The 144,179-nt window shown below is 43.6% G+C and overlaps 1 protein-coding gene across 1 annotated transcript; it reads right to left on the bottom strand.

The window, feature by feature from the left end:
• Window positions 1–67,073: 67,073 nt before the first annotated feature.
• Window positions 67,074–69,171, bottom strand: LOC141258136 (uncharacterized). Its single transcript, XM_073673143.1, has 2 exons — window positions 69,112–69,171; window positions 67,074–68,900 (listed from the first exon to the last, which is right to left on the bottom strand). The coding sequence occupies exon 2, from the start codon at window positions 68,890–68,892 to the stop codon at window positions 67,267–67,269; it is 1,626 nt and encodes a 541-aa protein (XP_073529244.1). The 5' UTR covers window positions 68,893–68,900; window positions 69,112–69,171; the 3' UTR covers window positions 67,074–67,266.
• Between the last annotated feature and the right edge of the window lie 75,008 nt (window positions 69,172–144,179).

Genomic DNA, 144,179 nt, shown 5'->3' with positions numbered 1-144,179 from the left:
GGTACAGGAAGAAGTCGGTATCGTTAAAAAAAAAACATGATTTTCATGCAGGACAATGCTCCGTCACATGCATCCAACTACTCCACGGCGTGGCTGGCCAGTAAAGGTCTAAAAGAAGAAAAAATAATGACATGGCCCCCTTGTTCACCTGATCTGAACCCCATAGAGAACCTGTGGTCCATCATAAAATGTGAGATCTACAGGGAGGGAACACAGTACACCTCTCAGAACAGTGTCTGGGAGGCTGTGGTGGCTGCTGCACGCAATGTTGATCGAAAACAGATCAAGCAACTGACAGAATCTATGGATGGAAGGCTGTTGAGTGTCATGGTAAAGAAAGGTGGCTATATTGATCACTAATTTTTTTGGCTTTTGTTTTTGCATGTCAGAAATGTTTATTTCTAAATTTTGTGCACTGATATTGGTTTACCTGGTGAAAATAAACAAGTGAGATGGGATTATATTTGGTTTTTATTAGGTTGCCTAATAATTCTGCACAGTAATAGTTACCTGCACAAACAGATATCCTCCTAAGATAGCCAAATCTAAAAAAAAACCCACTCCAACTTCCAAAAATATTACGCTTGGATATTTATGAGTCTTTTGGGTTGATTGAGAACATAGTTGTTGATCAATAATAAAAATAATCCTCTAAAATACAACTTGCCTAATAATTCTGCACACAGTGTAGTTAAGTCCCACACACTCTCTACATAGACCAGAAAATACATTTTATAATCTTCTCAGTATTGTCTGATGGCTGTCGCTTCTCTTATTTTGGAGCCTTCCCTATCGTCGCATTCACATTACAGTACTTTGCTCTGACCTCAGTATGCCTGCAAAGAATCACGATTGGGGAACACTGTATGGATGTTTTATGATGTGTCATCCACATGAAGCAGGGCAGGATGACGGGAATTCCGACCAGAGAGGAGGTGCCGAAATAAGACCAGCGAAGCCCATTGGACCGGACCAGGAAAATTATAAGGGTATGTGCACATGGTCAGGAGCCGCTGTGGGTTTGAAGCTGTGCGTTATGCAGCATCAAACACACAGCGGCCAAATGTTACAGCATAGTGGATGAGATTTCTAGAAATCCCATGTCCACCATGTGTCTCTGTTCACCTGCGGATCACCTGTGGAAACTGACATGTGGCGTCTTTCAGACCAGCAGCATGTCAATTTCTCTTTCGGGTCCGCATGTGGACTTTCCCCATAGTCTAAACATCTATGAGGAAAGTCCGCAGGTGAAAAAAAAATGGTGCCGCTCATTTGAGCGGAAACCGCACGGCTATTACGCAATGTCGGGGCCACAGTCGGCTCCTGACCATATGCACATACCCTAAGAGGTATTTTTTGGGCTATGTAGAGGGCATGTTGAACTTATACACATCTTGCTTGGATACTGTAAAAGAAGCATTAGTGGGTGGTCATAGTTTATATTGAGGAAACCTGATGACAGATTTCCTTTAAGGAGTGTGGATTATAAAAGGAAAGTGATATTGGCTATTAAACTGATTCTGGAATTTTTGTCTGGTGTCGTTCTAATAAAACATACAAACATAAATGGCAGACAAAAACAATCAAATTTCCCCATTCATGTATGATATTGTTTTTTGTGTCAGAGGGTAGAAGACAATACTTATGTCAAGGCTTCTCAGAGCAAAAAGTGCTAAAGATTTTCATTAGGAAAGGCATATTGTTATGTATCTGCCAACCTAAAAAGGCTAATACAGACTTGGTGCAAGCTATACTACAGGTTTTAATGGTACTCTGGTCTTAACCTTTTTCAACTGTCCTGTTCACTGTAGAGGCCCCCAGGATAGGTCCAGTGAGTTGAGATAAAAGGTATCAACAATATTAATGGTCAGATGCATAGAGGTGGGAACAATAATGAAATTTGATTCTAGAAGGTTATTTGTATGTATATTATTTGAGTATAGGGGATCAAGAAAAACTAACAAAAAACAAATATACTTCGAACCATAGGGTGCCACAATACTTTAACAAACTAGTAAAAGAACATTAAAATCTTTAAATCTTTATGGAGTAGTATAAAAATTACACCAAACAGGAAGGTTTGAACGCCTAGAGATGTATTTACATTAACCTCAGATGAGTATTGTGTGCAATAAGTTTTGCTATATCATTAAATGTTTACATTAACTCAGAATGAGTAATTTGTGCAATATTTTACTATAGTATTAACTTTTATCTGTTTTTCTATTTGGGTGTTACTGTTTAGTCCCTCTTAATATTTATGTATTGTATTATATATCCTTTGGGATTTATGTGAATAACTCTAGAGATTGCTTAGGGCACAGCCTTCGTTGAACTTGGGCACCATTGTCGTATTTTGTAGGGTGCCAACCTCCACGGCTAGGTAGGAACAGACATTAGGGAATTCTAGAATCTCCAAAAACTATATTCGCCCTATCATTGTGAAAATTATTTACTGTGTCTTGTGATACTATCCAACATAATGATAAATAATTTTGGTAGTTTTAGCTATTATTGTGATGAATCACGGGTGTGGTTTTAACATTACTCAATAAAGATTTGAACTCCTTCACCCACGAGCCTGTTTTCACCTTCATGACCGTGCCAAATTTTACAATTCTGACCAGTGTCACTTTGTGAGGTAATAAATCTGAAATGCTTCAACGGATCCCACTGATTCTGATATTGTTTTCTCGTGACATATTGTTCTTCATGATAGTGGTAAAAATTTCTTCAATATGACTTGCGTTTTTTTGTGAAAAAAACAGAAATTTGGTGAAAATTTTGCAATTTTCAAACTATCAATTTATATGCCCTTAAATTAGAGAGTTGTGTCACACAAAATAGTTAATAAATAACATTTCCCACATGTCTACTTTACATCAGCATAGTTGTGGAAACATAATTTTTTTTGCTTGGCAGTTATAAGGGTTAAAAGTTGACCAGCGATTTCTCATTTTTCCAACAAAATTTACAAAACCATTTATTTTAGGGACCACATCACATTTGAGGTGACTTTAAGGGGTCTATATGACAGAAAATACCCAGAGGTGATACCATTCTAAAAACTGCACCTCTCAAGGTGCTCAAAACCACATTGAATAAGTTTATTAACTGTTCAGGTGCTTCACAGGAATTAATGGAATGTGGAAGGAAAAATTTACCTTTTAACTTTTTTTCACAAAAATTTTACTTTAGACCCAAATTTTTACATTTTCACACAGGTAACAGGAGAACATAGACCCCAAAATTTGTTGTGCAATTTCTCCTGAGCATGCCAATACCCCATAAGTGGAGAAGAAAACTGTTTGAGCGCATGGCAAGGCTTGGAAGGGAAGATGTGCCATTTGACTTTTTCAATGCGAAATTTGCTGCAATAATTAGTGGACGCCATGTTGCGTTTGGGGAGCCCCTGATGTACCTAAACAGTGGAAACCCCCCACAAGTAACACCATTTTGGAAACTAGACCCCTCAGGTAACTTATGTAGATGTGTAGTGAGCACCTTGAATCCCCAGGTGCTTCACATAAGTTTATAACGTAGAGCTGTGAAAAAAAAATAACATATTTCCCATAAAAATGTTTTTTAGCCCCAAATTTTGCATTTTCAAAGGGTAACAGGAGAAATTGCATCATAAAATTTGTTGTGCAATTTCTCCTGAGTATGCTGATACCCAATACGTGAAGGAAAACTACTGTTTGGATGCACAGCAAGGCTTGGAAGGGAAGGAGCACCATTTGACTTTCTGAATGCAAAATTTGCTGGAATTATGTTTGTCGCATTTGGAGAACCCCTGACATGCCTAAACAATGGAAGCCCCCACAAGTGACACCATTTTGGAAACTAGACCCCTCAGGGAACTTATCTAGATGTGTGGTGAGCACCTTGAACCCCCAAGTGCTTCACGGACATTTATAACGTAAGCCATGAAAATAAAAAAATCATATTTTTCCCACAAAAAAAGTTATTTTATCCCTACATTTTTTATTTTCAAAGGGGTAACGAGAGAAAATGGACCCCAAAATTTGTTGTGCATGCAGATACCCCATATGTGGGGGAAAACTATTGTATTGGGCGCACGGCAGGGCTCAAAAAGGAAGGAATGACGTTTTGGAACACAGACTTTGATGGAGTGGTCTGCGGGTGTCATATCGCGTTTGGAGAGCCCCTAATGTGCCTAAACAGTGGAACACCCCCACAAGTGACCTCATTTTGGAAACTAGACCCCTCAAGGAATTTATTTAGATGTATGTTGAGCACCTTGAACCCACAGGTGCTTCACAGAATTTTACAACATGGATCTGTAAAAATGAGAAAAATATATTTTTCCCCCAAAACGTTGCTTTAGACCCAAATGTTTTCATTTTCATAAGGATAGCAGGAGAAAATAGACCTCAAAATTTGTTGTGCATGCTGATACTCCATATGTGGGGTAAGGCGAGTCACTCTGCCTTCCCGGCGCCTGTGCAGAAAATCCCTGCTCCACAAGGATACACAGACTGCCGGAATTACCGCGCCTTGCATACCAGGTAACTTGTGCAGGCGCGGGATGCAGCACGGGAATTGCACATCACAAGGCCCTGTGACGTGCAGGGGAGGAGGGGAATATTGAAATTCCCCCGGACGCCAAGCATAGGTAAAATGATTTTAGAAAATGCATTTTCAAAGCAATCAGATCTTTAATAGGAGACATACAGGGAAGTATAGATTCACATTTCTATCACCTGTATGCCCATATTAGAGGTCTGATAAGTCCCAGGGGGGTGACAGATTCCCTTTAAAGCATCACTCCAGTGTTTTTTTATTTATTACACCGCTGGAGTGGTGCTTTAAATGTAAGTCTTCTACTCCCTGTCTGATTCTCACCTGCTGCCGCCTTCATCTGTTTCCAGCATTGCTCCTGTCGGTCTCCAGCGAAAAATGACCTGCTGGCAGCTCCAATGTTTCATTGAGTAGCGTGGAGATCACTTTACAATACAAGTCTATGAGAGCCTCGTTCTGACTCTTGTAGACTTGTATTGAGAGCATGTGACAAAGCTTCTGACTTCCGGCCAGTCAGAAGCTACTGTCACAAGATGATGCCGCGGGACCAAAAAAACTGAAGATGCCGGAGGGTGAGTATATGACCGGAGGCAGGGGGCTTATATTTAAAGCGCCACTCCAGAGCTGAAAAACAAACGCTGCAGTGATTCTTTAATGCAAATGCTGCCCTTGGTTTGATCTGAATGTGGCATTTAAATGTGCTATCAATGTCAATGTCACTTATTTTTGTTTAAGAGTAATATTCTTATTATTTTGCACTTACATAACCAGATTATGGGATTTTCCACTCTAGAGGGCAACAGTAAAAGCACTGAAATAATATAAATTATAGCAAATATTATCTTTTGAGGCTCTAACACGTCTCATGTTTATGTGCTCAGCTATTTTGACATAATGACTATTAGTCTAGCGATGGATTGAACACAGTGTAGTTATGCGTAGCGGTAATGATACATGTTTTTTTAGAGTATTTACAGACATAAGTAAATGCACTCTAAGGCTGTGTGCCCACTATGTGTTTTTTAAGCAATTCCACTGCAGAAACGCTTAAAAAACGCTTGGTAGAAGGCCTGCAATGACTCTCCTCCAGACCTGGGTACCATGGTACCTGTAAAAAGAAAGAATTAAAATAAAAACGTCACATGACTAAATGACGTCATGGAAGGTCCTTTTAGACCATCGCCAACCGTACAAGAGAACGGACGCAGCGTGGAAAAGACCAGGGGCCATCATAGTGTTTGTTTTTTTTACCATTTTTAATCTTTTTTTCAACTATTAACTTGGTCACACTATATAAATCCATGCCGATTGCATGGATTTATATAGTGTGACCAAGTTGTCAAGCACTTTCCAAGTGATGCTAAAATCGCTTGGAAAGCGCTTGTCAACCCGCATGCAGAAATGCATGTGAAGAACGCTTCACATCCGCATGTCCCTGGCAGGAAAAACGCATGTAAAATCCGCATGCGTTTTTTCTGCCAGGGAGATGCAGAAACACTCAGGAAAAATCCGGAGCATTTCTGCATCGTGGGCACTTAGCCTTACTTCTGTACATAAATAAAATTTATTTATTTGGAATAATGCCTGGGTACTTGAATAAAATGTTTCTAGATCTAAATATTACATGGTGGCAATTTCTGAGCTGGAAAAATCCTTCCCATTATTTTTAAGGAACGTCCAAGATTACATTTTAGGCCCTGAATCACCAAAGTGATTATGCTGGAATTCTTGATTAAATTGCTTTGAAAAGTTGCAGAATGTTTGCGCCAAACATTTTGTGACTTTTGCCATTTTCACACCAATTTCACCAAGTTCCTCACAAACAGATAGTGATGAGACGGGATGGGACGGAATGAAGACATGTCACAGCTCGACTAATTTATGCCGATCTACGGTGTTCCTTACCCCACAAATCTTATTCCAGTCTGACTAGACTAAGATTTGTGGCACGGCGCAAGGAGGCACAGGCCATTTTCCAGACATGCCTGCTTGATTAAAAGGCATGCGCTTCTTAATTTATTAGGATTGTCTTGAATCCAACTAACCCCCTCATCAAGACCGACATTTATGTTGTTCTTGATGAATCATGGCTATATTCTTATTTTTCTTTGAAACAGCATCATTCACAGCCTGTATCTAGTATTGCAGTTCATCCCTATTTAAGTGAATGAGGCTAAATTAAAATACCAGACATGGTGTAAGGACAAGAGAATTTATCTTATTGTGTAATAAAAAGTTTTGCAATTTTCACTATACATGTAAGAACATTTTCAACCTTTCTTGCCTCTCTCAGTTGTGATTGACAAGTGACTGTGTATCTGTTTATGCATAAGAACCTATCAATCACTGATGAGTAGAGCGTGTACATTGTATTCTTCATAACTCCTGTAATAAAAAGGTAGCATGACTGTAAATATTGTGGCATCCACCTGATTAATTTTGTAAAGACAATAAACTGTTTTTACTGGCCATGAGCTTTTATTGCAGGTTGACCATTGGGGTAGAAGAAACCAGAATTTATGGGGTTATCTCTTGGAAGAGAGATAATGTTATTAATACCTAAGCCTGGTTTTTGCAGCTTCAGAGCATAGGCCAATACATTTCCTTTTATACAAACTGAAAATCCAGTAAAATGGGGGAGGATGAACAATTTAATATCAAGTTATTCTCTCTTTAAATGGTATCTGTCAGTAGCATCAACCATCCTAAGCCGTCTATATGGGAATGTAGGTCATAGAAAGTTAAAATGATTCCTTGATATCTGCGATCCGATGTCTTATTCCGGAGTGTAAGACATCTAAACATATAAGAAAAAAACACAGATTTATCTGGAATAAGACATCGGATCGCAGATATCAAGGTATAATTAAATTCATCTTTATATGACCTGCATGCTCATATATACCTCACCGCCGCGGTCCTGGTCCGGCGTCCTCTTGTTACCCTGCTGCTGTGGCGCGCACCACCCGCAGCTTCCCGGGCACTGTGCTTAGGGCCATAATGGAGGTGCCTGTGCAAGGTTGTTGTTTTGTGTGCTAACACTTTCCTTAGCCCTCAGGTCCTGCCAGTCTGTCTAACAGTCCAGCCCGCCAGTCTGTCTAGCAGTCCAGCCCGCCAGTCTGTCTAACAGTCCAGCCCGCCAGCCAGCCTACCTGGAGCACCTGCCAGTAACCTGCCGTGCCCACCAACCTGCCTACCTGGAGCACCTGCCTGTTACCTGTCGTGCCCGCCAGCCTGCCTACATGGAGCACCTGTCTGTTACCTGTCGTGCCCGCCAGCCAGCTTACCTGGAGCACTTGCCTGTTACCTGTCATGCCCGCCAGCCTGCCTACCCAGAGCACCTGCCAGTTAACTGCCGTGCCCGCCTGCTTGCCTACCCTGAGCACCCATCTGGCTATCTGCCGTACCAGCCTGCTTATCTACCCGGACCACCCGTCAGCCTTCTTGCCGTTCTCATCCGCTGTACCGATCAGCTCCTGTCATCTGACCCGTGACAGTCACCTGCTCTCACACAAGGTCGGTCCCAGAGTGGCACCTGGTCCACCTGCCTGGTCCCTCCCTGGTTCACGGAGTTGACTAAGCCGCCGTGTGACCTGGGTCGGTCCGAGTAGTCACTTAGTTACGTCCCTCTGGTCCCTCCTTGCACTGAAGCACAGAGGTTCCACCACCCAGACCCGTAACAATATACATGCCTTAGGAGAGTTCATACAACTGACAAATAATAATAATAATTTATTTTTATTTTTATAGCGCCAACATATTCCGCAGCACTTTGCAAGTTTTAAGGGGGACTTATATAGACAATACAGAATAAGCATATTTCATATCGAAAGGAGTGAGGGCCCTGCTCGCAAGCTTACAGTCTATGAGGAAATGGGGGAGACACAAAAGGTATAATGAACATATATTGTATAATGCAGCCTTGATATACTAAATAGGATAAATAATACATGGACTGGTCGCCTGCCAGTATGTGTGCAGTCCTGACCGAGGCTATTATGTGCATGGTTGGTATGAACCTGAAATTGAAGAAGATTTTAATATGGGGGAAAACTGGGACGGACAAATAGTGTGTGGAGGCGATACGCCAGTCTAAAGAAATGGGTTTTTAGGGTCCGCTTGAAACTGTGGATAATGGGAATTAATCGAACTGTCCTGGGTAGTGCATTCCAAAGAATTGGCGCAGCACGTGAGAAATCTTGGAGACGGGAGTGGGAAGTTCGGATTATGGAGGATTTTAGTTTTAAGTCACTGGTAGAACGGAGGGCACGTGTAGGGTGGGAGACTGAGACAAGGGAGGAGATGTAGGGGGGTACTGAAGCATGGAGCGCTTTGTGGGTAAGTGTGATAAGTTTAAATTGAACTCTATATTAGATGGGTAACCAATGCAATGACTGGCACAGGGAAGAGGCATCGGTGTAGCGGTTGGCAAGGAATATGATCCTGGCTGCTGCGTTAAGGACGGATTGGAGAGGGGAGAGTTTAGTAAGAGGGAGCCCGATTTAAAGGGACAAATGCCCTTTAAATACCTCAATCCAATCACCAATTCACGTATCTGTGTAATAAACTGATGGACAGTTTTAGAAACGCTATCTAAAGATAGAATATAAATATCTGACATTTCTGGAGGTCAGATCTTGATCTAATGATATGCATACATTGTTCTCCTGCACTCAAGGAAATAGAAGAGCGTTTATCTGTTAGAAGTGTTTATGTTTGTATTTCTATTACTTTTCCCTTTTATTTTGTATAATTATTTTGTATGTTTTATATGTCATCTTTATTTGTATTTTTTTGCTAGTACACTGTTTAATCAGTGAGATTGAGTGAATGAAAATACAGTAGATTAACCCTTGCAGTTGCACCCAAATTCCATGCTGGCTCAGTGTGTACATGATAGTTCCTATCAGCCTAACAGAAACAGCACAATATTTTTTTTTGCTATTTTGGCTAATAGGTGAACAAAACTATTTGTGTTATATGCTGCCTATAGTATGCAAGTATATTTAGATGACAGCTCTGCTTTATAACAGGAATCTGGTTGCTGTCAGCCACTTTGACGCTATTTTTAAAATATTTTCATGCATGTTTGTGTTTCAATTTGGAGGAGACTCCAGTCTGTCACAATTAGAGAAGATTTTTTAAGCTAAATGAGACAAAATTCTGGCGCCATTTGAAAAAGAAAAATCAGTATTTTGTGATTTCTGCTACATTTATAATGTAAAAATATTAAAATGCAGATATTAGTATAGAGCCAACAAATGCTATATATTTTTCTATGTAAGGTCATGAGCTTCCTCTCATAAAGGAAATTATCAGTAAGGTTAATAGATTCAATATATTATTTAAAGTGCACCTGACAGCTGATATATGCTCCCGATCCACAAGCAGCATGTATGGAACACGGGTTGTATGATCTTATCCAGGTATATTTTACTCTTAAATGCTGCGGCATTTCAGAGAGTGCAAAAAAGCCATCGCGCGTGTATAGGGAGAGACCTGTCACTCAAGGGGAGTGGGTGGAGAGAAGCCACCAGGGACCTGCCTGTCTGACTGATCTCCCGACTCCTGCGGCTCGGTACCAGGTAGCTTTTAAATCAGTGTTATTCACCCACCACTGCTCCAGCACTACCTATCCGCCACTGCCTCCTGTTTAAACCAGTGACAAAACAACCTACAGCACGTGACCCTTCGCTGTAGGTAATCACTGGGCTCAGCATGGGTAATAAACTTAATCTTGGAAAACCTCTTTATGTTGAAGGTCTACACTTGAATCATTTCAGTTTAGAATAATCATTAAAATGTATACAGGAAACAAGGAGGTAATCAGAATTAATATGGTATAACGAGTTTAATTACATCATGTAAAATGCCATATTGATGAGACAAAAAGTGATTCTTAGGGTGCGTGCCCACGATGCATTTTTCAAGTGTTTTTGCTGCGGAATTATCGCAGCGTAAACGCTTGTAAAACGCTTGGTAATCCTTCTCCCATGGTCCCCAATGTCAATCCGCAACTTCAATGCCCATCTTGCGGAATTTTCCGCAGCGTTTTTGATGTGCGGAAAATTCCGCAGCATGTCCATTATATGTGCGTTTACGCATGCGGAATTGCCTTCTCAATGCATTAGAAAACGCAAGGCAATTCCGCATGTGCAAAACGCTTCAAAAATGCGCGAAAAACTCATGTCAAATTCCGCACACGTTTTTCCGGGCAAGGACATGCAGAAATGAAGCGGAAATTTTTCGCTTCATTTCTGCATCGTGGGCACATAGCCTTAAAGGGATTTTCCACTTTTAGCAAAGTAAGCCACATTCACTTGCAGGCATGTAAAATAGCCACTGGTACTCACCCTTTCCATTCCAGCACTGGCTCCCTATGCCGGTCTATATGTTCTGGCTACAGAGGTGATAATGCGTCTATAGCAAGAATTACTGCTTCAGACAATCACTGATCTTAGCTTCTATTTCTGTCTAAACTGGCAGAGCGGCTGAGCTCAAAGATTGCCTGCATTGGTGATGCGCTCTATTGAGGTGATGTCAACACTACTGCCAAAACATAGAGACCAGAGCAACTGCGAAAAGCTGGCACTGGAGCAAAGGAAGGTGAGTACCAGCTCTCGTTATTATTTTACATGCCCACCACCATTTGGGTTCTTCTTTGCTGAAAGTGGAAAACACCTTTGGTGAGTCACGGTGTACTTTCCTGAAAAATGATACTCACAGTATTTCACAATGAAATACCAATTTAAGTGCCCATAGTGTTCGTCACAGTGTCCTACATACAGTGACAGCTACACTGTGCCTCCATTCACACTTGAGAAATGGTCTGTAACTATCTGGTAAGAAATGAGAGGCAGTACTATATTGCTCCTCATTTTCTGTTAAATTCTGACATTAAATCTTGTCAATGTTGCCACCATTATTTTCAGATGCATCAATGGGTGACATAAAGTAATAAAACAGAGGAAAGAAGCTGAATTTTAGAATATACAATAAATCGTTTAATATTCTTTTAATAGAGAGAGAATGGCAAACCTGTATTATAGATTAGTAAAATGTATGTATTTCATGCTTGGATTACAGTAATAAATATAGAATATTAGTGAAGTGTAACATTTGTTTCTCTGAGTCTCATTCAATATTTTATTAGTTTAATATTTCTGCAAACTCCTATGGATTTCATTTCATGAATATTTAAATAAAATGCACCATCTAGTGGTCATGTGCATTAATAGCATGTACATTGTTTTCCATTTTCTTTTATTACTGCTTGCGATGTAATACTGAATTTCCTGAAGGGAGTGTCACAACAAGTCGTGCTCAGATGTCATACTAGGGCATAAAGACATTACAGAGAGGCCCGCAATTATGCCACTCACTTGGGATCAGTTTGGCTTAGATAGTCCCCATACTATATTTGCCTGGATGATATAAGGTTATTGCTAGGTTATTGCAAGTAGCATAAATGCTGCAGGTTTTTGCTGCATTTTTTTGTTTAGAAAATGTGCTGTGTTTTAGAGTTCAAGCAATGTGGATGTGATTTCATAAAGACGCATAGCCAATGCTCTACATTTATGGGGATACTGAAAGAAATGAATAAAAAAATGCATTTGTGTTTTTAAGTACAGAATGAATGAATGCCTTACTGTACTAAAAAATGCGAGAAAAACTGCTTCAAATCTGCTCAAAAAGGCATCAAATAATGGGGAAAACACATTAAAAAAATCCAGCAATCAAATAAGATGGTTATTATGTATTTTGATGTCTTCACCTGCAGAAAACATATAGACAAAAAGCTGCAGAAAAAAATGAAGAATTAATGCTACGTGTGAGCATGGCTTAATGCAGTAATCTGCTGATCTTTGGGTGGGTTTCATTTGAGCAGGGGTTGCCCAAGTAAAACAACCAATTAAAATATATTATACTGGAAAATATTATTGTAAGGACTGGAAATCCCTAAAGACTTCTTAGGAGTGATTTGTGAAACAAGCTCTATAGGGCGCTAGTTATAGAATTGGAACTACAGGGTGGGCCATTTATATGGATACACCTAAATTAAATGGGAATGGTTGGTGATATCAACTTCCTATTTGTGGCACATTAGTATATGGGAGGGAGAAAACTTTTCCAGATGGGTGGTGACCATGGCGGCCATTATGAAGTCAGCCATTTTGGATCCAACTTTATTTTTTTCAATGGGAAGAGGTTCATGTGACACATCAAACTTATTGAAAATTTCATAAGAAAAACAATGGTGTGCTTGGTTTTAACGTAAATTTATTCTTTCAGGAGTTTTTTACAAGTTTATGACCACTTATAAAATGTGTTCAAAGTGCTGCCCATTGTGTTGGATTGTCAATGCAACCCTCTTCTCCCACTCTTGACACACTGATAGCAACACCACAGAAGAAATGCTAGCACAGGCTTCCAGTATCCATTGTTTCAGATGCTGCACTTCAAAATGTCCACCATGGTCACCACTCATCTGGAAATGTTTTCCCCCTCCCATATACTAATGCGCCACAAACAGGAAGTTGATATCACCAACCATTCCCATTTAATTTATCCATATAAATGGCCCACTCTGTTTTTCTCAGCACATACTTTTTTGCTAAATGTACAGGTTTGTTTCACATCCATAATTATTATTATTATAGCCGAGAGAATCGAGTCGATTATGCAAATCACACTCAAATAAAACTCTGATCAGCTGCTTTAGCACCCACGAGGATACAAAGTGTGTCATGGTAATGGGATAGTGGATTTACTCTGCGCTGCTGATTTTCCGGTCAATAATCCACGAAACAGAGGATAATTCAAAGTTGTTTGTTGTCAACTCTTTTCAAAGTTATCAGACTCCTTCTTCAGTACAGCCACATGTACAAGGAACAATGGACTAGGTATGTAGTTCTTCCTTGTACATGCAGTTGTCCTGAAGAAGGAGTCTGATTGAAACGTGTTGACAGTAAACCACTTTGAATTATCCTCTGTTTCGTGGATCATTAATCTGAAATTCAGAAGCGTAAAGTAAATCCACTATCCCAATACCTTGCCATGATTAGTATATGATCATAGCATGATACGATTTTGTTGGATGAGGAGAAGATGAAGAAAAATATGTCTCCATCTTCTGCGTTCTGTGAATATCAGACAGCAATCAGTGGTCATCCGAGTGCTGACCAATAGTTTCCATGGACTCATTCACTTGCATGGCCGAGTGCGATCCGAATATCAGATCAAACTCGGGCATGCTACAATTTTTTCCCTGGACTGGCTCTGTCTGAGGGAAAAAATCTGACAAGTGCACAGTCCCATAACATAGCATTGGTCCAAGTGTGATCCAATATTTTGTCGGATCACACTCGGACCAGTAAAACAGTCTGCATGAGCCTATATTCGCAGTTGCACAAGCCACCCACCATACCCTAAATTGTATATTATTGCCTGTACAGGATGGACACTTATTCAGGCTTTTGTTGTGGATTTTGAAGCATATTTTACTTCAAAATCCACAAGAAAAACACTTCAAATACTCTTTGGATACTCTTCTGATTTCAATGAGAAAACCTATAGTCCACATGGTACTATTTTTTCCAAGTGGAGAGAAGAAGCAGTATGTCAGTTCTTTAGGGGTTTCTACTTGAAGAAGCAGTCTAAATTTTACTAATCAATTGAAGCAGAAAAATCACCTATGCATAAGATAAGCATTTTTTGTGTTTTTTTAACATGAATTTTTCAATCAGAAAAATCTGCATCATAAAACTTCTTGTGAACATACAGTCATGGCCAAAAGTATTGAGCATGAGACAAATAGTAATTTTTCCAAAGTTTACTGCTTCATTTTTTGTAATGGCAATTTGCATATACTCATGAATGTCAAAGAGTGATCAGCTTAACAGCAATTACTGTACTTGCAAAGTCAATATTTGCCCAGAAAATGAACTTTAACCCCCAAAACACATTTCAACATCATTGCAGTCCTGCCTTAAAAGGAGCAGCTAACATCGTTTTAGTGATTGATCCATTAACACAGGTGTGGGTGTTGATGAGGACAGGGCTGGTGATCAATCAGTCATGATTAAGTAAGAATGACATCACTGGACACTTTAAAAGGAGGCTGGTTCTTGGTATCATTGTTTCTCTTCAGTTAACCATGGTTATCTCTAAAGAAACACGTGCAGCCATCATTGCACTGCACAAAAATGGCCTAACAGGGAAGAGTATCGCAGCTACAAAGATTGCACCTCAGTCAACAATCTATCGCATCATCAAGAACTTCAAGGAGAGAGCTTCCATTGTTGTCAAAAAGGCTCCAGGGCGCCCAAGAAAGACCAGCAAGCACCAGGACCGTATCTTAAAACTGTTTCAGCTGCGGGATCGGACTACCAGCAGTGCCGAGCTTGCTCAGGAATGGCAGCAGGCTGGTGTGAGTGCTTCTGCACGCACAGTGAGGCGGAGACTCTTTGAGCAAGGGCTGGTTTCAAGGAGGGCAGCAAAGAAGCCACTTCTCTCCAGAAAAAACATCAGGGACCGACTGATATTCTGCAAAAGGTACAGGGAGTGGACTGCTGAGGACTGGGTCAAAGTCATTTTCTCTGATGAATCCCCTTTTCAATTGTTTGGGACATCTGGAAAACAGCTTATTCGGAGAAGAAGAGGTGAGCGCTACCACCAGTCTTGTCTCATGCCAACTTTAAAGCATCCTGAAACCATTCATGTGTGGGGTTGCTTCTCAGCCAAGGGAATCGGCTCACTCACAGTCTTGCCTAAAAACACAGCCATGAATAAAGAATGGTACCAGAATGTCCTCCAAGAGCAACTTCTCCCAACCGTCCAAGAGCAGTTTGGCGCCCAACAATGCATTTTCCAGCATGATGGAGCACCTTGCCATAAAGCAAAGGTGATAACTAAATGGCTCATGGAACCAAACATAGAGATTTTGGGTCCATGGCCTGGAAACTCCCCAGATCTTAATCCCATTGAGAACTTGTGGTCAATCATCAAGAGACGGGTGGACAAACAAAAACCAACAAATTCTGGCAAAATGCAAGCATTGATTATGCAAGAATGGACTGCTATCAGTCAGGATTTGGTCCAAAAGTTGATTGAGAGCATGCCAGGGAGAATTACAGAGGTCTTGAAGAAGAAGGGGCAACACTGCAAATATTGACTTGCTGCATTAACTCATTCTAACTGTCAATATAACCTATTGGTACTCATAATATGATTGCAATTATATTTCTGTATGTGATATAAACATCAGACAAACAGTAATAAAAACCAGAGGCCAGCAGATCATGTGAAAATATAATTTTGGTGTCATTCTCAATACTTTTGGCCATGACTGTACACTTAGGATGTTCTGACAATTAAGTCACACAATGTACAACTGATTTTCACTTGAGTAAGCTGAATTTGGTGTTTGTAGACATGGCACTATTTCCACCAATTTTATTACTAGAAAAGTGGCTGTTTTTTAATACACATATTTGGTATTTGGTTTTGCGTATAAAAATCGGATCTATCAAAATATAAACCTATCTAATCCATATGGCAAGCACGTAAAACAAAAAAAAAAGAACACTCTAGAACTGTCACTTTTTAGTTGCTGTGCAACCTCCCAAAAATGCAATAAAAAGCAATTAAAACAGTATATGTACCCCAAAGTGGTGCCAATAGAAATGCCAAGTCGCCACACTAAAAACAAATCGTTCAACAGCTCCATCAATGCAAAAATGAAAATGTTCGTGGTCTAAAAAAATGGGGACAGAAACCAATTTTTGTATCTATTTATTTATTTTTTACAAATTTTTTATTTCTTTTTTTATCACTGCTTGAAGTTTGGTTTTGCCTTAGTTGTATTGATCAGGAAAATTACATTCACTGGTTATTTAACTATTCAATAAAAATAAAAATCATTCACCATTTCTCTGCACTTGAATTTTTTGTTACATAGATTCCAGTACATTGTGCAGTAAAATGTACGGTGTTATCCAACGCTGCAATTTTATCCCATGAAAAGAAAAGAAAACCTTCACATATAGCTACGTTGAGACGAAAAAAAATTGTGTCTCTTTTGGTCAGGAAGGGGATAAAAAGCTGATGTTAGTAAGAAAGCATGGTGGCTCAGTGGTTAGAACTTGCAGTGCTGGGGTCCTGGGTTCAAATCCCACCAAGGAGCTTGTATGTTCTCCCCGTGTTTGCGTGAGTTTACTCTGGGTTCTCCAGTTTCCTCCCACACTTCAAAGAAATACTGATAGGAAATGTAGATTGTGAGTCCCAATGGGGACAGTGATTATAATGTCTGCAAAGCGCTGTGCAATTAATGGTGAGTAAAATAAATAAAGCCAACAGATGCTACCTACTTTAGGTTGTTTAACAAGTTTACAAGCTTCCTCACCAGTGACAAAGAGAAACAGTAATGCTTAGTAAATAGTTATTTCAGTTGAAGCTGTATCTTTGGATTACATTTTACATTTTAGAGAATCTGTTAATATATATACTCATTTACGGAACTGCCCATTTCCAAGCGGGAGCTATTACAGTAGTCTATAACAGTCTGGTAAGGAATGACTGTTAGTAATGTAGTGTTCTTCATTTTCTCTCAAGTTCTGACACTAAATCAACAATTATGCCATCATTATTTTCATACACATCAAAAGGTGTCAGAGTAATAAAAGAAGGGGAACAAATTACATTTCAGAATATATTGGTTAAAGCTTTTAATATTCTCTTAACAATAAGAGAAGGGGAAATCTACATAAAATAGATTAATAAAATGTATATTTTTTTAAGACAAATGGAAGTAATGAATACTGATTATTAGTAAGGTGTAATATTTGTTTCACTGAGTTTCATTTAATATTTTATTATTTTAATATTTAAACACACATCTATGGATTTTATTTCAGCATTTTTTTTATGTTTTTGCCTCTACACATTTTAGTAACCATAATTCTTTATGTTTTTGTACTGGTGTAGCTATACGAGTTCTTGTTTTATGTGGGAGAAATTTCATTATTTCAGAGCAAATATAATTTACTGTGTTTAAAAATATAGAAAAAAAGCAATTTTTAGTATTTTTTTTATATTGTTCATGCTTCACGGTAAATAACTCATTCAATTATTTTTTTAGCATGTCATGGAACAGTGGATGCATACAATGTGAATGTTTTTTTATTTAATGGTTTCACAAATTTTTTTTATTTAATATATATGTGTATACAGTTTGGGAAATAAGTATTTGATCCCTTGCTGTTTTTGTAAGTTTCACCTCTGACAAAGACATGAACAGTCTATATTTTTAAGGGTAGGTTAATTTTAACATTGAGAGATAGAATATCCCCCCCCAAAAAATCAAGAAAATCACATTTGTTAGTTTTTCTTTAAGAATCCCTCCTATTGTGAACTCATTACCTGTATTAATTGCACCTGTTTGAACTCTTTACCTGTATAAAAGACACCTGTTCACACACTCAGTCAATCACACTGCAACCTCTCCACCATGGCCAAGACCCAAGAGCTGTCTGAGGACATTAAGGACAAAATTGTAGACCTGCACAAGGCTGTGATGAGCTACAGGACAATATGCAAGCAGCTTGGTGAGAAGGCAACAACTGTTGGCACAAATATTAGAAAATTGAAGAAACACAAGATGACTGTCAATCTTCCTCGGTCTGGGGCTCCATTCAAGATCTCACATCATGAGGTAAGGATGAGAATAAGCCCAGAACTACACGGGAGGACCTGGTCAATGACCTGCAGAGAGCTGGGATCACAGTCTTAAACATTACCATTAGTAGCACACTCCACCTTCATGGATTAAAATCCTGCAGGGCATGCAAGGTCCCCCTGCTTATGCCAGCACATGTACAGGCCCATTTGAAGTTCACCAATAACCATCTGAATGATCCAGAGGAGGCATGCGAGAAGGTCATGTGGTCAGATGACACCAAAATAGAACTTTTTGTATCAACTTCACTCGCCGTTTTTGGAGAAAGAGGAAGGATGAATATAACCCCAAGAACACTGTCCCAACCGTGAAGCATGGTGGGGGAAACATCATACTTTGGGGGTGCTTTTCTGCAAAGGGTACAGAATAACTGCACCATATTAAAGGGTGGATGGATGGGGTCATGTATTGCAAAATTTTGGCTATCAACCTCCTTCCCTCAGTAAAAGCATTGAAGATGGGTCATGGCTGGGTCTTTCAGTATGACAATGACGTGAAACACACAGCCAGGGCAACTAAGGAGTGGTTTCATAAGAAGCATTTCAAGATCCTGGGGTGGTCTAGCCAGTCTCCAGACCTGAACCCAATATAAAATCTTTGGAGGGAGCTGAAACTCAATGTTACTCAGAGACAACCCTAAAACCTGAAAGATCTGGAAAAGACGTGTATGAAGGAGTGGGCCAAAATCCCTGCTGCAGTGTGTGCAAACTTGATCAACAACTACAGGAAACATCTAACCCCTGTAATTAATTATCTAAAAAAAAATACAATGTCATTTTCTAGATTTTCTTTTAAGATTCTGTTTCTCACAGTTGTACCTACGAAAAAAATTACAGACCTCTCCTTTCTTTGGAGCAAGTTCAGAGAAAAGTGATCAGAATGGTGACCTGTGTGCAAACAATGTCCTATGAGGAACGCATAGAGGATTTGGGAATGTTTAGCTTGCAAAAGAGAAGACTGAGAGGAGCTGCTGCAGAACCTCAGTCTATAGTGATGTGTATACATATATGCCACATAATACACCTCAGCTGCTGCAGAACCTCAGTCTATAGTGATGTGTGTATGGATGGATGGATGCATGAATGAGGAAGGGATGGATGGATGGATGAGAGTAGGGATGGATGGATGAGGGAGGGATGGATGAGAGAGAGATGGATGAGGGATGGATGGTTGAGGGAGGAATGGATGGATGAGGGAGGGATGGATGGATGGATGCGGGAGGGCTGGATGGAGACAGGGAAGGATGGAGCACATTATACTCACCTATGTAGAAGCCTTTTCCTTCCTGTTTAGTCCATCAGCTGAGTCATTCCACTGCTGCCTTGCACTGTGAGCTACATAAGAGGCTGGAGCAGGAGGCAGGGGATTGTCTGGCAGAGACTGGGGGTGGTGTCTGTTGTCTAGCTGCTCACATGACTAGGTGTGCTATCTAGGACACCATCCAGAATGCTGACAGGGAGTATATTACAAACTATCAGCATTCTGCAGCCTAGATACACACACAAATTATACAGAAAGCTTGAACAACCCTTTTAAGACTGGAGTTTCGTAAGCTAGTTTTATTGAGGGGCATGCAAGTATAAGATGTGCCAAATTCATTAAGAGGTGAATGCCACTTAATTTCGTGTATCTTATCAGCAGCGTGTTCCTCTGTGCTCCACGCCAGAAATGTTACTCCAGCACGCGTCAAGGCTGCCCGTTGTCCCCCCTACTATTCGCCCTGGCTGTTAAGCTTCGTTCCAGCAGCGAAATACAGGGGTTCTGCTACAAAACACTGGAGGAGCGGGTGGCCTTATATGCCGACGACCTTCTGTTGTTTCTGGGTGACACGGAGCAATCTCTGATGGCGGCTATGAATCTAATAACGGAGTTTGGAGATTATTCTGGCTTGCGGATGAATTGGGACAAATCAGTCCTTATGCCGGTTGATGGTTTGTCTCAGAATACGAAGGTAGGGAGTACCAGCTTGAAGGTTGTGCGGGAATTCAAATATCTCAGAGTTAGAGTGACCGCATCTATCGGAGATTATATTCCTTTAAATTTACTTGAACTGCTTGCCAAGTTTCAACAAAAGGCCAATACTTGGAGTAAACTTCCCTTATCAGTGGTAGGTCGAACTAATCTAATTAAAATGGTGTTAATGCCCCAATTATTATATATCCTTCATAATTCACCTGTTTGGATCCCCATGAGAATATTTTATAAGTTTCAGGCATTGTTTCGGGAGCTGATCTGGAAAAAAGGGGTGGCCAGAATTAGTTTGAATACACTTCAAAGGCCCAAAGATCAGGGGGGACTAGCCGCACCTAATCCATGGATATACTTTCTGGCCTCTCAGACTCAACAGCTCGGGTTGGTTCAGGGGAACCTGAATAAACTGATACGCCTACTTTCACACAATCTGCCGATTATCTCCTTTTTAGAAACAGGAATCTCGGGGTGGGATGCTAGGCGACACCTCCCGACCCTAACACTTATGGGGAAAACGTGGCAGAAAATCAAACTGTTGTTGGGAATGAAAGGCTTTACCCCGTTTACTCCGTGGTGGCATAATGCGGGCCTTCCAGAGATCCATAAATTGAAAGGATTCGGAATATGGGAAAAATTGGGAATAACTAATGTGGCGCAAATATTAGAGGGGGAAATACTTAAATTGTTCCAACAGATAAAAGACGAATATTGTGTCCCACAAACCAGTTTCTACTTTTATCTCCAATTGAGGCACGCATGGTTTGTACAGCCACGACATATGCAGAGTAAAATCCAACATCATCTACTGTTTAATACGCTACTATGCCATAGAGGTGGGAAGGGAATGATATCCAGAATTTACGGGATACTTATGCAGCAATTTCAGTGGGACAGACCCTTAAATGTCAAGGAGAGGTGGGAATGTGACATTGGTACTATATCCTCAGAGGAGTGGGAAGATGTGGTGGAGAGTGTTCCGACGTTATCTACATGTGAAGCACATAGACTTTCACAGTTGTATTTATTACATAGAGTATATAGAACCCCCAAATTTCTACAGCGCATTGGGGTAAGGAATAATAGTATGTGTCTGAAATGTGAAGAGGAAGGAGCAGATCTTATGCATATGATGTGGATTTGTAGGAGGGTCGCTGTATTCTGGAATGAGTGTGTGCAATATATTAATATTGTGTTTGAGTGTAATTTACCCCTACATCCTAAAGTATGTGTATTAGGCCATGTGGAAATAATAGGATGTGAAGAGGATGAAATAATAGTCATTAAGAGGACTCTATACCAGGTCAGAAAGCTTATAGCCACACATTGGCTGGTTCCCTCCCCTCTCAGGTTCCAAGAATTCCTGGATAGAATGCGTCTTTTATTAAGATTAGAAGAGGGAGTGTACAAAAAACGGAAGGCTATACGTAAATTTGACAAAATCTGGGGTAAATGGAGCATGTTTCATGGTCATTATGTCATGTCTAATTTAAATATCACTTGAGATTGAAATGTTGTGGTCTACCATATTCTGTATAACTAATTGCTGATTGTCGGATGCTATGCTATATATCCTTGGATCAATTTATCAATGCCTTAACGGTCAAATAAGCTATATGATAGTACACGGTCTGTAATAACAAAATTTGCTCTTGTCATATGGTTCTTGGGGTTGTAATGGGTGGGGGGAAGGGGAATGGGTGGGTTTTGAGAGGCACTACCAGTTTGGTGATGTCTCACTGTTGTTTATTTGTAATGTTGAAAAATATTTTAATAAAAAAAAAAATATATCTGATTTAAAAAAAAAGAAATGTTACTCCAGCCAAGGACTGGAGTAACATTTCTGGGGTAAGAAACACCACCACTTTTCATGAATTTGACACGCCCTGTCCTGCCCCGCCTCCTACCCAGCTCTGCCCCTTTGACGGAGCTGCCCGAAAATAGAGTGAAAACACCAAAAGTAGTAACATTTTTGCACACCTTTGAGCCAATCCTTTGTGACTTTTCAAAGTGTTGTATATAAACACTTTGATTCTTTGGGTCCATTATTTTGAGAACAAGCATTTTATATAGTTGCAATTTGCTTGATTGTTCATTGTTTTTGCCTCAGAATGATTCTTGACATCCCCTTGGAGCTCTTTTGTCAACAAGTTGTTGACATCCACAGGACCTTTTTACATTGAATGTTTTTTCTTCATTAAACCATTTTTAGTTGGCACAAGGTTGGCTGATTGTCTTGATTAGTAGAGCTGAGCAGATTGATCATCATAGAACTGAGTAGAATTTCCTGAAATTTGCTGTTTCATGGCAGTTCGAATATTTTGATATTCGATTCTCAGTTCTCAAAAAAATAAAACTTCCCCATCACCATTCCCCACACTGCTGAAGCATCAGATACCGTGCTAGTGTCTTTTTGCGTAGCCGTGTGGACCACCCCATAATTCAATACATTTATGACATTTTATGGATTATCAGAGTCATTTTCCATCTCCAGAGTCACTGTTTAAGTCTTTGTCTCCTGTAGAGTGTAATCTCTTATGGCCAGCAGGGTCTTCTCTCTCTTGCCTGTAGACCTGTAGAATGTAAGATCTTATGGTCAACAGGGTCCTCTCTTTGTATTTTATAAAGTGTAAGCTCTTGTGGTCAGAAAGGTCCTCTCTCTCTTGCCTGTAGAGTGTAAGCTCTTATCTTCAAAAGGTACCTCTATTTTTCTCTCTCCTATGAAGTGTAAGCACTTATGAATAGCAGTGTCCTCGCTCTCTCTCTTTTAGAGTGTAAGCTTTTATCGACAGCGCTATGCCGAGCAGAAGTGTATCTCGCTCAACCACATGTATTTTCTGCGCAATGATAAGCTTTCCAGCATTGAGATTCACACTAACTTATTCGCCGCACATCAAATTTTTGCAAAAATTAGGCAAATTTGAATTTAAAAAATTTGTTCATCTTTACTAACTAGTCTTTAGACTTTAAACTCTGCCTCATTTGAGGTCTTTCAGATTGCTTGACTTGTTCACTTTAATGCATATTCACATATTGACATTGACATTGATTTACAGGAAACATATTCACTTGTTTTTATGTTGCACTCCAGGGGTCACTTGTATAAATTCCATACAGAGAATCTACAATTGTGTCTCTAATAATTCAGGGTATATTTGACATTAACTGTAACTTTGACAAAAAGATTGGTTTCTATTCTGTTGATACTCAAATAACTTGCGATGAATCAATAACCTGCAGAGAAGGTTTGATTGACTGAAAATTATGTTAAGGCATAGAGCCTTTTGATTAGATTTAAAGTCTAATTCCAAGTAAATAATGTGTGTACTGAAAGCTATTTGTGTGTGTTCTTTTGTCTGTGCTAGTAGATGAAATACGAGAATTAATTAGAAACAATTATCATAACAACATAGAAATTAAGGAGTATAATAGAAAAATCTTTGTACAAAACCATTACTGATTGATCTAAAATACAACCATTGTTTTCTACAATAAGTCAGATAAAGATATTTTAGAACCCCAGGTATACCTGTCATTTACAAGAAAAATTGCAATGAATATAATTAGCGCTGTCTTCTAACATACAAATCCCCTCAAAAATAATGGTCTACAACAATAAGCCCAATTAAATCATCACGACAGTAGAGCATAGAAATTAAAAAAGGAAAACACATTTCTCTTGTGAACACATCAAGGCCATCGGAGCACAGTTGCAAATTGCTGACTCTCAAAACTTCCTGGTAACATTAAAAACAATCATTTTTCATAGTCTGAAGTAATTATTACAATAGTCTGCAAAATATGACAGTAGGCATGACAGGTGCTTAAACTATATGAAAACGTATCATTGGCAAAAACATAATCTCTATAGGGGAGAGTCAAATCTGTTTCATATGAAATGTTATACAGTCATGAGAAAAAACAAAGTATACCCAATCTATGCTTTTGCATATCAGGACATAATAAAAAAACATCTATTCCTAAGGAGGGCTTAAAATTAGGTAGATACAAAGTCATACAAGCCATAACACATGGGAAATTACACCATGTTATTATTTAGGCCAAAATGCAGAAGCAGTGTGTGGAAAATAAGTACACTCTTACTGCTTTTATAGGAATTAAGGGGGTAAGTAACAGAATATAAAAGCAGTTGTTTTGGAGGATTACTGGTCTGGAGCATTCAGGCGTGTGTTAACACAATGCCAAAGAGGAAATACATCAGCAATGATCTTAAAAAAGCAGTTACTGCTGCACATAAATCTAAGTTCCTTTGCCTGATGTCACAAAGCATATAGCCTGTCAATCAAGAAGGAGGAAGTGGCGCTGGGTGAGGATTAGAGTTGTAGTGACATAGGCTTCAGATCTCTAATAGCTCTTAAGCCTCATTTATATATCAAGTCAAACACTGATTTCTCAGTAATGGAGGATCAGACTGGTGATGTAAAGATATTGCTGAACTTGTCTTTGAAAGAGGTACATGAGCAGATAAATATTTTGGGGATGAAATCCTGCTGACAGATTCCCTTTAAGCAATATCATAAAGAAGAGTGGGTGAAAAATTCCTTTAGAACAATGTGAGAGACTTATAAAGCTATAGGGAAAACAATTGCTACAAGTTATTGCTGCCTAACGTGGTTCTGAAAGCTATTGATTCTTGAGGTGTACTTATTTTTCACTCACTGTTTCTGCATTTTGTCCTAGTTTTTGTTGAATAATGACACTGTATTTTATCAGTGCAGTTGTTCATCTGTGATTGTATTTACCTTTTAATACATTCTAAGGATCAGATGTTTTTTATGATATTCTAATACGTAAAACCATAGCATTTAAATAGGGTGCACTTAGTTATTCTCATGACTTCTTGTACATTAGGACTTAACACAAGAATATAGTATAACTCTTTGGCAAATGTTTTTTTAAGAAAATGTGTACTATTAGGGGCAGTTCTATATTTGGATTTTAATATACCACTAACCAAAAGTTGAGACAGATGCTTTTGGTAGAGAATTACAAAAGATGCCCGAAAGCAGATGTCTTGCAGACATTTTTGGGAAATAGTATCAGTTTAACACATTGGGTTGTTTTTGTAGCATGTTTATGAAGTGTACAAATTTCTGCCACAAATCTGCTGCATTATTTATTTTACTCAATAGCGCCAATAATTCCTCAGCACTTCACAGATATCATCATCACCACTGTCCCCATTGGGGCTCACAATCTAAATTCCCTATACATGAGGAAATTTGGGAACCTGGAAGTGGACAGACAAAAGCAATTATCATGTAAGGGTTCCCGGGTATAAGTAATATTGGTCAAACACATGATAATAGCTTTTAGCTGTCCACCTCCAGGTTCCCAGATTTCAGGCGAGCATTGTGTTTTTTTCGTAGATGTAGGAGAATGAGTGACAGTATTAATACTGGTGGGAAAAATGATCAGACATGTCCAACACACTGGATCTTTCTTACACGACAATATCTGGAAACTTCCATACACATTACATCACCTCTCATTCCAGCTATACACGGTATAAACTGATTCTTTAAAAGAATTTCAGGGAAATTTATGTAGTCACTCTATGTGACTATATATTGCCGAATCATGAAAGTGTGCAATATACACAGTCAGGAATTTCCTCCAGAATGAGTGGGTAGTCACATGACCACAATTATGCAATTTGCATATTTGTGGTCACATACTGACTAGCATCTCATACATTTCTCTCAATATTCCATCTACAGAAGCAAAGGAGAATCTAGTCAGCACATGACCATTTCTCCCAATATTCTCTCATAAGCTTCTGTCAATGTTCTATGAAGAGAATGAGAATCTAGTTGGTATTTCACCGCAAGTATACAAATCACATATTTGCTGTCACATAGCAGTCCACTTGTGCTGGAAATAGTGGGGAATTCTCTCAGTGTGCACCTTGCACACTATCAGGATTCTGCAATCTGTAGTCACACAGATAAGTAAATGAGAATCTTGTTGACACTTGAATCTAGTTGCCATTTAACCCCAATTATGCAGGTCACATGTATTCCCACTTGTGCTGGAAATATAGAAAAATCCGGTCAGTGTGAATATTGCACTCACCCTTCAAAATTGCAATTGAACTTTCCAAATGATTAAAAGCAATCATACAGCATAGTAAATTTAGAATTCTAAATTATTTGTAATTATCCTGGTTATCATAAATTACATTATAAACCATAATCATGGTCACTATAAATGACTGTTTTTGTGTATTGCAATTTTCCAAAACGTAAGCCTGTTTGATGTATTGTAGGCATATTTTCACACTGATTGATGTAGCGAACAAGTGCATGTAAAATATAACTTTTATTAATAATATATAAAAACTGTATGTTGCGAGATGCCCATATGGTGTATAAACACACCGTGAATAGAAAGGTGCTACAACCAAAAAACTGAAAAAATGTCAGATAATAAATATCTATAATGAGGGCTAAACAAAATTTAAAGCCCTATCAAGTAAAGCATAGGTAAGGATCAAAAAGGTACTAAACTGTGAAGTCCAGAGAGAACCTTACATAGAAGCAATAATGAACTAGAGTACAGATCACCAACAAAAAAACATATAGCAATAAATTCCGTGATCGTACCTATATATGCATATACCCATAAACATAACAAGCCATTATCAAATGGTAGGTATGTGTATATAAATAAATCTATGAGGAGCCTTCTATTACCATCCAGGCATTATACCCTCATAGACAATGGAAACATCTCACCCGGGGTCTTTTTATGTATGTCCCCCCTATATTAAAGGTGATTAGTTAATCCACGGAACATCCCGATGCGTTTCTATCCTTCATCAGGGGTATATAGTTCCAATTCCGCATTAGTTCCTCAATTCCATCCTAATGCCACGGTCAGGTATATGTGCTGCTGTGCTTTATATATGTGCATCAAGCCGCGCTCTTTCATAATCGCCGCGCTTGCCGTGACGCGGAACGCAAGCGTGATGCTGAGAAACACGCGTCACCTCCTGAGCACGTGATACAGCATCACGCCATGCTGGAGCGCATAAACTCCTCCCTTAGGCGGTCCAGCAGCCATAATGAACGGGGTAGGAAATATTCAATAGAGGGAGGAGAAGCCTTAGGTTTACCATACCTCCTTTACTATAGAGAATGCCCCGTATTCATAGTATAAAGGCTATGTTTGGTCATAACTAGTGTTGAGCATTCTGATACTGAAATATCGGGTATCGGCCGATATTCGCAGTATCGGAATACCGATACTTAATTCCGATACTTTTGCAATATCGTATACCGGAATCGGAAGTTCCCATAATGCAATGAGCCATTTTCATTTTATTCAGCCAATGAGGATCCTAAGAAGTGTGGGCACATCCTGTTAGGCATGTAGGCATCTTAACTAATGGCATGGCTGTGATTGGCTGCTGAAATGATGTCATGATGCACTATAAAAGCCGCCGCTGCCATTTTGAGCTCACTCTGCTGTGAATTCAGTTAGGGATAGGACGCTGTTATTCTGAGGGACAGTTTTAGCTACCTATTTGGTCTATTCTGCTTTACCCAAGCTACTTTATAAATCGCTGTGCCTTGCAGTGCTAGTGCACAGTTCTCTGTGCTGTTCACCGCTTTCTGCAAGGTCTCTGTGTGTGAGTGCAGCTCACCCTGTAGTGTGTGCTTCAACCACGTCTGGTTGTAGTGCACTCAGTGTGTGTCACTGCCTCATACATTGTCCTTTTTTGCCAATTCATAATTTTTCCTGATATCTCCTATTAGTGTGGTGGTTCCATCCGTATTCAGCTAAATTGGTTCCAAACACACTATATAGGAGTAGTTAGAGACATTTTTTTGGTCTTGCAGCGCTAGTGCACAGTGCTCTGCATCTGTACTGTTCACCGCTGTCTGCAAGGTCTGGTGTGTGAGTGCAGCTCACCCTGTAGTGTGTGCTTGAACCCCGTCTGGTTGTAGTGCACTCAGTGTGTGTCACTGCCTCATACATTGTCCTTTATTGCCAATTCATAATTTTTCCTGATATCTCCTATTAGTGTGGTGGTTCCATCCGTATTCAGCTAAATTGGTTCCAAACACACTATATAGGAGTAGATAGAGAAATTTTTTTGGTCTTGCAGCGCTAGTGCACAGTGCTCTGCATCTGTACTGTTCACCGCTGTCTGCAAGGTCTGGTGTGTGAGTGCAGCTCACCCTGTAGTGTGTGCTTGAACCCCGTCTGGTTGTAGTGCACTCAGTGTGTGTCACTGCCTCATACATTGTCCTTTATTGCCAATTCATAATTTTTCCTGATATCTCCTATTAGTGTGGTGGTTCCATCCGTATTCAGCTAAATTGGTTCCAAACACACTATATAGGAGTAGATAGAGAAATTTTTTTGGTCTTGCAGCGCTAGTGCACAGTGCTCTGCATCTGTACTGTTCACCGCTGTCTGCAAGGTCTGGTGTGTGAGTGCAGCTCACCCTGTAGTGTGTGCTTCAACCCCGTCTGGTTGTAGTGCACTCAGTGTGTGTCACTGCCTCATACATTGTCCTTTATTGCCAATTCATAATTTTTCCTGATATCTCCTATTAGTGAGGTGGTTCCATCCGTATTCAGCTAAATTGGTTCTAAACACACTATATAGGAGTAGATAGAGGAGCCTTTCTGCAGCATTGGGCCCTGCAGCCCCAGCCAGATTAGTATTAGCCTATTTTTTGCAGCCTCATCTATTGCATTGTAGGTTACCTTCCTACATTGTAATAGCTACAAAAAGTTTGTGATACTATCGTTATTACATCTTTAGGCACATCCAGTGTCTTTTTGTGACAAAAAAAACCTAAATAAAGTTCACCAAACACTCCACTTTACAGTTGTGTAGGCCACATTAGCTCATATTAAAGTCTAGTCCACACTTTATAAAATTAGTGTTTCTTATACCTGTTAGCAGCTGTTCAGGAATAAGCACACTAAGCCCTTAGTACTTTTCTGCCTATCTTTATCAGTCTACCAAGATGAAGAAGGCAGGGAGTAAGGCATGTGGTCGTGGGCGTGGGCGTGGAGTTTCTGCAGGGAGAGGACGTGAGGATTCTGTGCCTGCAGGGAGAGGACGTGGGGATTCTGTGCCTGCTGCGGGCACCAGTGACTCAGCATCCCCCAGTTTTACCAGGGAACAGTCCTTTATGCGCAGCTTTGTAGGAGCTAGCCGTACCCCACTGCTGTGCGAGGACCAAATTGAAGCCGTTGTCGGATGGATGGCAGCTAACGCATCGACTTCATTTAGTTCCAGATCCTCTCAGGTCCTGAGCACTGAAGAGCACCCATCTGTCTCTTCACCACCTGCCAAATTGCCCAGGCAGTCAGAGAGCCCTGGACAGGAGCCATCTCTACTTCTGTTCTCTGAATCTCTTGGCTTGGAAAGAGGGGGCCAGCCAAGCAGAATTCTAGAATTTGAAGAAGAGGTAGTATGCAGTGATGCGCAACCGTTTTGTCTCTCTGAATCTGAAGAGGCGGGTGGGCCAGTGCCTATGGTCAGCAGCACACCTCAGTATGCATCTGATGATGAGACTCAGGTGCCACTTTCTGGTGCGTACTGTGCTGTCGAGACTACCCAGGAGAAGCAGTTGTTTGAAGAGGGTGGTGTAGATGATGAGGTCCTTGACCCATCATGGCGTGAGGGACAGGAAGGTGGTGGGAGCAGCTCTGTGGAAGAGATTCCCCGAACGGCCCAAAAAGGAGGGAGAGGGAGGGGGCAGACTTGGTTGCCTGTAGCCTCCACTTCGGCACCCATTAGGATCATGGCTCTTCCAAAATCCAAAGCGGGCGCTCCCAAGACTTGCAGTGCCTGGTCCTTTTTTGACACAGTTGCAGATGACATTTGCTTTGTCAAATGCAAGCTGTGTAATCAGAAGGTGAAAAGAGGGAAAAGTGTCAGCAACCTCAATACCACAAATATGTGGAAACATGTGCGGACCAAGCACGTGGTGGAGTTACAAAAACACACTGAAGACCTAGGCCAACCTACAGCGCCACCTACCACCTCTTCAGCTCGTGTTGTAGCCTCTTCCTCCAGCTCACACACAGCTGGTTCGGCTTCCTCACAGGATCGCCATGGAAGAATCTCTGGCACTGTTGTACAGAGACACAGTGTAATTCCACCCACAGCACCACTTTCCCAGTCATCCTCACACTCCCAGGCCAGTCTACAGCCATCGTTAGCACAGGCATGGGAGAAAAGGCGCCCATACTCGGCAAACCACCCCCGAGCACAGGCTCTGAATGCTGGCATTGCTAAACTACTGGCCCTTGAAATGCTATCATTCAGGCTGGTGGAGACTGACACATTCCGTAACTTTATGGCATTGGCAGTCCCACAATACAACGTGCCCAGCCACTTTTATTTCAGCAGGCAAGCCGTCCCTGCCCTGCAACATCATGTGGAGGGAAAAATTAAACATGCGCTACAAAACGCCGTCAGTAGCAAGGTCCACCTGACCACCGATGCGTGGACCAGTAAGCATGGACAGGGACGATACCTTTCCCTCACTGCCCATTGGGTAAATGTTGTGGAGCCGGGTACAAATCTTGAGAGTGGCGCTGTACGTGTTCTGCCAACTCCAAGGATTGCAGGAATCCAGTCTGTACACATTGACTCCTCCTCATACTCCAGTTCCTCTGAATCAGCGCTGCAGGAGCCGTCACGGTCTACCTCCACATCGACCCGTGAACGGTTACCTGTTATGATGACCGATATGAGCACAGCCGTGGCCAAACGTCAACAGGCCGTATTAAAATTAATTTCTTTGGGGAATCGAAGCCACACAGCGCAGGAGCTCTGGAATGCCATCAAGCAGCAGAGCGACGTGTGGTTTGTGCCAGCGAATCTCCAGCCAGGCATGGTAGTGTGTGACAATGGCCGAAATCTGGTGGCAGCTCTGGGCCTAGGCAACCTCACTCACATCCCATGTCTGGCACATGTGCTCAACTTGGTCGTGCAGAGTTTTTTGAGAGACTATCCGGATCTTGATGCACTGCTTCACAAGGTCCGCATAGAGTGCGCTCACTTGCGGCGTTCCAGCAATGCAAGATCACGCATTGCAGCTCTGCAGCGCCGATTACGTCTTCCGGAACATCGCATCATATGTGACCTACCCACCAGGTGGAATTCAACGTTACATATGTTGGAGAGGTTGTGTGAGCAGCAGGCAGCAGTAATGGAGTACCAGCTGCAGCAGGCGCAAACAAGTCGCAGTGCGCGCCGTTCACACTTCACCACCACTGAGTGGGCCTCTATGAAGGACATTTACCACGTTTTGCGTGCCTTCGATTATTCCACGCGGATGGCGAGTGCAGATGATGCACTAGTCAGCATGACTATCCCCCTTATCTGCCTGCTTGAAAAAACACTGCAAGCACTAAGGGACGAGGTTTTGGAAGAGGTGGAGGATGAGGAGTCACAAATGCCATCTGCTTCTCTACAGTCTGCGCAACGTGGTTCCTCACAAAGGCCTAGGCAGGGGACACTTTGTGAGGAGGATGAGGAGGAGTCAATGGATGAGGAAGACATCTGTCCAGAGGAGGGAGGTACACAATGCTCTAGTAGTCAGTATCTAGAGCGAGGGTGGGGTGATGCAGAGCAGGCAGAGATCACACCTCAAGCAGGGGACAGTGTTTCTTGGCCAGTTGGCAGTCTGCAGCACATGGTTGATTTCATGCTGCAGTGCCTGAGAAACGACCGCCGCATCGCCCACATTCTCAACACGGCTGATTATTGGGTGTCCACCCTCCTAGATCCTCGCTACCGGGACAACTTACAAAGCCTCATAACACCGTTGAACCGGGAGCGTAAAATGCGGGAGTACCAAGACGCACTGGTGCATTCCATCATGTTCTCCATTCCAACCGAGAGCAGTGCTGCTAGTGCTTTACAAAGCAGCTCAGTGCGTCGAGGCAGTGGAGGAAGCTCTGCACAAAGAGGGAGCAGAAGCAGCGCCTCAGCACAAGGCAAGACCAGTATGGCCGAAATGTGGCAAAGTTTTGTGTCCCCGCCGCCACAAATGTCTACACCATCACAGACGGCTCCAGTCAGCAGGAGGCAACGTTTCCGTCAGATGGTGACAGACTACATGTCTTGCCCTCTTAGTGTACTCCCAGACGGCTCTTCTCCCTTCAAGTTTTGGGTCTGTAAGCTGGATACATGGCCAGAGCTTAGTCAGTATGCATTGGAGGTGCTATCTTGCCCTGTTGCTAGTGTATTATCGGAACGCATCTTTAGTGCCGCAGGTGGTGTACTAACAGACCGTCGCATGCGACTATCCTCCGATAACGTTGACCGGCTTACTTTTCTCAAAATGAACAAGGCCTGGATCTCTCATGAATTTGCCAGTCCTCTTCCAGAATAAATAATTGGTTGGCAACAGTATCCAGGTCTCCTGTTCTGTTCATGTTTCTACCACCTGAACTGTAATCCCTGAGCTCCAACACCGCCACTTGGCGCTCGGAAGTGCCGTCTGCACAGTCAACACTTGCTGCCGTGTTATTATGGTTCAGTAACGTCAGCTGTTCCCCTGCTGTGCGGACGGCAATTTCTCCTGCTCTGTCCACATTCTCACTACTACAGATTTGAAAGTTTCTCCAATTACACCTCTGGCTTCTCTGTTTTCAGTATTATCCCTGAGCTCCAACACCGCCAGTTGGCGCTCGGAAGTGCCGTCTGCACAGTCAACACTTGCTGCCGTGTTATTGGGGTTCAGTAACGTCAGCTGTTCCCCTGCTGTGTGTCCGGCAAATTCTCCTGCTTTGTCCACATCCACTGTACTACAGATTTAAAACCTCCTTCAAATACACCTCTGGCTCCTCCCTTTTTAGTATTTACCCTGGGCTCCAATACCGCTAGTTGCTGCTCAGAAGTGCCGTCTGCACAGTCAACGCTTGCTCCAGTGTTATTGGGGTTCAGTAACGTCAGCTGATCCCCAGCTGTGTGTCCGGCAAATTCTCCTGCTTTGTCCACATCCACTGTACTACGGATTTAAAACCTCCTCCAAATACACCTCTGGCTCCTCCGTTTTTAGTATTTACCCTGGGCTCCAATACCGCTAGTTGCTGCTCAGAAGTGCCGTCTGCACAGTCAACGCTTGCTCCAGTGTTATTGGGGTTCAGTAACGTCAGCTGATCCCCAGCTGTGTGTCCGGCAAATTCTCCTGCTTTGTCCACATCCACTGTACTACGGATTTAAAATTTGCTCCAATTACACCTCTGGCTCCTCCGTTTTTAGTATTTACCCTGGGTTCCAGCACCGCCAGCTGGTTCTCGGCAGTTCCATTTGCTCTTGTACCTTCTACTACCCATCCGGGTTCCAGTACCGTCAGCTGGTTCTCGACAGTGCTTTTGGATTAGGTGCCTCCTTCTCGGTATCCAAGTTCCACCAACGTCTGCTGGTCCTTGGTAGTGCTTTCTGGCACAGGTACCTCCTGCTTAGTAACCGAGTTCCAGTACCGTCAGCTGGTGTTCGGCAGTTCCATTGGCTCTTGTACCTTCTGCTACCCATCCGGGTTCCAGTACCGTCAGCTGGTCCTCGGTAGTTCCATTTGCTCTTGTACCTTCTACTACGCATCCGGGTTCCAGTACCGTCAGCTGGTTCTCGGCAGTCACTTTGGCACGGGTACTCCCTCCTGCCCAGCCTGGTTCCAGCACGCCAGCTGTTTCCGGGTAGTGTCAACGTCACTTTGCCTCCAATGCGTTGTCCTGTCGTGTTGCGGTCGGGTTAGCCGACTTTATGGTGCCTGCAGTTTAGGTGACTCCTATGTGGGCTGCGGGATCTGGCAATGAAGGCTGGTTCCATAGTGCCAATAGGACAAGCACCCCCTGTAGGACTGTGGGTTTTGGTAACTGCGGCCGGCTCGCGGCCTTGAACTTTTTTTTACATGGGTACCTTCTGCTACCCATCCGGGTTCCAGTACCGTCAGCTGGTTCTCGGCAGTGCCTTTGGATTAGGTGCCTCCTTCTCGGTATCCAAGTTCCACCAACGTCTGCTGGTCCTTGGTAGTGCTTTCTGGCACAGGTACCTCCTGCTTAGTAACCGAGTTCCAGTACCGTCAGCTGGTCTTCGGCAGTTCCATTGGCTCTTGTACCTTCTGCTACCCATCCGGGTTCCAGTACCGTCAGCTGGTCCTCGGTAGTTCCTCAGCTTTCTTGTACCTTCTGCTACATTTCCAAGTTCAAGCTTTTTGAAATGGTTCTTGGTAATCACTCTAGATCTCCCTGACGAGGACCCTGAAGACGAGGACCCTGAAGACCAACCCTAAGAAGACGAGGACCCCGAAGACGACGACCCTGAAGACTAGGACCCTGAAGACCACCCCGAAGAAGACGAGGACCCTGAAGACCACCCTGAAGAAGACGAGGACCCTGAAGACCACCCCGAAGAAGACGAGGACCCCGAAGACGAGGACCCAGAAGACCAACCCGAAGAAGACGAGGACCCCGAAGACAAGGACCCCCGAAGACGACGACCCTGAAGACCACCCCGAAGAAGACCAAGAAGATGACCCTGAAGAAGTTGACCAAGAGGACAAAGAAGAGAAGACAAGCACCAAGATGCAGAAGAACAAGAGACAGAAAACCAAGAAGCAGAAATACAAGAAGCTGCAGAACAAAAAGCGGAAAAACATTAAGCATAAGACTAAAAATCAGAGCAAAAGATAATATCTAAATTATAAGCAGAAGATGACTAAGCAGTGTATGGGGGTGAGTCCGTTCCTCCTCGTGGTGCCCCTGGAAAAGACCTGCTCCTGCAGGCCAAACTGAACGCGGACAAATCCTGTTGTAAATCTTTTGTGACGGGCAGAACGAAAGGTGTAATGTCCAACCTTTTAGAGATAACAACTACAGGAATGCCTGCCACAAATAAGAATATGATGAAGAAGAAGAAGATGAAGAAGATGAAGAAGTAGAATATGAAGAATGTAAAAAAAAAGAATAATACGAAGAAGGTGAAGAAGAAGAAGAAGATGAAGAAGAAGTAGATGAAAAAGATGCTGATGCTGAGGATGATGAAGGTGAAAGTGTGGGAGAAGTAAAAAAGAAGGTGAAGAGCATGGAAGTAGTGAAACATAAATATCTGACAAAATATAAAAATACTTAACATAGTCAATATTTCCGTAACTCAGAACGTCTTAAAAAAAATATTAATTCCTGCTATTCCATTTGATTGGGCTAAACCTCTATGCCTTTATTGTCTCCCCCAATACATTCTACATTATTCTTAGTTGTTTTCCTTCATGTAGAATTAACCTACAAGGAAAGAAAGGGTTTATTTTCATTCCGATATTTCTGTCCCATTGACTTCCATTGGTTTCCGGTATCGGAATCGGCGATATCCGATACTTTTTCGGTATCGGTCCGATCCAATCCGATCCGATATTTCCCGATATCGGAAGGTATCGCTCAACACTAGTCATAACCAAAATGCCTCATTGCCTAAACAGACATGTGCAGTCCTCTCCACATATGTGTTCAAAAAATAGATCAAGGATTTAAAGGGTTCTCATCAAGATAGAAAAGACCCCTATAAGTGTGCAATGTTTTGGTATATTGAACGGGGGTAATCAGAACAGGAATAATTGGACAAAAAAAAAAAAAAAATTTTTTTTTTTTTTTTGTACCATTAAATTGCCCAAACACAGCGGACCTCTCAGACGGAATAAGAAAAAAGGGGGAAAGGGGGCCCTAGTAAAATAACTAGATAACAACTCATCTGCTGACCCTACCTACGTGGAGGTTGGCACCCTACAAATCCTGTGCAAATGGCGCCCCCACTCCACGGCGGCTCTCCCTGTCTAACTCTCCCTATTCTGTCCCTATTCTGGAAGGAATGGGGCAAAGGATAGAATCACATTCATACCAAGTGGGGTAGTGGTGCCCAGGGTAAAGATCCATCGAGTTTCTTTTTGTAATATGCGTAAATCCCAGTTGCCTCCTCTTATCGGTGGTGCCACCTTTTCTATGCCCATAAATTTAATAACATTGGCATCTCCTAGGTGCATAGTGTTTACATGATTGGCTATTGGGGTATCTTTCTTGTTTTTAATATCACGTAAGTGTTCTAATATCCTCTTCTTTAGCTCCCTTCGTGTCTTCCCAACATATTCGAGTTTGCATATACATGTGGCCTTGTATATCACTCCCTTCGATCGACAGTTGATGAGTTGCCTGATGTTGAAATCCCTCCCCTTTACAAAACTTCTAAATGTGTTTCCTTGGGTCATGGCAGGGCATGCCTTACAGTTGTTGCAACGATAACAGCCAGATACCCCTCGATCCAACCATGTGGGAGCCCGCTCAGATACAAAATGACTATGGACGAGACGGTCCCTAAGGGACCTACCTTTGCGATAAGTAATTAGTGGTTGTGGGGACAATTTATCTCCAACGTCCTCATCCATGCGAAGGATGCCCCAGTGTTTCTAGAAAATCTGTTTGACCTGTCGAGATTTATTACAAAATCGTGTTATGAACCTAATTGAGGATTCTTCTTTATGTTTAGATTTTGGAATCAACAGGTCACATCTCTCTCGCCAAAGATTCTCTGTAGGCATGATTCAGAACCTTTTTTGGGTATCCTCTATCAAGGAATCTATTTCTCAAATCCCCAGCTTGCCTTCCATAGTCATTGACATCTGAGCAATTTCTCCTGAGTCTTAAAAATTGACCCTTTGGGATACCTCTCTTGAGTGGGACAGGGTGATGGCTTTCCCACCTCAAAAGGGAATTGGTTGCTGTTGGTTTTCTATAAGTTTCAGTCTTCAACTCTCCATTAGCTTCTCTGCGAATAAATACGTCCAAAAAAGCCAATTCAGTTCTATTAACTTCAGACGTAAAAAACAGACCAATCGGGTTGTCATTGAGTCCTGCGACGAATTTACGGAAACTATCCGGTGTCCCGTTCCAAATCACAAAAACATCGTCGATGAATCGCAGTCACATGACAACCCCATTGGCTGAATCACATTCATTGAAGACCATGGTTTCTTCCCACCAGCCCAGGAGCAAATTAGCATAAGAGGGGGCACATAGGCTCCCCATTGCTGTGCCCCTGAGCTGGTGGAAATATTCGCCATCAAACGTGAAGACGTTGTTAAGACAAAATTCTAAGAGTTTCAAAATGAACTCATTGTGTCGGTAAATTGTCTGCCCCTTGATCTAAGATAATAATCAACGGCTCTTAAACCATATTCATGGGGGATCGAGGAGTATAGGGCCTCTACATCAACACTCCCCAAAATCATGTCTTGCTCAATTACAACACCCTCGAGTTTTCTTAAGAGGTCCGCTGTGTCACGTACATAAGAGTTTAAAGCTACCACAAATGGTCTCAAAATTTTATCAATATATATGCCTGCCTTATGTATGAGGCTATTAATTCCAGACACAATAGGTCTTGCTTTTAGAGGTTCAAGGCCTTTATGGATTTTTGGAAGACCATAAAAGGTCGCTGTAATTGGGTAAAATGGAACCAAATAGTCCTTTTCATTTTTATCAATCACTTTGTTGATGAAACCTTCCTGTACCAAATCCCTTAGTTTATTATGTAAGTCCTTTATTTGATTGTGTGATAATCTCTGGTAACCATCCTCCCGTTCAAGTAACCCCAAACACATTGCACGATAATGGTCCGTATCTAAGATAACTAAATTTCCGCCTTTATCAGACGGTTTTATCACGATATTTTTATCCCCTTCCAATCTCAGCAAACACTCCATTTCCACCTTAGATAGGTTATGGCTATGATCATTTTTACCATACTCAAGGTCAATCAAGTCTTTTGTCACTAGATTTAAAAATACGTCAATAGAGCAAATATCGCCAGATGATGGTGGCACTTTCTGACTTCTATTCTTTAAGGCCGTAAAAGGACCCTTTCCATCAATATTAGGGTTAGAGTCACCCAAATGATACAGAAGTCTAACATCCTCCAATAGATCTTCTTCAATCCCTAGGTCCCTACTGATTACCCCCGTTCAATATACCAAAACATTGCACACTTATAGGGGTCTTTTCTATCTTGATGAGAACCCTTTTAAATCCTTGATCTATTTTTTGAACACATATGTGGAGAGGACTGCACATGTCTGTTTAGGCAATGAGGCATTTTGGTTATGACCAAACATAGCCTTTATACTATGAATACGGGGCATTCTCTATAGTAAAGGAGGTGTGGTAAACCTAAGGCTTCTCCTCCCTCTATTGAATATTTCCTACCCCGTTCATTATGGCTGCTGGACCGCCTAAGGGAGGAGTTTATGCTCTCCAGCATGGCGTGTCCATAGGAACGCGTGACGCTAGCTTCCGGGAGCCGGGCATTCTGGGACCGGAAGCGCGTCACGGCAAGCGCGGCGATTATGAAAGAGCGCGGCTTGATGCACATATATAAAGCACAGCAGCACATATACCTGACCGTGGCATTAGGATGGAATTGAGGAACTAATGCGGAATTGGAACTATATACCCCTGATGAAGGATAGAAACGCGTCGGGATGTTCCGTGGATTAACTAATCACCTTTAATATAGGGGGGACATACATGAAAAGACCCCGGGTGAGATGTTTCCATTGTCTATGAGGGTATAATGCCTGGATGGTAATAGAAGGCTCCTCATAGATTTGTTTATATACACATACCTACCATTTGATAATGGCTTGTTATGTTTATGGGTATATGCATATATAGGTACGATCACGGAATTTATTGCTATATGTTTTTTTATTGGTGATCTGTACTCTAGTTCATTATTGCTTCTATGTAAGGTTCTCTCTGGACTTCACAGTTTAGTACCTTTTTGATCCTTACCTATGCTTTACTTGATAGGGCTTTAAATTTTGTTTAGCCCTCATTATAGATATTTATTATCTGACATTTTTTCAGTTTTTTGGTTGTAGTACCTTTCTATTCACGGTGTGTTTATACACCATATGGGCATCTCGCAACATACAGTTTTTATATATTATTAATAAAAGTTATATTTTATATGCACTTGTTCGCTACATCAATTTGAGATTTTCATAACAAGTCTCTGGCCTTTGCTAGATTATATTTTCACACTGCCTGCTAATGAAAGCATGCTCCTTACTATATTACAGACTATTGGGTACCAAAAAAAAAAAATTTCGTTGCAAGGCGTAGGTTTGTCCAAAAATTTCTGCAAAACAAAAAACAAAACTATTCTTAACCATACATAAGGAAATATTTGACACTAAGTTATTTTAAAGATTTAATAGGTTTACAAATTGTTTGAAAAACTTGAAAAGTTTAGGGTTCATGTGGTCCTTTTACTATAAATAAAGTTGTCATTTGGTTAAACAATGCAGACTTGTTGAACACAATGAGATCCACAGGAAGTTTTCTTACTTTTTAAAACAAGGTAGTTAAAGTAGCTAATTTTGGTGCATATCTATTTTTATAATAATAAATTGCTATGTACAGGGTGGGCCATTTATATGGATACACCTAAATAAATTGGGAATGATTGGTGATATCAACTTCCTGTTTGTGGCACATTAGTATATGGGAGGGGGAAAACTTTTCCACATGGGTGGTGACCATGGCGGCTATTTTGAAGTCGGCAATTTTGGATCCAACTTTATTTTTTTCAATGGGAAGAGGGTCATGTGACACATCAAACTTATTGAGAATTTCATAAGAAAAACAATGGTGTGCTTTGTTTTAACGTAACTTTATTCTTTCATGAGTTATTTACAAGTTTCTCTTTGTTTACAGCCATTGACATGTCACAGAGGTTAACACGTGAGGAGCGGATAGAAATTGTGTTGATGTTTGGTGAACGAAGTACCCAGGTCATTGCAGCAGATTTCAATGCAAGACACCCTACAAGACCACCCATCTCCCATGCTACAGTTAGCAAACTGCTTGCCAAATTTCGTGAAACAGGACTGCCATGGACTTTCAATTTAAAATGAACATGTCAGCTTTAAACTATTTTAGTAAATAGTTATATATTAGCTTGTTTTCTTACAGTAGTGTAGTAAACAGTCTGATGCTGTTGGACAATATCTGTTGCATATTCTGATTCCAGTACTGGGTTGCGCGTCTTCCTCCATGGCATCCAGCCCACTTTTCTTCTCGTGTGTGCAAGGTTAACATGTCATCTATGATATCACATGTTTAGGTCAGCTCAGCCAGCCGTACACCACCTGAGTATTTAGTTAGTTTCTACTATTTAGTTAGCCCACTAGAATCTGTTGTACTACTTAAGAAACCCGGCTCAGCTTAATTGATGGGCTCTTCTACACATCATGTTTGCCACTTGACAAACTCTTCTCTGCTATCTCACATCCTTGTCTCTGCAAATCCAAAATAGCTGTCCACAGATTCAGCTCTGCTGTACCAAGGTGCCTGTCTACATTCTCAGCTCCCTTGTTCTAAGGCGTCTGTCTGCACATTTAGTTCTGCTGTATCAAGCTTCTTGTCAGCATATTCAGTTCTGATGTACCAACATGCCTATCTTCATATTCAGTGTCTGCATACTTAGATCTTTTGATCCAAAGTACCTGTTCACACACTTGGCCCTGCTCTTTAAAAGATTCATGTCTGAACGTTCAGCTGTGCTGTACTAAGGTGCCTGTCTGTATACTCATTTCTACCATTTCAAGGTGACTGTCCACACATTCAGCATTGCTGTTCCAAGGAGCCTGTGTGTATATTTGAGTCTGCTGTTCCATGTTTTCTACGCGGCAGCATATCCAGCTCCAATGTCCCACACTGTTTAATGTGACATTTAGCATATCTGTATTCTAATGTTCCATGTGCCATTAAGCATATCCAGCTCTACTGTTCCATGTCCTGTCCAACATATCCAGATGCTGTTTCAAGTGCCGCTCAACATATCTAGCTTAGCAGTTCAATGTTGCTCTGTGTATCAATCGGCATATCCAGCTGTGCTGTTCCACTTCCCATCCAGCTTATCCAATTCTGTTTTATATTGCTGCACCAATACTTCTGGTCCATGCTGCAATTCCTGATCTGCAAATTAGCAAACCCACCTTACCAGATGAACCATCACAGTATCAGACATGTCCTACTGACAAGGTAAATTATGATGTCTAATTATTATTATTACTATTTTTATAGCGCCATTTATTCCATGATGCTTTACATGGGAAAAGGAGTATACATAATAAAAAAAAAACAAGTACAATAATCTTGAACAAGACAAGTCTCTGACTGGTACAACAGGAGAGGACCCTGCCCGTGATGTTCACAGTCTACAAGAGATAGGCGAGGATACAGTAGGTGAGGGTTGAGCTGGTCATAGATGTATGGAGGAGACAGGTTGTGGATGGCTTTGTATGTCATGGTTAGGGTTTTGAACTGGAGTCTCTGAGCAATGGGGAACCAGTGAAGGGATTGACATAGAGGACAGGCCAGGAAATAGCAGGGTGACAAGTGGATTAGTCGGGCAGCAGAGTTTAGGATAGATTAGAGGGATACAAGAGTATTAGAGGGGAGGCCACAAAGCAGGAGGTTGCAGTAGTCGAGGCGGGAGATGATGAGGGCACGCACTAGTGTTTTTGCAGATTCTTGGTTAAGGAATGTTCAGATCTGGGAAATATTTTTAAGTTGGAGTAGGCAGGAAATGGAAAGGGCTTGGATATGTGGTTTGAAGGAGAGATCAGAGTCAAGGGTGACCCCGAGGTGAGTTTGTGGGACTGGGAAGAGTGAGAAGCCACTGACTTTGATGGATAGGTCAGTTGGGAGGGTTGAGTGAGATGGGGGAAAGATGAATTCTGTTTTATCCATGTTATGTATTAGAAATCTAGCAGAAAAGAAAGATGAAATAGCGGAGACATTGTGGGATTCTAGTTAGTAAAGAGGAGTTATTAGGTCCAGAGAGGTAGATCTGTGTATAATCAGCATAGAGATGATACTGAAAGCCATGGGACTCTATGAGCTGTCCAAGGCCAAAGGTATAGATGGAGAAGAGCAGGTGTCCTACAACTGAAGCTTGGGGGACACCGATAGATAGGGGAAGAGATGAGGAGGTGGTGTATAAGTGGGAGACGCTGAATGTCTGGCCTGTTAGGTATGAAGAGATCCAAGATAGGGCCAAGTCTGTGATGCAAAGAGATGAGAGAATCTGTAGTAAAAGGGAATGGTCCACTGTGTCGAAGGAAGAGGACAGGTACAGGAGGAGGAGGACGGAGTAGTGTTGCTTGGATTTGGCAGTTAGTAGGTCATTGGTGACTTTAGTCAGAGCAGTTTCAGTGGAATGATGCCGTCGGAAGCCAGATTCTAAGTGGTCAAAGAGGTTGCAGGAGGAGAGGTGGGAGAACAGTTCAAGTTGTACGTGTTGTTCCAGTAGTTTTGAGGCATCGGAGAGAAGTGATATGGGGCGATAGCTAGACACAAAGGATGGGTCAAGGGAGGGCTTTTTGAGGATGGGTGTGATCGAGGCATGTTTGAAGCAAGAAGGGAAGACCCCAGTTTTTAGTGACAGGTTGAAAAGATGGGTTAGGGTGGGATGAAGACTGTGGTGAGGTTTGTGATGAGGTGGGACGGGATCGGTTCAAGTGCACAGGTGCTGAGATGTGATTTGGAGGGTAGAGAGGAAAGTTGATCTTCCGTAATGACGGTGAAGCTGTCTTTTGGAGGAAGAGGGCTGAGTAGTTATAAGGAGGAGCTGTGAGAACTGTAGGCCAAAGCTTTCTCTGATGTTATCAATTTTCTGCTTGAAGAATGAGGCAAAGTCTTCAGCTGAGATGAGAGGAGAGGGAGGGGCTGCAGGGAGACGGAGGAAAGAATTGAAAGTGTGGAATAGCTGTTAAGTGGTATGATACAGGGAAGATATGAGAGATAAGAAGTAGGTTTGTTTTGCTGCAGTTAGTGTGGACTTGAAAGTAGTGAGGGACTGTTTGAATGTGATGAAGTGCTCATTGGAATTAGATCTTTTCCATCTCCGCTACGCAATCCTGGATGCCCTCCCCCAATTTTTTTTTGTCAGGTTGGTGTGCCAGGGTTGTCTGTTAATTATGCGAGCTTTGGTGTGTGGGAGGAGGTGACCGATTAGAGAGCTGCAGCTGTTGTGGTGTTATATAAAGCAGCATCAGCATCTGCATTGTGTAAGGAACTTATGTCTGCAAAAGGGAGAAGGGATTCAGAGAATGAGTGTAAATCAAGGGGCTAGAGATTTCTGTAAGTGTGTGCAAGTTTGTGAGGGAACAGAATGTAAGTAGGTTGTGGTCAAACAGAGGGAGAGGTGTGTTAGAGAGCTGAGATAGGGAACAGAGATAGGTGAAGATGAGGTCCAGTGTGTGGCCCTCTTTGTGAGTGGTTGCAGAAGACGATTGAGCGAGGCCGAAGGAGGAAGTGAGAGATAGAAGCTTAGAGTGGGAAGTGTCAATGTGGATGTTGACGTCACCCATGATGATAGTGGGGATGTCAGCGGAGAGGAAATGAAGTAGCCAGGTGCTGAAATGGTTTTTGAGAAAGTGGTGGCTGGCCCTGGGGGTGGTAAATGACAGCCAGTTGGAGGTTGAAGGGGGATTAGATGCGCACAGAGTTCACATCAAAAGAAGGGAGAGTACCAGATGGGGGCAGTTTAATTATGGGTGAAGGAGCAGTTATCTGACAGGAGAAAACCAACTCCACCATGCTTGATGCTGGGGCGGGGTGTGTGAGAAAGATGGAATCCACTATAAGAAAGTGCAGCTGGACAGGCTGTGTTAGAGAGGGTGAGCCAGGTTTCGATGATGCCGAGGAAGGAAAGTTTGTTAGTAATGAAAAGATCATTGATGTAGGAAAGTTTGTTGCAGACAGAGGGAGCATTCCATATAGTTTCTGGTTGTGGGACTGGGGAAGCGGGGCCTGGGTATAAGGTTAGAAAGGTTGTGGAAATTTGTGATATATTGTGGATGAGAAGTAGAAGTGACTGTGGGGATGTGGTGAGGAGGACCAGGATTTTGAGAGATATCGCTGGCAGTTAGGAGGAGCAGAGAAAGTGTTGGTAGGTGGGAGCAGAAGAGAGTATGAGGTGGCTGTCTGTGTTTGGATTTTATGTTGATGAACAGTTCTGAGGAGGAGGTGAGATGGATGGGAAGGATGGAGGGAGAGATAACCAGTTCATTACTAAGTATAGAGATTAGAGAGATTAATAGAAAGTGGAGGACTATGGAAGTGAGAGTGAAAACAAAGAGAACCATTGTTTACTGTGACTATGTATCCAGTTACCTTCAGTTCCCTTCTGGTTCAATTCTGGTCTAATGCATTGCATTACACTTAAATGCTGCACTTAGATGATGCACAGCAGACTATGTCATGCAGACGTACTGCAATTATTTATACATTTCCCAGACAAGTAACAGAGTAACCACACGACCACACAGTACAAAACATGCTCTAGGTTGAGAAATACAATGATATGCTAAAACAGAAATGTCCTCTTCAATAACTAGCACACTAGCATTATGAATAATGTTATTTACTTTCATTGATTTCACATTACAATATTTTATAATAAGTAATTTTGTTGCCAAGAGCAGATCTCAGGGTTGATGACCAAACTGTAAGATGTGACTGCAAAGAACATATGTATGATGATTCATTCATTCATAGAAATATTTGAATCCATTTCTTGTCCATTAATATGTTGATTCAAAATAAAAACACTGGTCCAACAAGTTGCTTCTTAGACAACATCACAAAGAGCAAGTGCATTATTTGCATAGTATTACCACAGTAATAAATCTAGGCTCTGAGAAAACATTAGAAATGAAAAAATGAAAATGCAAGATATTCAATCAGAAGGGAGGTAAACTATGAAATGTTAAAAGTGTTGCCTCAGCAAGAGAACCCCTTTAAAAGACGTAACTTTATTAATCAGCTGTTATCATTACCGCATAAAATGCATCTGGCTATCCTTTTTACCTTGGAAGGGTCTTACAGAATAGATTCCCATTCTGACTTATTAGAATAGCCTGCTTGAATAGGGCACATGGAGAGGGGTTGTGGTTGTGAGTTAACTATTTTAACATGACAACAAGTAAAAAAAAATCAAAATAACATAAATCAATAGTATAATTGAATATAAGACACTGTAATATATTTAATTATAGCAAAGTCACTTCTTCCTTCCAACCTCCATTTCGACTCCTGCATGGTTCACTCTCTAAAAAAGCATGAAATCAGTTTACAGAAGTCCATCAGTGAGGGACACAAGGTGGTAGTTGTGGAAAGGGGCTGCTGTTGATCTTCCACACCCTGGCTCCCCACAAAGAGTAAATAATGTCCAGTCTGTCTTCTAGTTTGTGTATACTGTATAACACTCACAGTTTTCCTTGAGGGTCCCATCTGTTCCAGGGCTCCAACCTCAGCTGCAGGCAAGCAATCAAGCACAGACTCTTGTTCCTTTTTAAACAGAACAATTTTACTTAACTCTTCCAGTTCAGTTTTGGTTACAGTTACAGCACACTGGGATACAGCAGTCACAGTTTCAGCCTTCTTCACTGTCCCTCTCTCTCCTGACTCTTTGTCTCCCAGGCATGATCCACCCGGTACCGCAGCTCTCCAGCACACAGTTCTGATTCCTATAGAGATATCCCCGTCTGTTTCCCCTTCTTGGGAAGTAAGTAAGGCTTGCTCCTCCACGCCTTTTCTGGGCCATAGGCCCTGTACTTTTAGTAAAGTTTCCTTGCAGTTAGCCGCTTCCATTTCTATCATGCTGCTTCTTTGTAGTAAACCATGTTTCAAACAACAGTTACATATATATTCTTTCCACTTTCAGTAATGAGTGTTCTTTTAATAAACCGGCCCTTTGGCCCACACAATTAGCTACCCAAATGTCCATGAGCAGAGTCTCTTTTTGTTCTGTCCGATTAACAGAACGAGTCCGTCTGACCCTGGTCCCACTGCTGTGAGGACCCACTATAAGAGTTCAAGTTCCTTTTAAACACAGGTCCGACTGACCCCAGTCCCCTAGCTTCTGGGACCCACAAAAGTGTCCATTTTAAAACTCAACAGGCCCGTTGGCTAATAAATCCTGCTCTGGGTTTACCAAACACGGAAGTCCTTTTCTATAGCCCAGTGGCCAACTTACACCCGCTCCGACAGTCCAGGAGCAGTGACCTGGCACGATTTTCAGATCGTCCAGACAGTTTTCCCCCTCCCTCCTTTTTGTGGACTACGACCCATTTAATACAAGTATGCTGCTCTTAAGCTCCTGGAAGCTTGGAAAAATATCAGGGTAAGAATCAGGGCAGTTCGTGGTTAGAAGAGCCCAGTTCATAGAGCAGCCTCACGCAGTCCGTTACCAAGGGGTATTTTAACCCTATAAGGGTTTCAGTCCCGTAATCCAGCAGGGGAATGCGCAACAAGCTCAAAGAAACTTGGAGGGCAGGGGGACACACACAAACATAATGAACCTTCGGCCTTTCTGGCCAGCACCGATGCACCTCGATGCATTCAGGGCTCCTTGTACTTTAAGAGACGCAGAACAGAGCCGCACTTGGCCAATACCAGACATTTCCGGCTTCCATTTGGGGCTCCTGCCTTCAGGGATGCAAAACAGTCCCTTAACTTTTATTGCAGTGCAACTAGCACAACTCCACAGCATTTAAAGGAACCGCGTCCTTATTCTGGAGCATGTCTGTGGTGAGCGTAATTCACCACTCCATTACCTTTTACAATAAAGATGGTTTGGCCGAATGACCCCCTGGAGGATGAATCACTACTTCCTCGCCTTGCTCATTCTCTGACCACTGGACTGGGTGGCTGTACAGGGATGTTCAGTGTTGGTTCAGTTGCCGCTTCCACTGGTTCTGGCCTGACCGAATTAGACCCCAGGTTATTGAGAGGTTGGGGTACTGGATTCATTGCCTGGGTGACCGCTTCAACAGCAGCTCTGTACAGGTCAATGGGCAGATTGGATCTTAGGGCTGACAGTTCTAGAGAGTCAGGACCTGCTTGTGTCATGGCCGTGCATTGTACCACGGCCATGATTTGCGGCCATACATCCTCCCGCCTTGATTCTACTTTCGGGTCATCCTCTGAAGGAAGCAGGGAAACCACCAGTGCATAAGGACCCCTTGGACCGGATTCCCTTATGGAGGAGACCTGATCACCTTCCCGCATCGGACGCTGAAACTTGATGGAGCTTGCATTTACATATACTGTATGCGTTCTCCAGTCTCGAATGCCCTGATGAACCCGTAGACCCGGCTTAGATCGGTATATGCAAGAAGTGACACACCAGATGAAGGGCGCTCCCATCCAGATGAAAATATGCACCTCTCCCACTGCCCACAAATTCCCGATCTCCTCATCGGCATGGGCCCGCACTGGTGATCTCTCTGCCGCATCATCTTCTCACCTTGTTATTGGCAGCCGTTCAGTCTCATCTTCTCCCGGGCTGCATGGTGGTGATGACACAACCGTTTTCTGTTCACGGCCGCTCAGGTTAGGCTTTCCAGGTGCACTCATTTTACGGCCGCTTCTGACTTCCAGTCGTCAGTCATATAGAGCACCAAGTCATAAGGGGAAACCCATTCAGCTTCAGGCTCCTCCCATTCTTTGGGAATCTGTTGCAGAGGGAGAGGCTTATTCTTCTTTTGCCGTACCCAGCGTGGGCGGGCACTGCTCACAGGGGGCTGCAACCAGGGCTCAGGCCATCGTCCAAGCCGATGGATTTTTGCGCCACTTTACTTGCAGGACGACCACGATGGGCAGAGCTATCACCAGCCTCCGCACCATCATCCACCATTTTAGTGTATATAATGCTATCTTTGCCGTTTTGGGGTTTCTTTCACTTTATAAACGAGAGGAATCATAATCCTGCCGACTATGCCAAATTTGTGAGAGACACAGGGTGATAGTTGTGGTGAGGGGCTGCTGTTGATCTCCCACACCCTGGCTCCCCACAAAGAGTAAATAATGTCCAGTCTGTCATGTAGTCTGTGTATATTGTATAACACTCACAGTTTTCCTTGAGGATCCCATCTGCTCCAGGGCTCCGAACTCAGCTGCAGCCAAGCAATCAACCACAGACTCTTTTTAAATAGAATAATTTTAGTTAACTCTTGCAGGTCAGTTTTGGTCACAGTTACAGAACACTGGGATACAGCAGTCACAGTTTCAGCCTTCTTCACTGTCCCTCTCTCTCCTGACTCTTTGTCCCCCAGATATGATCCACCCAGTACCGCAGCTCTCCAGAACACGGTTCTGCTTCCTATAGGGATATATGGCCCTGAACTTCTCCACTTCTGTCAGTTATCCCTCCTGCTCATACTTCAACATTTCAACACTTTCAACTATACTTCCCTATCTGACCCAAAAAAGAAACACTCGCACTATTTATAACCCTCACTTCCCCTCCCATCTGGGAAAGTCCCTGGACCTATTAATTATAACTTCTCTATTTCTTACACTACAGTGCCCCCTACTGCACTCCCTGTTCCTAACTAACCTTATCTTATTCCTATGCTTATACCCTATTCTTTCTCTATATCATTACATTACAAAACACACTTTTATTGTTCAACATTACTGTACATAAAATAATTGTTTTATTTGAAAGGGACGAAGAGCGTGCGTAGGCATCCACACACCCTTACAAATCCACAATGAAATCAACTTACATGCAGTTTATGGAAGTCAATGGAGATGGGGAGGTGACAAAGTTATGAAGGGAGACAGAGGCAGAGAGATGGATGAACTTAGACATGACTGCAACTTCTTGTAAGTTTTCTATATCAACCAAGAAAGTGAGTCACTGTGACCGTCAAAACTGTTGTGTAATGTCCTCCATGCTGCTGCTGCTTCTATGGGTATGCTACAGAGAGATAGGGAGCAAGACCTGCAGTGTATGGAAGTAGGTAGGATCCATTTACATTAGCCGACTCTGCAGCATTAAACTATTGCTGTTCAGTAAATATTTAATGATCAGTGGTTGTTTCCAAGCCTGTTTGTGCACTGAATGATCTGTAATAGATTGCTCAGTGCACAAAGGTTCTCAGCAGCACAGGTCCTGGTTTCTTTAGTTTTTGTATTTTTCTTCTTTCTTTTTGTCTTTTTAGACTCTTTCTTTATTTCACAAATTACATGTTACAAATACGATATTAATCATCAGTAACAACTCCAATATAGTCACATGAGAATATAGACCAAAACCACATAAAAATACAATAATATATAACATAAGATAACATGGTTTTCATGATTAAAACTCACCCCTCAACCCATTCCATTACACCCTTTTAAATCAGTGAAAGGAGGAAGAAGAGGAACAAAAAAGCAAAAGAACAGGAGAGTGTGCTGCTGACAATGATGATCTTTTGTGCAAATCAAAAGATCATTTCACCTGACAAATATTTTTCTCATTCGTAAGGTCATTGCCAGCATTATTATTATGCATTATTATCGTGAAACAAGCGTTCTTCTGAATGCTCTTTCACAAAAAAATTTGTATGTAAATGGATCTTTAATATCTGCCCACTGGAAAATTAAAAGAAAAAACCCTATAAAACTGATATACTGACCTGATGTAGTGCTACTCATGTATATACTGTATATACAATTGACTGCTTATCCTTAACCCCTTACTGACATCTGTCATACATGTACGGTGCAAGTCAGTAGTGGTTGAATAGAGATGGCTCACGAGGTGAACTCTCCTCATGCCCGGCAGGTAGAGACTGTGCGTTACAACCAGGACCTGCCTCTAACAACTGCGCATGATTGTTAATCTGCTGAATGCCGCTGTCAAACTCTGCTGTGGGGTTGCTTTGCTGCATCTGGTACTGGAGGCCTTGACCGTATCACAGGAATCATGAAATCAGAGAATTATCAAGAGATTTTAGAGCGAAATGTCCTACCCAGTGTAAGAAATTTGGTTTGAGTCTAACATTATGGGTCCTCCAACAAGACAATGACCCAAAGCACACATTCAAAAGTACACAGGAATGGTTGAAAAAAGAAAAAATGGACTGTTTTAAAATGGCCTGCAATGAGTCTTGACCTCAATCCCATTGAAAATCTTTGGGGTGAGCTGAAATCTGCCATTGGGAAAAAGAACCCTGCAAACATTCAAGTGCTTGAACAAACTGCAAAGGAAGAGTGGGAGAAAATTCCAGCTAAGAAGTGCAAGAAGCTTATACAATAGTGTTCAAAATAATAGCAATAATAGTGTGTTCAAAAACATGGGTTAAGCACAAAATCTTTATGCTAGTTTTTATTTCCATGCATTGGGAACATTGCACACTGTTTTCTAATTCAAAACATGAAGAGAAATGTATATAATTTTTAACTAATTTACAGAAAATAACAAAAAATGAACATTGGGCTGTTCAAAAAAAAAGCAGTGTTTGCATTTGTCTTTACAAACTCACAATATGTACTTTTTTTAGGATTTAACATTCCTATGAATCACTAACCTAATATTTAGTTGTATAACCACAATTTTTTAGAACTGCGTCACATCTACAGTATATTGCATAGAGTCAACCAACTTCTGGCACCTGTCAACTGTTATTGCAGCCCAGGATGCTTTGACTACATCCCACAATTTTTGGGCATGTGTTGATGTCACCACACAAGTATTCTACCGGATTAAGGTCCGGGATTCGGGCTGGCCACTACATGACCTCAATTTTGTTGGACTGGAACCAAGATTTTGCTCATTTACTGATGTGTTTAGGCTCGTTGTCTTGTTGAAACACCTATTTCAAGGTCATATCCTCTTCAGTATAAGGCTACATGACCTCTTCAAGTATTTTAATATCTGCAAACTGGTCCATGATCCCTGGTATTCAATAAATAGGTCCGGCACCATAGTAAGAGAAATATGTCCATATGATTATGCTTGCACCACCATGCTTCACTGTCTTCAGAGTGTACTGTGGCTTGAATGCAGAGTCTGGAGGTCGTCTGACGAACTGTCTGCGGCCTTTGGACCCAAAAAGAACAATTTTACTTTCATCAGTCTACAAAATGTTTCTCCATTTCTCTTTAGGCCAGTTGATGTGTTCTTTGGAAAATTGTATCCGCTTCAGTACATGTCTTTTTTTTAACAGTGGGACTTCTTGCTAAGAGATTAGCTTCTAACTCTCACGGTACTCACAGGTGACTTGAGACTGTCTTTGATCATCTTGAAGCTGATCATTGGCTGAGCCTTTGCCATTCTGGTTATTCTTCAATCCATTCGAATGGTAGTCTTCTGTTTTCTTCCACGTCTCTCTGGTTTTGCTTTCCATTTTAATGCATCGGACATCATTTTAGCTGAACAGTCTATCATTGTCTGCACTTTTTTATAAGTTTTATCCTCTCTAATCAACGTTTTAATCAAAGTACGCTGTTCTTCTGAACAATGTCTTGAACGATCCATATTTCTCAGGCTTTCAAGGAGAAATGCATGTACAACATGTGCTGGCTTCACCCTTACATAAGGACCACCTGATTCAACCCCACACTGCTATTATTTTGAACACACCCCCTTTTAAATGATTATTCAAATACACTGATTCAAAAACATGCAGATCATGAATGCTGAGTCTGTTGGTTTCTTACAATCTACTGCACCAACTGCTAAATTTTTTGACATGTGGTAATATAATTTATACCAAAAACAGTGATTAATCTGGTTAGTCATATTGGACTGCTATTATTTTGAACATTACTATAGATGGTGTGACAAAGTCACTGGTAAGTTGACAGAGGGAAGATATGTTTCACGGAGGCTATTAGCTTCTGTGAATTGAAACCATGAAGTTTGCTTCAGCATATTACTTGTTGAGAGGGTTAAACCTTCATTTTAAAAGGGAGTGTTTTTTGTGAATGGCCATTGTGAAGGGCAGGATGCCATTCACCATATCTCCACCTCAGGGTGTGGTCTGGGATTTAAATACTCGGCCTGCTGAGGCATTCAGTGTTCAGTGTCTGGAGAAGCTAGCTCCAGAGAGGAGTTTATGTTTGTTTTCCTGAACCTGTGTTTGCTGTGCTAATCCTGTGCAGGCAGACCCCCACAGGCCTATGGAGTGTGCTATCTGTTTTTTTTTTTTGTTTACCTTTTTTGGCCAAAAAAAGCCTGTTTGATTTAATGGACTTTACAGTGGTTTATGCCTTCACTAATAAATCACTGAGAAATTTAAAGCAACAGCGTTCCTGTGTTACTTCCGTGTGCAGCTGAGTGAGTCAATCTACCACAGGTGGCGGTAGAAGTGTGGGCAAGATCCCCAGGAAACAAAGACAGACAACATGGAGGACCTGATCAAGCACCTGGTGAAAGCTCAGCAGGAGACAAGCTCCGACAACAACAGCAGCAGATGGAATTACTCACAGAGGCGGTTCGTGCGAGACCAGCAGCCCCTCCCCCAACTCCAGGTGATGACTCATACGTCCGTAAAGCGGTAAGATGAGCCATGCAAAAAATGGCCCTAGGCGATGATGTGGAGGCATTTTTGACTGTGTTTGAATGGGTGGCAGAGTGGGAGAAGCTACTGCCGGAGCTGTGGTCGGAGGTGTTGGCCCCCTATCTGACTGTCTGACTGGTGAGCCCCAGAAGGCTTATTACGACCTGGCCTTGTAAGATGCCCAGGAGTATGTTAAACTGAAAACTGAGATACTGGCACATGCTGGAGTGACTATGTCAGTCAGAGCCTAAAGGGTTCACCACTGGGCATATTATGGTGATAAACCCCCTCACTCCCAAATGTTCGACCTTCTGCATCTTGTACAGAAGTGGCTACAGCCAGAGTCCTCCACTCCAGCCCAGATGGTTGAGCGGGTTGTCATGGACAGATTTGTGAACTCCCTACCAAGGCCAGTGCAGACCTGGGTTGTGCAGGGAGACCCTCGGAATGCGAAAGACCTGGTCAATTTCGTAGAAAGGTACTAGGTAGTCGAGAGGTCCCTAAGGAAGGCGGCAGGTGCTGCATCCCCATGCTGGGGAACCCGGAGGGAGCCCCAGTCCCAAAAGAGGGGTATTAGAGCCACCACTGGAGGAAGTCCCAAGGGGTCACTGAGGGTCTGTCAAAAGCCACTGGGAAAGACTTGATCTGCTGGAGATGCCGCGGCCTTGACACATAGCCGCCCATTGTCCTATGTCCTCTAAGCAGATGAACTGCCTGCAGTGTGGACTATCAGCCCGGTGAGGGAACACAGTAATGTCCAGTGACCGTAAATGGTGTACTGGTGTCGGGACTTTTGGACTCGGGGAGTTTGGTGACTCTGGTAAGGGCCACACTCCCCCACCAGTTACTCCCTGGGAAACACGTGGACGTCCGCTATATCCACTGGGATGCCAAGGACTACCCTGTCACCCAAGAGACTATAAAAATAAACCCGGGTACTGAATCCCATGAGGTCACGGTAGTCAGAGACTTTTTACCCCAGTCATAATCAAGCGGGACTTCAGGCTGTTCTGGGACTTGTGGGGAAAGGCGGGGGTGCCCCCTAACTCAGACCAGAGCAGGTTAATCAATGAAGAGTTCCCATTACAGTCAAAGGTGGATGAGTTTCCCTGTGTGTCCTTGCCGGCAATGAAGATGAGACAGGGACCCATGAGGATGAGATTCCTGAACTGGAGGTTTCTAGGGGGAATTTCGTTACGGCACAAATGCAGGATCTTACGTTGAAAGGTGCATTTGACAATGTGACTGTAATAAATGGGGTTGCTTCATAGCCGGCAGCTGACACCAGGTTCCCATATTTCACCTTAAATGATGAGCTGCTCTATCGGGTCACTAAACCAAGAGGGGAAGTGATAGAGCAGTTGTTGGTGCCGGGTCCCTATAGATGTAGGGTATTAGATTTGGCCCATTCGCATGTCTTAGGGGGTGCATCTGGGAGTAGACAAAATCCAAGAGCGGGACTTGCAGAGGTTCTACTGGCCTGGATGTCAACTGAAACATTGTTAATTTCTGCCGGTCTTGCCCTACTTGTCAGCTAACTGCTCCCGTGTCCCTCTTCTGGAGTCCCCTGGTTCCGTTACCCATTATAGAGGTCCCGATTGACCGAATTGCCATGGACCTTGTAGGACCCTTAGTTAAGTCTGCCAGGGGTCACCAATACATACTGGTTGTTCTGGACTATGCAACACGGTATCCAGACACGGTACCATTGAGAAACTTCTCTGCCAGGAGCATAGCCCGAGAACTGGTACACATCTTCTCCTGGACGGGCCTGCTGAAGGAGATCCTGACAGACCAGGGAACTCCTTTCATGTTGAAGCTGATGAGGGAGTTGTGTAAGGCTCTCCAGATTACACAACTCAGGATGTCAGTGTACCATATGCAGACGGACGGCCTGGTGGATAGTTTCAACAAGACCCTAAAGTGCATTCTTAAAAAGGTTGTGGAGAAGGATGGCCGAGACTGGGATTGCCTACTCCCCTACCTGATATTCTCTATTAGGGAAGTTCCCCAGGCCTCTATGGGGTTCTCACCCTTTGAGTTGCTTTACGCACAGCACCCTCGGGGAGTGTTGGACATTGCAAAGTAGACCTGGGAAGCCAAGGTAACACCCCCCCAGAGCGTCATTGAGCATGTGGCCAAGATGCAAGACCGGATCGCAAGGGTGATGCTGATTGTAAGAGAGAGCCTTCTTCAAGCACAAGAGGCCCAGGCAAGGATCTACAATCAGTCAGCAAGACTGAGGCAGTGGAGACCGGCTGTTGGTGTTGATCCCCACGGTGGAGTGTAAATTCCTGGCCAAGTGCCAAGAGCCATATGAGGTGGTTGAAAAGTTGAGTGACATCAACTACAAGGTCCACCAGCCAAGAAGAAGAATGCCGTATAAACTGTACCATGTTAACCTGCTCAAACCTTGGCAAGACAGGGAACCTGTGGAAGCTACGTGCCTGAAGGCCCTTCCTGAAGCCCGAGTCGAGGATGTCACAGTGGCAGAGACACTGTCACCGGCCAAGAAGCAACAGTGCTGAGAGCTTCTTCAGCAGACTTGGGACCTGTTTTCAGAGCTGCCAGGTTGTACGCAAGTGGTCGAGCATGAAATCTTGACTGAGCTGGATGTGAGGGTGAATCAAAGGCCATGTCGAATTTCTGAAGCCCACCATGAGGTGATCTCCAAAGAGGTGAGGAGAATGTTGAGCCTGAGTGTCGAGGAGTCAAAGAGCGGCTGTTCCAGCTCCATAGTCCTGGACCAGCCGCTGAACCATGTTTGCTGTGCTAATCCTGTGCGGGCGGACCCCCACAGGCCTATGGACTGTGCTATCTGTTTTCTTTTGTTTACCCTTTCTCGACAAGAAAGGCCTGTTTGATTTGATGGACTTTACTGTGGTTTATGCCTGCACTAACAAATCATTGAGAAATTTAAACAAATAGCGTTCCTGTGTTACCTCCATGTGCAGCTGAGTGAATCTACCACAGGTGGCGGTAGAAGTGCAGGCAAGATCCCCAGGAAACGAAGACAGACAACATGGAGGACCTCCGTGTGCAGCTGAGTCAATCTACCACAATGGCTACAAGAAATGTTTGGAGGCTGTCATCAATGCCAAAGGCTGTGCAACCAAGTATTAATTAGGGGTGCCTTTACTGCTGCACATGCTGTTTATTCTGTTTCTTCTTTGAAATTGCAACATGGAAGTTGAAAAAAAATGTTTTATTGTTTTATTACTTTGGACCACTAATTAAAAAATCCTGAAGATATACCGTATTTTTCGCACTATAAGATGCACCGGACCATAAGACGCACCTAGGTTTTAGAGGAGGAAAATAGGAAAAAAAATGTAAGCAAAAAATGTGGTCATGATGCCCTGTTATGGGGGAGGGGTTCTGCTGCTGACACTGGTATTGAGGTAATGTCCTCCAATTCAGTTAACCCCTTTACCCCCGAGGGTGGTTTGCACGTTAATGACCAGGCCAATTTTTACAATTCTGACCACTGTCACTTTATGAGGTAATTACTCTGGAACGCTTCAACGGATCCTGCTGATTCTGAGATTGTTTTTTCGTGACATATTGTACTTCATGATAGTGGTAAAATTTCTTTGATATCACTTGCGTTTATTTGTGAAAAAATCAGAAATTTGGCGAAAATTTGGAAAATTTTGCAATTTTCAAAATTTACATTTTTAGGCCCTTAAATCAAAGAGATAAGTCACACAAAATAACATTTCCCACCTGTCTACTTTACATCAGCACAATTTTGGAACAAAATTTTTTTTTAGTAGGGTGCTATAAGGGTTAAAAGTTGACCAGCGATTTCTCGTTTTAACAACAAAATTTACAAAACCATTTTTTTAGAGACCACATCACATTTGACATGACTTTGAGGGGCCTTTATGACAGAAATACCCAAAAGTGACACCATTCTAAAACTGCACCCCTCAAGGTGCTCAAAACCACATTCAAGAAGTTTATTAACCCTTCAGGTGCTTCACAGGAATTTTTGGAATGTGGAAGAAAAAAATGAACATTTATCTTTTTTCACAAGAATGTTACTTTAGACCCAAATTTTTTTATTTTTGCAGGGGTAACAGGAAAAAATGGACCCCAAAATTTGTTGTGCAATTTCCCTTGAGCACGCAGATACCCCATATGTGTGGAAAAACCACTGTTTGGGCGCACGGCACGGTTTGGAAGGGAAGGAGCGCCATTTGACTTTTTGAATGCAAAATTTGCTTGAATAATTAGCGGACACCATGTTGCGTTTGGGGAGCCCCTGATGTGCCTAAACAGTGGAAACTCCCCACAAGTGACACCATTTTGGAAACTAGACCCCTTAGGGAACTTATCTAGATGTGTGGTGAACACCCTGAAGTTTCACAGAAGTTTATAACATTGAACCGTAAAAATAACATTTTCACATTTTTTCAGCAAAAATGTTTTTCAGCCCCCAATTTTGCATTTTCACAAGGGTAACAGGTTGCTTTTGGGGAGTCCCTGATGTGCCTAAATAGTGGAAACCACCCCACCCTCCCCCCAGTGACTCCATTTTGGAAGCTACACCCCTCCAGGATTTTATCAAGGGGTATAGTGAACATTTTGAACCCAGAGGTACGACACAGAATTTGATAACATTAGGTCATCATATTGAATAAGCAGTCATTAGTCTTGAGTGCAAGTGCTCGCTATTTGAGTTTGCATCAGGTACATAGAGAGCAGCAGCTCCCTATGCCATGCAGCCTGTCAGCGCTGCACAGGGAGAAGTTACTTTGGTCGTGCACTGCGCATGACCAAAGCAACTTCCTGCCTCCTGGTGACCCGGATGTTGGCATGATGACGTCGGGTCACCATGGCAACATCCGGGACCGGATTCAGATGCCGCTGGACGCCGGCAGAGAAGGTAAGTATCGCGCTTACCTCCTCTTGCCACCGGAATGCTGCGATCGATTTCGATCGCAGCATTTCAGGGGTTAATGTGTCGGGAGCGGTGCGGGACCGCTCCCTGCACATAGCACAGGGTGTCAGCTGTGACAATCAGCTGACACCCGGCGGCGATCTCGCCCGCACCGCTTGTGTGCATGGCACCCCTTTATCCCCCATCCTGGTATTCATGGCACCCCTTGATTCCCCCATCCTGGTATGCATGGCACCCCTTGATTCCCCCATCTTGGTATGCATGGCACCTCTTGATCCCTCATCTTGGTATTCATGGCACCCCTTTATCCCCATTCTAGTATTCATGGCACCCCTTGATCCCTCATCCTGGTATGCATGACACCCCTTGATTCCCCCATCCTGGTATGCATGCCACCCCTTGAGCCCCCATCATGGTGTGCATGGCACCCCTTGAGCCCCCATCCTGGTATGCATGGCACCCCTTCATCCCCCATCCTGGTATGCATGGCACCCCTTCATCCCCCATCCTGGTATGCATGGCACCCCTTTATCCCCATCCTGGTATGCATGGCAACCCTTTATCCCCCATCCTGGTATGCATGGCACCCCTTTATCCCCCATCCTGGTATGCATGGCACCCCTTCATCCCCCATCCTGGTATGCATGGCACCCCTTTATCCCCATCCTGGTATGCATGGCACCCCTTCATCCCCCATCCTGGTATGCATGGCACCCCTTTATCCCCATCCTGGTATGCATGGCAACCCTTTATCCCCCATCCTGGTATGCATGGCACCCCTTGATCCCCCATCCTGGTATGCATGGCACCCCTTGATTCCCCCATCCTGGTATACATGGCACCCCTTGATTCCCCAATCTTGGTATGCATGGCACCCCTTTATTCCCCCATCATAGTATGCATGGCACCCCCCTGATCCCCCATCACGCTGCTCACAAAAAAAAAATCATACTCACCTCCTCTCTCCTCCAGCACTGTCCTGCTCTGCAGCCGACACTCTCACTGTCTGAGCCGCGCATGGCAGGGCGCGCATGGCGTCCCTGCCATGCGCCCTCGCACAGTGTGAGATGCTGTGCTGGAACAGTCACTGCTCCCCACGCCGGGACTCTGTGTGTGAGTAGCAGTGACCATTCAGTCTCTTCATTAGCCAGCCCACTGTACGGCAGTGTGGGTCCTGCTGCCACTCTGCGGTCAGTGTGCCCGCTATTAAAGACCATGAATATTCACTGCAACCCATGGGAGTGGGTTGTAGGTAATATTCATGAGCTTTAATAGCGGGCACACAGACCGCAGAGAGCCAGCAGGAGCCGCGCTGCGGATCCAGTGTGCCGGCTATTAAGGAAAATGAATATTCTCTGCTCTCCCCGCCCATGGGCGTGGGGAGTAGGAAATATTCATTTTCTTTAGTAGCGGGCACAGTGTAGGCTGCAGCAGGCGGCTGCTGCCTCCTGTGCCCCGCAGATCCCCCGCTGCCGCTCCCCCACACCCACCGCCATGCATGGCCATACAATAATATAGCATTCGAACTATAAGACACACCCCCCACTTTACTCCAACATTTTGGAGGAAAAAAGTGCGTCTTATAGTCCGAAAAATACGGTAACTTTGGTACATTTCCATTTATTTATGAAGATGTTGTACAGTATATGAAAAAAATTGAAGGGGTGCCAATAATGGTGAACAGCACTGTATGCCTATGTGGACAGAAAAATATTAAAGTTAAGGCTCCAGGAAGAAAGGGAGAAAAATATGCAAAAAAAAATATTGAAATTGGCTGCATTGGAAGGAGTTAAAGGTCACCCCATAAGGACAATTTAAATAAAAGACATTTTCATTACTATTATTATGAAAACATGAATAAAGGTTGAAGATGATAGCTAGCACCTTACCTTATTTCTATTTTTCGTGAAGAAGAATCTAATCTAATCTAATCTATTATTTAGCAGTCATGTTAGGCAGGAGAGAGACTGGCTTTAAGCTTCCTTAACAGGACATAAAAAAAATAAAAATGACTGACTAATGATCATTACTTTATCTCTGAAATCTCCATATTGGAGAACCTCCAGAAACATTTATATGAATATTACTTAATAATGTGAACAGTTCTCTGTACAAATTGCATTTGATTAAATTTGTACCTTTAAGTTTGGTTGCCCTTTAAATAATTAAGAGAAATCATTGACTGTGGACTTGCAACATAACCATAAGTATTAAGAACCTTGCTTACATAACTGTCCATAAAACACTTTTACCAAGTCTATCAGGGTCGTAAATAATTGAGAAGTATCACTACTTTGCACAGAACCTGTGAATAAAAAATAAGAATAAAAATAAATCATACGTCAAAAACAGGAAGATAGGAAAAAGAATGAAAAATTAAGTTGGATTACTGCAAGATGGAATGACAACACTTGCCCAAATGATTAAAGTACTGTACATGTAGCTCATGGGACACATGCACAATATAATTCCTAACATTTCTAAGACCAATAGAATCAGTGCCTTCTATGTGTTGTGAACCAACCTTTGTGAAGAAATATGTTCAAAATGTCCAAAGAATTCAGCATTTTCATAGAGCAATTGGTGGCAATGGCCAATTACCAAGAAAGTGCCACACAATATTATTTATATTTCCTACTTACAACCAGCAATGCTGCCTTTGATTTTCCATTTTACGTTTAGCAGTGTGTATATTTCTGCTGACATTTAGATAGCAGTCATAGTGAATGATACTTAGCCTTTGAAGATCTAGCATTGGCATTTACTGTTGTTTACTTGAGCACAACTTCAGAAAAAAAGCAAAACACCTAAAGGTATCAAACTTTGTGCTGAGATAAAGATCTGTAAATAATAGGACAGGACAGAAAAGTAGTGCTACATAATTCCCTATTTTAACAAAACGTTTAATACTGAAATAAAAGCTACATAAAGTTTTTTTTTTTTTAAAGTGTCACTTTATCTAAGCCAATCATTTAAATAGAAAATACATGTTCTTATTGTGACCTTCACAGAGTTAATGGTTTTCACATAAATATAATACATGTACTTAGTAAAACCTATAAAAGCTTTGTGGAAAATGAAGCATTATTTATTCCAGGGTTTTCAAATCGTACTTGTTTTAATATTTGAGGTTAATCATAAGATGAATTATATACTAATTCAAATGAAACTGAATGCTGATTCCATCATTCAGTGTGAAAAGAAATTGTAATCCTGTAAATTATATAGTTGTTGAATTCATTTTGAAACTGAATAGAGCTTACGGAAGATGATTGAGTGAAATGACAAGTCAATAACTTGAACAAAAAAACCCTTTCAATTTGTATGCCAATTTGTTTGATATTTTTTCGCCACATCGGTAAGTGGATTGAATGAGTTTTCCATAGTGGACAACCCATTATTAATAGGCCTAAGAAGGTGAAAAAAATAAAATTAAACTTGTCTCCCTGATCTTCCTCTCAGATAAAATATGAATGTTATAGCTGTATCTGTGGCTGTTGATTGACAGTGACACCTCTGTGACACCTTCCCTGGATGTTGATCCCAGCAGACCCGCGGGATACGTAGCACTGAGTAAAGAGAATAGGCATTGGTCTGCGAGGTATCTATATATTGTACTTTTTCACCTGGCCATTAATAAGGGGTTGTTCAGTTATAGACAACCTATTTAATGTTTAACTGCAGACACCAAACTGCATACATACAGTGGTGGCCAAAAGTATTGGCACCCCTGCAATTCTGTCAGATAATACTCAGTTTCTTCCTGAAAATGTATCACAAATTCTTTGGTATTATTATCTTCATTTAATTTGTCTTCAATGAAAAAAACGCAAAAATAATTGTCCTAAAGCCAAATTGGATACAATTACACACCAAACCCCAAAAAGGGGGTGGACAAACGTATTGGCACTGTTTGAAAAATCATGTGATGCTTCTCTAATTCGTGTAATGAACAGCACCTGTAACTTACCTGTGGCACCCAACAGGTGTTGGCAATAGCTAAATCACACTTGCAGCCAGTTAACATGGATTAAAGTTGACTCAACCTCTGTCCTGTGTCCTTGTGTGTACCACATTGAGCATGCAGAAAAGAAAGAAGACCAAAGAAATGTCTGAGGACTTGAGAAACCAAATTGTGAGGAAGCATGAGCAATCTCAAGGCTACAAGTCCATCTCCAAAGACCTGAATGTTCCTGTGTCTTCCGTGCGCAGTGTCATCAAGAAGTTTAAAGCCCATGGCACTGTGGCTAACCTCCCTAGATGTGGACGGAAAAGAAAAATTGATGAGAGATTTCAACGCAAGATTGTGCGGATGGTGGATAAAGAACTTCGACTAAGATCCAAACAAATTCAAGCTGCCCTGCAGTCCGAGGGTACAACAGTGTCAACCCATACTATCCGTCGGCATCTGAATGAAAAGGGACTGTATGGTAGGATACCCAGGAAGACCCCACTTCTTACCCCGAGACATAAAAAAGCCAGGCTGGAGTTTGCCAAAACTTACCTAAGAAAGCCTAAAACGTTTTGGAAGAATGTTCTCTGGTTAGATGAGACAAAAGTAGAGCTTTTTGGGAAAAAGCAACAACATAGAGTGTACAGGAAAAAAAAAGAGGCATTCAAAGAAAAGAACACGGTCCCTACAGTCAAACATGGCGGAGGTTCCCTGATGTTTTGGGGTTGCTTTGCTGCCTCTGGCACTGGACTGCTTGACCGTGTGCATGGCATTATGAAGTCTGAAGACTACCAACAAATTTTGCAGCATAATGTAGGGCCCAGTGTGAGAAAGCTGGGTCTCCCTCAGAGGTCATGGGTCTTCCAGCAGGACAATGACCCAAAACACACTTCCAAAAGCACTATAAAATGGTTTGAGGGAAAGCACTGGGGACTTCTAAGGTGGCCAGCAATGAGTCCAGACCTGAATCCCATAGAACACCTGTGGAGAGATCTCAAAATGGCAGTTTGGAGAAGGCACCCTTCAAATATCAGGGACCTGGAGCAGTTTGCCAAAGAAGAATGGTCTACAATTCCAGCAGAGCATTGTAAGAAACTCATTGATGGTTACCGGAAGCGGTTGTTCGCAGTTATTTTGGCTAAAGGTTGTGCAACCAAGTATCCCTGGACTTCTCTTTGGCCTATCAACCCCAAAGTAATGGGCAGACTGAAAGAATTAATCAGTCCATGGAGCAGTATTTACAAATATTCTCCAATTCTCACCAAATATAACTGGCCAGACCTGCTTCCTTGGGCTGAGTTCATTTATAACAAATCTGTTTCAGAGTCTTCTGGGTAGATCTCCATTTGTTACAGGCACCCAATTTCATTGGCCCATTCCAAAATTATTGAGGAATTAAACCCGGTTACCTTCCATCTTAAACTGCTGCCTACTTTGAGAATCCCTAATGAATTTCACATCTGTCTTCTACGTCATCTGGTCCCCAATAGGTTCACTTCCACTTCTTATTCTAACACAGAGTATGAGATCAATCAAATTCTGGACTGTAAAGTTTTTTTGTAATCTCCTCTACTTGATTGAATAGAAGGGATATGGTCCTGAGTAGAGATGTTGGGTGCCAAAGAAGGACTTAAAGGGGTATTCCCATCTTCAAGATCCTATCCCAATATGTATTAGGTGTAATAATAATAATATTAGAAAATATCTCCAATTAGAAATTTAGTATAGTACTTTTGATTCGCTATCTCTCTTACCTCATATGCAGGCATCGCAGGACCTTAGGTATCCATGGTTACTACCACTAGCAGCTAGCTAACTAACTGTGACTTTATCAGTGGACGTAACCATATATACCTAAGGTCCTGCGATGACTGCACATGAGGAAAGATAGAGAATCAGAAAAAATATACTACATTTCTAATTGGAGATATATTTGCTAATATTACTATTATTACACCTACTACATGTTGGGATAGGATCTTGAAGATGGGAATACCCCTTTAAATACTCCATTGCTTCTCAGAAAATTAATGCTAAGCCTCCGCTTTCTGCAATTATGGACACATCTGAAATGGGCCCTAAGAGGGAGTGTACTGTTATGCACCTGTTCCAGATCCGGACTTTGCTCTCCTGCCCCGTCCCCATCTACTGAACTCTGATGTGCTCCACATTGGGCTTTACAGATGGCCTGGCATGATCCCATGGTATCATCTAACCATGCCTATATAGGGCCTGTATAAGACCTGTATTTTGGTATTAAGACTTCTAAGTGGTTCAGAGTCCTTTGTGCCTGCAGCCTCCAGGACCTTTGTTAATGGAGGCTGCAGGCATGCAGAAACTAGAGGGACAGAATCATGAGACAAAACAATAGTAAGATTAGCAAGGTCAAAGTCAGGAGTGATTATGTGAACACAAGATCAGAATCTAACCAGGTCAGGAGCAGGAAATAGCAGGTAAACAGTACTAAATGTATGTGAACAAGATAAACCAGACAAAGACTTGTAGTTTAACCCTTTTACTACCTTGGGTTTTTGCGTTTTTGCTTTTTCGTTTTTTTCTCCCCTTCTTCCCAGAGCCATAACTTTTTTATTTTTCAGTCAATATGGCCAAGTGAGGACTTATTTTTTGCAGGACAAGTTGTACTTTTGAATGACACTGTTGGCTTTACCATATAGTGTACTGAAAAACTGTAAAAAAATTCCAAGTGTGGTGAAATTGCAAAAAAAGTGCAATTTCATAATTGCTTTTTTTTTTTTTACCACGCTAGTTAAATGGTAAAACTGACCTGCCATTATGATTCTCCAGATCATTACAAGTCTATAGATATCAAACATGTATAAGTTCTTTTTTATTTAAGCGGTGAAAAAAAATTCTACGTTTGTTAAAAAAAAAAAAAGCACCATTTTCCCGAGACCCGTAGCATCTCCATTTGATCTCGGGGCCGAGTGAGGGCTTATTTTTTGTTCGCTGAGCGGGCATTTTTATTAATATCATTTTGGGGTAGATACAATGTTTTGATCGCCTTTATTACATTTGCATGCAATGTTGCGGCAACCAAAAAAAGTAATTGTGTTGTTTTAATTTTTTTTCTCATTACGCCGTTTACCAATCGAATTAATTATTTTTTACATTGATAGATCAGGCGATTGTGAAAGCGGCGATACCAAACATGGGTATTTTGGATTGTATTTTAATTGTTTTATTTTGAATGGGGTGAAAGGGGGGTGATTTGAACTTTTATATTTTTTAAAAAAAATTTAATATTATTTTTTGAATTTTTTTTTACTTTTCACTAGCTTCAATAGTCTCCATGGGAGACTAGAAGTTGCGATCTTCTGATTGCCTGTGCTACACACAACAGGGCTTCATCCCTGCTATGTGTAACAAAAGTGCTCATCTGCTATGAACACCGACCGCTGAGCGGCGATCACAGCAGATCGGCTATGACAACCACAGGGATCTCCTGCAGACCTCGGGTTGTCATGCCAACCCAACTCAACTGTCATGTCTCCGAAAAGGTTCGGGCTCGTCGCCAGAGCCCGCAACAAAGAGGGGGATGCGACCTTGGACGTACTCATACGGCCAAAGTCGTAAAGGGGTTAAAAAGGGTGTGGTACTGCTTTCTTTCTCCTTGGTTGGACGGCACCACAAGTCACAACCACACCAGTATTTCTAGCTGGCCAGCGTTTGTGCTGCTCAGTGATGTCGGCAATGCTGCCTCCTCCATGACCTGCACCACCTGCTGAGTGAATGCAGAGGTGCTTGGCGACAAGCAGACATCACTGTTTGGGTTAACCAAACCTATCCTTTAAGCATTGCTCCTTTTCCACATGTCATAAGTCATTAGAGGGCATTACTAGAATTCTTGCATTAGGGCCAGAAATTTTAAATCACACCTATATATAGCTTATATATAGCCTACCTACAGGATGGATATCGCATATACAGTATATATTGTAATATTTTTTCCTAACACTAAAGTAATAATATTATTTAATTACATTTTCATGTGAATTTTTGCTATGTTTGATTATATTTGAATTTTTCTTTGACTTCAGTTGGAAAGAATTACAGAAAGTGTAAAAGAACTGACAGCTTGAAAAATATAGCACAAGCAAGTGAAAATATATGTGTTGCATCACATATTCAAATATTGTGTTAGTTTCTTCTCGACAGGCTGGCAAAAAACAAATTTTCAATGTTGTTCAATGCTTAAAATAAAGCTGTGACTGCTATCTATCAGGATTACTGTGATCTGCTTATCAACCATACAACTGCTGTATTCCCATTTGTACAAAAAGCACATAATTCTTATCTCATGTTTTTTCAATTGAATCATTGTTTTAAAATGTGCTGGCTTCTGTATCTTAATTTTTTATATGACTGCATGCTCCCAATAAATGTCAGTAGAGTCTAATAATAGATGTGTGCATATCATATTTTACATATGTATTTTAAAACATTACCAATACGAAATACTATTGAAGTAAAACCACAAACATTAAAACTGTATTTTGGTTTATGTAAATAAAAGTAGCCACAATTACAATTTCTCACCTATCTGCAGGATAGCTGTCAGTTCCCCAATCAGGAAAACAGAAATTTCCCAGCAAAGGTTGCAAGATTTGTCAAATTTGAATCTTCGCAGATTCAATCATCTCTAGTAATTACTGTATTTGTCCTAATAAAGATACCAATTCAGTACTGAAACGCGTAGCATATCAATAAAGGAGACTTGATTACATTTTATATTCTTGTGATGCTCATTATCAGTAGTGCCCAAGTCCTGGATTTTTTCTCCATTGTTGTGTACTTCACGGTGTTGTTTGTCCACTATTCCTCTGGAAAGGAACATTAGCTGACAGTCCACAATTCTGCAAGCTTTTACCAGGATTGTGCCTGCAATTGATTTTACATATAGCACAATGTCTCTCTTTTTGTCTTTTGCAGTAAGGATAGGACAGCAGGCTGCAGATCAAAACATGTATCAAAAAGTAACAAATTATTTTTTTTTATTTAATTATCCTTCCAGCATTGGAAAGTTGATTTTTTGCAATATATTTCATTACCTTATTTTACCTCTTTCTTTCATGAACACCATGCTATTGTGCTGTTTTAACTGCTTCATCGAAGCTCCCTAAAGACCTTTCAACTGCTGCTCAGCAAGAATCCTTACAGTATTTACAAACAATCTGTATTAGGGGCTTTCTCTATCTGTGTAGGGGTAAATGAGCAGGAAGTGAAAGCCATGTAGCCTGATAGTACATAGAGTAGGGGGATTTTTGCTGAGTAGCAGGGTGGATTTGATTTAAATCGAACTGATTTAAATCACGATTTAAATCACGATTTAAATCAGTAGTCAGTAAGGCTTGATTTAAATCAGTGATTTAAATCAAAGTTTCTACCTAAACTAGTTCTTGCTACTTTACTTTAACACGCAAGTAGATGAAGATTTTTAGAATCACTTTTTATATTACTTTTTTCTCCCCAGTTTAATGGGTTAATCATTCATATTTGGACACCACTGTTCTGTTGTACTTAGGAAGGAGAAAAATAATCCTGACCTTAATAACAATTTAAATAGATTTATTCAACTGAAACAATAACAACATTACAGCATAAGTTATTTGCTTAAACAAACATCCATGTTTGTTAACTAATTTGGCTAAACAAAATATATATATATTTTAAGAAACTTAGACTGTCAGCCCAGCCGACACATGAAAAACTTAAATACTACTGTCCCTGCTGTCCTCTGTAGCTCACTCGTCGTCATCTTCATCATCATCTTCTTCTTTGTTCCTATTCATAATCTGGAAAAGAAAAATAAGCTTTCCTGCTTTATTGGGTCCCAACCGATTTCTCAATTTAGAATGAATGAGTCCAAAGGAAGAGAATATTCTTTCAACGCCTGCAGAAGAAGCTACTGCTGTTAAAAGTGAAATCATTACTTGAACAGTCTCTAAATCCAAGCGCTTAAGTGACTTCCACCAGTTTACTGGTGTGACCTTCCTTAAAATATCTTCAGCAAACATATATTTCTTGAATGGTTCCCCTTTAGCTCTGAAGTTTATTATAGTTGGCATTAAAGATGGATGATTGCTAGATACCCATGTCATAGCTAACTCCTCTTCCTCAGCACTTAGGTTTTGACCCTGATATTGGATATTGACAATATTTGCCAAAAAATGAGCTGGAGTCAGTGCTTGTCCCATTCGTTTGTTTACTGCTTGTAATTTAATTCTGTCCATGTGTAGTTCTGTTTTTAAGTGTTCACTCAGTTCCTTCCAAATTTCAACAGCATCCGCAATAAAACAGCTATTTTTCTGTATTTTGTTTAAAGCTTGAGAGATGGGTTTCAGGAAGCTCAGCATATGTTCAACATTTCTCTTAAGCCCAATGTTGAGGATTTTGGCCGTGACAGTGGCATCTATTTTATCTCGATTTTCTTCACAAAGTGTCATCAGAATAGGCCAGTTTTTGATATACTGCTCAAAACAGTCCACCACAGAGTTCCATCTAACATCTTGTGGGAGCGTTAGCTTGGTTCCACCCATCCTTTTCAGAGCTGCTGCAGCAAAATGATTATTACGGAAGTATTTAGCAATTTCAACAACATTAGCCTTTATTTCTGGAACACTTAAGTCTTTGGCTAAGAGGTGCAGCAAATGAGCACTGCAACCATATGTTATTAGCAGCTTTGTATTCCCTCCCTGCTCTTCTAAATTTCTTCTCATCTTGGATACGTTTGCAGCATTGTCAGTGACCAAACTGCGTACTAGACATTTGAATTTTTGTTCACATGTTGTTATAGCTTTTACTGCCACTTCTTGTAAGTATTCTGCTGTGTGTGCATTTCCTGACGTATCAGTTGTTTGTGCAAGGAAGACTTTACCTTCTTCTGTTGTTATACAAGCGCATACAATAGGATCATTGTGGACATTACTCCACCCATCAATACATAGGTTAACAATTTTACCCTCCAGAGCTGTTGCACATTGCTCCATTTCTCTGTCATACACTTGATCCAGCAGTTTCCCTGCAACATCAGCTCTGCTGGGTGGACTGTATCCTGGTCTCAGTGACTGAACCGTATTAATGAAATGTGGGTTCTCAGTCAGACGGAAAGAAGAGTTCGTTGCATAAATAAATTGGGCAATTTTTTCATCAATCAACTCTTTTTCTAATCTGCTAGTTCTTATCACAAACCTATCTATGGTGGTTCCAGGAGGTAAAGGTTTTTTCTTCCTTTTGGGTGATGGTGATATGTGGCTGTGGGTGTCTGATGATGATGCTGCTGCTAATGAAGCACTATCCTGGATGGATAACTCTGAAACTGTAGAACAGGATGATGGTGATCTTGGAGGTGGATAGTTTCCAGAATCCATGAATTCCCCTAAACAAAAAAAGTCAATGCTGTTATTTTATTGTTTATACAATTTCTGCTTATTGTACACAACACATCACTGCCCCTGCCCCAAAAGGAATATTTGTTTTTCTTCATAACTGTACCAAATGACAGTAACATGCAGTAATAATAAGAAATATAATTTTTCTCACACAAGACAGTTCAGTCTTTAGAAATAGGATTCAATAAAAATGTTTACCAACAGATCCTGCCTGTTCAGAAGTGTTTCTTTGGTCATCTTCATCACCGCACTTCTCATGATGTAATGCGAGTGCAATGCAATGATGCGATATTTTATCTCCCATGTATCAGTATGCCATCCGTATACCATCCGTATGCCATTCGTATGTCATCCATATGGCATGAAATTTCGCATATCTTTTCTAATGTATAGTCCTATTAAATCAACTGCTTTAATGGTCTGAAACCTATAAAAACACAATCAACAAAGCCCTAGATTGGGCCCAGAGGAAGATTGTTTCCATATTATTTGCACTAGAACCCCTGCTGTTGTTTTTTTGGACTTGTTTTGTTTCAAACATGTCTTACAGGCTTACCTTAAACACAACTGAGCGAGTTCTTTTCTATTGAGTCTTGTCTTAGCATTTTGGGGAGCCTTACCCAGTTGTTGTGGATCCAAGGAGGTGGCGACAAATGTGGGTCCATCTGTTCCTGATGCGACGGGCCACTAAGGGCCATTTCCACTGTCTGTATGGTGCACTACGCAGCCATCTGGACAAGTTTTTTACTACTGTCGGATGAATGTCTACTTTCGGAGGCAGTGCGACCTGGGACAACCTTCAAGAACACAAATATGTGGAAATGTATTTCGGCAGGGGAGTGTCTTTTACTTACTTTACGGTATGTATTTGTCCTAAATTTGTTTTATATTACATGTAAGGTTAAATGTTTACAATGTTTTGTCCACACGGTGTTACCAAATCTTGTGTTAATGTTTCTGTCATCTTGTTTTCTCCTTTTTTTAACACATTTCTATAAAAGCCCTCTGTGATGTTATTCCAACTTGGATTTTCCTTCTGATGTAATTGTGATGTTTATTGCTGAACAAGTGGACTAGTATATGTTTGTCCACAATTGTCTGTTTGCCAATGATTAATATTAACTAGAGATGAGCGGTGTTCGACTCGAACTGTTCGCCAATCTCAAATTCGAGCTGTTTTGAGCGGTGTTTGAGCCGTTCGGCGAACACGAACGATTTGAAAAAAATTCGGCTGTTCGAGGTTATGTTCGATAACTGTTCGTGCACCAAAATCATAACTGGATTTTTTCACAGTAATGCTGATAATCAATGTTAATACGCAGTTTGAGTGGACAGCGGGGCGGGGGGAGGGGCAGGGGATGGATCTCTGCATAAATAATGAAGATCTCCATTTTTTTTTCTCTTTCCCGCATTTACAGTGGGGAGGTGCAATCTGTCAGCCTATCAGCAGCGCACACACGGAGCGAAGTGCTTTTTTTCATACAAGCAAGGGCATGTGTCATTGGCTGTGTATGTCACATGTCCTTGCCCTATAAGACCCAGCCATTTTCCCTGTCCCCACCATTTTCTCACTGCTGCAGCTGCGTGTTAGACGGCACCACTGTTGCTGTGTGCGCTATACTTTCAGTGTTAATTTCAAGGCAATTTTCTCTGAAATATACAGATAGCTTGGGAGTAGGGAATAGTTGTGATTGAAGTCCTTTTGAGGACTAGGTTCCAGCATTTTCTACGACTTTTAGCAGGCAGGTCTGTGCTCTTAAATAGATAGGTTGGGAGTAGGGTCTACTTGTAATTGCAGTCCTTTTGAGGACTAGGTTACAGCATTTCCTAGGACTTTTTGCCAGGCAGGTCTGTGCCAGTGCTGTGCAAGAGTTTTTCACAGCATTTGGCTAAGTCTAGCTAAGCAAATCCTTTCTGGCCTCTTGCAGTGTGTGTTAGTCAGTGGAGTAGCATATCTGTGTTGCAAGCTACACCACCTGTGTATAGAATACAATTTTTTTTACTGCACCTAGCCAAGTAAAACCTTTTGGGCATAGCATCATTCTATTAGACCATCTATACTAAGCTCCACCAGCTTGCAAATTACTAATAATTTTTATCTGCATCTAGCTCGGAAAATTATTTTGGGCTTGTAGCAGTGTGTGGGACTAATTCTATTAGTCAATCTATACTAAGCTCCACCAGCTTGCAAATTACAAATAATTTTTATCTGCATCTAGCTCGGAAAATAATTTTGGGCTTGTAGCAGTGTGTGGGACTTATTCTATTAGTCCATCTATACTAAGCTCCACCAGCTTGCAAATTACAAATAATTTTTAGCTGCATCTAGCTCGGAAAATAATTTTGGGCTTAGTAGCAGTGTGTGGTACTCATTCTATTAGGCCATCTATACTAAGCTCCACCAGCTTGCAAATTACAAATAATTTTTATCTGCATCTAGCTCGGAAAATAATTTTGGGCTTGTAGCAGTTTGTGGGACTCATTCTATTAGTCCATCTATACTAAGCTCCACCAGCTTGCAAATTACAAATAATTTTAGCTGCATCTTGTCTGGAAAATAATTTTGGGCATAGTAGCAGTGTGTGGTACTCATTCTATTAGGCCAGCTATACTAAGCTCCACCAGCTTGCAAATTGCAAATAATTTTTAGCTGCATCTAGCTCGGAAAATAATTTAGGGCTTGTAACAGTGTATGGGACTTATTCTATTAGTCCATCTATGCTAAGCTCCACCAGCTTGCAAATTACAAATAATTTTTAGCTGCATCTTGTCTGGAAAATAATTTTGGGCATAGTAGCAGTGTGTGGTACTCAATCTATTAGGCCATCTATACTAAGCTCCACCAGCTTGCAAATTACAAATAATTTTTATCTGCATCTAGCTCGGAAAATAATTTTGGGCTTGTAGCAGTGTGTGGGACTCATTCTATTAGTCCATCTATACTTAGCTCCACCACCTGTGTATGTAATAAAATTGTTTTACTGCATCTAACCCAGCCAATCATTTTGGGCTAATACCACAGTTTGGCCACTCAGCTCTGCTCGGTTCCCATCCATCGTTTTTTGTGCAAACAACTCCAGAGTTGTCAATTAGTTAACCACCAAAATGAGTGGATAAAGGCCTGCTACTGGTGGAAAGGGGAATAGGCGTGTTGGGAAGGGAAAAAAAGGTTGTGTCCGTGGGGTAGGTGTTAAAGCAAAAGTAACATCTGCAGAAGAAAGACCATCTTCCAGCCAAACTAAGATGTCTACTTCTTTTAGCGGTCAATGTGATACGATCCCTTTCTTACGGCCACGCCAATCGCTACAAATTCCAGATGAGGCACAAAAACAGTAGGTGCTTCAACAGATATCAAGTGCTCCTTTAAGTGGGCTCTCCTCCACCTCAACTTCAACATCACAAATACTCCAGTCCTCAGAGGTGTCACCCCAATCGCACTTGCTTCCTCACAGCTCCCAAGTCTCCAGCTGCCCATCTGAGTATGGGGTAGAACAGATGGTTGAGTCTGCAGAGCTGTTTACTCATACTATAGCCTGAGAATCAGAGGTCGGCTCCAGAGCTTCTGTGAATCCAGACGAGGAAATGGTCTGCACTGATGCCCAGAATCTTTATGAGTCGGATCCAGGACCAGACGCAGAAGGTTCTGACCATAATGTAGACCCTTGTTCCCAAACTATAACTCCTGTTGGTGGAGACAATGAGGAAGACGATGATGAGACTCAAATACCTGATTGGAGCGACAACTTGAGTTTTTCGTCAGAGCAGGAAGAGGTTGGCTCTGAGGACAACGGGTGTGAGAACACACAGGGTGATGATGACGAGGTTGCAGATCCCACTTACTCTCAACCCACAGTCAGTCAGTCGATGAGGTCAGCAGAGGAGGTGGAGGAGGATGCTAGTGACGACGAGGTCAGTTTGCGCCTTCCTGGACAGAGACGTAGTACTGGAAGCACGTCAACAACTGCATCCTCAAACACAACTCTGCCTCTGACCACAAGTCGTGGTGGCTCTTCAGGTCGCATGGGTGCTAAGCCTTGCATAGCCTGGGCATTTTTTCAGATCTATAAGGATGACCCAACTCGTGTTATCTGTAACATTTGTCACCAAAAGCTAAGTAGAGGCCAAAAAATCCATAATTTGAGTACTTCATGCATGAACCGTCACATGGATATGAAGCATAAGTTGCAGTGGGAAGCTCACTGTGCTACAATGCGGCCTAGCGGGCCGGGCCAACCACCGTCTGCCCCATCTTGTGCATCCGCGGCCTCTTCATCCTCTGTGACTGGGGGTACAGCCGTCACACCTGTTTTGGGACGCAGACCTGCCACCTCTTTACCTGCAACAGCCAGCGTGATTGGCAGGTCATCATTTTCTTTGGAGGTGGAAACACCAGCTGGTGTTGAGCGCTCTCCGACATCGAGAGCACCACCTTTGGATCAAGGCAACCTAACATGTCCGCCTGCATCTTCCTCACAGACCGGCAGTTTGCCGGGGACACCCTTCTCAACCCCGTCTAAGCACAACAGCCAGCCCTCGGTCCCTCAGATGTGGACAAGTAAAAGACCATTTCCTCCTAGCCATGAGAAAGCTAAGAGGTTGAATTTCACCATCTGCAAGCTCTTGGCTACAGAAATGCTGCCTTTCCGCCTGGTGGACACAGAGGATTTTCGAGACCTTATGTCCGTCGCAGTGCCCCAGTACCAGATGCCCATTCGGCACTACTTCTCAAAGAAAGGTGTGCCTGCGCTCCACCAGCATGTCGCACACAGCATCACCGCTACTTTGAGAAACTCTGTGTGTGACAGGGTGCATTTCACCACAGACACTTGGACGAGTAGGCATGGCCAGGGGCGTTACATGTCGCTGACTGGGCACTGGGTAACTATGGTGACAGCAGGACAAGGGGCTGCTGTCCAAGTTTTGCCTTCCCCACGAGTTGTGTGTCAATCCTCTTTATCTCGAAGTTCCTCCACTGCTTCTGCCTCCTCAACCTCCTCTCTGTCCTCCACCTGCACCCAAAGCCTGTCTGGTCATGCCACACGCCTTCTAACTGCCAGAAGGGATCCTGCACACCTCCTTACTATGCTGGCAGCAGGGCTCAACGTCATCAGGCGGTTTTTACTTTGAAATGTCTGGGAAATGTGAGTCACACAGCTGAGGAGTTGTGGTCAGCTCTGGAGAACCAGTTTCATGAATGGTTGTCTCCACTGGACCTGAAACCAGGGAAGGCCGTGTGCGACAATGCTGCAAACCTGGGTGCGGCCCTTCGCCGGGGCAATGTCACACACGTGCCTTGTATGGCTCACGTGTTGAACCTGGTTGTCCAGCAATTTTTAGGCCACTATCCCGGACTAGATGGCCTTCTGCAGAGGGCACGGTCGCTGTGTGATCACTTCCGCCGTTCGCATCCCACAGCTCAGCGACTTACATCTCTACAGAAGTCGTTGGGCCTGCCACTTCACCGGCTAAAATGCGATGTGCCTACCCTGTGGAATTCAACTCTGCACATGTTGCAGCGACTGTGGCAGCACCGACAAGCCCTGGTGCTATACGTTCTGACGTATAGCCTGGGCCAACGGGATCCAGAGGTGGGGCAAATCACGCTGGAGGAGTGGTCTCAGATCAGGGACCTATGCAGCCTTCTGCACAGTTTTGAAATGGCGACGAAGATGTTTAGTGCTGACGATGCCATTATCAGCATGACTATTCCGGTGATTTACATGCTGGAGCACATGTTAAACAGAATTCGGAGTCAGGTGCTGCGACAAGAGGAGGTGGAGGAAGTAGAGGAGGAGGAGTTGTATGCGGAAGGGCTAACATCTGCAAGGTCCAGACGGTCGGCAGCACCAAGGCGGCAGGCATGTGAGGGTGGGGGAGATGGATTTACCAGGGCGCATGGTAGCAGCCAAACTAGCCAAACTAGTGAGAAAGGTGCAGGAGCCCAGGAAGAAGTGGAGGACGAACTGATGGAAGACTCATCAGATGAGGGAGACCTTGATCACATTTCTGTTGTGCGAGGTTGGGGGGAGAGGGCAGAGGAAGGAAGCATGATTGTTACCTCGCCACCAACACAACAGGGACTTGGTGCTCCTGGATGCGCAAGACACATGAGTACCTTCTTGCTGCACTACCTGCAACATGACCCTCGAATTGTCAGAATTCGAAATAATCCTGACTACTGGGTTGCCACACTCTTAGATCCCCGGTACAAAAGTAAATTTGCCAAAATAATTCCTGCCATAGAAAGGGATTCACGCATGCAGGAGTATCAGCAGAGACTGTTGCAGAATCTTACATGTGCTTTTCCACAAAACACCAGTGGTGCACGTAGTTAATCTCACAGTTCCAACTTGCCAACCGTGGGACTGTCGAGTGTTCAGCACTCAAACCGTAACAGAAACAGAGTATCTGCTGGTAACAGCAATTTTGCGGAATCATTTCACAGCTTTTTTAGCCCATCCTTTGCAAGGCCAGAGGAGACAAGAAGTCTGACACATAGTCAGCGCCTAGAGACGATGGTACAGGAGTATCTCCAAGTAAACATCGAAGCCATGACTGTGTCACTGGACCCTTGCTCTTTTTGGGCTTCCAATCTGGATAAATGGCCGGAGATCGCCACTTAAGCCTTGGAGATCTTGTCATGCCCCGCAGCCACCGTTCTCTCTGAATGTGTGTTCAGCGCTGCTGGTGGTGTGCTGACAGATAAGCGTACGCGGCTGTCCACTGACAATGTAGACAGACTCACGTTCATAAAGATGAACAAATCATGGATCCGCAAGGACTTTTCTACCCCTGTGTCATCCTGGGGAGAGTAAAAGCTTGAGGATTTCGTAAAATCACCTCACCAACCGTTTTAAGCTTTCAAATTACTAATAATTTTTAGCTGCATCTTGTATGGAAAATAATTTTGGGCCTGTAGCAGTGTGCGGTACTCATTCTATTATGCCATCTATACTAAGCTCCACCAGCTTGCAAATTACTAATAATTTTTAGCTGCATCTTGTCTGGAAAATAATTTTGGGCATAGTAGCAGTGTGTGGTACTCATTCTAACCAACCATTTTATGCAACTCTGGGGCAATTGATGCCACTTAAGTGGTGTCTGTGCCACAAATTTTTGGAAAAAATGGAGACTCTTTTTGGAGTCCCCTTGCTTTGTTTTACGTGACCTTGCCATCGTCAATTAGAGGTGGGTTGGGTCCCCTTTTAACTGTAAGAAAATACATACACTATGGCTTGGGGTAACACAGATGGTTGAGTCTTATGAGCTGTTTACTCAGAGGTCTGCTCCAAAGCTTCAGTGTCTGCTAGTCAGCGTAGTAACCCAGCTGCGAAGCAAGCTGCACCGCCTGTGTATCTAATAATGATTTTTAAATGCATCTAGCCTAGGCAGACTGTGGGGACCCCTAACCAAACCCAGACGCTCAGCCCCCTTCGCCCCCCTTTCATTGACAATACAATCATGTAACTCTTACAACTGGATGGGTGAGGATCAGTCACAGCTTTATTAACTGTTTATACTCATTCCTTTAGAAATGCATTTTATTTCTAAAATAATTCAGCTTGTTGCAGCATGCCCTGTGCCTCCAGTCTCCACAACGGCAAGTTGGCCAACAAGTGTAACTCTCCAACATGTCCTTTCTATTTCCAGGCCACGGAGGATCCTGCTTACTCGTATGCAGGACTCCGACCCCCATCCATCACTCTTAACGCTTGTTCCACTCCGTCCTGGAGTCCTGACAGTAATATGTCCAGTCCAATATCCATTAAGTGAACACCGTCGGGCCATATGAGGCCTGCTTTATCTCCTTCCAGTTGTCGGTGTCGTATCACTACACAGCCTCTGTCTCTTATAAATTTTGCCATCCGAATATTTATTACCTGCCTTGTCCGTTTGATGGCCGTGATGTCTCACGCACCTTGCCATACCGTTCTCGGCACAATCTCTGACCAGACTATAGTTAGTTTTGTGAAAAATTCTCTGAAGCGCTCAGTGTCTAGTTTCATTATTGCCATTAGTTATGCACTCTTGTGATAAGCTATGTTGTTTCCCCCGGCCTGTATAACTATGATGACCGGACCTCTTGCCTCTCTCCCTACCTTGATTACCTCCATTAGTACCTGTGGCCATTGCAGGCCTCTAATACCTCTCCAGTTCAAATATGTGTTATGAAACTCCAATTTCCTCCTGCCTGGGCGGACTTTCACCCTTCGTTCTGCACAATATATATACGAGTTCTTAATCATTGCATAGCCAAAAAACAGCAAGGAAGTGGTATTTATATGTCATGTCCTGCTATGCACCTGTTCAAGGCTGAGTTAATCAGAAATTTAAACACACATGCCATGTTAAAATCGTATAGCATAGAAACAATGCATATAAACGTAAATAATCAAAAAGAAAAAGAAAAGAATAAAAAAGGAACATATATATAATAATAATCTATAAATGATCACTCATAATGATACATCAAATCATGTCTGATGTTTAAACCCACTGGTACACGTGTATTTAAAGTATAAATCCACCAACTTTCTCTATTAAGGATCTTTCTCCTATAATCATCCACCAAATCTCCACCAATCGCCACGGCCCACGGAGGGGCCACCACAGTCAGTGAATCCTTCCTTATTTAGTATAGAGTCTACCAATACTTTGGGCGTATTAGCAATGGTGATGGTGGAGGGAGATGAGGGAGAGCAATGGTGATGGAGGAGATGGTGGAGAGATGAGGGAGAGCAATGGTGATGGAGGAGGTGTGGGGAGATATGGCATGGCAATGGGAAGGTGAGGGAAAATATGGCATGGTGATGGAGGAGGTTGGGGGAGATATGGCATGACAATGATGATGGAGGAGGTGGGGGAAGATATGGCATGGCATGGTGATGGAGGAGGTAGGGAAGATATGCATGGCATGGTGATGGAGGAGGTGGGGGGAGATATGCATGGCATGGTGATGGAGGAGGTGGGGAGATATGACATGGCACTGGTGATGGAGGAGGTGGGGGAGATATGGCAATAATGATGGAGCAGGTTGGGGAGATATGGCAATGATGATGGAGCAGGTGGGGGAGATATGGCAATGATGACGGAGGAGGTAGGGGGAGATATGGCAATGATAATGGAGGAGGTGGTGGGAGATATAGCAATGATGATGGAGGAGGTGGGGGAGATATGGCAATGATGATGGAGGAGGTGGGGGAAATATGGCAATGATGATGGAGGAGGTGGGGAATATATGGCAATGATGGAGGAGATATGACAATGATGGAGGAGGTGGGGGAGATATGACAATGATGGAGAAGGTGGGGGAGATATGACAGTGTTGGAGAAGGTAGGGGAGAGCAATGATGGTGAAGGTGGGGTGAGAGCAATGATGGGGATGGGAGGGAGCAATGATGGAGGAGGTGGGGGGAGAGCAATTATGAGGATGGGGAGAGCAATAATGGAGGTGGGGGAGAGAAATGATGGGGAATTATCTGAATGCTATACGCTATTAATATCTGGTCTTGTCACGGTGTGGTGGTATTTCTCCCTTGTATGTGGTATTATTCGGTCACTATGTGGTGATAATATGTGGTCTGGTCATGGTGTGGTGGTATTTCTCCCTTGTATGTGGTATTGTTCGGTCACTATATGGTGGTGATATGTGGTCTGGTCATGGTGTAGTGGTATTTCTACCTTGTATGTGGTACTATTGGTGTTGGTATAGTGGATTGTGTTGTGTGTGGCGGTCATTTGCTCTCTCTGATATTAATTAGGAGAAGATTCTTTATTTCCATTAGTGATTAAATACTTGGAACAAGATGCACTTACAGGGGTTTTCCGGGGAAAACAAGTAATGCAAACAACCGTAATTCTACATCCCAGTTATGGTGGTGCACAATATATGTGCAGGAGCCGTCTGTGATTTACAGTCGATGCTCCACTATAACGGGGATATCGGCTAACAGTTATTTGCTACTGATGAGCGAGTATGTTTTGTTAACCCTTTCGGCGAGTATCCTCGGGCGAGCACCAAATAGTTACAGCTGCTCGGTGTTATGTTTGAATCACTCCCGTCTGCATGATTTGCAACTGTTTGACAGCTTTAATACATGTGAGGAATGTCTATCTTGTATTAAAGCTGTCAAACAGTTGCAAATCATGCACACGGGAGTGATTCAAACATAACACCGAGCAGCTGTAACTACTCGGTGCTCGCCCGAGCATACTCGGAGAATGGGTTAACAAAACATACTCGCTCATCACTATTATTTGCATATTTCTGTAGGGTGGGACCTGAGGATCAATTCCTCCTGTGGATGGCAAGCACATCAACGTTCGTAAGCTGCCTAACTCAGGGTCCCAATATTACAATTATAAACAGTTTTTTCCTGTTGTGCTACTTCACAATTTCACAAGGATCGATGAATGTCCACAAAATGATGATGAAAAGGGAGAAAATTGACATAATGGCGACATCTGTTCCCAATCCACGTTGCCTGTCCTCTGGTCATAAAGTTCGGGACATATTTACAAATTATTTTGTATCACCAGTGGGATCTACTTCTTGGCAAAAGTATACTGTGTCTATGTTATCATTTCATCATGTGTTTGTAAATTGTTCCTGAGTAAAATTTTGATTTTAAACACTATGTATGATGGAACCTTTTTTTTTGATTCTGGACCCTGATCATTTCTGGCTTATGGTAGACTGTAAAAAATGCGCATATTTTATTCAACCAAAAACTTTATAGTATTCATATTTGAAACATATGCCCAATTTTTAACGACAAGCTTAAAAGATGAGGCGCATTTAAATCAAATAAGACATTTGTACAAATCATGGTAAGTAGATGGTGATGGTGGTGGAGGACTAGCATTACTGGTTTGAGGAGTTTGGGATGGTGGATGATTTTGACCTTGTAATGTTGATGTTGCTGGAAGAGGATTAAAGGGAGGTTTGATTTGAGGGCCCTGTTGTGGGCACATGGTGTTGGGTGCTTGGGTAAGGGTAGGCATCCTCCTGTTGAAATTAGTTTGGCCGTTGCCTAAGTCCCCCAGAATGGCCATGTTGAGCAGGCCCACGTTGAGACCATTCTTCTACCGTGGGGATGCTCCAGTGGCCATATTGGGCAGGTGCAGCATGATGTTGGAGGTAAGGTTGAGGTGGTAGTGGTGTCAGTTGCTCTGTATGTAGTTGTTGTTGTGTATTTGGTGATCTTATCCATGGTAAAGGGGGTTCCAGGAGTACTGGGGACTCTTTGGCTATTCCTCCACACTGCCAGGCATGCGGAGGTAGTTGTTGGTGGACATCTGCCATCTCGCCAGGAAATTAAAAGCTAGCTTGGATTGTTTGGTGCTGTGCAGGAATCAATAATAATCTGCAAGGCACATCTGGCACGCAGCCTCACTTGGTGGGGAATGGTCCACAAATATCGAGCTAGGCTACATGCATAGGCCTCCTCCCCCTCATCATTTACAATGCAAGTTAGGTACTGTAAAACACCAGTGTCTACTTTGCGCCGGTTACCCGTGGTGGGGAGCTCCCTCCTGTGCCTGGCTCGTCATGGAATGGGTGCAGCCTGTGGGGACATATCCAAGGGGAGTGTAGGACTACTGCTACGTCCGCCTTCCTCCTCATATGGGTTCGGTGCAGGTCCCCCCGCAGGTGGTGGTGATTCTGCTGCTGCTGGGGCTGAAGATGGTCCTGTCTCCTCATCCTAATCACCAACAGGGTCCAATATGACATCAGACTCTGATGCCGTCTCCCTCTCTCGTAGATTTGATTCTGTTCCAAAAACAAAATTATGACTTTGAAATAGTCCAGGTTAACATAAAACATTGAAGCCTACATAGAGGCTATAGAGAAACAAGCATTCACTTATGAATGGAGATCCATAATGAGAGTGAGGAAGTTCAAGAGGTCATAATAGATATATTTCCGCTTTTTAATGGCTGTGGAACCACTCCTGGCACGCTGCTGGATATTGATCCCGGCGGCTGCGCCACCGTCTTGTTACATTAGCCACTGTGATCAAGTAATATTTAAAATAATTAGCATTTTTTGGTGAAGCATATTTCAAAACTTTAAAAAAAAAAATTAACATTAAAAAAGACTGTTTGACAAGTTAGGAAAAAAATTGAAGTAACAGACACCTACAATATATAACTGCATGTTAGCACTCTGGAAGAAAAAACACACTTGTAAACGCAAAGTTTAATAAAGGTTAATTCAAATGTGCAACCTTGCACAAGCCTCAGTATGTGCAATCTGCTAGCTTGGCTGAACTACATCTTTCAAATATTAAGTTTGTGAATACAAAATAAAAAAGGTGGTGCTATACAGATCGTAGTGTGACCACCTTGTTTGTGACATGAGTAATAATAGGTTGCATTGTGAAAGTGCGTTTAGTTTGGCAAGTGTTAATTAACAAACCTGCCTTGTCTTTAATTAGATTATTAGGATGATTGCATTTACACATTTGGCACAAATTAAGAAAACATTAATCGGAATATAAATGTTTAATTATGTTAATCTACAGACGCAATTGCAATACATAAATGTTGTACTCATTTCCTACTGCACGTCTCATGTACTTTTCTCTGTGTTACATCGGCGGCATATGTGGGTCCAAGCCGCATCCTTTCTAAGCCGGTCCGCATAGCCAGTGTCGCGAGGGTCCCAGATTTCTGGCCTCTCCTGCGCCAGGACAATTAGCATTTCGGCATTGATATGTCTTGCCATGTTACTGGTATCCGTGGAGGCGTGATTTGTTTTTTTTATAGGTTGCCAAGACAATCTGCTAGCCAAGCTCCATGTTCTTGGCTGATGCAATTTCCTGGCTTCTTGGAGATGTGTGTGTATTTGTCGCACACTATATGGATGGTCTGTGTGGTGCTGAATTTTTTCTCACACCCATAGACTTGCATTGGCAATTCTCATACGATATACGCATATAATCGCAGCATGCTCTGCATCATGGTGTTTGGGAGAGAAGAGGACAAAATAAGTTATTGAAGTATATTAGAAAAAATGCATAACTTTGCAAAGGCTGAACTATATATAGTAAATATATATGGTTACTTTGTAAAGGAGTTCTCCAAGAATGTAATAAAATGATCCTCGTTACGTAATTCAAATAACAGACTGTCCTAGTCATGTGTCAGGATAGGTGGCAGTCTAAAGAAACACAGCTTCCGAAACCTGTATCTCAACTGACAGAGGCGCTGTGTTGTAAGCACGAATAGCGATGAGCTGCTGGAGAAGGGCTATAACATGAGAAGAAATAAATCTTTTCTTTGGCTGCACGTGGAGGACTGAAGCTAGAGAAAAAAATCCTTTGTTTAATCTGCCGAGGAAAAGATTTATTTATTCTCATGACACATTCCTTCTCCTTGGCTTATGTAGTTATGTGTGCTTATGACACTGGTAATCTGTCAGTTGAGACACAGGTCTCAGGAACAGTGTTCCTTCAGACTGCAGCTCATCCTGACACGTCACAGCAGTAAAATGAGCTGCCGTTTGATTTATCTGACAGGGGCAATTTTGTTACATTCTTGGAGAACCCCTTTAAGCTTCTTTCCAAGAATTTTTTTCCCTAAAAATTATGTAGGATGAGCCAAAAAAAAACAAGCAGGTGTTTAAAGAAAAGAGATGGTCTGTGAAAGGTGCAGTGATCAGTTTCTTTCCAGAAAGTATTGAAAGATAGAGTTTAAGAAGACTTCTGAGGAAATTTATGAAACTATCTTTTTGCCCATAGCAAAAAACTGAACATCAGGTAACCTCAGCAAAATTCTCATTTTTATATATAGATTTTAATATACAATTGGAGGAAAAGGCCTAATGGATTTTAAAAGTTTTTTTTATTATAGAATTAACATAGAGACATCATAAGCAAAAATAATTTTAAAATGATAATGGTTGTTAAGAGTCAGTATATTCCTTATTTCAGGTATAACTGTGCAGGCCATAATAATGTGGAAAGTAAAGTGTTATGGGCTTGACTGGTGAGGTGAATTCTCTAAGCCATTGGTCTGGGACTGGGATTAGGGACTGGGGCATTGATGAATAAAAAATGATCAGCCAGGACTAAGACAAAAAAGTATGCAGGATGTCAGATAAACAATTGAAGCAGGTAGCGCAGATGAAGCAGAGCCAAGTGTGTGTATACACACAGGAACAGTAGCATTATGGTAACTGGTATCTTCCAGCGGCGAAGCAATTAATCAAAGGAATGTATTTTGGTATCTTCAGCCAGGGCAATGGTTAATAGCAGCAATGTAACAAAGATGTAAATGCAGTCTGGTATTTTACAAGAAATTATTAATCGCAAAAATTCAAACTAGAGATTTGCTTAGTCACGGTGTTACCAGTTGCAAGTGTGACACCCCAGGGGTCTGGTTGCCACAGTAATAGAGATATTATGTCTGAGAGCAAGTGGGAGGTTTCTCTGGTCAGGATCCCTAAACATGCAACACGGTCCGCCCAGACCTGGGAGGGGAGGAATCTGCCCTTTTAAACTGGGTCTGGGGCGGGATTAGACAGTTCAGTTCAGTTCAGTTCCAGACACAGGGAAAGCAAGAACAGGAGCTCTGTAGGAGCAGTAGCAGAAGTCCAGGGGCTGGAGCTGAGCAGAGTTCGCCCTGGACGAAGACACTAAAACCGGACACAGGAGTCCGAGGCTGTGGGGACTGATATACCCAGCAGCAGAAACCAGCCGGCAGGGGATTCCAGGTCCTCTGGCCATAGAAGCCCGGAGGCTCAGTCACAGAGAAGGGACCAGCGCCGCCATCCAGGAGCGGAGGCTAACAGAAGGCCTCAAGTCACCAGCCATACGGGTGAGCACCACACGGTATACTCAGGGACGTGGGCTACTTGTAACCGCTGACAGCAAGGTAGCCAGGAAGAGTGCAGATAAACGGGGAGGCCTACAACTCCACCTGGCCAGGGGAACTCCTGCTTGCTTGCAGACTGACCAGGCCCCTTATACTAGCCAGTACTCCCGGGAGGGTCTGCCTTGTACCATCAGTAAAGACCCTGAACTGCACCTCACGTCTCTGTGGTTCCTTGCCACTCCTGCACCATTAGCACTGGGACCCTCACACCATCACTCCCATCATCTTCCACATTAGCTGCCCTGAGGCAATACTTCTCCCGTGGGGAGTCATCCCATACTCAGCTGCGCAAACAACATCAGCCTCAGCGGTCTGCAGCGCAGCGGCGGTCCCCACTGACCGCAATCCACGGGTGGCGTAGTCGGACACTTATTACCATACAAATAGACTGCCACTGGTTTGACCACCCTGGGCACGGACCGGGTCACCGCCACACGGAGACTACAACCCCCAGCATTCTACAACAGGCCCGGTTCCGGGTTCCCCAGCCGCAGCACAGGCCCAGGGGGCGCGTCACAAGAACTTGTTCTCCACCTAAGCCTGTCAGAGGAGTTCATTAGGTTACCTGAAAAAATCTGGTGTGGACTACTGCAAAGGAAGGCGGCCATATAAGAACAGAGCTAGACATGAACAGATCAGTAACATACAGTCAGAAAGTCAATCGCCTTTTTACAAGTGGTCGCTTCTTTACATTGCTTTATATCAGCTTCCTGGGGAGCCAGTGAAATACTAGCAAAACATGGAGCAGGAGCTTAAATACTAATAAGCTCAATTTATAGGAACTAGTTGCTAGGTCAAGGTCATAGACGTTTTCGTTCAATTCATTCATATAAGACTGGCAGAGAGAGCCATTCCACTAGTCCTATAGAAATGAATTGAAGTGTCTTACATGAGCTCCAGTCACATAGGGAAAGTTGACAACCTATTGTCAGTATTGATCAGTATTCCAATGGTGAGACCCCCGACAAGCTCATATTTATCACTTACTCTGTGTATAGATGATAAATGTGTTGAGTGAGAATACCCTTTAAGGTTCCAGAATCAACTTTTCAGAGTGGTAGCCCTACTATCTGCTACTGTTAGGGATAGCAGATTTAACAGATAGGAAAAGAGATGGATTAGCGCTGAGACTAAGGCTTTCTGTGTTCCCCACATGTAGAGTTATGCCTGCCATAAAGATTATACTAACTCTGAACCGCTATTATCCTTTTAAATTACATTTGCTTATGATGACCTAATTTTAATTGTGTAACAAATAAAATTTAAGATTTAAAATCCATTTGGCATTTTCCCAAATGCACATAGATGTTTTTAGAATAATTACTTAACTAAAATTTAGATTAGCATATTTATTACATGAAACACCTTCTGTCCATTGACACAGTCAGCTAATAACTTGCAGAGCAGAAGCCAAATTATCTAAGCATTAATGGTTAGTGATTGAGTGAGCATGCTTGTTACTCGAGATTTACAGGCATGCTTGGGTGTTTTCCGAGTATCTTCCGTGTGCTCGGGTGTTATGTTTCAGTCATGCCGTGCTCATGATTTGTGACTGTTTGACAACTTTAATACATGTGAGGAATGTCTGTTTCTTAGGCATTCCTCACATGTATTAAAGCTGTCAAACAGTCGCAAATCATGAGCATGGAGTGACTGAAACATAACACCCGAGCACGCTGAAGACACTCGGCGAGCACCCGAGCATGCTCGCCGAAAGGGTTAACAGAACATACTCGCTGATCACTATTAATGGTAGTTGAGGTCTTGTAACACCTACATGTTGCAATATTGGTGCAGTTCATGCATGCACGTTTGCTAAAATCAAATGAGGACGCTAAAAACAAGTTTAAAGGACAATTGCAACAATGTAAAGATACCTACTTTTGAATGTTATAATTGTTTATCTAAAGGCATTATGCATTAGGCTAAAGTGTTCTTCTTTATTATTAGTTTAGACACCTTATAATTTTTTGTCTATAGATGATTTGAGCTGCGTCTTCAGGTAACTTTTTTTACCTGGAAGAACACATTTGACAGAATATGATTATCTCAACAGTTTGTACAATTCACTCATTGATATGTCACATTTTATACATAAATCAGGTTAGACATTTCAACAGATTTGGCACTGAGTACAGAACAGGAATGACAAGATAATTGCTCCTTAACTATGGAAAAATAATGAAATCAAAATACAAGCTTAACGTTTAATCATCACAGAATGTTTGTCTGAAACGACATGGCCATTTCATATTGTTCTGAACCTTTGTCAATGTTTCTGAAAGCTAAATACCATAAAATCAGCATTAAGTATTTGCAGGTAAAATGTAAATAATAAATGTGTGAATTTACAAATGCGCAAACAAAGTTATAAATATTTAATATACTTTTCTAATCTTTTTTGTATTACTTTATATGCATTAACCCCGTCCCGCAAATTGACGTAACTATCCATCCAGATTGCAAGTAATTTCCTGCATGGGGGTGCACAGTTACATCTGATGAATGGCACGAGCACAGGAGTCATGCCCTGGCCATCTGAAGCTGGCTGTAACACACAGCTGTATGTGCAAAGACTGGACAGTCCCGGTCCGAGCACTTTAACTCCTTAGATGCCTCTGTTAATAGTGACAGCGATGGGGTAATAGTGGCAATGGAGTGATCCGTGCGGCTGTGATTGTGAGGAGCTCCTGCCATCCTTAAATTTACTGGCTAATTATCCTACTCTAACTCACTCATCGCATCCAGAAAACCTTGCCTGCGGACTCTGGACATTGCCTGGTTGCAGAGGAGTTGCTGCAGTGCAGCTCCGGTCAGTTGACGCCTGTGATTGACTTCAGCAGGCAGATGGCACCAAGGAGACATCGACCATCTTGCGCACCACATTACAGAGGCCCTGACAGTTGTAGTGAGGAGTAATCTCCTCTCCTTACCTGGTGGCCGTCGCAGTGAAATCTGAGCCCCTGCGAGGTACTGGGGGAGGAACAGTGTGAGCCCTGAGACACGGGATCCGTGACTTCTCTCCTCACTGCTACACGGGAGAGCAGGGGTGGCGGCCATTTTGAGAGACGCACTGAGGAAGACCCAGGATGCAGTGAGAAGCGTTCTCTTCTACTTGTCTGGCGGCAGGACCCGTATAGACTGGACTCTTGCCAAACACTAAGGGGGAGCTGCTGTGTGTGCCCTAAAAAACGGGACCCACGGCCTCTCTCATCTCTCTATCACCACACTAGCAGGCAGCGATGGCGGCCATCTTGAGTAACTGCTCTAGAGGAGCACAAGGGAAGACAAGTCAGGGAAACATAGCAGGTATAATATATATAATACTGCTGACATTGTTAAAACAGCATAGAATTCGCTTAATACCTGCACATAGAGCACAACTATCAACTGGGGAAGCCCCTCCCCCCTGTTATATTTGGTCCTTCTCTTTTAAGACGATGAGGTATACCCAGCTACATAGAGGGGAATAATGGAAGGCGTATATCTGTTCATACTGATATGGAATTTAGATTGTGAGCCCCAATGGGGACAGTGATGATGATGTCTGTAAAGTGCTGTAGAATTAATGGTGCTATATAAGCGAGTAAAATAAATAAATAAATATTGCAATCTGAAAACTGCTCAGTTATAAATAGCATATTCATTAATACTGTGCGAACACCAATAATAGAAAGAGATATCTACCAAAGTATATATATCAGTGACTATATTTAACCACTGATTATTAGTAACCCTGAGCCGTGAGAAAAGCTCGAACGTGACAAACTCAAAGAATTTGCTAGGGGTGATCAATCTGAAACCCCTCGTGCACTAAGAGGAAATAATACCTCAACAATTAAAGTCACAAACCAGCGTAAAATCTTAGTATCTATGGGTGAGAAGGGAGAGGATCAAGAGAATCTGACCTTGAGACAAGTCTCTGACCAGCTTTTGCAAGCTATCTCTATCTGTAAAGCCTCTCTGACTGGGAAAATTGAAGCGGTACACTCAGAGGTAGGACTCCTTCGACAGGATATGCAAACCATGAGGAGTCATGTCACTGACCAGAGACTGAGGTATCTTGTCGTTTAGATAAACTGTCAACAATGGCCCCTAAACTAACAAAAAAGGCAGGATCTATAAATGCCTGGGGTCAGAAGGCGGATGATGTGCAAAATCGGTCGCGCTGTAACAATATACGCATTATTGGCCTGCCTGATTTCTCAGAAGGACAACAGCTTGAGCAGTTCCTGGAAGAATGGCTCAAATCTACGCTAGGTGATGAATTTTCTCCAGTGTTTGCAGTGGAACAGGCGCATAGAGTCCTGGCGAGGACTCTTCCGCCAGATGCCCTTCCAGATCTCTTTCTGGCACGCATACTAAATAGTAAGGACAGAGACGCCAGTCTTCGCCTCTCTAGGCCAAAAGGTCCTCTTAAGCATAATAATGTCAAGATTTCAATCTTCCCAGATTTTTCAGTTGACCTACAAAAACAGCAATTGTAACACGGGTACTTTAGATGCAGTGACACAGAAACACAGAGCTGCCAATACGGGGTTAATAAACAGGGGAGGTTTATGATAACAGGGTCAACCTCCACACAGGGAGTAACAGGGGAAAATATGGGGGAAAACAAGGGAAGTAGCAAGTAAAAGTCTATTACTGTCAGTTCACAGTTTAACTAGATGTAGCAGAGTCGAACCGGTTGTAATCGACAGTTTTTTTCACTTAGCTGACTCTTGCTCCTCACAAGGCAGTTACCAGCTGATGCCGGTGTTGATTTCTTCAGGCGTCCCTACCCAAACAATGCTCCGTCTTCTTGTGACAGCGGGCGGTCTCCGGTTTTACCCGCTGAGCCCCTAGTCCATAACACGGCACCTCATGTGCTCGGTGCTCGGCTTATACACAGATGATATGATACTTTTTATGGATAATATTGAAGAAACTTTACCTCATGAAAGTTCTACCATTGATTCATTTAGTAATTACTCGGTGTGAAGACGTAACGCTACTCAGACAACACAGAGTGAGGTTAAAACAGCGTGGCAATACTTTATTGAACCACAAAGCAGACAATAAACAGATAGAATAGTCCCAGCAAATACCCAAGATGGTACAACATTACACAGTCTCACCCTTCCGCTCCGCCTGCCTGGGATAGAACAGCTGTGACTTTGGGACTTCCAGTGCCAACTACCTCAGCCAGTGGCCACTCACTTCTGGCAGGCCCCCACAGAGAGAAGGTAGAGGCAAGCTTAGAAAGCTAGCAGTCCATCGGGGTACAAGGCCAGAAGACCCAAGGGTTCCACCCTGGCCTCTCCAAGAGTTTCCATGGGGCCAGATGACCGGTGGGTCCCAATCTGGCTTCTCTGAATGTCTCCATGGGTTCCAGTTGACCGAAAGATCCCGCCTGGCAACCCCAAACAACATATCCATGGGGCCAGGTGACTTCATTGTTCCAACCTGGTCTCCCCAAATGTATCCATGGGCTTCCTGATGGTCAATGGAGCAGATCCGTATCTTTCCAGTCAGGGCTATATACCCTTAGACTAGAATCATGTAGAATCCAAATCTGTGTCTCTTTGGTTAAATCCATGCTTCAAAGCTAATGGTCTCACAGAGTCTGTGTGTCCTCTTGCTTCTCCTTGGTTCTCTGTTTTTAAGTCTCTCTGCTACAGAAGCACATGTCCCTTAAAATAGTTACAGTTGTCCTTGCAAGTACACAGTCACAGGTAAGGAGTTAGGGAGGGCATTACTCACAGGGCTCGGCTATCATTGTTTGAGCTAATATATTTACATAGTTGGTATTGTATAGGGCTCTTGTAAATAAACATCTAGCTAGCTTAGTATAATATGTCATTAGCATAGTAGCAAACATCACTGTTTACAAACCCAAGAGGAGACAACAATCAGGGTTATACAAATAATCATATGTCCTTCTTGACCAGCCAAGAGAAATACACATACATTTACAAGTCAACATGAACACAATAGTGTATTTCTGTTGGATTAACAAATCTAAACGTCTGGCTTATTAAGATTATAGGCTGTATCGTCACATTGCTCCCCAAATCTTAATTAGCCAGACATGATAGGATCTCAATCATCCTTCTCCACTTATTGGAGATAGTCCCTCAGCATGTATTTAAGCACAGACATGAATGTAAGAGGTCTCACCTTCATGAGAACAAATCTTTGCATCATCCAGTTTCCTCAGAGCATATTCCATGTCTTCTTTGCGAATAAACTCCACACATAATTGAAGAAAACAGACTGGTATCCATTGTGTCCACAAATGCCGTCCTCTGCATCGTGTGGTTCCTGAATTAAATCTGATGAGTGTCGGTGTCCTGGTATTCAATCCGTTGAAGCTGGCACAGCTCCTGTAGTTGATGTTTCTAATTGCTGCTGTATATCCTCTCCGGGCCGCCTTAAGATTACAGGCTGTATTGTCACACTCGGGATTATTTATAAATTGAGATAAGTCATCTTTAATGCCTCTTTTTCATACACCTGCAAATCACCTGGAACCATTGAAATACTTATTATTATTATACAGAGAGATAGTAAAAATGATCTTCCATCTAATATTTCCCCTTTGCTTGACTGTGATAAGCATAAATTCAATCAATGGAGCCAGTATCAGTCTCTGGAAGGATGAATTTAATTAAAATGATTCTGCTTCCTAAATTTAACTATGCCCTTCAACACAGTGTGGTACCCGTCCCTAAATCCTTCTTTTCAACTCTCAACTCGCTAATGTCTACGTTTGTATGGGGCAATACGAGACCAAAACTTAAGCTAGCTACCTTACAGAGATCCAAGCCAAAGAGAGGGTTGGCACTACCTGACTTCTTTTTATATTACCTGGCGGCCAACTTAAAATGATTAGTAAATCTATGCCTAACTCTCCTCTACCCAATTCAGAAAACCACTTAGCTCAGGCGGCTAAAACCACATGTCTGTTGGGCTTTTTGGAAGTTGACAAACTCAACATACTTAAGCTATTGCCTCTCCTCAAATCAGCGCATCTAGTCTTGAAGCAAGCTAAAAGAGTAGTAAACTTCAATGAGGTTATAGCAGAAATGCCACTTTAACATAATGTTTATTTTTCTATTTTACAAAATCATCCTTCCACTAGGTTCTGGAGAACCCAAAATGTACTCTCTTTAAAGGATATACAGTTGAAACCAGAAGTTTACATGCACTATATAAAAAGACACATGTGCATGTTTTTCTCAATATCTGACATGAAATCAGAATAAACCTTTCCCATTTTGGGTCAATTAGGATTACCATAATTTTTAATATTTGCCAAATACCAGAATAATGAGAGAGAGAGAATGTTTTAAGGCATTTTTATTACTTACTGCAAAGTCAAAAGTTTACATACACTAAGATTACCATGCCTTTAAACAATTCTGGACTGCCCATATGATGATATCATGTTTTTGGAAGCTTCTGATAGGTTTTTGGGCAACATTTGAGTTAATTAGAGACACACATGTGGATATATTTTAATGCACACCTAAAACACACTGCTTCTTTGTGTAGCATCATGAGAAAGTCTAAAGAAATCAGTCAAGATATCAGGAAGAGAATTGTGGAGTAGCACAAGTCTGGCTCATCCTTGGGTACAATTTCAAGATACCTGAAGGTGCCTCGTTCATCTGTACAAATAATTCTACGCAAGTACAAACCTGATGGGATGTCCAGGCATCATACCGCTCAGGAAGGAGACCGGTTCTGTGTCCCAGAGATGAACGTGCTTTGGTCCGACACGCGCATATCAACCCAAGGACAAAAGCAAAAGACCTTGTGAAGATGATGGAGGAAACTGGTAAGATTGTGTCAATAACCACATTGAAACGAGTACTGTATCAACATGGGCTGAAAGGCCACTCTGTTAGGAAGAAGCCATTAGTCCAAAAGAAACTTAAAAAAACTTTGAAGTCCACATTGTTAGACTCTAGATATTAATGGAAAGTTCAATACATGATCGTATTGAACTGCAGAAAAAAATTAATGTGTCACTTATACAGCACAATGAACTAAAACAAAAGAAAAGAAAATGTAAAAACAATTCCAGATGTAATGTTTTTTTGTTCATGCCTACTACAAAAAAAGAAACAGTGATGAAAAAGTAGCATGTACCAAAAAGTGGCGCCAGTAAAAACTACAGCTTGTCCCTCAAAAATCAAGTCCCTATACGACTACAGAAAAAAAGTTATGGGTGTCAGAATAAGGCGATCTAAAAAAAGAGGGAGTTTTTTAACCGCTTTCTGACATTAAACATATACATATGTCCCTGTGGGCTGGTACCTACTGATATGGAATGTATGGATACTAGTGATGAGATAGCATGCTCGCCATTGGTCGGTACTCGTCCGAGCATCACACTGTTCGACATGCTCGGCGAGTATTTCTGGGTTGCTCGGGCAGGAGCTCGGGACCCCGCCCTGCATGTTTGGCGCTCTTTAGCGAAGCAATGAACATGCAGGGATTGCTTGCCATGCACTGTAATGCCGTAGCCATGTTGGTTGTGGCATTACAGTGATTGGCTGGCCGCATAGCGTCATCGGGTCTATATATGACCTGGCGATGCTAGGCTCGTCACAGTCTATCCCGGAAACAGGCAGAATAGGGAGAGGTGCTGCTGTGTGAGGGACAGAATTGGAGGTGTAATAGTTACATATAGGTAGTGGTATCCAGGAATATATATACTGTATATCCTTCTGAACTAACAGTCCTTCTGAGGACTAATCCAGCTGCATATATTCAGTGGTGATAGCAGGAGTTAGGCAGGCAGGGTTTGTGGCAGTGTATTCAGCACAAGAGGGTCCATAGCACGTTCTGTCTGCTCATTCTGTTACAGATATCCGTAGACATAGCCCAAGATATCAAAGGTCAGGGCTAATTTTTTTTTAATCTTAATCCTGATTATTTTCTAAAAAAGTAATAGTGTCCAACATTTTACTGCTCCATTTGCTTGTTAGCACTGCAGAATACGGCCAGATATTTTCCATCATCATACGTGATCTCATATTACAGCGATAAAAATCCAGAAATTTGTAGTGAACGAGGAAAATATTGTCCTCCATTTACAATTTGTAGCAGTGTGTCAGTGAAGCTATTCACACATGGTTGCTGTGAATAATAGGAAACTAAAAGCCCGCTATTTGAAACCGTCGGCGTCCGTCAGACGTATCATATATAACTGCGGTACAAATCCAGCCATTTGTAGCGACCATGAAAAATATTATCCTCCATTTAAAATGGGCAAGGCACGTGTCAAGGGACGGGGAAGTGGACGTGATGCTGATGGTGCATGCCGAGGCCGAGGTCATGGGCAAGCTGAAATTGTGCCACAACAAACACCCACATCTTGTCGCCCTACCTTCCTGTCCCATTTGCTAGGGGACCACAGCACACCACTATTGAACCCAGAGCAGTGTCAAAAGCTTGTTGGTTGGATAGCAGATAATGCTCCCAGTCACTTTGCCACCACCACCCTGTCTTCTACATGGTCAAGTCTCAGTAGCCGTGAGTCTTGACCGCATATTCTTCACCCTGATCCTCCTTCCTCCCACCATGCCGACTGCCCAGAGACAACTGATCCCACACTTGGACACTCCGAAGAGCTGTTCACTTTTCCATTTATAGATTTGGCCCTCTCGTCCGGCGAGCTTCAAGTGGGGCAAGAGGAGATCGCATCTAGCAGTGACCAAATGTTTGAGCAGCCACGGTCACACGAAGGTGACGGTGGGAAAGTGCAATTACTGTCGCAAGAGGTGGATGATGATGATGAGACACAATTGCCAGAAAGTCAGGAGGCGGACCAGGGTGCGGAAGTGGAAGATGAGGTTGTGGACGATGAAGTCACTGACCCAACCTGGCAAGGTGACATGCAGAGCGAGGACAGCAGCACACAGGGGAAGGGAGGCATAGCACCACAACAGGCAGGAACAAGCAGTGTGGTGGCCGCAGGCACAAGGTGGGCAACCATTTCCCGGAACACCAACATGATGGAAGTAGCCAATACAATTGTTAGGTCTTCCCGAGTCTGGTTGTTTTTCAAAGACTCTGCAGATAACCCCGAAAAGGCCATTTGCATTTTCTGCCTGGCCAGCTTCAGCAGGGGTGGCAAAACTAGCAGTCTGACCACCAGCAGTATGATCAAGCACATGACAGCAAAGCACCCGACTAAGTGGGCCAAACGACAGGGTCCAGAAATAGTGTCTGTGGGTGACACCACTTCTTTTTCCGCTGTTGTGGTGCACGCCAATCCCCTGTCCATGGCACATGCCAAGATGCCTCTCGCCCTGCACATCTCGTTGAACATTCTCAACTAGCACCATCAGCAAGGACGTCCACGTCCTTGTCCCAGCGCAGCGTTCATTTGTCCCTACCCCAGCCCTTGGAACGCAAGCGCAAATATGCAGCTAACGCCCCACAGGCCGCACTACTAAATTCACATATTTCACAAATGTTTGCGCTCGAAATGTTGCAGCATTACACAAGCATGTGTCCCAGAACATTAGCCGTGCCCTCAAAAGCGCAGTTACTAGGAAGGTCCACCTAACCTCGGACACATGGACAAGTGCTTGTGGGCATGGACGGTATATCTTGCTGACGGCACACTGGGTTAATATAGTGGAAGACGGGACCTAGTCGGACCTTGGGACGGAACACGTCCTCCCGACGCCAAGGATTGCGGGCCCTAGGTCAATCAGGGTTACCCCCACATTCTACAGCACCTGCACCTCCTCCTCCTCCTCTTCAGCCTCCATTTCCGAAATGCCCACATCAGTCAGAAGCTGAAAGCACTGCAGCACTGCCTCGGCCAAGCGGCAACAGGCTGTGCTGAAGCTAATATGATTTGGTAACAAACTGCACACCGCTGAAGAGTTGTAGACAGCTCTGAAAGAGCAGGCAGATCTGTGACTGTCACCGCTGAACCTACAGCCAGGCATGGTCATGTATGACAATGGCCGGAACCTGGTTGCGGCTCTGAAGCGAGGCGAGCTCACATACGTACCATGCCTGGCCCATGTGCTTAATCTCGTGGTTCAGCGGTTTCTCAAAATCTACCTGGATCTGTCAGATCGGCTTTTCAAAGTACGCCGCCTGTGTGCCCATTTTAAAAAGTCAGCTACAGCTTTCACGGCTCTTGCCGTGCTTCAGCATCATTTGCAGCTTCATGCTCACCGACTGGTGTGTGATGTGTCCACGTGTTGGAACTCTACATTGCAGATGCTAGGAAGGATTTGTGAGAATAAGAGGGCAGTTGTTGAGTACCAGCTTCAAAACGTCCGTCGGTATTCAAGACAGCCTCCGCACATAAGACCTCCAGAGTGGACATGGATGTCAGACATCTGTGCCGTCCTCCAAAACTTTGAGAACTCCACCAAGATGGTGAGCGACGATGATAATTAGCGTCACCATCCCGCTTCTCTGTCTTGAGAAACGATCGCTGCTCACAATTAAAGAGAAGGCATTGCAGGCGGAGCATGATGAGATGGAGCAAGGAACCATACACGGTGATTCCACACAGCCCAGCCTCATCTCATCCCAACGTGGATTGGGTGGCAATGAGGAAGAGGAGGAGGAAGAACATGAGCTAGTTTCCTGCGCTATAGATGGTACTACCCGCACAGCTGTCATACCGTCTGTATGCGTGGATGGCCTGAGGAATTGGAGGAGGAGGATGAGGAAGAGAGCATGGTCAGTCGTCCTCTTGGTGAAGATACGGAAGTCTTGCCTTTTAGCAGTCTGGCACACATGGCTGAGATTATGTTACGCTGCCTTTCCTGTGACCCTCAATTTATCCAAATTTTGGGTGACAGTCATTACTGGTTGGTGACACTTCTAGACCCACGCTACAAGGAGAACTTTCTATCTCTTATTCCCGCGGCAGACAGGTCTACTAAAATGGGGCAGTACCAGAAGGCCCTTGTTCCAGAATTATTAAAAAAAATTCCCTTCTGAAAACGCTGGCGGCAGAGTTCACAGTTCATTCAACAACCAGAGAGTACAAGCGATAGAGACACTAATATGATCCAGCAGAGGCAGGGGAACACTGTCAAAGGTCTGGGAGAGTTTTCTCAGACCCTCCCATCGCACAGGCCTTGATGTGCGGGGTACTCTCACAAGGAGGAATAATATTACGAAGATGCTGAAAGAATACCTTGCTGACCATACTAATGTCCTCCGTGATTCCTCTGTGCCTTATAATTATTGGTAATCCAAGCTGGACACGTGGCATGAATAGGCTCTCTAAGTCTTGGAGGTCCTGGCCTGCCTTGCCGCTAGAGTTTTGCCAGAGCGGGTTTTTAGTGCCGCTGGGTGAATTATAACTGATAGGTTCATCCGCCTGTCAACTGAAAACAGGCTGACTCTTATAAAAATGAACAAGGGCTGGATTGGGCCAGACTTCTCAACACCACCGAATGATAGCAGCGTAACATAAACTGAAATCCAGTGTCTTTTTTTGGGAGGTCTATTCCCATGCATCTCTTCACACCCAGACATGGGTATACGCTTCCTGATTTTGTCTATTTTCTGTTTTCCACCTCCTTCTACTTATCCTCCTCCTCCACCACCATATCACCAGACTGACCGTGATGCAACACTCACATCATTTTTTTAAGGGTGTTTATGATGCCCGTAGGAAATGTTTGTCATACAGTATGCTCATGTATACGCCCCAGGGGTAAATGTTTTTCAGCCCATTCTAATGGGAACATTTTTTTAATGAGGCCCTCCTCTATGTCTCTTCCAAGGGGCATTGGAGTGCATCCAAATTTTTGGCAGCCCTTGCAGTCATTGCATACACAATAACAGTATAGGAGACCCGCTCCTTTATAATGGGAACATTTTTTTACTGAGACCCACCTCTATGACACTTCAAAGGGGTATTGGGAAGCGTCCAAATTTTTGGCAGCCTTTAATATTTCTAGTTATAGTAACATTACCATGGTTTGTCTTGCTGTTGTGTAACACAGGTGCCAGAATGCAATGCACAGAGACACAAGGCGGGAACAGTCAGGGATTAATAAAACCACTTTATATGTATAACAACTATTATGCAAGGGGGTTAGTAACAGGGATAATAAACAGCAACTTGGAATAACAATAAGAAATAGTTTCAGTGAATAACGGTAAAGTTGTTTGCAAAAGTGTGATGCACCCAGTCGTGGGAGTCACCATGTCAGTTCTCTTTGTATGGGCCTAGCAGGGGTCACCGGTTCTTCCCACTAGGCCGCAAGTCTTGTCTGGATAAAGTCTATCAGATCCCATTTAGCCTCCCACGCACCAGTCGGCCACCACCCGACCTGAAATTCTAATCCCAACTGTCCCCGGTACTGTAGGTGAGAGTTGGAAGTGACGGCCCTGTTCAATAGCGTGATTCCTCTGTTGTTGCTGGCGCATCTCTCCTGTCGTAGTCCTCTGTCAGCTCATCTCGGCTTTACTGTCGACGGTAATAATAATAATAATTTTTATTTATATATCGCCAGCATATTACGCAGCACTTTACAATTAAGCGGGGAAATATACAGACAATAAATTCAATACAAGGTAAGACAGTTTAAATAGTTACATTAGGAGTGAGGTCCCTGCTCGCAAGCTTACAATCTACAAGGAAATGGTGGGACAAAACAGGTGAAAAGTGCTTGTTATTTCAGGTCTAGCAATTATAATAAATAGGGATTTTCATAAAAAGCTGCGTGATCCAGTCATCAGCCCGTATGTTTAAGTGCAATAATCAAGTATCAAGTGCAGTTATTGTGTGCATGGAGGGTGTGGAGACAGATGAATAGTAGGGAGCAGATTCTGAATAATATTTAGAAGGAGGGAACGGAAGAAAGTTAGGTTACTGAGTTAAGGTGGTAGTCTTGTTTAAAGAGATGGGTTTTAAAAGCGTGCTTGAAGACGTGGGGGCTAGGCATCAGTCGGATCATCTGTGGTAGTGCATTCCAGAGAAGTCTTGGAGACGGAGGTGCGAGGTTCGGATTATGGGGGATGTTAGTCTTAGGTCATTTGAAGAACGGATGGCACATGTAGGGCAATAGACTGAGATGACAGAGGTGATATAAGGTGGTGCAGAACTGTAGAGAGCTTTGTGGGTGAGAACAATGAGTTTCTCTTAGGCTTGGGGTAAGAGGATCCTGACATCGGCTCTTGACAGGCGGCATCGGGTCTGGGGAACTTACTCAGTGTGGGGTGCAGGTTCTGACTCTGACCAACATGTGCAGTGCTCAGGGTGCTTCTGTGAGGAGTCTGGAGCCTCTCAGGCAGTTTCTGACTCTGGTGCAGCGCAGGCCTCCGGCTGAGGCCTGTCACGCTGGGCTCTGCGGTCCCTCTGGAGCATGTCTGCTCCACTCTGCAGTCTGGCACCAAATCTGCCTGTGTCTTGGCACACTGGACTTTTATATCCAGGAAATCCTTCCTGGTGGTCACCTGATCAGGTCCGGCATCTGAATTTGCTCCCCCTTCAACTCTTCTAGCACAACTTGGTTCCGCTTGATTTCGCCTGGCCAGCAGATATTAATCTTTCCTCATCTCTGGCACATCCTGCAAGAATTCCCCTGATGATTCATTGCCCTCTACTATAGTTGTATTCAGGATCCTTTAGATGCCATAACATTTTTTTCATCAGCTTCATATAGACCACTATTTGAACCAGAGTGCTTTCTAAAGGACTTTTTTGCCCTATTTGCGGGAGTCAGTTCCTGAAGATGTTTCACTTCCTCTGGTAATAATCTGGGAGGCTCAGGAATATCTTCATGGAAATCTTTTTGATGTGAGAGAGGTTCTGTATATGAACGTATATATTCAATATCGTCATCAGAAGTTTCAGACCAGCGATCATACTGTTCTTGTTACTTATACTTCCTGTATTTACTATAAAGCAAATAACAGGAAGTTTTGGAGATGCATTCTTCTGCTCAATGCTGTCAGATACATCTTCAAAAGATGGCGATATTAAGCAATTATCTTGAGGAGGCATAACTTTTTCAAGGATCTCTGGTTCAACAATGTTTTCATTTATCAATTCTTCTTCTGATTATGAACTACCTATTATAGGTTCTTCTCTTCTGATATTACATTGCAATTCTCCATTATAGTTTCTTCTGCTACTACAGCATAATCCTCCATTGTAAATTCTTCAGGCTCAACATTGCAATTGTCCATTGTAGATTCTTCAGCCTCAACATTGTAGTTCTCCACTGCAGGTTCTTCTGCTTCAACAATGCAATTCCCCACTGCAGGTTCTTCTGCTTCAACAATGCAATTCTCCACTGCAGGTTCTTCTGCTTCAACAATGCAATTCCCCACTGTAGGTTCTTCTGCTTCAACAATGCAATTCTCCAGTGCAGGTTCTTCAGCAATGCAATTCTCCACTGCAGGTTCTTCAGCAATTCAATTCTCCACTGCAAGTTCTTCAGCAATTAGCTGCAATACAGGTTTTCCATGCAGGTGCCAGCCGGTTGGCTACAGGACTGATACTTTGATATGGGAAAAGGTTTGGTCTTGCTGCGATGGGCTCTAAAAAGATTTTCTGGCAAGATACTTAATCCTAGCAGCCCTTGTACCCTACGCCTCACCTCTAGACAGGCTTGACACTCTCTAACCACCAACTGCCAACTGCCAACTCCCCCTGGTCACCATACTGACCAGACTATAGAGGATGTTGATCAGACATCCTCCAATACAGTCCGTTGCCGACCCTTATACCACCACCTGCTGGTCTCCAGTGGTATTACAGTGCAACAATTTACATTTGATTTAACAGAATGACACCAGGTAATACAGTACAGACCAAAAGTTTGGACACACCTTCTCATTTAAAGATTTTTCTCTATTTTCATGACTATGAATATTGTACATTCACACTGAAGGCATCAAAACTATGAATTAACACATGTGGAATTATATACTTAACAAAAAAGTGTGAAACAACTGAAAATATGTCTTATATTCTAGATTCTTCAAAGTAGCCACCTTTTGCTTTGATGACTGCTTTGCACACTCTTGGCATTCTCTTGATGAGCTTCAAGAGGTAGTCACCGGAAATGGTTTTCACTTCACAGGTGTGATCTGTCAGGTTTAATAAGCGGGATTTCTTGGCTTATAAATGGGGTTGGGACCATCAGTTGTGTTGTGCAGAAGTCTGGTGGATACACAGCTGATAGTCCTAGAATATAAGGCATATTTTCAGTTGTTTCACACTTTAAGTTGTTAAGTATATAATTCCACATGTGTTAATTCATAGTTTTGATGCCTTCAGTGTGAATGTACAATTTTAAAAGTCATGAAAATACAGAAAAATCTTTAAATGAGAAGGTGTGTCCAAACTTTTGGTCTGTACTGTACATCAAAGCATAAATGATTCCACAGACTCCTATGAATGCAGAAATGTTTGTAATGGCCCCTTTTGGGTCATTACAGAACTGCTCCTTTCTAATGGGAACATGTTGTTGCAGAGGCCCTCTTCTATGTGTCTTTAAATTGGTATTGTTGTATTTCCCAAATATAAGCAGCCATTGTAGTCACTGCATATGCAATAACTCTAAAGCAGAACCGCTCCTTTCTAATGGGAACATGTCGTTACTGAGGCCCATCTCTATGTGTCTTCAAATTGGTATTGGGATATTTCCCAAATTTAGGCACTGCATGGGCATTACCACTATAGGAGACCCACGCCTTTATAATGGGAACATTTTTTTACTGAGGCCCTCCTCTGTCTCTTCAAAGGGGTATTGGGGTGCCTCCAAATTTATGGCAGCCCTTGCAGTCACTGTATATGCAATAACAGTATAGGAGACCCACTCTTTAATAAAAGGAACAGCAAAGCATAGCCGGCTGATGGCCCTCTAACAATAGTGAGGGCTGACTGCTGGCCCTTCAAGAATAGTTAGGGCCGCCTGATGGCCCTATAAAAATAGGCTTTGTGACTTTCAGAGTCCCTCCTATATAAATGAAACAAGATGTGTCTGATCATGTCTGGCACACCACAAGGGAAGATAAGGTAGTAAAATATTAAAATTACATTTACTGGTAAATGTATTTTTCACTGTTGAAAGCAATGCAAAGGTCCAAAAACGCATCAAAAACACTACGTGTGAGCATAACTCAAGGTGTGGAGGATCATTTTTGTTTTTGTTTATTATTATTATTTATTATTATTATAGCGCCATTTATTCCATTGCACTTTACATGTGAAAAATGGGTATACATAGCAAAAACAATTTCAATAATCTTTAACAAAATGTGATGGCGACTGGTACAGGAGGCGCGAGGACCCTGCCCGTGAGGGCTCACAGTCTACAAAGGATGGGTGAGGATACAGTAAGTGAGGGTAGGGCTGGTCGTGGAGTGGTATGGTGGAGCGATGGTTAATGCAGGTTGTAGGCTTGTCGGAAGAGATGGGTCTTCAGGTTCCTTTTGATGATTTCCACGGTCGGTGAGATTCTGATATGTTGGGGTAGAGAGTTCCAGAGTAGGGGGGGATGCACGGGAGAAATCTTGTATGCAATTGTGGGAGGAAGAGATAAGAGGGGAGTAGAGAAGGAGTTCTTGTGAGGATCGGAGGTTGTGTTCGGGTTTGTACCGGGAGACTAGGTCAGAGATATATGGAGGAGACAACTTGTGAATGGCCTTGTATGCCATGGTTAGGGTTTTGAACTGGAGTTTCTGAGCAATGGGGAGTTAGTGAAGAGATTAACAGAGAGGAGAGGCAGTGGAATAGCGTGAGGACAGATGGATTAGTCGAGCAGCAGAGTTTAGGATAGATTGGAGGGGTTCTAGAGTTTTGGAAGGGACGCCACAGAGCAGGAGGTTGCATTTGTTGATGCGGGAGATGATGAGGGCATGCAATAATGTTTTTGCAGATTCATGGTTGAGGAATGTGCGGATCCGGGAGATATTTTTAAGTTGGAGTCGGCAGAAAGTGGAAAGGGCTTGGATATGTGGTTTGAAGGAGAGTTCAGAGTCCAGGGTTACCCCAAGGCAGCGAGCTTGAGGGACTGGAGAGAGTGGACAGCCATTGACGTTGATAGATAGGTCAGTTGGGGGGGTTGAAAGAGATGGCGGAAAGATGATGAATTCTGTTTTGTCCATGTTAGGTTTTAGAAATCTAGCAGAGAAGAAGAATGAAATAGCGGACAAACATTGTAGGATTTGTTTATTTATTTTGCCTTATATACAAGTCATTAACCTGGAAAGGATGTTCCTTATCATTTTATTGTGAGTCCATTTTATTGTGAGTCCGTAAAAGTGGCGTAATACTCTGAGAAAATTGTTCACAGCAGTGACCTGGGAGACAGAGATGCTGCCAGGAGTCTTCCCCATGCTGTTCCCATGTCATTTCAGCACTGTTCCCATTGATTTCGTCAATTTTTAGGCTCCCTGCAGACCTCCGGGGGGGGTGGAGGCTGCCGGAAAAATGCTTGAGTTTTCCATAGACTTACATTGGGTCGAGCACTCGAGCATTCAAATTTGCTCGACTTGAGCAACAAGTACCCGAGCATTTTAGTGCCCGCTCATCACTAATGGATACCTCTCGGCGATTTTGTGCACAGAAGCTGTGCACGCGCGATCGCCATCGGGTGTCAACTGATTCTGACAGCTGACACCCGGCACTTTAACCCTCTAAATGCTGCGATCGCAGCATTTAGCGTGCAAGCAGAGGGAAGAAAGCGCCTCTGCCTTTGCATCACAGACCCCGCTACGTCATTGCGCGCTCCCGATCGTTGTCATGGCTACCCACGGCCCCGATCATTGTCATGATGACCCGATGTCGTCATGATGAAATCCGGGTCACCAGAGCGAGGAAAGTTGCCAGATCATGCGCAGTGATCTGGCAACTTTCTATCAGCGCAGAACTGACAGCCTGTATAGTGTAGGAATGCTGCTGCATCTCTGTAATATAGAAGAGATCAGACAGCAATTAGTTAAAGTCCTATAGTGGAACAAAGTGTAAAAGTAAAAAAAAAGTGAAAGAAAATTGTAAAAATATTTAAAAAAAAATCACAAAATAATAATAAAAAATAAAAAATATATTGTACCTATAAATAAACATTTATATGAAAAAAGTACATATATTTGGTATCGCTATGTGTGGAATGACCTGACCTATAAAACTGTGCCACTAGTTAACCCCTTCAGTGAACACCATAAAAAAATACATAAAAAACAAGGCAAAAAAATGATGCAAAAAATCATCATAGGCAAAAAAAGGCAAAAAAATCATCATACCACTGAACAAAAAGTGGAATAAAACGCGATAAAAAAGACGAATGTAAATAAAAATGGTACCGCTGAAAAAGTCATCTTGTCCCGTAAAAAACAAGCTGCAATACAGTTCCAGAAACGGAAAAATAAAAAAGTTATAGCTCTCAGAATAAAGCAATGCAAAAATAATAATTTTTCCTATAAAATAGTTTTTATTGTGTAAAAGCGCCAAAACATAAAAAAACGCTATAAATGTGGTATTGCTGTAATCGTACTGACCCAAAGAATAAAGTTGCCTTATCAATTTTACGACATGCAGAATGACATAAAATAAAACCCCAAAATACAATTCCTGAATTGCTGGCTTTTGTTCATTCTGCCTCCCAAAAATCAGAATAGAAAGCAATCAAAAAATGTCACGTGCCTGAATATGGTACCAATAAAAAAGTAACTCGTTTCACAAAAAACAAGCCATCACATGACTATGTTGACTGAAATATGGAAAAATTATAGCTCTCAAAATATGGTGATGTGTATGACAGCTGCCAAACATAAAAAACCCGCAATAAATCTGGTATCACTGCAATCGCACCGACCCGAAGAATAAAGTCGCCTAATCAATTATAGCGCATACGGAATGGCGTAAAAAATAAATAAAACCAATTCTTCACCTGCTGTTGATTTGTTCATTCTGCCTCCCAAAGATCACAGTAAAGCTTGGTTTACATTTATCCTGCGCTCTGTGCTTACACCGGGGTTTCCATGTAAATCTCTGAAATATGTAATTCAGACTGAATCCCTGGTGGAAGATTTCTTATAATGAGGGAGATGGAGGCACTGTGGACGCCATCTGGCCTATAATCTGTCGGTGTCTGTCTTTTTATCAGGCATGCATAACAGTACCATCACGCACAGTTTTGTGCACTTCTGAAAAGGACAACACTAAACAGAGGCCAGACGGCATCCAGAGTAACTCTGCTGCTTCATTATAGTGAATGAATCCTTCAGGTTCATCTGAATCACGTCACTCGGAGATTTAGGTGGAAACCTTGATATAAGTATTCAGCATAAAGCATAGGATAAATGTGATCCAAAATGTTATGTAAAATGTTCCTAACAAAAGCTTCAACTGAGTCTACTGAACCTCTGAAAAAATGGACACCACTAAAAAGAGGCCAAATGGAGTCTAGAGTAACTCTGCAGCCTCATTATAGCGAATGGATTCCTCGGGGGTTTCATCTGAATTACACATGTAGACTGAAATGTAAACCCCGATATCAGTGCTCAGCGTAGAGCACAGGATAAATGGGAACATTTTACATATCATTTTGGATCACAATAAAAGCTTCGACTCAATCCACAAAAAAACAAGTCCCCACTCAGGTCCGTCATCCGTTATTAGAAATATATGGGCTTCCACATTACTGGTAGAACAAAGGCTCTGGAAAGGCAGCATGGCTCATCGCCCCCCAAAAGAAATTGAGCAAATTCTGTGCTCTCAAATCCAAATGCCCCCCTCCCTTCTGAGCTCCAGTGTGTGCCTAAACCAGTGTTAGCGTCCACATGTTTGACATTTCTGTAGTGGTGAGAGCCTGCCTAATTTACAGCTGTGTGTCTCCAGAAGCATGAGCTGGGCACAACGTACTGGTCACTACAACTTACAGGTCACTACAATGGTAGTTTTCAATTTTCACTCAGCAATAGTGCTGAGCGAGCACTAAAATGCTTAGGTACTTGTTGCTCGGGTCGAGCAAATTGGAATGCTCGAGTGCTCGGTCCGAGTAATGAACCCAATGTCAGTCTATGGGAAACTCGAGCATTTTTCCAGCGGCTACCCCTGGCGGTCTGCAGAGGGCCAAAAAATCTAAAATTGCCCAAATCAACAGGAGCAATGCTTAAATGACATGGGAACAGCATGGGGAAGACCCCTGGAAGCATTTCTGACTCCCAGGTCACTGCTGTCAACAACGTTGTCAGAGGTATTATGCCACTTACGGACTCACAATAAAACGTGCAAAAATGAAACCAAAATGGATTTTCCTGGGAAATATGTTAAAGAACATCCTTTCCAGGGTAATATGACTTGTATATAAGGCAAAATAAATAACCAAAAACAAAAGTGCTCCTCCACACCTTGGGCTATGTTCACATGTAGCGTTTTTGATGCGCTTTTGCACTTTTGCATTGCTTGCAGCCAAGACAAATGCATTCACCGGGAAATGTCATTTTAACATTTTGCAACCTTATCTGGCCATGTGGTGTGTGACACATCATTAGACACATCCTGTTTCATTTATGATGGAGGGACTCTGAAAGTCACAAACCTATTTTTATAGGGTCATCATGCGGCCCTTACTATTCTTAAAGGGCCAGCAGTCGGCCCTCGCTATTGTTAGAGAGCCATCAGCCGGCTATGCTTTGTTGTTCCCATTATTAGCTAGTGGGTCTCCTATACTGTTATTGCGTATGCAGTGACTGCAAGGGCTGCCAAAATATTTGGAGTCACTCCAATGCCCCTTGCAAGAGATGTAGAGGTCAGAGAGCCTCCTAAAAACAATGTTCACATTATTAGGAAGTGGGTCTACCATAGTGTTTGCCTATGCAGTGAAACAAGGGCTGCCAAAAATTTGGAGGAACTCCAATGCCACTTGCAAGAGACGTAGAGGTCAGAGAGCCTCCTTAAAACAATGTTCCCATAATTAGGAAGTGGGTCTCCCATAGTGTTTGCCTATGCAGTGAAGCAACGGTTGCCAAAAATTTGGAGGCACTCCAATGCCCCTTGCAAGAGAAGTAGAGGTCAGAGAGCCTCCTAAAAACAATGTTCCCACTATTAGGAAGTGGGTCTCCCATAGTGTTTGCCTATGCAGTGAAGCAAGGGCTGACAAAAATTTGGAAGAACTCCAATGACCCTTACAAGAGATGTAGAGGTCAGAGAGCCTCCTAAAAACAATGTTCACATTATTAGGAAGTGGGTTTACCATAGTGTTTGCCCATGTAGTGACTGCAAGGGCTGCCAAAAATTTGGAGGAACTCCAATGCCAATTGCAAGAGACGTAGAGGTCAGAGAGCCTCCTAAAAACAATGTTCCCATAATTAAGAAGTGGGTCTACCATAGTGTTTGCCTATGCAGTGAAGCAATGGTTGCAGTGAAGCAACGGTGAAGCAAATAGATAGAATCAGGAAGCGTATACCATGTCTGGGTGTGAAGACAGAGGTGCATGGGAATAGAGTTAGACCTCCCCAAAAAAAGACACTGTATTTGAGTTTATGTTACGCTGCTATCATTCAGTGGTGTTGAGAAGTCTAGCCCAATCCAGCCCTTATTCATTTGTATAAGACTAAGCCTGTCAGCATTTTCAGTCAAGAGGCGAATGCGCCTATCGGTTATAATTCCACCGGCGGCACTAAAAACCCGCTCTGACAAAACGCTAATGGCAGGGCAGGCCAGGACCTCCAAGGCGTAGAGAGCCAGTTCATGCCACGTGTCCAGCTTGGATACCCAATAATTATAAGGCACAGAGGAATCACGGAGGACGTTGGTACGGTAAGCAAGATACTCCCTCACCATCTTTCAAAACTTTGCACTCCTTGTGACAGTACCCCCCCGCCTCAGGGCCTTTGCGATGGGAGAGTCTGAGAAAACTGTCCCAGAACTTTGACTATGTTCCCCTGCCTCTGCTGGATTGCATTTGTGGCTCTCTCATTGGTTGTCAAACGAACTGTGACCTCTGCCGCCAGCGTTTTCAGATCGGAATTTTTTCACCAATTCTGCAACAAGTGCCTTCTCGTACTGCCCCATTTTATTAGGCCTGTCCTGCAAAGGAATAAGAGACATAAAGTTCACCCTGTAGGGTGGGTCTAGAAGCGTCACCAACCAGTAATGACTGTCACCCAAAATTTGGACAAAGCGAGGGTCACGGGAAAGGCAGCGTAACATAAACTCAGCCATGTGTGCCAGACTGCAAAGTGGATGACTGACCATGCTCTCCTCCTCCTCTTCCTCCTTCTTCCTGTCCCCAGGCTATCCACGCTGAACAGACGGTATGGCAGTTGTGCAGGTAGTACCGTCTATAGCGCAGGAAACTAGCTCCTGTTCTTCCTCCTCCTCCTTCTCTTCCTCATTGTCACCCAATCCACATTGGGATGACATGAGGCTGGGCTGTGTGTAATCACCCTGTATGGTACATCTCATCGTGCTCTGCCTGCAATGCATCCTCTTTAATTGAGAGCAGAGAGCGTTTCAGAAGACAGAGAAGCATGACAGAGAGGGATGGTGTTGCTAATTATGACTTCATCACCGCTCACCACCTTGGTGGAGTCCTCAAAGTTTTGGAGGATGGTACACATGTCTGACATCCATGTCCACTCCTGAGGTTTTATGTGTGGAGTCTGCCTTGAATACCGACGGCCTTGTTGATGCAGGTAGTCAACAACTGCCTTCTTCTGCTCACAAATCCTTCCCAACTTCTGCAATGTAGAGTTCCAACGCGTGGGCACATCACACACCAGTCGGTGAGCCGGAAGCTGAAAATGCTGCTGAAGCAAGGCAAGAGCGGCGAAAGCTGTAGCTGACTTTTTAAAATGGGCACACAGGCGGCGTATTTTGACAAGCAGATCCGACAGATCCGGGTAGGTTTTGAGAAACCGCTAAACCACGAGGTTAAGCACATGGGCCAGGCATGGTACATGTGTGAGCTCGCCTCACCTCAGAGCCACCACCAGGTTCCTGCCATTGTCACACACGAGCATGCCTGGCTGTAGGTTCAGCGGTGTCAGCCACAGATCTGCCTGCTCTTTCAGAGCTGTCCACAACTCTTCAGCATTGTGTGGTTTGTCACCTAAGCATATTAGCTTCAGCACAGCCTGTTGCCTCTTGGCCGAGGCAGTTCTGCAGTGCTTCCAGCTTGCGACTGATGTTTTCATTTCGGAGATGGATGCTGAAGAGGAGGAGGAGGTGCAGGAGCTGTAGAATGTGGGGTAACCCTGATTGACCCAGGGCCCGCAATTCCCGGCGTTGGGAAGTCGTGCTCCGTCACAAGGTCCGACTGGGTCACTATGCTAACCCAGTGTGCCGTCAGCGAGATGTACCATCTCTGCCCACAGGCACTTGTCCACGTGTCCGTGGTTAGGTGGACTTTCCCAATAACTGCGCTGTTGAGGATACGGCTAGTGTTGTGGGACACGTGCTCATGTAATGCGGGGACGGCACACCGGGAGAAATATTGTTGGCTGGGGACCAAGCACCGAGGGATGGCCACTGCCATGAGCTTGCGGAAAGCTTCCGTCTCCACGAGCATAAAAGGCAACATTTCGAGCCCAAGCATTCTCGAAATGTGTGAATTTAGTAGTGTGGCCTGTGGGGCGTTAGCTGCATATTTGCGCTTGCGTTCCAAGGGCTGGGGTAGGGACAAATGAACGCTGCGCTGGGACAAGGACGTGGACGTCCTTGCTGATGGTGCTAGTTAAGAATGTTCAACGAGAGGTGCAGGGCGAGAGGCATCTTGGCATGTGCCATCGCCCGAGGATTGGCGTGCACTCACAACACTGGAACAAGCAGTGGTGTCACCCGCAGACACTGTTGCTGGACCCTGGGGTTCGGCCCACTTAGTCGGGTGCTTTGCTGCCATGTGCCTGATCATGCTGTTGGTGGTCAGGCTGCTAGTTTTGCTACCCTTGCTGATGCTGACCTGGCAGGTGGTGCAAATGGCCTTTTTGGGGTTATAGGCAGAGTCTTTAAAAAACAACCAGACTTGGGAAGACTTAACAGTTGTACTGGCAACTTCCGTTGGTGTCACGGTGAACGGTTGCCCGCCTTCTGTCTGCGGCAACCACACTGCTTCTTCCTGCCTGTTGTGGTGCTACGCCTCCCACCCCCTGTATGCTGCTATCCTCGCTCTGTATGTCCCCCGGCCCGGTGAGTCAGTTACTATATCATCCACCACCACGTCTTCCACTTCCGCACCCTGGTCCTCCTTCTGACTTTCTGGCAATTGTGTCTCATCATCGTCCACCTCTTGTGACAGTTTCCCACCGTCGCCTTCATGTGACCGTGGCTGCTCAAATATTTGGGCATCGCTACATGCGATCTCCTCTTGCCCTGCTTCAAGTGGACCGAGCAAGAGGCCCGAATCTACAAATGGAAAAGTGAACAGCTCTTCAGAGCATCCAAGTGTGGCATCAGTTGTCTCCAGGCACTCGGCATGGTGGGAGGAAGGCGGATCAGGGTGAGGAATATGCAGTCCAGACTCACGGCTACTGAAACTTGACCGTGTGGAAGACAGGGTGGTGGTGGTGGTAGCTAAGTGACTGGAAGCATTATCTGCTATCCAATTAATAACCTTTTGACACTGCTCTGTGTTCAATAGTGGTGTTCTGCGGTCCCATATTAATTGGGACAGGAAGGTCGAGCGAGAAGATGTGGGTGTTTGTTATGGCACAATTTCAGCTAGCCCACGGCCTTGGCCTCGTCCTCTGCATGCACCATCATCACCATCACGTCCACTTCCCCGTCCCTTTCCACACGCCTTGCCCATTTTAAATGGAGGACAATATTTTCCACGTTGACTACAAATAGCTGGATTTGAACCGCAGTGATATGTGATACGTGTGACGAAAAATAACTTCGCTAACACACTGCAATAAAATTTAAATGGAGGCAAGAAATGGCAGAATTTTGAGCGCACTTATATGTCATCCATGTGACGGACAAACCACAGTTTTAAATAGGTGGATTTTTAGCGCTATAATATGGAAAGGATCTGGCTGTATTCTGCAGAGCCGACAAGCAAATGGAGCAGAAAAACTGTGTTCTCAGGATTGCTTTTTAAGCAAATAATCAGGATTAAATCCCCCCAAAAATTATCCCTGGCCCCTGATACCAGGGGCTATTTCTAGAAATATCTGTAAAAGCACCAGCAGCAGACAGAACTGGAACTCTTTTATTATAAAAGTATAAAACAAACTAAGCAGACAGAACTGGAATGGACCCTCTTGCTATATGCACTGCAGTCTGCCACATATACTGCCTGGCTGCCTAGCACTGATGTCTATGCAGCTGGATTAGGCCTCAGAAGAACTATAGTTGAGATGGATATATGTATAATATATTGTGGTATACCAACACTAACTAAGAAACAAGCAAATCTCTCCCTAGCTCAGCAGCACCTCTCCCTACACTGCCTGATTTCAGAGTAGTGACTAGCATGGTGGCGCCAGGTCTGATATAGACCTGATGATGCTGTGCGGCCAGCCAAGCACTGCAATGCCACAACCAACATGGCTGCGGCATTACAGTGTGTGGCAGACAATACCTGCATGTTCATTGGCTCTCTAAAGAGCGCCAAACATGCAGGGAGGGGACCCGAGCTCCCGTCGAGCAACCCCGGATATACTCGTCGAGCGCCGAGCATCTCGAGCAGTGAGATGCTCTGGCGAGTACCGAGCAGTAGCGAGCATGCTCGCTCATCACTACTCAGCAACATCCGCTGCTGCTTGTTTCTGGAAAAGACCCATGGAGTAAAAATCGTCACTACACCTGTTAATAAATTCCCAAAGGGGTATAATTTGCAAAATGGGGTCACTTGAGGGGGGATTCTGCTATTCTATTGGAGTCTGCATACTATTCTAGAAAAAATCTGCACTTCTGGAAACAAATAGCGCGCCATCCCTCCTGAGTCTCGCCGTATGACTAAGCATTACTGTTTAGCCACATGCAGGGTATTTCTCCATTCAGCAGACATTGTGGAATAAATTTTGGTGCCACTTTTACCCATTTCCCAGTTTGAAAATGTAAAATCTGAGGCTAAAACAACATTTCGGTGGTAAAAATGTAATTATTTTTTTCTTTACTGCCCAATGGTATAAAATTCTGTGATCCACCTGTGGTGTCGATATGCTCACTGCACCCCTAGATGATTGGGGTAGTTTGTAAAATGGGGTCTCTTATGGGGGTACTGCTGTTCTTGGACCTCAGGGACTCTACCAATGTGACATGGCACCCTCAAATCAGGCCAGCAAAATCTGAACTCCAATACGGTGCTTCTTCCCTTCTGAGCTTTGCACTGTGCATCAAAAGTAGTTTTTGACCACATATGGGGTATCGGCATTCTCAGGAGAAATTGCACAGCAAATTTTGGGGTCCATTTTCTCCTGCTAGTCTTGTGAAAATGAAAAAAAAATTGGGGCTAAAACAACATTTTTGACTGAAAAATAAATTCTTTTCATTTTTACAGATCCACTTCGTAAAATTCCATGAAGCACCTGTGGGTTAAAGGTGTTCACCACACATCTAAATAAGTTCCCTGAGGAGTATAGTTTCCAAAATGGTGTCACTTGTAGGGGGTTTCCACTGTTTAGGCACATCAAGGGCTCTCCAAACGCGACATGGCATCTGCTAATTATTCAAGCAAATTTTACTTTCAGAAAGTTAAATGGCGCTTCTTCCCTTCTGAACTCTGTCGTGGACCCAAACAGTGATTTTCCCCCACATATTGGGTATTGTCTTACTGAAGAAAAATTGCACAACAAATGGTATGGTGCAATTTCTCCTGTTACCCTTATGAAAATGCAAAATTTAGGGCTGAAAAGCACTTTTGTGGGAAAAATGTGAAAATGTTATTTTTACGGCTCAATGTTATAAACTTCTGTGAAGCACCTGGGGATTCAAAGTGTTCACCACACATCTAGATAAGTTCCCTGAGGGGTCTAGTTTACAAAATGTTGTCACTTTTGGGGGGGTCCCACAGTTTAGGCGCATCAGGGGCTCGCCAAACGTGACATGGTGTCCACTAATTATTCAAGCAAATTTTACATTCAAAAAGTCAAATTACGCTCCTTCCCTTCCGAGCCAGGCCGTGTGCCTAAACAGTTGTTTTCCCCCTCATATGGGGTATCGCGTGTTCAGGAGAAATTGCACAAAAAAATTTGTGGTCTCCTCTTACCCTTGCAAAAATAAAAAAAATTGGGTCTAAAGTAAAAATTTTGAGAAAAAAAGTTAAATGTTCATTGTTTTCTTCCACATTCCAAAAATTTCTGTGAAGCATCAGAAACGTTAATAAACTTCTTGAATGTGGTTTTTAGCACCTTGAGGAGTGCAGTTTTTAGAGTTTGGGGTATTTTGTTGTCAATTTGGGGTATTTTCTGTCATAAAGGCCCCTCAAAGTAACTTCAAATGTGATGTGGTCACTAAAAAAATGATTTTGTAAATTTTGTTGGAAAAATTTGAAATCGCTGTTCAACTTTTAACCCTTATAACTTCCTAACAAAAAAAAAATTTTGTTCCAAAATTGTGCTGATGTAAAGTAAACATGTGGTAAATGTTATTTATTAACTATTTTGTGTGACATATCTCTCTGATTTAAGGGCATGAAAATTCAAAATTTGAAAATTGCGAAATTTTCTAAATTTTAGCCAAATTTCAGATTTTTTAAAAAACAAATGCCAGTCATATCAAATAAATTTTACTACTATCATGAAGTACAATATGTCATGTAAAAACAATCCGTTGAAGCGTTCCAGAGTTATCACCTTGTAAAGTGACACTGGTCAGAATTGTAAAAATTGGCCTGGTCATTAACATGCCAACAGCCTTCTGGGGTAAAGTGGTTAAAGTAATTTCTGGTGCAAAAGTAGCAAAACATAATAAAAACTATTTAAATTTGGTAGTGCCGTAATTGTAATGAAACACAGAATAAATATGACATGTCAATTATAGCGAACGGTGATTACTGTTTAAGAAAAATAAAAAGTAGAATTGATTTTTTTTGTTATTTTTACTTCTCAGAGTTAATAAAAAGTGATCAAAAAGACACACATACAACAAAATGGCACTAATACAAACTACAGTTTGCCCTGCAAAAATAAGTCCTCATGCAACTCAGCTGTTAGAAAATTGTGAAAACATGGTTTTCAGAAAATGGCAGCCCCAAAACAAATGATTTTTTTTCAAAGAGTGTAATAATTGTGCAAAAGTGATAAAAAAAATAAATAAAACTACATAAGTTAGGTATCGCCATGTTCATACTGATCCACAGAATAAAGAGGTAGTCCACTACCCTGACTTAGTTACTGGCTTTGCCATAAATACTTAAATACATAAAAACTTGCTTATACTTATACTGCTAAGTTTCATGTTGCTTTATGCCTTTCTGCCTCTCTTCCTGTAACCTGGCACCAGCTCTGTTATTATATCGATCAATTCTTCTTCAGAATCCTCTCCCTTCCTACTACATTTCCCATCATTCCTTGTGCTGGGCTGCAAGCCAGCAGTGGCACACCCCCTGTAACTCTATCTAAACCACTCTCACTCTTCCTCAAGCGTCACACACAGCAACAGCACAAGCTCCTGTACAGGACACTGGTACAGGTAATAGAAGTAATACACAAAGCACCATTACACCACCCTTGACAATAAAGATTATCCCCTATTCCCCCTCACTGACTGATGGATGGGATGGATGGATGAGATGGATCTATTGATGGATTGATTGCATAGGCAGAGAACTGAATGTAAAGGTAATACAGCAGGGTATATGTACATTACACAGAGTATATGTGACACCCCAGGGGTCTGGTTGCCACAGTGATAGAGATATTACGTCTGAGAGCAGGTGGGAGGTCTCTTGGTCAGGGATCCTATGCATGCCACACCTCCTGCCCAGTCCTGGGAGGGGAAGAACTTCCCCTATATAAACCTAGGGCTGAGGCAAGGTTAGTGAGTAGAGAAGAAGTAGAGACAGAGAAGCAGATATAGGAAAAGAACATCAGGAGCTCTGTGGGAACAGTGCTACAAGGAGTCAGGGGCTGGCAGCTGCAGAGCTCGCCCTGACTGAGAAGTATCACCGGACTCGGAGTCCGAGGCTGTGGGGACTAATCTCTACCCAGCAGCAGAAACCGACCGGCAGGGGATTGCAGGTCCTCTGGCCCAGAAACCCGAAGGCACGGTCACACGCGTGGGACCAGCACCGCCATCGTGGAGCGGAAGCCATTAGAAGGCCCCGAGTCACCGGCCATACGGGTGAGCACCACACGGTACACTCAGGGACGTGGGCTACTTTTACCCGCCTCTAGCAAGGTAGCCAGAAGAGTACAGTTAGTTGGGAAGGCCTACAACTCCGCCTGGCCAGGGGAGATCCCATCTGCTCAAGGACTGACCAGGCCCCGATTGCTAGCAAGTACTCCGGGAGGGTCTATCTTTGTCACCAGTAAAGACCCTGAACTACACCGCATCGTCTCTGAGTGGTTCCTGCTACCCCCATCATCCACGTCGGCTGCCCTGAGGCCATACCCCTCCCGTTGGGGGTTATACCATCCACGCTGCACCATCCTTCCACCGGCCTCAGCGGTCTGCCCTGCAGCGGCAGCTCCATAGCTGCATTCAACGGGTGGCGTAGTCATCCACCATCTACTGCTAATAGACTGCCACTTAGTCTGACTCCCTGGGCACGGACCGGGTCACCGCCACGAGACTACTACCCCCATCTGATCCGGCTCCGGGTAGGCTCCCGCGTGCGCAACGCTGCGCGACTCAGGCCCAGGGGCGCGTCAACTTTTGGCGTAGTTGGCAGGATTTCGTGCCCGCAACCACCGGGTACTGCGTGCCTGAAAAAGAGACTTTTGAAACTTACCATCCGTGAAGTTTTCCCGCCATCCGGCGCCATCTTCAGCCTTCTTCCCGCCATCCGTGAAGATTCCCGCCATCCGGCGCCATCTTCAGCCTTCTTCCCGCCATCCGTGAGGTTTTCCCGCCATCCGGCGCCATCTTCGGCCTTCTTCCCGCCATCCGTGGAGTTTTCCCGCCGTTGGCCGCCATCTTGAGGACGCCGCGCGGGAAGAAGAGGGGCGTGGACTCCGAAAGCGCGCGAGAACTGAAGCCCCGCCTCACGTCCGGACGTTGCGTAAGGTCCTGGAAGGAGCCCAGCAGACGCCGACGTCACAGGAGCGCGACGGAAGGTCCTCAACCCTGACGATCCACTGCGGAGCCGCGGCCTACGGAAGAGGATCATCGCAAGGTAGGCCACGGTCCACTAGGGGGGAGAAGGATGTCGGATACGGAGGAGAGCTTCACCGCTTCAACCCCCGCCAGCGCCACCGCTGTTGCGGTCATGCCTTTCACCATGCCCTATATCCCGGGGGCAGCCTGGCTACCCCAGTACTCAGGGGAGTCCCATACCCTGCATGACTTTAGAGAAAAGCTGGATAGCCTCTTCCAAGTGTACCCCCTCACAGAGGAGCAAAAAGTGAGCATCCTGGTGGCCCAACTAACCGGGGCAGCCCAAAGGGAGGTAAAGTCCTGGCCACCTGGGGGGAGGACTGTCGCGGGGATACTAACCCGGCTGAGGGACACCTTTGATACCCGCACCTCAGCCGAGATCAAGCTTAGATTCTACGGGTGCAAACAGCGGGCACATGAGAGTATAAGGGACTATGCCCTGAACCTACAAGAGGCCCTGAGAGCCATTAAGCAGACCGACCCTGACGGCGTGGGAGACGAGGACAGGCTGTTGACTGAACAATTTATAGAGGGTTTATATTGCAATGCCCACCGAACCCAGTTGCGGGCAATGGCCTTACAGGACCCTCATCTGGGATTTGCACAGTTCAAGGACAGAGCCATCCGGGTGCTTCGAGAACCGGCACCCGGTGGCGTTGTGACCCACAGACGCCCCACTACCACTTACCACCAGGAGGCGGCGCCCTTGTCGGCAGGGCCTGTGGGAGCTGATGCGCAGGCTTTGAACAATGACCCGGCTCCAGACCTGCACCATCAGGTCCAAGAGCTAGCTAAAAGCGTTGCTGCGCTAACCCGAACTGTGCAGTCTTTACAGGTTTCCACTCCAGGGAAGATCCAGCTGGCATCCGGACCGGAGGACATCCCGTGGCGTCGACCAAGGAGGACCCCACCGGCCAGAGGAAGACCCAGCGACCGATACAACGAGGACGGACGACCCATCTGCCGCCGCTGCAATCAACCCGGACATATGGCAAGGTACTGTCCTTTAAACTGGCACAACCTGGGGTAGAGGGCCAACCCCCAGGAAAAAGATCACCAGACCCATCGAACTGGCGCGACAAATATGTGGGAGGACGTCCGGTCTTACCCGTGGTACTGGATGGCATTCCTATGAGTGCCCTGCTGGACACCGGGTCACAGGTCACCACCATCCCGTACGTGCTCTTCAAGCAGTACTGGAATGACTCGGATATCACCCGCTACCCTGACGACGACTTGAGTATCATCGCCAGCAATGGTCAGCCCGTGCCACAGATTGGATTTAAAGAGGTGACCATTAAAATCGGTAGAGTCGAATTGGCGGCACAGGGACTGATCATTGTAGACATTGACAAACACGAGAGTCACCCAAAGATAACTCTAGGAACTAATGTAATTGAAAATTGTCTTGCAGAGGTGATTTTCCTTTTACAGCAGGTTGCCAAGAACGCCAGCTCCGGCCAGCAGCGAGTGCTCCAGAAAGAGATCCGGGCACTAATGCGACGGCAACAGCTAGAACTCTCCGGTGGTGAGATTGGTAGCGTGCGAATGTGTGACCCTTTCCCTATTGCCATGCCCCCAAAAAGTGAAATGATGATTTGGTGCCGGGCAGCTATTGGTCTGAGAGGTAGAGATTACCAGGCAATGGTAGAACCAGTTTACTCAGATAGTAGGCCCACCATTTTGACAGCACGGGGGGTGGTCAATGTACGCCATGGGAGGGTGCCAGTTCGCATAATAAATATCGGGAAGAGGGAAGTGTACCTGCCCCGGTATGCCACGCTAGCCAAATTGTATACCATCAATCAAGATTCCATACAGTCCGTAGAACCCTTGCCTCCATCTTCCCCGGAGGAAGGTAACGGCTCTAAGAAAACGATGGAGGACTGGTGTCAGCAACTACATTTGGGTACTGACTCCACTCCCTCACACCAGAAACAGGGAGTCTATCGGGTGGTTCAAGAGTACGAGAGAGTGTTTAGTAAACACCCGTTAGACTTCGGGCGAGTCAAGGGGGTAGAACACCACATCCCCACGGGAGACCATCCTCCCATAAAAGAGAGGTATCGACCCGTACCCCCTGCACACTACCAACACGCCAAGGGGATGCTTAGAGACATGAAGGAGGCTGGGGTGATCAGGGATAGCTGTAGCCCCTGGGCAGCTCCACTAGTCTTAGTCAAAAAGAAAGACAACACCATGAGGATGTGTGTAGATTACCGGAAAATCAACCGTATCACACACAAGGATGCGTACCCCTTACCAAGGATAGAGGAGTCTTTGGCTGCTTTAAGATCTGCTAACTTCTTCTCTACCTTGGATCTCACTAGTGGGTACTGGCAGGTTCCTGTAGCAGAGGCGGACCGGGAGAAGACCGCATTCACCACCCCGATGGGACTTAGCGAGTTTACCTACATGCCGTTCGGACTCTGCAACGCACCAGGAACCTTCCAACGATTAATGGAGTGCTGTCTGGGCCACAGAAACTTCGAGACGGTCTTGTTGTACCTGGACGATGTCATCGTATATTCCAAGACGTATGAGGACCACCTGAAACACCTGGCGGAAGTGTTCGAAGCTCTGGCAAGCTACGGCCTAAAGGTGAAACCCTCCAAGTGCCACCTCCTGAAACCAAAGGTGCAGTACCTGGGACACGTGGTGAGCGCTGACGGAGTGGCTCCCGACCCCGATAAGATCACCGCAATTAAGGAATGGCCAAGTCCCTCCAGTGTAAAAGAAGTGCGGCAGTTCCTCGGGTTGGTAGGCTATTACTGCAGATTCATCCCCGGTTTCACCAAAAAGGCAGCTCCTATGCAGGACCTCCTGATAGGCCAGTCCCGGAAGGCCAAGAACCAGAAGCCACCCTTCAGATGGGAGAAGTTAGAAGAAGAGTCCTTCCGCCAGCTGAAGATGGCCCTCACGGGGGATGAAATCCTGGCGTACCCTGATTACAGCCAGCCCTTTATCCTCTACACCGACGCAAGTAACATCGGGCTAGGAGCCGTGCTGTCCCAGATCCAGCAGGGGAAAGAACGAGTAATCGCTTACGCCAGCCGAAAACTGCGACCCACCGAGAGAAACCCTGAGAATTACAGCTCATTTAAGCTAGAGTTCCTGGCAGTGGTGTGGGCAGTCACCGAACGCTTTAAGCACTACCTCGCTTCTTCCCGGTTCATCGTGTACACGGATAACAACCCGTTGACACACCTGGACACGGCAAGACTCGGTGCCCTAGAGCAGAGATGGATGGCCCGTCTGTCCAACTACGAGTTCACAATCAAATACCGGGCAGGACGCTCCAATACCAACGCGGACGCCCTGTCCAGGATGCCAAACCTACCGGACGTAGGAGAAGATCCAGAGGGACTGGAAGAAGTTGAACTCCCCGCGTTCCACCGTCATGGGACTATCCAGTATTCCCATCGGGTAAAGAGTAAGCAAGCCGCTACGTTTAACCCCTTGCCTCACTACAACTGGGAGGAAACGCAAGACAGTGACCCTGCCGTCCGACTGGTGAAGGAGATGCTGACTCGGCCAGAGGCTCGCCTTGACCCAGACGCTCCGGAGGAAGCCAAGCAACTATGGGCTGAGAAGAGTCGACTGTTCCTTTACAAGGGGAAGTTGTGCCGCAGAATGGTTAACTCCCGGACGCATGAACTAATCTGGCAAGTAGTGGTGCCACGAAGAGACGCAGCCATGGTGATGGAGGCATACCACGACAGGGCTGGACACTTCGGATGGAAGAAGCTGGAGTTCCTGCTGCGCGAGCGGTTTCACTGGGTAGGCATGAGGGGAACCATCGAGAGGTGGTGCAGAGACTGTGGCCCGTGCAACCTAAGAAGGAAGGACCGTGCCAGCCAGAAGACTCCCCTGCAGTCCATCGTCACCCGGCAGCCGTTGGAACTGGTAGCCTTGGATCATGTAAAACTGACCCCAAGCAGAAGTGGCTACGTCTACGCACTAACCATTCCCGGTTCTTGGTTGTCGTCCCCGTCAAGGACTTAACAGCTCGAACAGCAGCTAGAGCCTTCCAGCAGCATTTCTGCCGTCCACACGGGTACCCGGACCAAGTGTTGACAGACCAGGGACCTGCCTTTGAAGCGGAGGTCTTCCAAGAATTCTGCACTCTGTATGGCTGCCGGAAGATAAGGACAACACCCTATCATCCGCAAACTAATGGACTTTGTGAGAAAATGAACCAGGTGGTAATGGATCTTCTGAAAACGTTGCCCCTGGAAGAACGCAGTCTGTGGCCTGAGAAGCTGCCCGATCTGGTGGACCTATACAACCACATCCCGGTAGGTTCCACCAACTGTACCCCGGCTTACCTAATGAGGGCGAGACCTGGTAAGTTACCTGTTGACCTGGAAATGGGAGTCCTGACACCCGAGGACACTTCACCAGAAGCAGACTGGGACACAGAGAGGCAGCAGCAGTACCGGAGAGTACAGGAGAGTGTGGAGCGAAGTCTCTGTCAGGCTAGGGAAAGACAAGAGAAAACTTACAACCAGTATGCTCCCGCTGTTCCCCTGGTACCCGGAGAGCAGGTCTTGAAGAGAAAAAGACGGCTCCACAAGTTGGACGACCAGTGGGAGAAGGACCCGTACACCGTACTGCCCTCAAGCCACGACAACCCAAAGGTCTGTACCATCAGTAAAGACGGAGGGGAAACCACGACCATTGTATCCCGGGATCACCTGAAGAAGTGTCCCGAACAGCTACGGAACCCTGAAGAGGAACAAGAAGACCCTCGACCCGTAGAGGAAAGGGAAGACATGGTTAGTACTGTGCTCGGAGACTTCCCTCGGTCTTGGACTCAAGTCAATGGCGCAGTTGTGGTACCCGTACTCACCTTCCTCCAACCAGCATCCCAAGCACCTACGGAGCGACAGGTAGAGCTGGAAGAGCAGCCGGTCCAGGAGGCAGAAGACTCCACACAAGCAGAACAGGAGGATCAACCCTCTGCTTATAGTGAGCCTGCCGTACCCCTAGTGAGCCAAGGAGCCGGTAGACAGCTGCCCAGTTTACCCTTGACAGCTCCTACACCCTGTAGTTCAGGGCTAGACAGTCAGCTCCGTAGGTCCACTAGGGCCACTAGAGGCCAGTTACCCGCACGTTGGAGGATTTGAAGTGTATAAATTGTTTTATTTGTGGTTACCTGTTTTTCTTGTTGCTTGTGTATAATTATGTGTTTCTAGTTGTTTATAGGAGTCTTTGGTGGATTTACCGGGAATCCTGTGTACATAGTTGGAGCGTAACCCAGGACGGACTAAAGACTGTTAAGGACTCGGGGTAGGACAGACCCCTACCTGGTTACGTCTCCCTGTTTTGGTGAAATGGACACCTTGCTTTTCTTCAAAAACTGCACCCGGTTGCGGACACGCCGTGACCATCTTTATATGTTTTTCTTATTGTACTATTATTGTTTATACCTTGTTATGTTTTTCCAAAAATATGTTTAGTCCCGGAGTACTAAATTTCACTAGGGGGGAATGTGACACCCCAGGGGTCTGGTTGCCACAGTGATAGAGATATTACGTCTGAGAGCAGGTGGGAGGTCTCTTGGTCAGGGATCCTATGCATGCCACACCTCCTGCCCAGTCCTGGGAGGGGAAGAACTTCCCCTATATAAACCTAGGGCTGAGGCAGGGTTAGTGAGTAGAGAAGAAGTAGAGACAGAGAAGCAGATATAGGAAAAGAACATCAGGAGCTCTGTGGGAACAGTGCTACAAGGAGTCAGGGGCTGGCAGCTGCAGAGCTTGCCCTGACTGAGAAGTATCACTGGACCCGGAGTCTGAGGCTGTGGGGACTAATCTCTACCCAGCAGCAGAAACCGACCGGCAGGGGATTGCAGGTCCTCTGGCCCAGAAACCCGAAGGCACGGTCACACGCGTGGGACCAGCACCGCCATCGTGGAGCGGAAGCCATTAGAAGGCCCCGAGTCACCGGCCATACGGGTGAGCACCACACGGTACACTCAGAGACGTGGGCTACTTTTACCCGCCTCTAGCAAGGTAGCCAGAAGAGTACAGTTAGTTGGGAAGGCCTACAACTCCGCCTGGCCAGGGGAGATCCCATCTGCTCAAGGACTGACCAGGCCCCGATTGCTAGCAAGTACTCCGGGAGGGTCTATCTTTGTCACCAGTAAAGACCCTGAACTACACCGCATCGTCTCTGAGTGGTTCCTGCTACCCCCATCATCCACGTCGGCTGCCCTGAGGCCATACCCCTCCCGTTGGGGGTTATACCATCCACGCTGCACCATCCTTCCACCGGCCTCAGCGGTCTGCCCTGCAGCGGCAGCTCCATAGCTGCATTCAACGGGTGGCGTAGTCATCCACCATCTACTGCTAATAGACTGCCACTTAGTCTGACTCCCTGGGCACGGACCGGGTCACCGCCACGAGACTACTACCCCCATCTGATCCGGCTCCGGGTAGGCTCCCGCGTGCGCAACGCTGCGCGACTCAGGCCCAGGGGCGCGTCATATACAGCAGTGTGTGTACATGTATATGCACCCTGATGTATACATACAGATACAAGGGGGGCTGGATGTGCAGGGAAAGCGGGGTCAGTGGCAGGATTCACAGAAACAGAGTGAGCTTTGCTGAATGCAAGCCCTGTACACCCACCCATCTGCCAAAAATGTGGTAATCTCCATCCACCCATCAATTTTCAGAGCCCAGAACACAGGGAGATTTTGATGTGACATCACAGGAAGGAATAGATTCTCAGCCAGAGATGCATTTTTTAGATTGGCCTATCGCCTCACCTCCCTTTTGTAACTATCCCCATTTTGCCTTTGCAAAATTTTCTTCCAAATCTGATCTCTCGTAGAATCTGTTTACAAATCCTCCATGAACTTAATAACACTCTGTATCTGCAGTTGTACACATACTGGCTGATGATGACCTGTTCATGCAGCGTTATGTGAATACCCTATTTATTATATTGATGGCTGGACCATACAGTACAAGCACTTTTTACCATTTACTTTTTGTTTCTCCCCTATTTCCTCATAGATAGTAAGCTTGCGAGCAGGGTCCTCACTCCTCTTGGTATCTATTGAATAATGTGTTTACTCTGTTATGTCTTCTTTATTGATTTGTACAAGTACCCACTAAAATGTAGAGTGCAGCAGAATATGGTATTATTATTATTTGGTAACCTTCAAATTCTAATGGAACAGTATGTAGCAGCCTTTTCTGAACTAAATATCAGATGCATGGAACTCAATATCAGAAAGCCAGGAACCAGCCCCGGTAGCATGTTCGTTGGATCGAACAACAGACGTGAGAGTTTGTGGATCGAGATAAAAGAGCAGCCCAAGCTTAAATTATATATTTAATCACCTTAAGGGCACACTAGACCATACACTATAATAAGGGTTATACAAACATAATAGTCAGAGATGCAAACACAATAGTAGTGGTCCAAAATATATAAGCAGATATTAAGCGTCAGTTACCAGTCAGATGGAAGGCCTGGCTTGCGGGGAGGGGCTTCCACATGGAAGGCTTGTGGTCCCCTTTGTTGCGGGACTTCTCCCACACGATGTGTCTTCATGACCTCCCAGGAAAAAGACACTGAGCTAGGGCTGCTGGAGCTCTTAACCCCTCTGGGTCACTTCCCCTCCTGTCCCATGGCTGGACCTAAATCTCCACCCCTGGCCTCTCTCAGCTAAAAACTCCAAAAGCTAAAATGAGCTATGCTTCCTTAATGGACGGTCCTAGGGAGCTGGTTCTGGTGTCATCGGATCAAGCCGGACCCCTGCTATGCTGGGAGACCAAACACCGTGTCCCTATGGGTTTCTGAAAGGATGTGCCATGTATCTCCTCATCCCTAAAAGACTGTGCTGGAAAATAGGGTGACATTCCTCCTGTTCGTGTGATTTCAAAAATCTATTTGGTATATCGCTGGGATGTATCGTATTCCCATAACTCAGTGTTGAATTATACTTGTCTGACACAAAGGACATGCCGCATGGCTGGGGTCCACAGGGGGTCTTCCTGTGGCAGCTTCACAGCAGAAGGTGGGGGTTTTGTCACTCACTGTCCCTCAGCCCCCTCCCTTCTTCTTTAGCTGCAGAAATGTCCGATTACAGCTGTACATTGTAGACCTCTATAATCCCCTGCCTAACAGGGCACAATGACATTGACATGGGATTATATCTACAATATTCTTCACACACCCCATAGTTCTCCATATAGTATAATGCACTCCCCATAGTCTTCCAAACAGTATAATGCACCTCATAGTCATCTTTATAGTATAATGCACCCCATACTCCTCCAAATAGTATAATGCACTCCCCATAGTCTGCCATACAGTATTATTGCCACCACAATTTACTCACTGATTAAAAAAAACAATACTCATCTCTCTTCCTCGTTACCTCCGGTCTCTGCAGCGAGCGTTCTGGTGCACCGAACATTTCAGGGCAGCGGGCGCCATGTAGTGATGTCATCTCATCTGCTGTGCTCAGATGTCAGACGCCGAGGGGGAATAATGGGAGAAGGAGCGTCAGCTGACGCTCCCTCTCTCATCATTACTTTCAACTGTATCGATATCTGATACAGCTGAACGTTTGATGACAAGTGGGGGGCCTTCCTGGCTCACATGCCCCATTGCGCATGCATGACCTTCCGCCATTGCTTGTACACCACTGAGTTCAATGTATCTGAGTGCTGAAAATACTCAGAAGTGGACAAATAACATTTGATTCCAATCTCTTTTTGACATTTGACAATGCCTTGAATCGCTTTCTATTTGTGCTCACCTTTCATATGTATAGAGCAGCAGTATGAATGATGGCCTGAAAAAGTGATACAACAAAAATAAGTTATCTTTGCAACCATGGGTCACAGTCTGAAGGTGTAGCATTACAGAAATCACTCCGAAAATGAAAAATTTGTCATATACAATAAATAACACCTGTCGGATATAGTCAGGCTGAAAAGAAACAAAATCTTTGTATTTTCTGTCAGGTGCGCTAGGTCATAGTAAGCAACCAGAGTTATTAATATTACATGACAGCAGAAGTCAAGTGACTACTGCCTCTGGGAGCATCATTTTGCTTGTCTGCCATTTCTGACAAGTGTTTACTTCTGCCTGCTGTTACCAAACTGACACTTATAAGCTACACGTAAATAAAAGTGCTATACTGAGAGAGTTAAAAAGTAGAAACATCTGCACCAAGACATTATTGAGAAGACAAGTGAATTAATTACTGCATATAAATTGTGTGCTGGATATAGTTCTAAGGTATCACTGACGTTAGATTGCTGCTTCACAGTTCGCATGCCAGCTGCTCAGTTTTCACTAGGGCACTATATGCATGGTAATAGCATGTTCTTTCCTGCATCAGGGCTTGCAGAATAGAGAACTTTAAATAAAAAAAATAGTAAATAATTGTAGCTTATGTAGTTTCTTGAGTAAATTGATTTTACAAATTCAAAACAGTTAGGTCCATATATATTTGGACAGAGACAAAATTTTTCTAGTTTTGGTTCTAGACATTACCACAATGAATTTTAAACAAAACAATTCAGATGCAGTTGAAGTTCAGACTTTCAGCTTTCATTTGAGGGTATCCACATTAAAATTGGATGAAGGGTTTAGGAGTTTCAGCTCCTTAACATGTGCCACCCTGTTTTTAAAGGGACCAAAAGTAATTGGACAGATTAAATAATTGTAAATAAAATGTTCATTTCTAGTACTTGGTTGAAAACCCTTTGTTGGCAATGACTGCCTGAAGTCTTGAACTCATGGACATCACCAGACGCTGTGTTTCCTCTTTTTTGATGCTCTGCCAGGACTTCACTGCGGTGGTTTTCCATTGCTGTTTGTTTGTGGGCCTTTCTGTCTGAAGTTTAGTCTTTAACAAGTGAAATGCATGCTCAATTGGGTTGAGATCAGGTGACTGACTTGGCCATTCAAGAATATTCCACTTCTTTGCTTTAATAAACTCCTGGGTTGCTTTGGCTTTATGTTTTGGGTCATTGTCCATCTGTGAAACAACGACCAATCAGTTTGGCTGCATTTGGCTGGATCTGAGCACACAGTATGGCTCTGAATACATCAGAATTCATTCGGCTGCTTCTGTCCTGTGTCACATCATCAATAAACACTAGTGACCCAGTGCCACTGGCAGCCATGCATGCCCAAGCCATCACACTGCCTCCGCCGTGTTTTACAGATGATGTGGTATGCTTTGGATCATGAGCTGTACCACGCCTTCGCCATACTTTTCTCTTTCCATCATTCTGGTAGAGGTTGATCTTGGTTTCATCTGTCCAAAGAATGTTCTTCCAGAACTGTGCTGGCTTTTTTAGATGTTTTTTAGCAAAGTCCAATCTAGCCTTTTTATTCTTGACGCTTATGAGTATTTACTTTCATGCAGTCTTCTCTTTATGGTAGATTTGGATATTGATACGCCTACCTCCTGGATAGTGTTGTTCACTTGGTTGGCTGTTGTGAAGGGGTTTCTCTTCACCATTTAGATTATTCTGCGATCATCCACCACTGTTGTCTTCCGTGGGCGCACAGGTCTTTTTGCATTGATGTGTTCACCAGTGCTTTCTTTCTTTCTCAGGATGTACCAAACTGTAGATTTTGCCACTCCTAATATTGTAGCAATATCTCGGATGGGTTTTTTCTGTTTTTGCAGCTTAAGGATGGCTTGTTTCACCTGCATGGAGAGCTTCTTTGACCGCATGTTTTCTTCACAGCAAAACCTTCCAAATGCAAGCACCACACCTCAAATCAACTCCAGGCCTTTTATCTGCTTAATTGAGAATGACATAACAAAGGGATTGCCCACACCTGTCCATGAAATAGCCTTGGAGTCAATTGTCCAATTACTTTTGGTCCCTTTAAAAACAGGGTGGCACATGTTAAGGAGCTGACACTCCTAAACTCTTCATCCAATTTTAATGTGGATACCCTCAAATGAAAGCTGAAAGTCTGAACTTCAACTGCATCTGAATTGTTTTGTTTAAAATTCATTGTGGTAATGTCTAGAACCAAAATTAGAAAAATGTTGTCTCTGTCCAAATATATATGGACCTAACTGTAGCTTAGATACCATTGTTCTTTGTTCCTAAATGGAATCTGTCAGCAGGCTTTGCTATGTAATCTGAGGGCAGCACGAGGAAGGGGTTAAAAAAAATAATTCAAGGATAAAACACTTATCAGGCTTTGTGCTGCTGTTTATTTACAATGAAGGTTTTATCACTAGGACATTATTATTGCTCTGACTAGCTGCTATGGGCTCAGTCAACCGACCACGCCCCCTCCAGTGATAAACAGCTCACAATGTACATTCAGTGATGGGTGTGGGCAGGGTCATCTTTCTCAGCTCTGCTGCATTCTACATCTACAGTGGCATGTAAAACTTTGGGCACCCTTGGTCAAAATTTCTGTTATTGTGAACAGTTAAGCAAGATGAAGATGAAATTATCTCTAAAAGGCCTAAAGTTAAAGATGACACATTTCCTTTATATTTTAGGCAAAATATATATATTTTCATCTTTTACATTTTAAAAATTACAAAAAAGAAAATGGGCCGTTGAAAAAGTTTGGGCACCCCCTTTTGCAAGTATCACAGCTTGTAAATGTTATTTTGTAGCCAGCCAAGAGTCTTTCAATTCTTGTTTGAGGGATTTTCATCCATTCTTCCTTGGAAAATTCTTCCAGTTCTGTGAGATTTTTGGGTCGTCTTGCATGCACTGCTATTTTGAGATCTAACCACAAATTTCCAATGATGTTCAGATCAGGGGACTGTGAGGGCCATTATAAAACCTTCAGCTTCCTCCTTTTGAGGTAATCTTTTGTGGATTTTGATGTGTGTTTAGGATCATTATCCATTTGTAGAAGCCATCATCTTTTCAACTTCAGCTTTTTTACAGATGGTATTATGTTTGCATCAAGAATTTGTTGAAATTTCATTGAATCCATTCTTCCCTCTACCCGTGAAATGTTCCCCGTGCCATTGGCTGCAACACAACCCCAAAGCATGATTGATCCACCTCCAAGCTTAATGGTTGGTGAGATGTTCTTTTCCTGAAATTCTGTGACCTTTTTTCTCCACACATACCTTTGATCATTGGGGCTAAAGAGTTCTATTTTAACCTCATCGGCCCACGGGACTTGTTTAAAAAATGCATCAGGCTTGCTTAGATGTTCTTTTGCATACTTCTGACGCTGAATTTTATGGTGAGGACGCAGAAGAGGTTTTGTTGTGATGACAGTTCCATGAAGTCCATATTTGTGCAGGTGTCTCTGAACAGTGGAACAATTTACCAATTACCACAACTCCAAAGTTTGCTAAATCTTTCTGAAGGTCCTTTGCAGTCAAGCGAGGGTTCTGATTTACCTCTCTGGCAGTCCTACAAGCAGGTCTCACTGAAATTTTGCTTGGTCTTCCAGACATTAGTTTGACCTCAACTGTTCCTGTTAACTGCCATTTCTTAATTATATTTTGAACTGAGGAAAGAGCAACTTGAAAACGCTTTGCTATCTTCTTATAGCCTTCTCCTGCTTTGTGGGCCTCCAACATTTTTATTTCCAGAGTGCTAGGCAACTGCTTATCAGAACCCATGGCTGATGTTTTTGGCACAAGGTTAGAGGAGGCAGGTTTTCTATAAAGCTGGGAAATTTGCATCTCCTAGCCTTTCCTAACGATAATAGTGAACAAGACATAACCCTAATGGTATGTGCATATGGTGCGGATTTGCTGTGGTTTTGACGCTGCGTCTTTATGCTGTGTCAAAATCGCAGCGGCCAGATGTTACAGCATAGTGGATGGGATTTCAAGAAATCCCATGCCCACTATGCGTTTTTGTGCACCTGCGGATCACCTGCGGAAACTGACTTGAGGTGTGTTTTTCAGATCCGCAGCATGTCTATTTCTCTTGCGGAAACGCATGTGGATTTTCCCCATAGACTTGCATTAGATGAGGAAAATCCGCATACACACACATAAACGCTACATAATGAATGATCAATAAAGTTTGTTTAAAAAAAACCTATTGCTTAATTTCAACATGAAGACACAAAAACCGCATGCATAAAAACCGCATCAAAAACGCATGCTGCAAAACCGCATGTAAGAAAACGCATCAAAACCCACAAGTAACCTAATTTACATATTAGGTGTGGAAATGGTGCAGATATTCTGCAGCGTCAAAACCACAGCAAATCCGCACCGTGTGCACATACCCTAAGGCTATGTTCACACATCATGTTTTTTTCAGCATTTTTTGATGCAAATTTTCAGCTGTGTTTTACAGTACCAGCAAAGTCTATGAGATTCCTGAAATCTCATGCACACATCATGGGCTTTCTTTTTGTTCAGGATTTTGTGCTTTGCATGTTTTTTTGCAAAATAGAGCATGTCACTTCTTTCAGCATTTTTTCAGTGTTTTTTCAGCATTATTTCACCCATTTGAAGTAATGAGTGGTGAAACAAAAGCTGAAAAAATGCACCAACGTTATTTCAGCGGTTTTTGTGCCAAAACCAGAATGAGATTTTTTTTGTCACTGAACTTTATGTACATGTATAAAAGAGACAAAAGGACAATGAAAAAAGCACTGAGAAAACACACCAAAAATGCACCAAAAAACAAGCAAAAAAGCAAGAAAAATCCTGAACAACCTCTAGCAAGAGATCAGGTTTTGCTGCAGAAAAAAATCACTGAAAAAAACATGATTTGTGAACATAGCCTAACAGGCTAATTAAGTTCTAAACCTCGGGCAAAGTTGTCTGAGCACACAAATCTCCAAGGATGCCCAAACTTTTGCATCGACCCATTTTCCTTTTTGTAGTTTTTAACCCCTTAAGCCCCGGAGCATTTTTCGTTTTTGCATTTTCGTTTTTGCTCCCCTTGTTCCCAGAGCCATAGCGTTTTTATTTTTTGGTCAATATGGCCATGTGAGGGCTTATTTTTTGCGGGACAAGTTGTACTTTTCAACGCCATTACTAGTTTTACCATATCCTGTACGGGAAAATGGGAAAAAAATTCCAAGTGCGGTAAAATTGCAAAAAAAGTGAAATACCACAGTTGTTTTTTATTTATTTTTTTTACCACGTTCACTGAATGCTAAAACTGACCTGCCCTTCTTATTCTACAGGTCATTACGAGTTCATAGACACCAAACATGTATAGGTTCTTTTATATTTAAGTGGTGAAAAAAAATTCCAAAATTTGGTAAAAAAAATAAATAAAAAAATAGCGCCATTTTCTAAGACCCGTAGCGTCTCCATTTTTCGGGATCTGGGGCTGGGTGAGGGCTTATTTTTTGCGCGCCGGGCTGACTGTTTTATTGATAACATTTGGGGTAGATCCGATGTTTTGATCGCCCGTTATTGCATTTTATTGCAATTTTGCGGCGACCAAAAAACGTAATTCTGGCGTTTAGAATTTTTTTCTCGTTACGCCTTTTACCGATCGGATTAATTCTTTTTATATATTGATAGATCGGGCGATTCTGAACGCGGCGATACAAAATATGTGTATGTGGGTTTTTTTTTATATATATATTTTATTTTGAATGGGGCGAAAGGGGGGTGATTTAAACTTTTATATTTTTTTATTTTTTTTTTATATTTTTAAAAACTTTTTTTTTTTACTTTTTGCATGTTTCTATAGTCTCCATAGGAGACTAGAAGCAGCAACTATCCGATCGCCTCTGCTACATACAGGAGACGAGCAGGTCCCCTGCATGCAGCAGAAATGGTCCTGTGCTATGAGCGCCGACCACTAGGTGGCGCTCATAGCGACCAGATCATGACAACCACAGGCGTCTGCTGCGGACCCTGGGTTGTCATGCACGCCCATCGGCGACCCGCGATCACGTGACGGGGTCGCCGGTGGGTGGGGCTTATGACGCGCTACCCGGAAGCGTGCGTTAAATGCTGCTGTCGGAGATTGACAGCAGCATTTAACATGTTAACAGCCGCGGGTGGATCGCGATTCCTCCCGCGGCTGTTGCGGGCACATGTCAGCTGTAATAATCAGCTGACATGTGCTCCGTTCAGTGAGGGCTCAGCGCAGCAGCCCTCACTGAACGGGGGGATCGCAAATATGCGTACTAATACGTCCCCGGTAAGTAAGGGGTTAAAATGTAAAAAATAACAATAATTGTTTTTTTTGCCTAAAATACAAAGGAAATGTGTCATCTTGAACTTTAGCCCTTTTAGAGATCATTTCATCTTCAACTTGCTTAACTGTTCACAATAAAAGTAATTTTTACCAGGGGTGCCCAAACTTTTACATACCACTGTAAGAACTTTGATTATGTCTGAACTGCTGAACCCAGTAAACCATTGGAACCAGGGTCTCTTTTACTACATTATGCTGCTCTTAGATAAGGTAGTAAAAACCTGGTGATAGATTCCCTTTAAAGCCGATCTGTCAGCTTTATATGCTACTGTGTATAAGGACATACATTATTTTTTAGCCTTCTTGAACCGGCAATACTTTGATTGCTTGTTCTAAATACTGCAATATCAAGTTATTGAAGTTTATAAGTAAAATGATAGTCACCTATGATGCTTACCCTTTCACATGAGAACCAACATGGCAGCTCATCAGCATTCCATGATGGCAACATGAAGTTAAACAGCAATTGTGCACCTTAAATGCGACTGTCATGCCTCACTGGCATTTACAGGGTTAACAGCAGTGATAGAAGCCAGCTCTGGTCACTGATGTTAGATGGCAATGCAGGCTGTATAACACAGCCAGCATCTTCCATGTGTGGAAAGTGCTTGACTTCTGAGCCATCTCCAGATGCCAGCCCCCGACATGTGCCGTATGTGTGTGCCAAATTTCGGGAAGGAGTTTAAAGTGCCAAAGTGGAGAGCAGGGTGTCCATGGCTTTTTTAGTTTTTTCCCCCTTTTTTTCCATTGGTATTTCATAGCATTTTTTTACAAGCCAGAAGACAAAAATGCAAAACACAGAAAATGTTTCTGAGTAGGAACCCGTAGGGTACCTGTACATACTGTATAGCATATTATTGACTTGTTAGTCATTGGAGAGATTTTCTGTACACAAGTTGACTTCTGGTGTGGATTTTTAATCTGCAGCTAGTCAAGTGCTTCTGCTGTGAAGTCACCAGCAAAATGATGATTTTATTCAGTTTTGCAGCAGATTGCAGAAGAATAATCCGTCGCCTGTTCAGGTAACAAAGTTAGTTTTCATCAAAACGCATCTATCATCAAGTTTTACAATACAAACTGCATACATTAATAAATAGATCTTTCGGACTTGTTACGGCTTGTGTACTTTCTTTGCAAAGTGATGAATTGCTGTACAATCCCTTTTGATTGTTTGAGTCCAGCTAAAGCTAAGGCTACTCATCCATGTGAGTGTTGCCACCTGAGAAAAATTGACCCATTTTTTTCTCAGATGTCATCCTGGTTGCATACATTTACGTCCATTTTTTTCATCCATTTTTCTCACTGAAGCAGGTGAACTGTCTGAATTTTCTTTATTCATTGACTCTAAACAATGGATCAGTTTAAAATGGATGAAACTTGGATGGAACTCTGAAGTACAAAGTATGTCTTCCATGTGTCATCTTATTTATATTGATCCCCATAGACTTTAATGGCTGAGTCTGATGCCTAAAACGGATGAGACTAGGACCTGCTCTGAATCTCAGGAGACACAAATCCATTTTTGTGTATGGATCAATGAATCTCCGTGGGTCAGTGTAAAGTCCAAGAAATAAATGGACAGCACTGGGACATGTCACATGGAGATAGATGTTAGTGCAGCCTAAAGCTGGACATAAAAACTTTATTTTCATATTTGAAGGAATCCTTCAAATATGAGAGACCTGGAGCAGTTTGCAAAAGAAGAGTGGTCCAAAATTTCACTTGAGAGGTGTAAGAAGCTTGTTGATGGTTATAGGAAGCGATTGATTGCGGTTGTTTACTTCAAAGGGTGTGCAACCAAATATTAAGTTGAGTGTGCCAACAATTTTGTCTGGCCCATTTCTGTGGTTTTGTGTGAAATTATATCCAATTTGCCTTTTTTCATTTTTTTTTGTGTTGTTCAAATACACACAAATGAAATATACATGTGTATAACAAAACATGTTAATCTTCTAGTTATAATACCTTTTAATGGCTAACAAAAATAAAATAAACTATGTTACAAGGCAAGCTTTCGAGACATTTTAGGTTTCTTCCTCAGGCATGGTATAGCAAAATATCTGAAGAAAACCGAATATATGCACACACGAAAAAGAAAAAGCAGATGCATGGCTTTTTAACCAGATGCAAGAAAGAACACCCAAAGGACTGAGCTTAAAAAATCCTATTCGGAACACCTACAATACTCATTATTCACAACACCTCTGCTACAGAACTTTGGAGAGACTACGGAATCATCTTATTCATGTTTTCTACAGTACTAAGAAGAAGGCACAAATGGAAATACAAACTTTAAGGAGTACACTTCCTGGAAATGTACAGCAGAAAATACAGCATTGTTATACAACACTACAGTCATACCTTATAGACAACAAGAAAAAGAAACTCCACAGACTTCGACTGAAAGCAGGATTCTATTCCGTCACCCGTCAAGTTCCTCCTAAGTACAACAGCATGGAGCAAAGCTGCCAGAAGGACACAGATACAGTCAGCTGTGTTAATAATTGGTCATTTCGCAAACCCACCAAACTAGAACTCAGTGTGCTTTCCAGTAGTCTCAGATTTTGTCCTACAAAAACTCTAGACAAAACAGAACTTTGTAGTTACATGGAACAATATTTCAGAAGACTTAGACTGAAGGAGTTATTTGATGGTAAAGAAGACTTGAGGATTCTAAGCAGCCAAACACATGTCAAACTAGAAGACTAGAGAAAATCTGACTGGACACCTCCTCCTGGCCGCAGCACCATTTTGGACCAATATATTGACTCATTTAGACATTTGGTGCAGTCCATGATATTGGATAAAAAAATTAAGGAAACACCTAACATCAGTGTGCAGGAGAGAAGGGCAATTCACAGCCTGAAGAACAGCAAGGAGGTCACTATTAAGCCTGTTGATAAAGGTGGTGCCATAGTCCTTCTGAATACAACTGACTACTCTAAAGAGGCACACAGACTACTGACGGACAAACAATACTACACAAAACTGGATGATGACCCAACTCCAAAATATATGAGGGAGTCGAAAGAGTCATCAATGGTCTGTGTACAGATTCCCCTAACCTCTGGACTTTATACCTGAGAATCCCAGCATTGGAATTTTCTATATGCTTCCCAAGATTGATAAACCAGGTAACCCAGGGAGGCCAATCATCTCATGGGTGGGAACACTCACTGAAAGAATCACAGGGTGGGTAGAAAATGTCCTTAAACCGCTGGTAAGGAAGACTGCCAGCTATTTACAAGACACCATGCACCTTTTAAGAAAGCTATCTACAATGGGTCCTCTCCCTAAGGCCATTTTAGCCAACATGGATGTGGAATCCCTATATTCAAACATCCCACATGAAGATGGATTATACACCTGCCAAATGTTTCTTGAAGCTAATATGATCCCTTCTGAGTCTGTATTAAGACTCACCAGATTTATCTAAATAACTTTTTCTCTTTCGGCAAGGAGCTATCGCTGCAATGTACTGGAACTGCTATGGCCAGAAAAATGGCACCCCAATATGCCAATATTTTCATGGCTAAACTGGAAAATGACTTTTTAGCATCATGCTCCATCAAACTTTTGGCCTATTTCTGCTACATTGATGACATCCTAATATTCTGAACTGAGTCTGAACAAGAACTTCTAAAATTCCATGACAAATTCAATACATTTCATCCCACCATAAACTTAACATTGGACCACTCAAAAACAGAAATCAACTTTCTGGACACCACCATAAAAATTCAAAATGATTAAATCCAGACATCGAGGTATCGGAAACCAACTGACCATCCCACATACCTCAGATCGGACAGCTTCCACCCTCAACACATTAAAAAGTCCATAGTTTACAGCCAGACCCTTAGATATAATCGTATCTGTTCCAGCATAATGGACAGGGAAGAACACTTAACCCATCTTAAAAATACATTTTTAAATACCTCCCCACCTCCATTGATGACCAGATCATTAGAGCCACAAGGATCCCTAGAAGTCAATCACTTCAATATGAAGAAAAAGAGGAAATAATTGTGTACCTCTGGTGGTGACCTACAACCCACAGCTTGAAGTATTGAGAAAAACTGCTAAAAAACTTCACACATCGTACACAAGGATGACCGGCTGAAAACAATATTCAAAGACACTCCCTTGCTGTGCTACAGGCAACCTCCAAATTTAAGAAACTTCATGATCCAAAATTCAATGCTCTCAGATACACCAAGAGGAACTTTTACTTGCAATGTGAAGAGCTGCAAAACCTGCACTCATGTAAAGACCAAAGACAGGATACAGATTCCCAACACACAGCAGAACTATAATATTCCTGGGACATTCACATGTTCCTCTTCCAATGTGATGTACTTAATTCTGTGCACCATATGTCCTATTGGGGGTCTCTATGTGGGAGAAACAGGACAGAAACAGAGAGCAAGGATGAGGTCTCGTTGGCACACGATTACAGATAAAAAAAAACATGTACCGGCGGCCAAACATTTCTGTGTTCCAGGACACAACATCAACAATATGAAAGTTGTCATATTAAAAGGAAACTTTAAATCACAAAAACATTGAAGGGTTTGGGAATACAAACTAATTACAGTCCTTGACACCCTCCACACAGGACTAAATCTGTTAGGAGGATTTATGACTCACTATAAAATCTGAAGAATCTGCTCCAGAGACAGTGAGGGCAGCGGGCCTCTGATCTTACAGTGCTGGCCAAAAGTATTGGCACCCCTGCAATTCTGTCAGAAAATACTCAGTTTCTTCCTGAAAATGATTGCAATCACAAATTCTTTGGTATTATTCTCTTCATTTAATTTACTTGTAAGGAAAAAACACAAAAGAGAATGAAGCGAAAATCAAATCATTGATCATTTCACACAAAACTCCAAAAAAGGGCCGTACAAAAGTATTGGCACCCTCAGCCTAATACTTGGTTGCACAACCTTTAGCCAAAATAACTGCGAACAATCGCTTCCAGTAACCATCAATGAGTTTCTTACAATGCTCTGCTGGAATTGTAGACCATTCTTCTTTGGCAAACTGCTCCAGGTCCCTGATATTTGAAGGGTGCCTTCTCCAAACTGCCATTTTGAGATCTCTCTACAGGTGTTCTATGGGATTCAGGTCTGGACTCATTGCTGGCCACCTTAGAAGTCTCCAGTGCTTTCTCTCAAACCATTTTATAGTGCTTTTGGAAGTGTGTTTTGGGTCATTGTCCTGCTGGAAGACCCATGACCTCTGAGGGAGACCCAGCTTTCTCACACTGGGCCCTACATTATGCTGCAAAATTTGTTGGTAGTCTTCAGACTTCATAATGCCATGCACACGGTCAAGCAGTCCAGTGCCAGAGGCAGCAAAGCAACCCCAAAACATCAGGGAACCTCCGCCATGTTTGACTGTAGGGACCGTGTTCTTTTCTTTGAATGCCTCTTTTTTTTTCCTGTACACTCTATGTTGATGCTTTTTCCCAAAAAGCTCTACTTTTGTCTCATCTGACCAGAGAACATTCTTCCAAAACGTTTTAAGCTTTCTCAGGTAAGTTTTGGCAAACTCCAGCCTGGCTTTTTTATGTCTCGGGGTAAGAAGTGGGGTCTTCCTGGGTATCCTACCATACAGTCCCTTTTCATTCAGATGCCGACGGATAGTATGGGTTGACACTGTTGTACCCTCGGACTGCAGGGCAGCTTGAACTTGTTTGGATGTTAGTCGAGGTTCTTTATCCACCATCCGCATAATCTTGTGTTGAAATCTCTCGTCAATTTTTCTTTTCCGTCCACATCTAGGGAGGTTAGCCACAGTGCCATGGGCTTTACACTTCTTGATGACACTGCGCACGGAAGACACAGGAACATTCATGTCTTTGGAGATGGACTTGTAGCCTTGAGATTGCTCATGCTTCCTCACAATTTGGTTTCTCAAGTCCTCAGACAGTTCTTTGGTCTTCTTTCTTTTCTTCATGCTCAATGTGGTACACACAAGGACACAGGACAGAGGTTGAGTCAACTTTAATCCATGTTAACTGGCTGCAAGTGTGATTTAGTTATTGCCAACACCTGTTAGGTGCCACAGGTGAGTTACAGGTGCTGTTAATTACACGAATTAGAGAAGCATCACATGATTTTTCAAAGGGTGCCAATACTTTTGTCCATCCCTTTTTTAGGTTTGGTGTGGAATTATATCCAATTTGGCTTTAGGACAATTCTTTTTGTGTTTTTTTCATTGAAGACAAATTAAATGAAGAGAATAATACCAAAGAATTTGTGATTGCAATCATTTTCAGGAAGAAACTGAGTATTATCTGACAGAATTGCAGGGGTGCCAATACTTTTTGCCAGCACTGTACATGAATATTGGGACCATAAAACTTTCACACCACTAATCTAATCCAATTAGGGATTCACTCTCTAAACTCAGTTTGTTTGTTTATTTAAATGTCCATTTATTATGCCATGCATCTGCTTTTTCTTTTTTTGTGTGTCCATATATTTGTGTTTCTTCATATATTTTGCTATACCATGCCTGAGGAAGAGGCATAAGATGTCTCGAAAGCTTGCATTGTAACATAATTTATTTTATTTTTGTTAGCCATTAAAACGTATCATAACTACGAGATTGACATGTTTTTCCCACTGAGATCTTTTTTTTCAACTGGCTAACATGGTGCCAAACCCTGTTTTTCTTTTAACAAAACATATGTAATTGCAATCATTTTCTGGGAGAAATACTTCATTTTCTGGAACAACTTCAAGAGTGCCAACACTTTCGGCTCTAAAACTTGAAACCAATACAATCCACAAAATAAAATCTATGTTATGCACACGCCCGGGCTAAGCGGCGTGTGCGTGTGATTGGTAGTGATTCCACTGGACCGTGCCGGAGAGTGAATGCCTGGAGGGGCGTGACTAAGTATTCACCCGATCCGACCAGGGTCGCACGACGGCATACGACGCCAGTGCACCAAGGAGGAACCGAGCAGAGGGACCAGGTGCTACTCCAGGACAGACCCCGGACACGGCTGTTGACCCACACAGGGAAATACAGGAACAGGCTGGTAGGCTGGCACACAGACTGGAGGGTATAGGCAGGCACGACTGGTATGCAGGCAGGCGGGTATGCAGGCAGGGGGGTAAAGGCAAGCACAGCTAGAGTGCAGACAGGGAGGCACTAGCAGGTAGGAACACAGGCGGGATAGGACCCAGTACACACCGGGACTCAGGAACAATACAGGCAGAGGGTTACAGGCAAGCACAGCTAGAGTGCAGACAAGGCTGAGCAGGGAGGACAGGGCTCTGTTCACACGGAACAGACAGGAAGGGAAAGACAGAGCCAGATACTCACACAGTACTTGCAGAGACAACAAGCAGGAGTTAGGTACGAGTTCAGACTCTGCAGAAAAAGGAAGGGAACGGACATAGAGGCAAAACAGGTAAAGGACAGGAGAGAGTTCAGACTGGAACTGAGTGTACGGAGGAGACCGACACTGCAGAGGGATACAGGAGCGGGTCTGGGAATACGGCCCCCAGAGAGGCGGAACGAACAGGCAAGGAGCGTGTTCAGACAGGACAGACCAGACACAGGAGCGGGTCTAGGAAATCGGCCACTAGAAGGCGAGAGGAACAGGCTAGGAGCGTGTTCAGACAGGACAGACAAGAGAACACAGAAAGGAGTCAGTTCAGACACGGGAGCTGATACCGCAAAGCAGGAGACATACAGGACTCAGTTCAGACACGGGAGCTGATACCGCAAAGCAGGAGACATACAGGACTCAGTTCAGACACGGGAACTGATACAAAAAGCAGGAGACAAGAGACGGGACCTGGCACCTTCAGAGTGCAAGCACACACTGAGGGAAACACTATGCTCAGGCAGGGATAGAAGGGAGCTGCTGAGCTATATACCAAGTGACAGACAGCAATAGGCTGAGGACGCACAAGGGGTGTGACCCACAGCAGGTACAAAAGGCAGGAAGTGATCGGGCGCCGCCCTTAAGCAGCAGAAACAGACACAAACAGACAGCATGGAGGGAAGCCAGAGAGACATTCTGGACAGGAGATCAAGTGCGCCCTCTTGCACAGTGGGAGATGGACCACCATGCAAGGACGCCGCCAGGTATGTTACAGTACCTCCCCCCTTACGCCCCCTCTTCTTCAGGCCTGCCAGAATCTTCCGCAGGGAATTCGAGGGCCAGTCGTTCACTGGGTTGGAGGGGGACAGAGACTTAAGGGTAATCTCTGCTTCGAGGTACATCTTGTCAAGCTCACAGGAAGAAATAGACGGGTTATCAGGTACATAATGAGGAAAAGTCACTGTCTCTTTGTTATCTGGTGGTATCCCGGAGGATTCAGGAAACAACTGGAGGTCCTCCGCCGGGTCAGAAGAGTGCAGAGGCTCAGAGAAAACAACTGCTTCAGAGTACACTAGGTCGGACTCACTGGAGGAAGCAGGCGAGGTATCGGGTACCGAGTATAGGAAAGTCTCTGTCCATTCACCACCAGGTGGCACCCCGAAGGGTTCTGGAGACAGCTGGCGGTCCTCCGCCTGGTCAGAGGGGTGTAGAGACTCACGGGTAACCTCTGCTTCAGAGTACACTAGGTCGGACTCACTGGAGGAAGCAGGCGAGGTATCGGGTACCGAGTATAGGAAAGTCTCTGTCCATTCACCACCAGGTGGCACCCCGAAGGGTTCTGGAGACAGCTGGCGGTCCTCCGCCTGGTCAGAGGGGTGTAGAGACTCACGGGTAACCTCTGCTTCAGAGTACACTAGGTCGGACTCACTGGACGAAGCAAGCGAGGTATCAGATCTAGGATATAGGAAAGTCTCTGTCCATTCACCACCAGGTGGCACCCCGAAGGATTCTGAACACAACTGGAGGTCCTCCGCCTGGTCGGAGGGGTGTAGAGACTCAGGAGTAACCTCTGCTTCGGAGTACACTAAGTTGGACTCACTGGACGAAGCGAGCGAGGTATCAGGTACAGAGTATAGGAGAGTCTCTGTCCTTTCGCTACCAGGTAGCACCCCGAAGGGTTCAGGAGACAACTGGAGATCCTCCGCCTGGTCGGAGGGGTGTAGAGACTCGGAGGTAACTACCACTTTGGGGTACCCATTGTCAGGCTCACAGGACGAAGCGGACAAAGTATTGAGTACCGGGTGTAGAGAAGTCTCTCTCCATTTGTCATCGAGTGGTATCCCGGAGGGTTCAGGAGGCAACAGGGGATCCTCCGCCAGGTAGTAGAGGTGCACAGACTCTGAGGTAACCACAGCTTTGGAGCATCCTTGGACATGCACACCGGTTAAAGAGAAAGAAGCATCTGATGCCGGGTGCAGGAAGTTCTCCTGTGTGGAGTCTGGATGGGCAGAAGTCTCTTCGGCCAGGAGAACTGGTGCACTACCCACGCACATTACCCATTGGGGTTTCTCCGGGATACAGGGAGATGAAGCTTCAGTAGGGACTTCAAGGTTGGGGTCAGGAGGTCTCAGGGAGGACAGACCCTGGCGTGACGGCTTGCCTCTAAGTCTAGCACGTCTGGACTGCCTCTTGAGGTTGAGAGAAGTATTCCGGAAAGCGTAGTCACCCTGTGAGGATTCTGGGTGGGCAGTAGTCTCATTGGGCTGGAGGACTATTGCGCTACCCACACACATTACCCGTCGGGGCTGCTCCGGGATATTGGGAAGTGAAGCTTCAGCAGGGGCTTCAGAGTTAGGGTCCTCGAAGACCATACGAAAAGCCACCAGGAAGGCCTGCAGGTCAAGGATGACAGGATCCCATGCTTCCCATAGGGGGGTGACCCATTTCAAGGCATCACCCGCTAGGTAGTCAATCATAAAGGCCACTTTAGCCCAATCGGAAGGAAAATAGAGAGGGTAGGCCTTAAAGTGTAGCATGCATTGCTCCACAAATGCACGACACTGTCTTGGATCCCCATAGTAACGTGGCGGATCCGCAGGAACGAGGGCTGATAGATCCATCTGGACGGGTGCGTAACTCGCCTGGAACTCAGCTAAAGGGGGGGAAAAAATTTATTTATTTTATTTTAATGCATGTATTCGCTGGAAAAACTTCTCAAAGAGCGAAGGCCGTGGGGCTCAACGGGAACCATGGCCTGAGCATGCTGTTATGCACACGCCCGGGCTAAGCGGCGTGTGCGTGTGATTGGTAGTGATTCCACTGGACCGTGCCGGAGAGTGAATGCCTGGAGGGGCGTGACTAAGTATTCACCCGATCCGACCAGGGTCGCACGACGGCATACGACGCCAGTGCACCAAGGAGGAACCGAGCAGAGGGACCAGGTGCTACTCCAGGACAGACCCCGGACACGGCTGTTGACCCACACAGGGAAATACAGGAACAGGCTGGTAGGCTGGCACACAGACTGGAGGGTATAGGCAGGCACGACTGGTATGCAGGCAGGCGGGTATGCAGGCAGGGGGGTAAAGGCAAGCACAGCTAGAGTGCAGACAGGGAGGCACTAGCAGGTAGGAACACAGGCGGGATAGGACCCAGTACACACCGGGACTCAGGAACAATACAGGCAGAGGGTTACAGGCAAGCACAGCTAGAGTGCAGACAAGGCTGAGCAGGGAGGACAGGGCTCTGTTCACACGGAACAGACAGGAAGGGAAAGACAGAGCCAGATACTCACACAGTACTTGCAGAGACAACAAGCAGGAGTTGGGTACGAGTTCAGACTCTGCAGAAAAAGGAAGGGAACGGACATAGAGGCAAAACAGGTAAAGGACAGGAGAGAGTTCAGACTGGAACTGAGTGTACGGAGGAGACCGACACTGCAGAGGGATACAGGAGCGGGTCTGGGAATACGGCCCCCAGAGAGGCGGAACGAACAGGCAAGGAGCGTGTTCAGACAGGACAGACCAGACACAGGAGCGGGTCTAGGAAATCGGCCACTAGAAGGCGAGAGGAACAGGCTAGGAGCGTGTTCAGACAGGACAGACAAGAGAACACAGAAAGGAGTCAGTTCAGACACGGGAGCTGATACCGCAAAGCAGGAGACATACGGGACTCAGTTCAGACACGGGAGCTGATACCGCAAAGCAGGAGACATACAGGACTCAGTTCAGACACGGGAACTGATACAAAAAGCAGGAGACAAGAGACGGGACCTGGCACCTTCAGAGTGCAAGCACACACTGAGGGAAACACTATGCTCAGGCAGGGATAGAAGGGAGCTGCTGAGCTATATACCAAGTGACAGACAGCAATAGGCTCAGGACGCACAAGGGGTGTGACCCACAGCAGGTACAAAAGGCAGGAAGTGATCGGGCGCCGCCCTTAAGCAGCAGAAACAGACACAAACAGACAGCATGGAGGGAAGCCAGAGAGACATTCTGGACAGGAGATCAAGTGCGCCCTCTTGCACAGTGGGAGATGGACCACCATGCAAGGACGCCGCCAGGTATGTTACAATCTAAAATGTTTAAAAAGTGAAATGGGCTCCTTTATGGAATTAGTTCTCCAGCCTATTCAAAATCATTGTGTTCGATGATGATTTTTATTGTTTGTTATGTTCTTCGTATTGTTTTAAATTAGAATATTGTCAATTTATTACAAGTCGGTAAAAAACATTAAGACCCCCAAATGTCCCATTATACATCTCATTATGCATTTTAGGGCTGCTATGACTCATTACAGGTTGCTTGCACTGCAGGATAACATGGGAATGCAATGGAAACTGATTCAACCATTATGATTCTGATGAAGAGCACACAGCCTGCGTATTAGCAATGTGCCATTGGACTGACATTAACTTCAAATTGAAATGTGTTTCTGCATGTATACAGCACATTGGGAAACAACTCACAAGATAATGCCACAAAGAGCAGCATGAAGGGATATGACGGCATGCTGTAATTACTCTACATATGTAAGTCACAATAGTTTCACGCCATGCTTTTATAAATCATTAGCGGATGCTTTGCTCATAGAAAGTTTTGACCTTTTCGCTGTTTTCCAAATGACTGCCTTGCCCTAATTTTGCTAAGCAGATGGCCAGAGATTTTTTTTTGGAGCAAAGGATTGGCAGGCAGACAACTCCATTCAGGGAATATGGAACACTAAGCGCTTATTTTCGTTTTTAGAAGTACTGAACTTTGTTTGTGAAGATAAAATATCAGACTGATAAAATCATTATGCATACATATTACATATTGCATCTGAAGAATTCTTCAACATTTCTAAAGTGCAGGAATACTACTTTTGTTAATATCACAAAAAAGGTCTGTAGCGGCACATGACCACCAGACAAGAAGAGATTCTGACAAAATATAAAATTATAACAATTTTATTCAATTAGAAAATAAAAAGTACATTAAAATTAGACAAGGGAAAAACCTCCAAAAAATCAGGGCAATGGAAAACACAATATGGTCCACTGCATACACACATTATACATAGAAGTGCTTGCAGGAAATACACCTCAATGTGGTATAAGGTAGAACCCAAACAATTAGTAGGCATATCAATCCGAGGACCAAACCACCTTCAGGCTGTGTGCCCACGATGCGTTTTTTAAGCGGTTCCGCAGTGGCAAAAACGCTGCAGAAACGCTTAAAAAACGCATGGTAGAAGGCGTGCCATGTTCCCCAATTATAATCCGCATGTGCTGTGCACATGCTGCGGAAGTTTCCGCTGCGGGTTATCATTGCGGAAAAAAACGCAGCACTACCAATTATTTTGCGGAAGCTCTGCGTTTTCACCGCCATTGACTTGCATTGGAACTCTTGGATTCCGCATCACTGGATTTGTACATGCGGAAACCAAGTGTTTCAATATGCGGATGGTACCCGTGTCTGGAGGAGAGGAGACTCTCCTCCGGACCCGGGTACCATAGAACCTGTAAAAAAAAGAATAAAATAAATATTATATTTACCTTCTGATGACCCCCGGTGTGCTTGTCTTCGCTTGCCGGCAGATCGCGGTGGACTGAAGGACCCGCGCTGACGTCATTGAGTCATGTGACGGCAGGTCCTTCAGAACGGAGCGAATAAAGACTGCGGGGGCCATCGGAAGGTAAGTATAGATTTATTTTTTATTTTTTACCATTCTTTAAGGTCACACTATATAAATCCATGCCGTTTGCGTGGATTTATATAGTGTGACCAGTTGTCAAGCACTTTCCAAGTGATGCTAAAATCGCTTGGAAAGCGCTTGTCAACCCGCATGCGGAAATGCATGTGAAGAACGCTTCACATCCGCATGTCCTTGGCAGTACAATCCGCATGCGTTTTTTCGACAAGGGAGATGCAGAAATGCTCAGGAAAAAATCCGGAGCATTTCTGCATCGTGGGCACATAGCCTCATAGTCATAGATCTGACAGATAACATTCTGGCAACCGGGAGCCAATATTAGAGAAAGTTTAGGAAATTACTACATACAAGTGCACATTAGATGGCACAGAATTTGGGACCTAAAAACTGTGTCAAGATAAAAATATGGACACTTTTAAGACTAACTACTTTTTCAGAAAACTTTTGACACATCATTGACATATTTCCGTGAAAGTATAAAAAAGAACTTTAAAAGTAAGCTGCGCGGATGGAAGAAAGGCAAGAAGGTTCAATGACAATTCTTTTATTCAAACAACGCGTTTCAGGTCATAAAAGACCAGCCACGAGGCAGCAGCCGGTGGAATTTCAAACAGGGGCACCACACCATCTCTTAGGTGAGCCACACCTTTTTACTATTTTTCTTACTCCTTCAATAGGGTCACCCTACTGTGTGCACTTTTTCCCCACAGTTTTTTCTACACATCAATGACATATTAGAAGTTTTGATTGGCTGGGGTCCAGGTGCTTAGACCCCTACCAATTGCTAAAGTGCTGGAAAAGAAATGCTCTGCTGAGTGCTACTCTACCAAGACTGAAGATGGGCTGCACAGATTTTCTGTAGAAGGATATGTGCGGGTCCCTGTGGATATACCATAAATGTATGAGGTAGGAGTTATCCTTTAGTGCTAATTCCCTTAATATCAATAATGGACTAATGGTGAATCTATGC

Source organism: Phyllobates terribilis, unplaced genomic scaffold (assembly GCF_046119375.1).
Source record: "Phyllobates terribilis strain yellow unplaced genomic scaffold, ASM4611937v1 Scaffold_3__8_contigs__length_932513732, whole genome shotgun sequence".
NCBI classification, from domain to species: domain Eukaryota; kingdom Metazoa; phylum Chordata; class Amphibia; order Anura; family Dendrobatidae; genus Phyllobates; species Phyllobates terribilis.
Note: the sequence above shows the minus strand (reverse complement) of the source record. Positions and strands in the feature narration are given on the sequence as shown.

What these genes read in the sequence shown, in the direction of transcription:
- LOC141258136 (XM_073673143.1), bottom strand. Translation starts at nt 68,892, where the DNA reads ATGGATTCTGGAAACTATCCACCTCCAAGATCACCATCATCCTGTTCT.